Source organism: Hordeum vulgare, chromosome 4H (assembly GCF_904849725.1).
Source record: "Hordeum vulgare subsp. vulgare chromosome 4H, MorexV3_pseudomolecules_assembly, whole genome shotgun sequence".
NCBI classification, from domain to species: Eukaryota; Viridiplantae; Streptophyta; class Magnoliopsida; order Poales; family Poaceae; genus Hordeum; species Hordeum vulgare.
In genome coordinates this window covers 219,457,135-219,601,313 of record NC_058521.1, presented here as the reverse complement: position 1 = coordinate 219,601,313, position 144,179 = coordinate 219,457,135, and positions in this window count along the sequence as shown.

Sequence of the window (144,179 nt, the reverse complement as noted above, 5' to 3'; positions counted from 1 at the left end):
GCCCAACTGACACGGAACATCGGGACCTTCTCTCCAGCGTAGCTCAGCTCCCAGATCTCCTCGATCCTTCCGTAGTATTTGTCCTTGTCGTTACCGGTGTAGGATTCCATCGTTTCCCCGGAGTTTTGATAACCATCGCTCTTCATGTCCTTTCCCTCGGTGTAGAATGTGTAGCCGTTGATATCATACGCCTCATACATCATCAGCTTGTGCTTGGCGCCCTGTGACAAGGCAAATATGAGTTGTTCTTCCGCGGAAGAATCCTCATGTAAAGGGTATGAAAAAGCTTCTGCTTGAACCAACACGTGAAACATGAGTTGTGCTCTTTGATTATATCTCCGTCCATCCTCTATTGGCCTCGGTCATTGTGCGTCTTCTCAATAAAGGTTTTGTGCTCTACTACCCAAGGATCGACCACGTCTATGTGTTGTAGCGCGACTAGGTTTGCTCTTCCATCGCCTCCGTGGAAGGATCGACCCTCACGGTGACCCCATCGAGCGAGCCTGTCGAGGTGCCTGTTGACGGGCAGACCAACGGGGTTCTCGATGCCTAGATAATTCGTGTAGTAGGAGATGCACTCTTCGGTCAGAAAGCCCCTGGCTATGCTTCCCTCTCGACGTGACATGTTGCAAATGTATCCTTTGATGACACCATTCATCCTTTCGAACGGCATCATGCTGTGTAGGAACGTCGGCAAGAGTTGGATGATATCCTCCACGATATGGACCAGCAGATGCAACATAACATCGAAGAATCCGGGCAGGAAGTACATCTCAAGCTCGCATAGTATCACCACGATCTCTTCCTGTAGCCTTCTGAGTTGCCTCACGCCAACCGACTTCCGAGAGATGACGTCGAAAAAGTTGCATAGGCCAAATAGCGTTTCACGGACGTGCGCGTCCATGATCCCACGAAGTGCAACTCGAACTATCTACGTCATCAGCACGTGACAGTCGTGAGACTTCATCCCGCTGAACTTCTGCTTCATTGAGTCTACGTATCTACTTATCTTCCCCGCGTAACCGTAAGGAAGTTTTACTCCTACGAGGCAGGTGAAAAACTGATCGATCTCCTCCTGACTTACAATGAAGCACGCGGGAGGGAAGTCATTTCCGGTGTTCTTGGCCTTTTTTCCTTTGCGACGACTTTCCGTGTCCTCCTTCGCCTCATCATCATCATCATCATTATTATTAGCGTGACGCTCCTCCCTGATGCCCATTGATTTCAAGTCTGCCCTTGCTTTCGGCCCATCTTTGGTCCTCTCTGGCATGTTGAGCAGGGTACCAAGCAGACTCTTGCACACGTTCTTCGTGATATGCATGACATCAAGGCTGTGAGGCACATGGAAGATCTTCCAGTACGGCAAGTCCCAGAAAACAGACCTCGTTTTCCATACCTTCAGCAGCGGCTCTGGCGCCTTTCGCTTCTTTCCCGGCTCTCGCGCCTTTCCCGGCGGTGGGCACTATTTCCAATTTTTCAATAGCTCGTGTATTTCCTCGCCGCTCCTCATAAGGAGGCATCTTCGGGGTTCGGTTTCACCATCGAACAGATCCTTGCGTTTTCTCCATTAGTCATCATCGTGAAGCCACCTTCGATGTCCCATGAACACGGTTTTCAAAGACTCGGGATCTCTATCTAGCTGGCGATACATTGTGTCATCCATGCACCTGACGCATCGAAAAAATCCATGGACCACCTGCCCCACGACATATCCGTAACCGAGATAGTCGTGCACTGTCGTGAGTAGTGCGGCTCTCATAGGGAAATATTCTTTCTCTGCAGCGTCCCACGTATTGGTTGTCTAGCTCCTCTTTCAGCAGCCCCAGATACAGATTGATGTTGTTCCCTGGTTGTTTCGGCCCTTCAATTAGCATACTCATGTGAATGTACTTCCTCTTCATGCACAACCAGGGGGGAAGGTTGTACATCTACACAAACACAAGCCAGGTGCTATGTGTGCTTCTCTGGCTGCCAAACGGATTGACTCCATCGGTGCTCGCGCCCACCACGATGTTCCTTGGATCATCCCCAAATTCTGGGTATTCGAAGTTCAACGCTTGCCACTGGGTCGCATCCTTAGGGTGACTGAGTATGTGTACTTTTTTATTTATCTCCGGATCATTTCCGTCATCTTCTCGCTTTTCCTCCTCCCTATCCGCGTGCCAACGCAAGAGCTTTGCTACCTTAGGGTCCGCGATATACCGCTGCAGACGAGGAGTGATCGGAAAGTACCACACCACTTTTCGAGGAGCTTTCTTCCTCTTCTTGTATCGATTGATGCCGCACACCGGACATATGGTAGACTCCGCGTGCTCGTCCCGATAAATGATGCAATTGTTCATGCACACATGGTATTTCACGTGCGGTAAATCCAGAGGACACAAGATTTTCTTCGCCTCCTCGAAACTGGTCGGGCACTTGTTCCCCTGAGGAAGTCGTTCGTGCCAGAATGACATGTTCTCGTCCAAGCATGCGTCGGTCATTTTGTGTTTTACCTTCATCTCCAGAGCCATGAGCGTTACTTTCAGGCGGGTATCCTCGGGCCTGGATCCTTCATACAATGGAGTAACCGCGTCTATCTCCAGTTGATCCAGCTTGGCTTTCTCTCGGGCGGCAGCTCTTGCGTTATCCGTCTGCTTGAGAAGTAGCTCTTGAATATGAGGGTCCTGCACCCAGGCCATCGATGGTCCATCGTCGTCTACTCTGGCATCTTCATCTTCATGATCATGCCCTTCGTCTGCTCCGGCATCTTCCTCATCACCATGTCCGGCATCTTCTACATGATGACTGTGTCCTGGAGATTCTTCGTCTTCTCGCCCGCCCTCGCCGCGGTTGTCTTGCTGATGCCCTTCCTCATTTCTTGCCCGGCCCCCATGGACGACTTCATAATCATCTTCATCACCTTGCCACCGATAGCCATCCATGAAACCACGCAAGAGCAGGTGGTCCCGCACCATTACGGAATCCGGGTCCATAAGGCTCTTCAGCTTGCATCTTCGACACGGATATCTTATCTCTGGCTCGTTCTTTTGAAGCATCTCATCCTTCGCGGAGCTTAAAAACCTATTCACGATGCCTTCGGTCATCGTGCGGACCATGGTCGCCTGCGGGGTAGAGCAAAACGATATTTTAGAACCAAATTATTTTTTGTCATGACTTTGCCTAAAAATAGGACCAAAAAGAATGCATAGTGCCAAATTCTCGCCAAAACGGAAATGAATCAACATTCCGGCAAAATATTGGCAACTATCGCATTTCAAATACCGGCAAAATATATGCAAAACCACAAACATACGTAGATCTAGCTAGGCCATAAAAAGTTCATGTGCACGTTGTTGGAGGGATAAAAAAGTAGATCTACAACATAAAAGCTTTCCCCTTACTTACCTACCAAAAAAAGGTAACTTAACCACTTAATTTGGGTGAATCTATGATGTAAATGTGGTGAGGAGGAGGGTGCACCCGAGACAATCTTGGAGGAGGAGGTGGAGAGAATGAAAGTGGGGAAAGTGAGTGTGGTAGGTGGCTGTCCAAAATATCTAGTTGGTCCCAGGTACCTAATGGCGCACCACCTACATATGCGCCATTAGTAACCCTGGTTACTAATGGCGCACCACCAGCTGGTGCGCCATTAGTAGTTTTGCACAAAAAACAATTGTTGTAGTGGCGCACCACCTACAAATGCGCCATTAGTAACCCTAGTTACTAATGGCGCACCAGCTGGTGGTGCGCCATTAGTAGTTTTGCAAAAAAAAATAGTAGTGGCGCACCGAGTGTGTGGTGCGCCATTAGTGTCCATCACACTAATGGCACACCTGCACATGGTGCGCCACTGCTATATAGGAGTGGCGCACTACTTGTCTGGTGCGCCATTGGTGTCTATATCATCTATAGCCCTTTTCCTAGTAGTGGTGGCTACAAAGTCCTCAACTGGAGCAAAGTCTTCACCTTCTCTACAACCCTAGTCCAGTCAGCAACCAATAGGGACCTCAATTCCCTCAAAACAATCGACCTCAAGTAGTGCCTCTAAATCCTCAAGTGGCATACCGAAGACAAAGACAACTGCTGAGCGGCGAGGAATTAGGCCCAGTCCTAGCAGAGTTGTCCTCAAGGTTCCCTCTGCATCAGAGAAAAGTAATGAATATGATGAGGAAACCCTTCAAGCCATCATCATAAACAAGCAAGAAAGGGTTGCACAAGCTAGGGGCTCCACCATTTCTCTTGCACTCGATCCAAAGGTGATATTGGATTTCATCGATCTGTGGTACAAAGATCCCAACACTCCCATTGATTACTTACACCTTCCACCTGGACCCAGTCACATGGTGACTTCATTCATCAATGAAGAAAAGTGGAAGGCTCAGTAAGCCAAACAAGCTCACACAGCAAAGCTTCAAAAGGACAATTTTTTACAACAAAATCTTCCAACCTTGACGATAGAGCAACTTGTCTCCACTCAAGCTGAGTTGAAAACCCTCACTGACAAATACACAAATCTTCGAGCTGAAAGTAAAGGCGTCCAAGTGAGATTTGTCAAGGCTACTATTAAAGCCATTGATGAGTACAACAACAGGGTTGTAATCCTAGCGCAACCATAAATTCATCAGGCCAAATACACTCTAGACCTGGCTGATGAAGATGAAGAACGTGTAGCTGATGAACCCGCTGCTGATATACCACCTACTCATGCAGTCACTACTGATGAAACTGCAGCTGGTGAAACTGCTGAAGAATCTGCCAGGCCTGCAACTGCCTATGCAATGACTCAAGAAAATGCACCTTCACCAAAGTCGTCGAAGGTTAAGAAAGTCCCACTTCCTTCTGCACCAGAAGTGAAGAAAACCAAAGTAGCTGAGAAAGAAGCTAAGAAGAGAAAGGCATTAACACCGTCAAAGTCTTCAGAGCCAAAACACATGAAGAATCTGCCTGATTCTTCATCTCCTCCAATTGATGCAACTCCTCTCAGTGTTACACGGTCATACATGGGAAATGGATGAAAATCAGTCTGCTACATCCACGCCCATGGATGAGGAAATTCAAGCTGATAACATTCCTCGAGCGTCAACTCCACCTCCTCAGAACCATGAGATGACTGCTGAAGAAGGAGGATGATGTGGACATTGGCTGCAACACACCAGTGATCCATGATGAATTTTGGGAATAGACTCATCCAAATTCACCATTGGTCCCTCCAATTCCTCAAATCCCTGAATCCCCTGCTGCCACTAAAGTTTTGACTAGCTCTGAAGAAAAGAGCACTCCAGCAAGTTTGTACCTGGTATGGGATCAGCTGATGACAATGACAATGTTGAAGGAAATGCTGAGCCTGCAACTAATGCACTCACCCATCACATTACTCAGACTGAAGAACATGTACCTGAAGAATCTGCTCCGGCACAAAATGGAGAATCTGCTGGTGAACCACCTGTTCCAAATTCTGAGATAGTAGTTGTGGTGGCTCAAATTCCTCAAGTAGACCAGACACGAAGACTTGGGGTCCGCTTAAAGCAAAATCTTCAACCGCAGGGAATCAAACCCTACAAGGGAACAAGCCAAAGTTTGACACGGCTCAATTCTTTGATCAACATCATTACTTTGTTGGCCCCGGTCCATATGAATCTCCTTAGTACAGATGCAACAGATTTTTGACTCAAATTAGGATGAACTACTAAAGTGATGTGCTCTTTGATAGGGAAAGGATCTTTGCTCACATGCATATTCCTCATCCATATCTGGAGGAAATTCCCTCATATGAACCAGTCCTGATAGTTCTTCATGATTCCAGCCTGCTGCAATTTTGCACTGAAATCTATGACTGGAATGAAGAAACAATTATTCAGTTCTATGCTCCACTACACATGTTAGGAGATCCTCAAGATGTCACACATGGGTTATGGACTGGATGACACAGGACACACACTTCAAAGCCCTTGCAACTGAATTGCTTTAGGCTCATCCTATGCCAATACCCTCAGATGGTGCAAGATGCGTATATGATGAACCTGAACTAGGAGCTCACTGTATGCAAGTCCTCATGAAGCCATTGGCACTTGGTAAGCCACCAAGAACCAAATTCGTCACAAAAGAATTAATCTATGTGCTGAGGGTAATCTATCGCATTCTGGCCAAGACGTTCTGTCTAATAAAGGTTCATCATTCAAATGATGAAGAAATAGTGGGCATCATGAAGAATTTGCTCTTCAATATCATACATGGAATCCCCATAAATCTGCATGACTTCTTCCTGAGGACATTGTCCCACTCTGGTCTCTCACCATAGGATTTGAAGCCTTACGCTCCTTGAATCATGAAATTCATTAGAAAGAGGTCAGGTATTCCATACAAAGCTGACATTCTGAATGATCAAACTTATCTGCCTCCAATTGAAGTCGTGAAGGGCTACTTTGATGAAATTGTAGGGAAAGGCAAATGAGTGATTGATGAAGGCCCAAGGCCCTTTGATGGACTATCTCGCAAACCAGCGTCATATTATACCAATGATGACACTATAACTCAAGAACCATCAAGCCCAACTGCACCACGCGTGATGAGAGACCGTGAGGTATTCCTAAGTCTTCATAAGAAGGTTGATTGCAACCACAAATGGTTCAAGCACCAGTTTGGAGAAATTGTGGAAGACCACAATGCAACAAGGAATGTAGTGAACAAAAATCGCTACTACCTGCACGAGTTTTTTGATCGCACATGGGTTATTCTGTCTCATCACAAAACTCCCCAGGAACTTGAAGAGATGGATTTCCAGCAAGACTTTATTTGGTCCTAGCCTCTGAAGTAGAAGTTCATGAAGATCCCTATTCCTCAACTGGTGGCGAACTCATTTTCTTCCACCCGCAAAACCAATGATGCTGAAGACATTGTTGACAGTGCTACAACGGCCGACCTCAACGCACCTCCTACAACTCAGAAGTAAAATTCTTCAAGGGCGTTAGTCCTCAGTTTTTGTCCCTTTTCGACACTTGATTACAAAGGGGGAGAAATCCGAGTTAGTCTTCAAGAGGACCTACTTATGGGCTATTATAAACTTTATTAAGTTACAAACTCCCGTTCTTCTATTTTGCTGTAATGAGTTGTAACTTAAGCCCGATGGTGTCCTGACGCTTTTAAATGTTTTTCCTCGCATGCTTACTCCTCAAGTTGATTAAATACATTCTTGCTAAAATTTGGCAAACACAATTTTTCATCATGCATTTGAAATTCCTCATACCATATGTTAAATGCATGCATGAATTACAAGATATAGGGGGAGATGTCCATGATATAAATCATAAATGTGCATTTGTAGTTCAAAGAAAATACCTCAAATATGCACAACATCTCGGGGAGTTTCTCTATATCTTGCAATCAAATTCCTCAAACTCTATACTTACACTTCATATTCTTATCCCTGTTGAAAACTTAACCTACTTGTCATCAACCACCAAAAAGAGCAAGTTTTTAAGTGCACCTGGTGCCTCTTAGTGATTTTGGTGGATTGAAGACTTATAGGTTAAGAGACTGATACATTTGTGAGTGTACACAGGCTTTATATGTCGCTGGGGAGTTTGACTTATTCGATGAATATCGACCCCTTAAAATGTATTTCTTTTGGTGAAGACTTTCGTCATTCCTTGAAAAATTTGATCACAAAGAAATTGCAAAGAAATTGATATTCCTAATGAAGACATTGAAGATGAGGAATTCGGTGTGTCCCGAAGAACAGACTCTGAAGACATTGAAGCTTGAAGATTTACTCCTTGTGTTTCATTTTCTTCATTCTTGAGTCATAGGAACACCATACTGTTAAAAGGGGTCAAGGTAAATATATGGAAATAATTTCCTCATGATGCTCAACTCAAACCTACACCTACCAGATCGTCGAAGTGAGGAACATGAGAGACGTTAGGACTTTCACAGTTAAAACTTCCGACCGTTGCCACGCCGCACGCCACATGTCCCCAATCTTATCCATCCAACAGTCATCTCATTAAGTGCAATAATGTCATATCATGTCAGGATGCTCCTAGGCTATAAATAGCCTCCCCTACAATCACTAGCTGGTTGGCTGCTACGAGAGAATTTGACACATGTCATTTAGAGCAACCCAATTCCTCGAGGAATCAGAGCGAAAATCATCAAGTAAGGAAAAACCCCAAACACCCAAACCAAAACCCAAAACCAAAAGTGATTGAGCATCACTGAAGAGATTGTTCCTATGTGGATCCAACGCTTGTTACCTTTGAGGACTGTGCATCCTCCAGACGGTTAGGCGTCATGGTCTAGAGCATCCAACAGTAAGTTCTGGATCGCCGGGTGACCGAGTTTGTCAGGGTTTGGAAGTCTGCCTTGAAGACTTACCCTTGGTGTTGGGCAAGGACTGTGTGTCCTTAGCTCAAGGAGAATACGCAGGGATTGTGTCCCGGGACTATGTGTCCTTTGGTTTAAATACCAAGCCGCTCCAAACCAGACGTACAACTGTCACAGCAGTTGGAACTCGGTAATCAACCACTGTCTTCATTGAGCTAATCGTTGTATTTCTTCAACTCTTTTCATTTCCTCAATTGCATGTTCAAGACTTTCATCTGTAATTTTTGAAGAATTTGACTGAAGACTTTCTCTTAATTCCTCGCCTCAAATTCTTCACCTAAGTTATTCATCTCCTGCACATCCTTTATACATGACCTATGCAAACTGAACCTATCTATTCACTCTGATTACTTTGTTGTAGTCACCTTTTCACATTTTTCTTTTTACTATTTCCGCTGCACTCTGTTCATGACTGAGGACTTTCCTCACTGATGAATTTGTAAAAATCGCTATTCACCCCCTCTAGTCTATATAATGCACTTTTAGGAGGAGGACAACAAAACTCTGGAGGTCGCTGGAAAGAAGTCTGTGCAGGAGCTTGTCGAGCTAAAGAAACATTATTGCCAAGTGGGAATTCAAGAAGCTTGAGCTAGTGCAATATATTGAGAAGTTCTGCAATGAGATGAGTGACAAACACAAAGGTAAGCCAATGACCAGAATGATCATTGCATTTCTTCAATATCTTGCTAGCCTATGGTTTTCTTTTCCATCACTTTTCCATGTTCAAAATTCAGTGTTGACGATAGGTCCAAGTCGGAGAGAATCGAGAAGGAACTGGATCCATATCGACAAATTCTTAGGGACAAGTCAGCTCTAGCCCTTCTCCGACTAGAGGAAAGCATCGAGCAGGCGCTCAGCTAAGTGAATCTTCTTCGCTTAGCCATCCTGGAAATCGACCAAGAAGTCCCGCCTGGTGGAGTTCTCAAATGACTTGGAATCTGTCATTGATGGGGTGAAAGACATGACATGTCGAGTGCAATCTTGGAAGAAGTCTGCAGCATGATGAGGAGCCGACGTCGCCCTCTCACTCGTCCATGTCCATGGCATGGGCACGGACAAGGAAAAGCTAAAGTCACTCAAGGTCGTCAACACAAAGAATGCAAACTTCGAGGACATCATGGAGACGTTCCTCGAAGACGCCGCCTGGATGGCAGATGGCATCGATCTTAACATCTTTGTTTCCACAACACTCCCTTCATCCTCCGAGTGACCCCCGAGAGAAAACTTTAAATTTGATTTGCCTGTGAATGTCGAGTGGTTTTTGTAACCGTGAACATTGAGTGAGCTAGGGCTCCAGTCAATTGCACTTTTGTTTTGAATAGTATACAATTTATTTTCCTCATCTTCACTTGATTTTTGTACATTTCTCACTCGAACCTCGAGCATGTCAGCTTGAGTCCTTGAGTGTAGGTGGGGTATCACAGGGAGGACCAAATTACTTAGGCAACTACTGGATCACGGCCAAGTCCACGAATGCGGATGATGTCCACACTCAGATTATATTTTTTAACTTAGGCGATTATTGGATTGCAACTAAACCTCCGAGTGTGGATGAGTTCCTCACTCGGAGTAGTTTCTGAACTTAGGCAATTACTGTATCGCAGCTAAGCCCCCCGAGTGCGGATGGTGTCCTCACTCATAGTGGTTTTTAATTTAGGCGATTACCAGTCACAGCTAAGCCCCTGAGTGCGGATGATGTCCTCACTCGAAGTAGTTTTTAACTTAGGCGGTTACTGGACCGCAGCTAAGCCCCCAAGTGTGCATGATGTCCCAACTCAGAGTAGTTTGTAACTTAGGCGATTATTGGACCACAACTAAGCCCCCGAGTGTGCATGATGTCCTCACTCGGAGTAGTTTTCAACTTAGGAGATCACTGGAACGCAGCTAGGCCCCCGAGTGTGGATGATGTCCTCACTCGGAGTAGTTTTTAACTTAGGCAATGACTGTATCGTAACTAAGCCATCGAGTGTATTTTATGTCCTCACTTGGAGTAGTTTTTAACTCACGAAATGACCGGACCGCAACTAAGCCCCCGATTGTGAATGATGTCCCCACTCGGAGTTGTTTTAACTTAGGCGACAACTGGACCTTGGCTAAGCCTCCGAGTGTGGATGATGTCCCCACTTGGAGTAGTTTTTAACTTAGGCGATGACTGAACCGCAACTAAGCCCCCGGGTGTGGATGATGTCACCACTCGGAGTAGTTTGAAACTTAGGCGATGACTAGATCACAGCTAACCCCCGAGTGTGGATGATGTCCTCACTCGGAGTAGTTTTGAACTTATGCGATGACTAGACCGCAGGTAAGCCCGGGAGTGTGGATGATGTCCCCGCTCAGAGTATTTTTTAACTTAGGCAATGATTGAATCGTAGGTAAACTCACGAGTATGGATGATTTCATCTCTCGGAGTAGCTTTTAACTTAGGCGATGACTATACCACAGCTAAGTCATTTCGCCCACTCAGGGAAACGGGAAAGAGTGGAAATCACTGGACTAAAAAAGTGAAACTTTGACAAATTTTGAGAAAGTACAGTGAAGGTAAACTTTTAGTCCTTAAAATGAGTTTGAAAATTATTACAGGAATGAAAAAGGGTTTTATTTGTTCTATGTGAACAACTTGCGGAGTATATCCGCGTTCCAAGCTCTGGGCTCTTCTGCATCTCTCTCGGAGATGTAGAGCCATTAGGCTCTGTTGTTAAGAACTTTGGAGATTATGAAAGGACCTTGCCATGGCGGTGCCAGCTTGTGAGGTTTTTGTTGATCTAGTCGGAGGACAGGATAGCCATCCTTAAAGGGCCGCCCTCTGAGCTGTCTATCATGGTAGCGCCTCAAATCCCGCTGATATAGCATTGATGTGACGAGGGCTAGCTCCCTTTCACCGTCCAGGAGATCTGGACTATTCTGTTGTGCTTCCTCGGCTTCAGCTTTGGAGTAAAGTTCCACTCGGGGCAATTATGAAGTAGGTCACTCAGCAAGACAACTTTGGACCTGTACACCATGAAGAAAGGAATGTGGTTGGTGGAGCGATTTGGAGTCATCCGTAAGCCCCACAGTAGCGACGATAGTTCTTTGACCAAGGCTCCTATGACATACTTCAGGTCTCTCATGAGACGTGGCTTCAGTCCTTGTAAGATCATTCCATTTGCTCGCTCATCTTGTCTGTTCCACTATGGGTGAGCCACGGAGGCATAATTAAACCGAGCGCCTTGCGTGCAGCAGAACTCACGGAACTCGGACGAGTCAAAATTGGACTCGTTATCCATGATGATATCATGGGCCACTCCAAATCTGAAGATGATCTGCCTGATGAAGCTTATGGCGGTCGCCGAATCTAGGATCTTTATGGGCATCACTTCTATACACTTGGTGAATTTGTGCACATCCACTAGCAGGTGGGTGAAGCCACTCGTCCCAGTCCGTAGGGAATCAACCATGTCAATACCCCAAAGGGTGAATGCCCACGTGAGCAGAATTGTCTTTAGTGTGGATGCGGGCCTATCCGACTGTTTCTTGTAGAACTTTTAGCCCAGACATAACTCCGCAATGTCCCTTGCTGCCTCATTGGCTCAGGGCCAATAAAAACCCTCTCATAAGGCTTTGGTGACCAACGTCCGACAGGATACATGATGGACACAAGTTACCGAGTGAATCTCATGCAAGATCTACAACCCTTCCTCTAGGGAAATGCATCGCTGAGTGACTCCTGTCATACTTTTCTTGTATGATTGACTCCCCATCACCGTGAAGGCCTTGGATTGTCTGACAATCTGGCAGGCTTCCACATCATCTTTAGGTAGTTCTTGCTGGAGCAAGTAGGCTATATAGGTTTAAGTCCATTCGGGGATTATCACCAACATTTCGTGAACTAAATCGACCACTGTTGTGATGTCAACCACAGTCATATCTGACGCGTCGTTTACTTGTGCGGGAAGGGATCTTTTTTGACCGTAGGGGTGAGCATATGTTCAAGGAACACGCCTTTCAGTACAACTCGATGAGTGTACCTGATTTTGGCTATGTCATCCACCGCTTGGTTCTTGGCCCGAGGTATGTGATGCAACTCCAAACCCTCGAAATTTATTCTCCAACTTAGTGACGGTGTTACAATAATCAGTCCTGGCCGGGCTCCGACTGTCCCACTCCTTCATCAACTCGTTCACAACAAGTTCCAAGTCGCCGTAGACCATCAAATGGCAAATGCCGAGTGAGATGGCCCTGGGCATCGTTGATACATCTCCAATGTATCTATAATTTCTTATTGTTCCATGCTAATATATTATCATTCTAGAATACTTTTTGGGTATTTATTTACCAATTTATAATATTTTTGACCATTAACCTATTGACCTAGTGCCCAATGCCAATTAAAGTTTTGTGCATGTTTTTCACTTTTTAGGTTTTCCATACCAAACGAAGTCAAGTTGACCTGAAACTTTTTGGAGATATTTTTTGGACTAAAAGAAGACCAACGAGCATCGGAAGAAGGCTGGAGGCCACACGAGGGCCCCACAAGACAACACGGTGTAACCTGGAGGGGCATCCTGATGTCTTGTGGGCCCCTCGAGGACCTCTCGACTCCGTTCTACAGCTTATAAATTCTAAAATAACCTAAAAAATCGAGATTCAGTCTCGAAAGACGTTTTATGACATTGCAAGTCTCTTATCTGACGGGAGGCCATCTGGAGCTCTGTTCTGGCACCCTTTCAGAGGGGGGGTCAGTCATGGAGGGCCTCTTCATCAACCTTGTTGCCCTCAGGATGATGTGTGGGTAGTTCACCATAGAACTACGTGTCCATAGCTAGTACCTAGATGGCAATCAATCTCTCTCTCTCTCTCTTGATCTTCAATACAATGATCATCACATCTTTGCTTTGATCGACATGATGTAATACCTTTTGTGCAGTGCGTTTGTTGGGATCCGACGAATTGTGGGTTTATGTTCAGATTATTCATGAGAAAAATTTGAGTCTTCTCTACACACTAATATGATTCTTATGTGCATTATTATGATAGCTTCCTAATTCTATCCAATCTATTGAAATAGTTTGGCCAACTAGAATGATATTTTTTCGGTGAGAGAGGTTCGTTGTAGTAGGTTCAACCAGGGGAAATTCTATATCCCAGTGACATAAGGGGTTGCTGCTACTAAGGATAAAACGACTGTGTTTATTCATTGTTGAGTTTACTTTGTCTACATCATGTCATCGTTCTCCATGCATTACTATATTTCACTTAATACTCTAGATGCATGGTGGATAGAGGTCAATGTGTGGAGTAATAGTAATAGGTGCAGGCAGGATTCACTCTATTTATTTATGGACGTGATGCCTATATACACATGATCATTGCCATGAATATCGCATAACTATCCTCTTTTCTATCAATTACCCAACAATAATTTGTTTACCCACCATATGTTGTTTTTCATGAGAGATGCCATTAGGGAAAACTATGGCCTCTGGGTCTATTCTCCATATATTTACAAAATAATCAATACCTTGCTGCCATTTACTTGTTTTTATTTTATTTTGAAATTTAAAATTATCTACACACCTCACTTGCTTGCAAATAACAAGATCAAGGGGATTGACAACCCTCCTACCTCGTTGGGTACAAGTTGTTTGTTCTTTTATGTGCATCCCCTCAAGACAGTTGTGGTTGATATTCCCATGGGTTCAATAAACCATGTTTTCATTAATGAGGGAAATATTTACCCACCTTGTGCTGCGATTACCCGTTCCCCTTCCTGGAAAACCCAACACAAATCACAAGTATCGGGAAGGATTTCTGGCGCCCCTGCCGAGGAATATCATCGCCAACTACCAAGTAACTTCACGCAAATTTTCATTCACTTGTTCTCCTTTTTATTTGATGTCATATTTAGTTTTTCACATAAAAACAATAATAAACCACCTTGTGCTGCGATTACCCGTTCCCCTTCCTGGAAAACCCAACACAAATCACAAGTATCGGGAAGGATTTCTGGCGCCCCTGCCGAGGAATATCATCGCCAACTACCAAGTAACTTCACGCAAATTTTCATTCACTTGTTCTCCTTTTTATTTGATGTCATATTTAGTTTTTCACATAAAAACAATAATAAAAAATATTTATCTTTGTTTGTTACTAGTTTTCTTGTTTGAAGTCATGGCTAGTTCTTCCCTTGTTTGCGTTACTCCCAATAATGATGTTATCAATTTTAAACAAAGGGGAGGAGAAAGTTCGAAAGATGCATGCTATGGCCTTTGCTATGCTCAAAATAAAGCAACTAATAAGCTAACCACCACTACCTTGCTTCATAATTTTTATGTTAGTGTGACAAGCTGGTATAGGTTTGTCCTTGACACCATCATCGATGGGAACTTTTTAATGTGTCACACTTTGGATAACTATAATGCTATTGTAAATCTCATTGCAATACCACCCATTATCATTAATGAAACCAATTTAACCTTGGAAAATTTTATGCAAAGGCTTCATGCTTTTGAAAGGAAAATGACTACTAATGAACCAATTAAGGAGTTGGATAAAAAACTGCATAACCATATCACTCAACTTGGGTCATGTGTAGGAATGAGTTTGAAAACTTTAAAGGAAAATCATACTATTATTGATGAGAAAATAGAACAAGGTTTGAGTAGAATTGATAATATGGTGGAGGTGATAGACAAAGTGGGTTCCGACTTCACACCATCTAAAACTAATGCTAATACTTCATGAAACAAAAGTCCCAAGTTCACATACATTCCTAAGAGCATTAGTACACTTCCGACCAAAAGAAACGAGGATCTCGAAATGATTAGTGTTCACCCCAACTTTATAAACATGTTAAAAGATCCTATTGTCAAGCCTCCTCTTTTTCCTATTATTCATGGTTGTGTTATTAAGGATCTTGACCTCAAAGATGACAACACTTGAAACTATGCAATATGCCTAGCTAGGGGCATGAACTAATAGCGCTTGTTGGGAGGCAACCCAATAGTTATGTTATTTTTGTATTTTACTTTTTGTTTGTTTTTTAAACATGATTATTGCCTATGTAATGATTGTGTTTTTATGTTCTAATTAGTGTTTGTGCCAAGTAAAGTCGTTGGGATGATTTTTTTTGAGGAGTAGAACTGATACGACGCAAAAACAGAAACTTTGACATCTAGTGCATAATTTCTCTGATTTTACTAGAATGTCTTTTTAAGATGAATTCTTTGCAAAATATTTCTATACAAATTCAAAACGCCTTCCGAATTTTTCAGAATTTTTGGAGTTACAAAAGTAAACGTTCATTACAAATTACTACAGACTGCTATGCTTTAGTTAGATTGTATTTTTGCTTGCATAGTTTGCTTGTTTTGTGATGCTATGGATATTATCAGGCGTATAAGCCATGGAGAAGTTAGAATACAATAACTTATTCTAAAATAGAATAAGAATCAACTTACAACAATACCTGAAAGTATTTGATATGGTGCTTATACTAACGGATCTCACGAAGTTTTGTTGAGTTTAATGTGATTGAAGTTTTCAAGTTTTGGGTATTATCCCGATGGAAAAAGGAATGAGGAACAGCAAAATCATAATCTTGGTCATTTCCAAGGTACCCCAAGGTAATATTTTAGGAAGACTCAAGCGTCTAAGCTTGGGGATGCCCCGGCAGGCATCCCGTCTTTTGTTTCAATCCATCGGTATGTTACTTGGAGCTACATTTTTATTCATCTCATGTTATGAGTTTTGCTTGAAGCATTGTTTGATTTTGTTTACTTTTACAATCATTGTTTTCTGTACATGCCTATTAGAGAGAGATACTAAATCATCATAATATGTTAGAATACTCTATGTGCTCCACTTATACCTTTTGAACTTAGCAGTTGTACTTAACTTATATCTTTTTGAGCAAAGTGGCGTATAGATTTTGTAGAAATATTATGCTCTCGTTCTTCACTTATATTTGTTTGAGAGTTAAATAATTTCATGAGTCAGAACACTAGATCAAAAATAATAGATGTTCAATGAATGATAATGAAAACCATCATATACCACACATAGAGAAATTTTGCGTTAATGATATTGATGTGGTGAAATGAAAAGGTGTTAGTGCATTATTATTAATTCAGAGAGGTGTCGATATGAAGAGATGTTAAACTTCTTGTTCATCTAAAAATTAAATGAGCATAGTGATGATGTGTGAGCATTTCTATTCCTCGTTGAAATCCTAGTGTTGTTTCGAGTCGGAGTTGTGCAATGGTTAATTCCTCCCAACCCTCTCACTAGGTGCATGCGAGTAGTACTTTGATTTGCGATAAAACTAATAAAACTTTTTTATAAGTATATGAGTTTTTTCTGACTAATGTGACACCATGGACATAGGCAATCTCACCTCCTCATATTTGCTAGCCTCTTCGGTATCGTGCATTACCCATTCTCACGTCGAGGACCGGTGCAACTTTCACCGGTGCATCCAAACTCCATGACATGACATGCTCTATTGCATATAAGATTTCTTATATCTTCCTGAAAATAGCCACCATACCTATCTATCATGGCATTTCCATAGCCATTCTGAGACATATTGCCATCATCACTTCACATGACTAGTTCATTTATCATAACAAAGCTTTGCATGATCACATAGAGCTGACATAGTATTTGTGGCAAAGCCACGGTTCATCAAATTTTAGATACATGTCATGCTAGATCTTTGCACATCATGGTACACTGCCAGAGGCATTCATATAGGGTCATATCGTCCTATCCGTTTTCATATTGAGTTGTAAGAAAATAAAAGTGTGATGGTCATCATTATTAGAGGATTGTTCTAGTGAGGAAATAAAAATGGGGGAGGCCAAATGATCCCACCATAAAAAAGAATGAGATAAAAAGAGAGAAGGGACTTTGCTACTACTGTTTACCACACTTGTGCCTTAGAGTGGCACCTTGTTCTTCATATAGAGAGTCTTCTGTTATATCATTCATTTGCTAGTGGGAATTATTTTTTCATAAACTTGGCTTGTATATTCCGATGAAGGACTTCCTCAAATACCCGAGGTCTTCATGAGCAAGCAAGTTGGATGCACACCTCGCTAAGCTTCACTCGAGCTTTCATACACTTATACCTCTAGTGCATCATTTGCATGGAAATCCCTACTCCTTGCATTGATATCTATCGATGGGCATCTCCATAACTATTCGTACGCCTAGTTGATGTGAGACTTTATTCTCCACTTTTTACCCCTTTTGATACCTAACACATCAGTCTATCCCACCTATATGCTATGTCCAATGGTTCACGCCCATGTATTGCGTGAACAATAAAAAGTTGATGCATATTCAAAAAGTATGATCCAATTGCCTGACTTGGGCATAGTGGTGGTTGACATTTGTATTAATGTGGTGAAGATGGAGCCAAGTCTTTCTAATATAATAGGATGAATGGGGTAAAACAATCTTTGAGGATCATATACTTTGAAAGATTAATGATTTTGTTGCTCGTACTTATAAGTATTGCTACGTTGATGTTTCTTAATTCATTGTTTATCAATGAACATACATGCATAAGGCTACATAATGGGTAGCATGTCACATAAAAAAATATGTTTTTGTAGGATGAGCAGGAAATAAGATTGGGGGAGCTTGATATGTCCCCAACATATCTATAATTTTTTATTGTTCGATGCTGATATATTATCATTCTATAATATTTTGGGTATATATTTACCAATTGATATTATTTTTAGCACTAACCTATTGACCCAGTGCCCAGTGTCAGTTGTTATTTTCTGCATGTTTTTCACTTTTTAGGTTTTTATACCAAACGAAGTCGATTTGACCTGAAACTTTTTTGTGAATTTTTTGGACCCAAATAAGACCAACGAGCATCGGAAGAAGGCTCGAGCTCATGTGGGGGGCTCACAAGCCAACACGACGCGGTCTGGGGGGGCTGATGGCTTGTGGGCCCCTTGAGGACCCCCCCCGACTCCGTTCTATGGCTTATAAATTCTCAAATAACCTAAAAACCCAAGAGGCAGTCTCGAAACACTTTCTATGCCTCTACAAGTCTCTGTTCCGACGGGGGGGCATCTGGAGTTCAGTTCCGGCAACCTTCCGGAGGGGGTATAGATCACGGAGGGCCTCTTCATCAACCTTGCTACCTTCATGATGATGTGTGAGTAGTTCACCATAGACCTATGGGTCCATAGCTAGTACCTAGATGGTAATCGATCTCTCTATTGATCTTCAATACAATGATCATCGCATCTTAGCTTTGATCCACATGATGTAATACCTTATGTGCGGTATGTTTGTTGGGATCTGATGAATTGTGGGTTTATGTGCATGGTTATGATAGGTTTGTAATTCTCTCTGATCTATTGAGATAGTTTGTCCCACTAGATTGATATTTCTTTGGTGAGAGAGGTCTGTTGTAGTAGCTTCAACCTGGCGAATTTCAATATACCAGTGATACAAGGAGACGAGATGCGTCATTGTGTTGCTGCTACTAAGGCTAAAACGACAGGGTTTATTGAGATTCCTTGAGTTTACTTTGTATACATCATGTCATTGTTCTCCATGCATTCCTCTATTTTACTTAATACTCTAGATGCATGCTGGATAGCGGTTGATGAGTGGAGTAATAGTAATAAGTGCAGGCAGGAGTCGCCCTATTTTTTTATGGATGTGATGTCTATATACACATGATCATTGCCATGAATATCGCATAACTATCGACTTCTCTATCAATTTCCCAACAGTAATTTGTTTACCCACCGTATGATGTTTTTCATGAGAGATGCCATTAGGTAAAACTATGGTCACCGTGTGTATTCATCATATATTTACAAAACCCACAATGCCTTGCTATCATTTACTTGTTTATATTTTGTTTTGTAATTTACAATTATCTACACACCTCACTCTCTTGCAAATAACTAGATCAAGGGGATTGACATCCTTCTTGCCTGCATTGGGTGCAAGTTGTTTTTCTTTTGTATGCAGCCACTAAACACAGTTGTGGTTGATATGCCTATTGGTTCGATAAACCTTGGTTTCATAACTGAGGGAAATACTTACCCACATTGTGTTGTGACAACACGTTCCTCTTCATGGAAAACACATCGCAAATCACAAGTATCAAGCCCGCATAGGAGGGCTTCGTACCCGGCCTCATTGTTTGATGAATCAAAGTGAATTTGGAGTACATAGCTCAATCTGTCTCCCATGAGGGAAACTAGTACCAATCCAGTTGCAGAGCCATGGAGCATATTAGATCATCGAAGAACATAGTCCAACGCTAAGGGAGGCTTGGGGCCTGCTGCTCTTGTTCAATCCATTTTGCCAGGAAATCCACCAAGGCTTGAGGTTTAATTTCTTTTTTTGGCTTCAAATGTTATCTCCAAACAAAGGATCTCAATCGCCCATTATGCCACTCGGCTAGTTGCGTCTCTGTTATTGAAGATCACCAATAGGGGAGGATAACTGATAACCATGAATCAGTGATCTTGAAAGTAATGAAGCACCTTCTTCTTGGTCAGGTAAATGTCACAGCCCAACTTATGCTAATGTGGGTACCTTTGCTTGGAAGGGGTCAGAACTTCTGAGATGTAGTAGATGGGTCGTTAAACTTTGAATGCCTTTGCTTTCTCCTCGCGCTCCACACTGATACTTCTCCAACCTATCTATAATTTTTTATTGTTCCATGCAATTATATTATATGTTTTGGATGTTTTATATGGATTTATATGTTGTTTTATATTATTTCTGGGGCTAACCTATTAATCTAGAGTCTAGTGCCAGCTTCTGTTTTTCCATGTTTTTTAATATTGCAGATAAGGAATATTAAACGGAATCCAAACGGAATAAAATCTCCGAAAAGATTTTCTTGGAGCAGAAGACACGCAACAGACTTGGAATAGGGGGCCAAGAAGTTGTCAGGAGAAAACAAGCCTGCAGGGCATGCCCTAGGGGCTGGCCGAGCCCCCTGGCTTGTAGGCCCCTACAGGTCTCCTGACCCTAATTCTTGTCCTATAAATTCCCAAATATTACCGTATCGCCAAAGAGAGCCTTGAAAATATTTTTACGCTGCCGGGATACACTGTTTCTGAGACATCCAATCTATCAGCCTTTTCCTGTAATCTGCCGGAGAGGGAACTGATCACGGAGGGCATCCACATGAACTCCATTTCCCCTTCGATGAAGCGTGAGTAGTTCACCACAGACCTATGGGTCCATAGCTAGTAGCTAGATGGTTTCTTCTCTCTCTTTGATCTTTAATACCATGTTGTTCATGATCTTCATCGAGATCTATCCGATGTAATACTCTTTTGCGGTGTGTTTGTCGAGATCCAATGAATTGTGAGTTTATGTATAGATTATATATGAACATTATTTTAGTCTCTTCTGAATTCTTATATGCATGATTTCATATCTTTGCAAGTCTCTTCGAGTTATCGGTCTGGATTGGCTAACTAGATTGGTAATTCTTGCAATTGGAGAAGTGCTTAGTTTTTGTTCAATCTTGCGGTGTCCTCATGAAGTGAGAGTAGGGCTAGCGAGACACGTATTGTATTGTTTCCGTCAAGGATAAAAAGATGAGGTTTTCATCATATTGCTTGAGTTTATCCCTCTACATCATGTCATCTTACTTAATGCATTACTCTATTCTTCATGAACTTAATACTCTAGATGCAGGCACGAGTGTGTCGATGTGTGGAGTAATAGTAGTAGATGCAGAACTGTTTCGCTCTACTTGATACAGACGTGAAGCCTATATGCATAATCATTTCCTTAGATATCTTCATGATTATTCGCTTTTCTATCAATTGCTCGATAGTAATTTGTTCACCCACTGCATTATTTTCCTTTATGAGAGAAACCTCTAGTGAAACCTATGGCCCTCGGGGCTATTTTCCATATCATATTTTCATATCTATAAACCACAAAAACCAAAAATACATTGCTGCAATTTATTTACTTTAGTTTTACTTTCAGAGCTATCAATATCTTATATCCATCTCTATCAGATCTCATCCTTGCAAATAACTCTGAAGGGATTGACAACCCCTTTATAGCGTTTGATATTTGTGTTTGATATTTGTGCAGGTACTACTATTGGAGCCTTACTTGTTCATCCTACTAGATTAATACCTTGGTTCTCAACAAACTTAGGGAAATACTTATCTACTTTGTTGCATCACCCTTTCCTCTTCAAGGGAAAGCCAACGCAAGCCCAAGAGGCAGCAAGAAGGATTTCTCGCGCCATTGCTAGGTAGGATACATAGCAAGAACACGCTTACCGAGGACCATCACAAACTCATCTCTTGCATTTGCTTTATTTGCCATTTGCCTCTCGTTTTCTTCTCCCCCACTTCTAAAATGATTTTCAGAAAATATAAAAAATATTTGCTTTTTTATTCACTCTTTTTCTGTTCGTCTTTTTGTTTGCTTGCTCGTGTGTTAGATTGCTTGCTTTGTAATGATGGATCAAGAGAATACCAATTTATGTGATTTTTCCACTACTAATAATAATGATTTTATTAATACTCCAATTGCTCCCGCCACTAGTGCGCAATCTTGTGAAATTAATGCCGCTTTTCTCAAGCTAGTTATGAACGAACAATTTTCTGGCCTTCCTAGTGAAGATGTCGCATCCCATGTAAATACTTACATTGAGTTGTGTGATATGCAATAGAAGAAAGATGTGGATAATGAAATTGTTAAACTGAAGCTTTTCCTTTCTCATTACGAGATCGTGCTAAAACTTGGTTTTCATCTTTACCTAAAAATAGTATTGATTCATCGAATAAGTGTAAACATGCTTTTATTTCCAAGTACTTTCCAACCGCTAAGATTATCTCCCTTAGGAATGATATAATTGCTTTTAAGAAACTTCATCATGAGCATGTTTCACAATCTTGGGAGAGGATGAATCTAATGATTAGGAATTTCCCCACACATGGTTTGAGTTTATGGATGATTATACAAAAAAATATGCGGGATTGAAATTTACTTCTAGAAATCTTTTAGATTCAGCCGCGGGCGATACTTTTATGGAAATCACATTAGTAGAAGCTACTAAACTCCTAGATAATATTATGCCAAATTACTCTCAATGGCATACCGAAAGATCTCGTACGTACTAGTAGAAAAGTGCATGCTATGGAAGAAATAAATACTTTTAGTGGAAAGATGGATGAATTAATGAAATTGTTAGCTAGTAAGAGTGCTCCTATTGATCCCAATTATATTCCTTTGTCTTCTTTGATTGGAAATACTAATGAATCTATGGATGTGAATTTTGTTGGTAGGAACAATTTTGGCAATAACGCGTATAGAGGTAATTTCAAACCTAGGTTGTTCCCTAGTAATTTCTCTAGTAATTATGGTAATTCCTACAACAATTATTATTGAAATTATAATAAGATGCCCTCTGATCTTAATAATAATATTAAATAATTCATTAGCTCTCGAAAAGGTTTCAATGCTATGGTGGAAGAAAAATTGCTCAAGATTGATGATTTGGCTAGGAACGTTGATAGAATTTCTCTTGAGATTGATTCTTTGAAAATTAGGTCTATTCAACCCAAGCATGATATTAATGAGTCTATAAAAGCTATGATAATTTTTATTGATGAGTCTAAGGAAAGAACCGCTAGGATATGTGCTAAGCTTGAATGGCTTGAAAAAGTGTTTTCTCGTGATAACATTGGTGAAGATCTTAAAGTGATTGGTGCGACACCTATTGAATCTTGGTTTTCTAGCATAAATCTTGAAAAAGATGGGTCAACCTTAGTTAAAAGGCGTCCCAATGATTTGGAGTTTTTAGATCTTAATGATAAAATTGATAAAAGTGGGATGTAAGAGGTCAAAACTTTAAATAGCAAATTGCCCACTCTTTCGGATTTCAAGAATTTTAATTATGATTGTTGCTATTTAATTGATTGTGTTTCCTTGTTGCAATCCATGTTAAATTTTCCGCGCGCTTATAGTCAAAATAAAGCTTTTACTAAACATATTTTGGATGCCATGATGATATCATTTGAAGAAAAAGTTGAGTTGGAAGTCTCTATACCTAGAAAGCTTTATGATGAGTGGGAATATGCTATTAAAATTAAAATTAAAGATTATGTGCGTTTCCACAATTCCAAAGACGTTATGTGATGTGTTAGGATTCCATGAATTTGATGATTGTTCCTTAAATTTGCATCTAGCGGATTCCACTATTAAGAAACCTACGGGAAGGATTAATGATGTTCTTATTGTTTCTAATAGCAATTATTTGCCCGTAGATTTCATTGTTTTTGATATAGAATGCAATCCTACATGTCCCTTAATTAAAGGCATGGCGAAATTTCCTAGAATGAAAATAAGATTACCTTATTAATCTATTATGAAAGCTACCTATGGATTGCATACCAAAGATGGTAATACCTAGATCTATCGTATTATGCCTAGCTAGGGGCGTTAAACAATAGCGCTTGTTAGGAGGCAACCCATTTTTATTTGTTTACTATTGTTTTTGTTTCTGTTTTTGTGTCCTCCACATATAATTACTTATGTAATAATTGTGTTTTCTTGTTTGAATTAGTGTTTGAGCTAAGCAAGACCTTTGGGATGGTCTATGGTGTTTGCAAGTTGATTTTGCTAAAACATAGAAACTTCCGCTCTCAATCCAGGAATTTTATAAATTCACTGGAGCGTTCTTTTAATCTTAATTTTTTACACAATATTGGTTTCCAAATTTCACAGATGGTCCTAATTTTTCAGAATGTTTTGAGTTAAAGAAGTATTCGAAGTAAACAGATTTCTACAGACTGTTCTGTTTTGACAGATTATGTTTTCTTTGTGTTGTTTGCTTATTTTGATGAATCTCTGGGTTGTATCGGGGGGTATGAACCATAGAGAAGTTGGAATACAGTAAATATTACAACAATATAAATAAAGAATGAGTTCACAACAGTACCTAAGTGGTGATTTATTTTTCTTATACTAACGGATCTCATGAGTTTTTTGTTGAGTATTGTGTTGTAAAGTTTTCAAGTTTCAGGTATAGTTTTTATGGACACGGAATAAGGAGTGGCAAGAGCCTAATATTGGGGATGCCTAAGGCACCCCAATAAAAATTCAAGGATACCAAAGAGCCTAAGCTTGGGGATGCCCCGAAAGGCATCCCCTCTTTCGTCTTCAATCCATCGGTAAATTTACTTGAGGCTATATTTTTATTCACCACATGATATGTGTTTTGCTTGGAGCGTCTTGTATGATATGAGTCTTTACTATTTATTTTGACACAATCATACTTGCTGCACACACCTTTTGAGAGAGATACACGCTGAATCGTGAATTTATTAGAATACTCTTTGTGCTTCACTTATATCTTTTGAGCTAGGTAATGTTGCTCTAGTACTTCACTTATATCTTTTAGAGCACGATAGTGTTTTGTTTTATAGAAATTATTAAACTCTTGTACTTCACTTATATTGTTTTGTTATTTCTTTCAATAGCATGGTAATTGGTGTAGGTTATGAATTTAGTCATAATATAATAGGCATCCAAGAGGGATATAAAAAAAACTTTCATATTAGGTCCATTGAATATGATGAGAAGTTTGATTCCTTGCATATAGTTTTGAGATGTGAAGATGGTAATATTAGAGTCATGCTAGTAAGTAATTGTGAATTAGAAGAAATACTTGTGTTGAAGCTTGTGATTCCCGTAGCATGCACGTCTTGTGAACCGTTATGTGGTGAAGTCAGAGCATGATCTGTTTAATGATTGTCAACCTTTCTGTGGAGGCCGGGACCGCACGATGGTTAACTGCTACCAACCCTTCCCCTAGGATCATGTGTCTAATACTTTGCTTCGATAACTAATAGACTTTTGCAATAAGTATGCGATTTCTTTATGACTAATGTTGAGATCATGGATTATACGCACTCTCACCCTTCCACCTTTGTTAGCCTCTCAAGTACCGCGCAACTCTCGTCGGTACATTAAACCCACCTTCCTCAAAACAACCACCATATATTTTTCTCAAAACAACCACCATACCTACCTATTATGGCATTTTCATAGCCATTCCGAGATATATTGCCATGCAACACCACCGTCTAGTTTTTATGACACCGTCTAGTACTTATAGAGTCATAATTTGTTCTAGATATCGACTTGAAATTTTTGAGTTGTAAGTAAATAAAAGTGTCATGATTTGCATTATTAGAGCATTGTCCCATGTGAGAAAAGTATTATGGAAGCTACGATTCCCTCACAAGTTGGGATGAGTCTCCGGACTTTACAAAAAAATAAAAGAGGCCACCTAATGCCCGCGGCGTTCTTCTTCTCCAACAATCGGCTCCGTTGTCGACCTGCACCTCCATCATGCGCCGCAACAAGCGGTCCCGCCGTCGGCGTCTCCAACGTTGGGTGCAGCATGCCCGAGCGCGTCAGATCGCGTCTTCTCAAGTGGTAGTTCTTGAGTCCGTTGTGGTTGCCCCGTCGGCCCAGCACTCGGACTCGGTTCCGACTGAGTTTCCTTCCGAGTATGCGGGTCACGGGACCGCAGCAGAAGTACACATGGCCAACTCCCACGAAGATCCCCATCAGGCTGGCCGGAACGAGCGCGAGATCGGCGAAACGTCCGATGCACGTCGTCCACCTCGCCGTTCTACTAGTCGGCACACTCGGCGGAGTAATGTGGAGCTGTTCCGCACACCTCTCCTCAACTTGGCTGCAGCTGCAAAATAGCCGATTCCCTCCAGCCGACTGATTCAGAAGCTGGCAGAGGGATCGAGCAGATCCGAGCCCTGTTGCACACGGCGCAGCAGCAGAATTCGGCAGTCTCCCAGTCGCACAACCGGACCTATATCAGCTCCATCCACAGTGGAGGCAGCCGTTCCGTGATCCATGAAGATCGCCGCCGCTCACGCACCCCTTCGCGGGGTGGGCCCTATGGGTCCCGACATCATGATGATCGGCGTTCAGTCGGCGACACTTACGACCCAAGACCCGACGCAAGAGGACGTATCGCCCAGCGAAGAGTCGACAGAGGTCGAGCCCACCGCGATGGTCGCGATATGGACCGTCCGAGTGGAAGTAGGGCCATCGTGTCTGGTCCCGAGTGTTTTAGTCGAGCCATCCGCTCGGCTGACATCCCGCCCAACTTCCGATTGGCGGCGGGAATCAGTAAGTTTACAGGAGAGTCCAAGCCGGAAACATGGCTGGATGACTACCGAGTGGCAGTCTAGATCGCCATGTCGCCATGAAGCACCTCCCTCTGATGGTCGACGGCTCGGAGCGAGCGTGGCTGAACCAGTTGGCCCCCTCAAGCATCTACAGTTGGGCAGATCTGACCCGAGTGTTCGTCAAGACCTTCGAAGGAACGTGCAAGCGCCCTGCTGGCCTTGTGGAGCTCCAGCACTGCGTCCAGAAGCAGAATGAGCCCCTGCGTGACTTCATCCAGCGCTGGACAACTCTCTACCACATGGTGGAGAATGTCACCGAGCATCAAGCAGTCTGCGCCTTCAAGGTAGGCGTACGATATAGAGAGCTGTACCTAAAATTTGGTCGAACGGGCGACATCTCCATGAGCAAGATGATGGAGATAGCGGCTCTCTATGCAAACAGCGAAGAAGAAGACCGCATCTGGAGCGGCAAGCACAAGACAGTCGGCGATGTTGACGGAGGTAACACTCGGAAGCAGAAACAGAAAGCTCCGCCCACACCGCAAGCAGAAGCTGCAGCCGTGACCAATGCCAAGTTCAAGGGCAAAGGGAAGGCGCAGTTTACCCCCAAGAAGAAGCTGTTCAACAATCCCATCCTGGACCAGCCTTGTCCGGTTCACACGAAGATGGACGAAGAAGGCAACCCCATATACGCAAAGCATACCACTCGACATTGTCGTCTTCTGATCCAGGGGTTTAGCGAGGGACAACCGAGTGAGAAGGATCCTGAACAAGATGAGGAAGATAAGGAGGATCCGTTCCCCCAAGTCCATGCAACCCTGATGATCTTTGCTGACGTCGAGAGCAAGAGCCGACTGAAGCTGGTGAACAGAGAGGTGAACATGGCCACCCCTTCCAACCCCAAGTTCCTCAAATGGTCCCAGACTGCGATCACCTTCGACTAGTCAGATCACCCGGCACATGTACCCACCCCGGGAAGACAGACCCTGGTCGTCGACCCGGTGGTAGAAGGAGTCCGACTGCGCAAAGTCCTCATGGATGGCGGCAGCGGCTTGAACATCCTTTACGCCGACACCCTCAAGGGGATGGGCATCCCGATGTCCAGACTCAGCGAGAGCAGCATGCAGTTCCACGGAGTCGTTCCTGGACGGAAAGCCAAATCACTCGGCCAGATCGCGTTGGACGTCGTTTTCGGATCCGACAAGAACTTCCGCAAGGAGAGGCTGACGTTCGAAGTGGTTGACTTCTAGAGCGCTTATCACGCAATTCTGGGTCGCCCCGCGTATGTGCAATTCATGGCCCGTCCGTGTTACGTGTACCTGAAGCTGAAGATGCCAGGCCCGAAAGGCATGATCACCATCACAGGCAATCGGCAGCGGGCTGAACAGTGTCTGCAGCAGGGATCAAGAATCGCCGACCAGTGGATGGCCGTCCTCGAGCTGGATGAGTACAAGAAAACAGTCGACCCCGCCGACCTGATGCGCTCGAAAAAGCCAGCTTCAGAGTCTGCATTTCAGTCGGCGGGAGAGACGAAGAAAGTCAGCATCCACCTGACGAACGCCATTGCTGCCCCGACGAACATCTCCACCACCCTCGATCCTAAATAGGAAGCCGAGCTCACCCAATTCCTCCGTGAGAACTGGGACATCTTCGCATGGAAACCCTCTGACATGCCAGGCGTACCCAGGGAGTTGGCTGAGCACCGACTGCACGTGGATTCCACGGCTCGGCCTGTCCGAGAACGCCTGCGCCGGTCCGCCGCGCACAAGAGGAAGGCAATCGGGGAGGAGGTGGCCAAGCTGCTGACAACCAACTTCATTCGCGAGGTTCACCACTCCAAGTGGCTCGCCAGTGTTGTCATGGTGCCCAAGAAAGACAAGTCGCTCCGAATGTGCATCGACTTCAAGCATCTCAATAAGGTCTGCCCGAAAGACCATTTTCCGCTCCCCCGCATAGATCAAATTGTCGATTCGACTGCGGGTTGCGAGCGTCTGTCATTTCTCGATGCCTACTCGGGCTATCATCAGATCCGTCTGTATGGTCCCGATGAGTTAAGGACAGCCTTCATCACCCCATTCGGGTGCTTCTGCTACATCACTATGCCTTTCGAACTGAAGAATGCAGGAGCTACCTTTATGCGCATGATCCAAAAATGTCTCCTCGACCAGATCGGTCGCAATGTGGAGGCATATATGGATGATATCATAGTCAAGTCACGCAAAGGTTCCGACATGCTGACTGACTTGGCAGAAACATTCGCCAACCTTCGTAGGTACGATATCAAGCTCAACCCGGCCAAATGTTCATTCGGTGTTCCCAGCGGAAAGTTACTCGGTTTCTTCGTTTCCGAACGAGGGATCGATGTCAACCCCGAAAAAATCGGGACCATCGTCCAAATGGAGAGGCCGGTCAGAATACACGATGTTCAACGGCTCACAGGTTTCCTAGCGGCTTTAAGCTGGTTCATCAATCAACTCGTCGAAAAAGCACTTCCTCTGTACCGACTCTTAAAGAAATCAGATACCTTCGAGTGGACAGACGAAGCCCAAGTCGCATTCGACGACCTCAAAGTCCTACTTTCCACCCAGCCGGTTCTTACTGCTCCACTCAGTAAAGAGCCCCTTCTTCTATATATCGCGGCTACAAATCTATTTGTCAGTACTGTTCTTACAGTCGAGCGAGAAGAAGAAGGCAAAGCATACAAAGTTCAGCGGCTAGTGTACTACGTCTCCGAAGTCCTGACCCCTTCCAAGCAGAGGTATCCCCATTATCAAAAACTTATCTATGGGATCTAGATGACTGCGAAGAAGGTGGCTCATTATTTCCAAGACCACTCGGTATCTGTCATTTCTGATGCTCCGTTGTCGGAAATTCTCCACAATCGAGACGCATCAGGCCGAGTGGCGAAGTGGGCAATGGAGATGCTGTACTATGACATCAAGTTCGAGGCCAAGAAAGCTATTAAGTCTCAAGCCCTGGCGGACTTTATAGCAGAATGGGTAGAACAACAACAACCGACCCACATCTACTCGGCTCATTGGACAATGTTCTTCGATGGGTCTAAGATGTTGAATGGCTCCGGCGCTGGTGTTGTGATCATATCACCAAAGGGCGACAAGCTCAAGTACGTGCTGTAGATACACTTTGATTCCTCCAACAACGAGGCAGAATATGAAGCTCTCCTCTACGGATTGCGCATGGCCATCTCACTCGGCGTCCGTCGCTTGATGGTCTACGGCGATTCGGATTTGGTGGTCAATCAAGTGATGAAAGAGTGGGACGTCAGGAACCCCACCATGACCACATACTGCAATGCAGTGAGGAAGCTAGAGAAGAAGTTTGAAGGTCTAGAGCTCCACCATGTTCCAAGACTGAAGAACCAAGCAGTTGACGAGTTAGCAAAACTCGGATCCACTCGGAGACCAGTCCTGAGTGACGTCTACCTCGAGCACCTCCACCTCCCCTCAGTCAAAGAAGATCCTTTCACAGAGGAACCGATACAACCCAAGAGCACAACAGATCTGACTGAAGTCGATGTACCTGCTGTGGTTGATCTGGTCATGGAGATTCTGGCTGTCATTCCCGATTGGACTGTGCCGATCATGGCATATATCTTGAGGCAAGAACTTCCAGAAGACGAAGTCCAAGCCAGGCAGATAGTCCGCAGATCGAAGTCATTCACTGTCATTGAAGGCCAATTGTACAAGGAGAGTATCTCAGGCGTTCTTCAACGATGCATCTCCCCAGAGGAGGGGCAGCTAGTTCTGGAGGATATTCACTCGGGGACCTGCGGTCATCACGCCTCTTCGAGAGCAATCGTAGCCAAGGAATTCAGGGCTGGCTTCTTTTGGCTGCAAGCTAACGAGATGGCTAAGGATATGGTTGATCGATGTGAGGGCTGCCAGTTCTACTCCAACAAGTCCCACAAGCCAACGTCTGCGTTGAAGACGATCCCTCTTGTGTGGCCGTTTGCGGTGTGGGGATTAGATACAGTCGGCCCGTTCAAGACAGGCCAAGGTGGATACACACATCTGTTGGTGGCAGTCGACAAGTTCACGAAATGGATCGAAGCAAAGCCCATCAAAAAGCTCGATGCTTCGACAGCCGTCAAGTTTGTTAGGGACATCATCTTCAGATTCGGTGTACTCACAGCATAATTACGGACAACGGGACAAACTTTGACTCGGACAGATTCAAAGGGTTCTGTACAAGCCAGGGCATCCGAGTGGATTTTGCTTCCGTAGCACATCCTCAGTCCAATGGACAAGCAGAGCGGGCAAACGGGCTTATTTTGCAAGGATTGAAGCCCCGACTCCTGCGAGAGATAGGACATGCCGCTGGCGCTTGGGTTACCGAGCTACCTTCAGTGCTTTGGGGACTTCGAACAACCCTGAACAGATCTACAGGGCGATCACCGTTCTTCCTCGTTTATGGAGCAGAAGCGGTCCTTCCGAGTGACTTGCTACACAATGCGCCATGAGTCGAACTCTTCTCCGAAGCCGAAGCAGACCAAGCAAGGCAAGACGGAGTGGATCTTCTGGAAGAGGAGCGCAAGATGGCGTTAACTCGCTCGACCATTTATCAACAAAATCTGTGGCGTTTTCATGAACGCCACGTCAGAAGTCGGACGTTCCAAGCAGGCGACCTGGTGCTCCGAGTGGATCAACAAAGACCCCACAAGTTGGCTCCGGCCTAGGAAGGACCCTTCATCATCTCAAAGGTGCTGAACAACGGAGCATACAGACTCTAAAACATTCAGAGGGAGACAGACGAGTCGCGCGCATGGAAAAGAGACCTCCTATAGCGCTTCTACACGTGACCGTCGACTGAAGTGATGTAAAGAACAAGTATTGGCGAAATAATATAAAGCAGGTTGGGTTTTTTGCAGGTTCAAGGTTCTTCCGCGGTCGCAGACTCCGGTCTCAAAAAAAAAACTTAGCTGCGATCCAGAAGCGCCTAAGTATTAACTTTCTCTGAGTGTGTACTTAACGTCACACTCGGGGGCTTAGCCGCCATCCAGCATCGCCTAAGTATTAACTTTCTCGGAGTGTGTACTTAACGTCACACTCGGGGGCTTACCGTGATCCAGCATCGCCTAAGTATTAACTCTCTCCGGGTGTGCACTTAACGTCACACTCGGGGGCTTAGCTGCGATCCAGCATCGCCTAAGTATTAACTCTCTCTGAGTGTGCACTTAACGTCACACTCGGGGGCTTAGCTGCGATCCAGCATCGCCTAAGTATTAACTCTCTCCGAGTGTGCACTTAACGTCACACTCGGGAACTTAGCTGCGATCCAGCATCGCCTAAGTATCCACTCTCTCCGAGCGTGCACTTAACATCACACTCGGGGGCTTAGCTGCGATCCAGCATCGCCTAAGTATTAACTCTCTCCGAGTGTGCACCTAACGTCACACTCGGGGGCTTAGCTGCGATCCAACATCGCCTAAGTATTCACTCTCTCTGAGCATGCACTTAACGTCACACTCGGGAGCTTAGCTGCGATCCAGCATCACCTAAGTATTCACTCTCTCCGAGCGTGCACTTAACGTCACACTCGGGGGCTTAGCTGCGATCCAGCATCGCCTAAGTATTCGCTCTCTCCGAGTGTGCACTTAACGTCACACTCGGGGGCTTAGCTGCGATCCAGCATCGCCTAAGTATTCACTATCTCCGAGTGTGCACTTAACGTCACACTCGGGGGCTTAGTTGCGATCCATCATCGCCTAAGTATTCACTCTCTCCGAGTGTGCACTTAACGTCACACTCGGGGGCTTAGCTGCGATCCAGCATCGCCTAAGTATTAACTCTCTCCGAGTGTGCACTTAACGTCACACTCGGGGGCTTAGCTGCGATCCAGCATCGCCTAAGTATTAACCTTCTCCGAGTGTGCACTACACGTCACACTCGGGGGCTTAGCAGCGATCCAGCATCGCCTAAGTAATAACCTTCTCCGAGTGTACACTTCACGTCACACTCGGAGGGAGCTTAACAGCGATCCAGCATCGGCTGTTTGCCTTTGGCTTCACCAACAAACGCCAACCAAAAACTCGAATCAACATTGCAACAGAAGAGCAAAAATCGGATTCCAAAATACTCTCAAAAGATAGCTAACTCAATGCGGATCAAGTTTACCCACACCGATTTTAATGTGTGACGGCCAACAGAAGTGGCCAAAGTACCTTATAGATAAACACTCGGCATACCGAGGATAAAGTTTCTTACGCGTCAGCTGGGCCGGCACCAGGACTGGAGGGCTCCACGAAAGTGTCCAAGTGAATTCCATCGGCGATGCGGGTAGCACTCTCAAGGAACGTCTCCATGAAGTCTTCGAATCGAAGCTTTTTCGTGTTGGCGACCTTCAGCGTCTTCAGTTTTTCCTCACGCACCTCCTTGCAATGGACTCGGACCAGGGACAGAGCAACATCTGCACCGCAACGAGCTGCAGACTTCTTCCACGACTGCAATCTGTTGGGAATCTCCGCCAGTCGACTCATCAGGTTCTCCATCTCCTGCTGCGACTCATCTTCTGGCCAAAGCTCCTTGTCGATTCGGCCGACGACTTCTCTCAGTCGACCAATGAAAGGCCAACTTTGCCCACGCGGATGTGCGCACGGAGCAGATCCCGATTGGCGTCGCCGCCGAGTGGAACGTTCTCAAGAATCGAACGCTCCACGTCAGCCGCTTCAGCTTCGGCGTCAAAGCAAAAATCTGCGACAATAGGACAAACAGACAATAAGCACCGAGTGCTACGCGCATAGCACAACCACTCAGAAGAATAAGGACTTACCAGCCAGACGCGTCATCATCTGCCGAGCCCAGTCGCTCACATATTTCTCTTGTGCTCTGCATCGTTTGTAAAGCACGTCCATCTGACTCGTCAGCGCAGTCCTCTGCTTCCCCATCCTTTCCACTTCCTCAGTCAACACCTTGTTCAATTCACGTGCCTGCTCCAATGACTTCTCCCGTTCCGCTAGAGCTTCCTTCATGCCGACCATTGCAAGCATGGCCGCATCAAGTTCACCAGCGAACTGATTCCTCTCCGCCTTGAGAGCCTCATAGGTCGTCCCCATTTCACAAGTTTTCTGCCAACAAGAAACAAGGGACAATCAGAAAGTTCAACAGTTAACAGTCTAAGTTCTTCAGACCCCTGCCGACGCAAGCAGTCGACAGCGGTCTCGGGGACTACACCCAGTGGGTTCACTAAGAGTGACCCCCACTGGCATGCACCTCAAGCAGGCCTGCCCTATTGAAATGCATGTTATCACCTACGCCTCCGAGGCCAATACTACCCGACCTGAGTACAACTTACTCTCGGGGACTCTTACCGTAAGTGCACTCCGACTGCAACAATTACTCGGACTCGGTAATCCTATTTACAGACACAACCAAACTCAAGGCAAAGTGTAAAAATACAATTGTCGGTGCAAGCACTCGACAGAAGTCTCGGGGACTACACCCACTGGGTTCACTCAGAGTGAACCCATTGCAAACAACAGCTGATATTCAATAACACTCAGTGGGCTACAGGGGAAAAGTAAATACTTACTAGACCACTTACTCGGATATCATCGCGCAGCTCCAAGCTCCGCTGGTACAAGGCCGCAACGGAGTCATAAGCCCTCTTGGCTTCTCCAGCCATCAGCTCTGCCTGCACCATGGCCCCCTTGGCCGCTCCTACCTGCTCCTCCGGAAGACGTCGGATTCTGAATTGAGCATTCGACGAACCTGGAATCGTCGGAGGTTCCCGAGGCATCCCAAGGTCCGTCCCAGTCGGCTCCTCCCCCAACAGCACTAGTTCAGTCGATGGAGGCACTTCAGTCGGCGGGACATCGGGGGCGGGAGCAGCAGCAGGAGGAACAGCCTCAAGGACAGGCTCCACGGCAGGGTCGGCCCTCCCCTGGTCGTCCTCGTCCAGGCAAATCGCCCCTGACAAGTCGAATGACATGACGTCTCAGGAAAAGAAAGAAACAAGCCCTATGATAGAATTGGAGACGCGATGGGATAAAACACCCGACTCTCCTACAACACACCTGGCTGGGACGAAACGACGTTGTCCGTGTCCATGGGGTCGTCCCCTTGGCGGGCCGGAGAGGTGGCAGAGGTAGCGACCCTGTCGAGTGAAACCCATTCGACCTGTAATCAGGAGTTCACTCGCATAACAGAAAGAGTCGAAAGCTAGATACACTTACGTGGAGGTGACAGGGATAGCAACCCTCATTCGCGGCTATGCATTTTGTGCACACTTGTGCTCCGAAATAGCACCATGTTCTTCATAGAGAATCTCCTATGTTGTCACTTTCATATAACTAGTGGGATTACATCTTTCGCACAACCACTTACTTTTTGTTTTGAGCTTTCATACACTTATAGCTCTAGTGCATTTATTGCATGGTAATACCTACTCACTCACATTGATATCTATTGATGGGCGTAACATCCCAAATTTCCTAATTTGGAATGTTTTACAATTGTAGTTAAGCGTCTATGCATTTTGTTTTTAGTAAAGGTGGCATTTGAATTTCTTTCGATTTTTGCTTTGCATTTTATTTTTCTTCACTCACAGAATGCCGGGAATATTATCTTGCCAAGCAAGAAAAAGAGAGGAGGGACATGACCCTCCAAGATGAGGGGTAATTCCTTGAAATATTTGAACCATAAAACCCAAGGGTTATTTCGAAAATATTTGCAAAAACAAAATAAACCAATTTAGGGATTTTCTGAAAAACATTTTTTTCTGAAGTATTTATTTTGGTCATGGAAAAGGGTCCATCTTATTGGATTTATTTTTCGAATAATTTTGATATATAATACTCCTATATTCCGAGCATATTTTATTTCCTTTTATATGTTTCTATTTTGTGTTTTTCAAAAAAAGTAAAAAATCTCTTTTAATAGGAAACTATCGCTGGCCCATTAATACAAACAAATCTAGCCCATTAATTCTTCTCCCTCCTCTCGTCACCTTCCTTCTATGCACGAGCTCCTTCCATGGCAGGGAGCCGAATCCCCTCCTTCTCGATCTCCCGATTTCTTGCCTCCCCTGCCTCACCTCGCCCCCTATAAGAACCGCACCACCCGAGCACTCCGTTCCCCTCGTCACCCCGCCCTCTCCTCGCCTCATGTCGTCGCGCCGCCCCTGCCACATCTCGCCGGAGCCGAAGCTCCGGGAGTCCCCTGTCGCGCCCCCTGCCGAGCCTCTTGCCGCCGCCAGAGGCCACTCCACCCCCTCTGCACCCCATCCCCCCGCCCAAAACCCTAAGCTCTTCCACCCAACCGCCCCCTACACCCACCTCACCGGAGCTCTACACCGCCGGACATCCACGAAGCCACGTCGACTCGCGCGCCCCCCCTGACGCCACCCTCCCGGCACCACTGACGTCGGTCGCACCCACCCTGCCACCCCTTCACCGCCAGACAGCCCCACCATGCCGCCCTAACCTCCGGCCGGCCACCTCGCCGGACTTCCTCTCCTTTGCCAGCCACGGTGAGGCATATCTCTCTCTCTCTGTCTTGTTTTCTTTTACTCACCGTAGGATCAAAGATCAACGTCGTAGATTAGAAATTGCATACCCCTTCGGTTCTTTTCTGTTGTCTTATTAATATTAACCGGACCGTTTTTTATATCACAGCCATTCCTTAGATTAGCTCTAGCAGCGCACCCTTTCAGCCAATCAGAATCTGCCACATCACCGTTTACTTTTCTGTATTTTAATTCTGCGACAGAAATAATTCTGTTTTGTTTTCTTAATAACTTTTAATATACAAATCCAATTAAGGTGATTCTTTTTGCATTAGATCAAAAAGTTCATGTAGTTTCGGAAAATATAAAGTTTGACTATGTTTGAATTTATAAAGTGTGAGTTAAAACAGATTTGATTTAAATCTTATTTTTTGAATACCGGGAGTTGAAAAATAGATTTTTAATTGATTCTTTTTCCTACTGATCACTAGTGATCTTATTTATCAGTAGGTTCAGTTTCCGAATTTGTAAGATATTTTATCTTGGGGTTTTCAACAAAACAGATTCTGTTTTGGTTCTTGTAAGACAATTTTCATCTCCTATGTCTAGCTACTTTGTGTTGGATGAATTATTTTGATTACTTGTCATTGTGATGCTTATTGTGTGAATTTATTTGTGTCGTTAGATCACCTAGAGTGCGAAGCTTGTTATCTAGAAGCACTCGAGTTCAACAGTCGCCAGAAAGGCAAGTCACGTTGATCATATTTCCTATGTTTTATATGCAATGTAGATCAACCTTTCTTCACCTATTGCATGCTAAGTAGGTACTCGAAAAAAATTAGTTCTTGATGTATTATCATGTGGTAGGCACCCATCACCCTTCTTACTTGGCCCGAGACGATACATTTTATTTTGTTGTGCTTAAGTAGACGGGGTTTTGGTTGAGAGTCTATCACGAGTGTTGTGAGAAAAAATTAATAATAAAGGTCGGATATGTCAAGACTTTTCGAGACCTCGTGATGTAATGCAACTCTGGGTGAAGGACGGTTCATATCGGCTCCCTGGGATAAACCAACGGAGGACCCGGTGTTGGGGATATTACCTGTGGGTAACCCGCCCTTGATTGGCCGGGTCACCAAAGAGGCAACTCACCTTTGATTACGTGTCCAGTGGCCCAGGAGTCGTAGGGCGGATCAAAGGACCATGTGGATGCTGGAACGTCAAGGAAGCTCCTGGTTGTGGGGAATACGACGACTTAGAGATAAGGGAAACTACCAAGAGTAGGATGGTGGGACTCTGTAAACCCTTTGGCCTCGACCTGTATATAAAGGCGAGTCCCAGGGAAAGGTCAGGCGAGTGAGAGAGAATCGAGACCTAGGTCAGGCGAGTTACGCCCTCCTTGTAACCGAAACCACCATTAATCTACTCAAAGCAGGACGTAGGCTTTTACCTCCTCACGAGGGGCCGAACCTGGGTAAATCTGAGTCTCGCTTTCGCTCACCCCCTTTGAGTCACCACCAAGGTGCGATGGCTCCATATTCAAGTCCTTTCACGAGGACATCTGCCGTGACAAAACCACGACAGTTGGCGCCCACCGTGGGACTAGCGCACAGTGGAGTTGAGTTCTTGAAGGGAGCCCTATCAGGGTTAGAAAGCTATGCGATCGACATCATGACCAAGAGCCGCCGCGGGAAGTACTACATCGACAACACACTATGGGAGTCGGAGGCCGATTCCGTTGAATCTGGCTACCGAGTCCCCTTCGGCAAGATCAACATCTTCATCGGCATGATCGGGATGCCTGTTCCTGAGCCGGACATCTCCGCCCACATCGTCGAGCCGGCCAGGTACATCCTCCCCGTTGCATGGCAGAGCAAGAGCCGCCTGGTTTTTGTCGGCTTTACGCAGGGAGGTGACGCGCAAGACGAAGAGGCGGGCCAGGAGATCACCCCCGCCAATTCCGACGGCGAGTCGTCTATGGGAGAGACGGCGTCGATCCATCCTCTTGAGGAAGGGTAACTCGGGGGGCTATCGTTGGCGATGGTTCCCGAAGTCCTCGAGATATCTCTTCGGCAAATCGCCATCTACATGGCGGGGTCAGCCCAGCCTCCTCTGAACCCGAGTGGCAACAACGATACCGGAGGAACATCCAAGACTCCGGCGAAAACCATGACGGAACTAGTAGTGGAGATACCCAGCCTTATGGCAACCCCGGTTACATCTGAAAATCAGGAATCGGTCAACGCCGAGCTAACCAAACTATGGGAGGCAATGGCCAAAGCATAACACGACATGGAGGTGCAAGCCGCCAGGATCGAGACACAGCGAGCTGCGGTCGCCGCTGAGATCGATCGGCTGAACACCGAAGACTGGCGTCTCGGGATACAGGAACGCACGTCTGACGCCGTCCATCAAAGGAGACACGGTGGGCGCATCCCGACCGACTTACACCCAATTAGCCTCTTTGACACCCCGCGCATCCCCGGGGCGGGTCCTGATCGGCCTCTGCAAGCCGCCCCGAGGGGAGGAACGATTCCACCACCCAATCTGCTGCCGGGTTAGCCCATGGACGCTCATGCGACTCGATTCCAGACACCACGGGGTCACTTCTAGGTGCAACCCGCCACCTGGAGTCTCTTCCGATTTATGGAAACACCACGGCCAAGATAGAAGCCAGAAACGCCATTGAGATGCTGAAAACGGTCGTGGTTCAGCATGCGCGGTATTCCCATAGCCTTGATCGGCTCCACTCTACGCCTCAGGCGAGTCACACCAGAAGTCGCCACGAGGATTTCCCCGCAGTAACCAGCGGACCGCGGCGCCTCCCCCAACACGATCTGCTTGGGATGCCTGACACACTTGCCCAGAATATTGTGGACGCACCGCGGGCTGCACGGCACATGGAGCCAACGGCTGTGGCAGGTCAAGCCTATCCGGCCTACGTACCACCGTCGCCCGCGCCCCTGGATGGTGGGGGCAAACACATTGGAGTATCGTGTCTCGCGCCGGCTTTGCGCAACGAGTGCATGCCGAAGGACTTCAAAGGGCCCAGGAAGGTTCCCAACTACTCGCCGGATCTCGAGCCCGGGTCATGGATCGAGAGTTATGAACTTGCGATGGATATGCTCGACGTTAGCGAGGCGTTCTGCGTGAAATACTTCACCATGATGCTCGAAGGGACGGCGCGTACTTGGTTGGCAAACCTGCCGCCCAACTCCATCAACACTTGGGCGGAACTGAAGGAGCGTTTCATCAAGAACTTCAAAGGGACCGGCAAGCGCCCGATGACTATTGTGGACCTACAACACTGCGTTCAGCGGCTGGATGAGTCGGCCCACCACTGGACCCGGAGAGTTGCGGAAGTCATTCATTCGTCGGAAGGTATTTCGGTGGCTCAGGCGGTGTTGATCCTGGAGAAAAATTGCCATTACGAGCCTCTGGTGTTGAAACTAGGGAGACCTTAGCGAAAGGTACAGGACATGGGCGAGCTGATGGACGCCCTTACCAGATATGCTGAGTCGGATGACATCAACGATCCCGGAGAGGGCGACGATAAAACTGGAGCTACCCGCAAGGACGAGTTACAAAAGGGTCAATCCCAGTTCTAGAACCGGGGCAATAACCACCATGGCGGGCATGGCAAGAAGCGGCAATAGGAAGGTCCTATGGAATTTGTTGCTAATACTAATACTGGCAACGCAAACCCACGTCAGAAGAAATGGGGCTTCAGTGGGAAGAAACCGCTTAACTACCATGAAATACTTAAAGGCCCGTGCCCGCAGCACGCCACAGCTGATGGACCGGCGACTCACTCATGGGAGGATTGCTATGTGATGCAAGAGTTTCGGTCCGAGGCGCTCAAAAGGAGCCAAGGCGGCGAGTAGGGCGAGCGACAGGAGCAGCTCGGCGCATCCGGGTCGCGACAGGTCACGTTCGGGGGTTTCCCCAACCAAGGACCACAGGGCGGGTCGTAGCACAATGCTGGTCAATACCAACTTCATAACCAGCAATACCACCCATCGGGAATATTCCAACAACCCCCCCCCCCCCCCCGCAAGGAGACCCCCAGTGACAGGAGGACCGGGCGGGTTCCAAAACAACCCCAAACAGTTGAACAGCGGGCAGTACCATATGTTCACCACTAACACCTGTAAACGGGACCGCAAGGTAAAGCACAGAACTTTCGTAGCTGAGCCGGCTCTCCCTCGGTACCTTGACTGGTCAGAGCAACCCATAACATGGAGCCAGGCCGAGCATCCACCCCGAGTAGACAACCCTGGTGACTTAGCCCTAGTCGTGGCTCCCCAAGTCGGAGGATACACCCTCTCCAAAGTCCTTATGGATGGGGCAGCAGCATCAACATCCTGTACTTCGACACTTTCTGGCAGATGAACCTCCTCGAGAAGGACCTGATGCCATCATCCACTATTTTCCACGGTATTGTGCCATTGGGCGGGTCAATCTTAATGTGGCCTTTGGCACGGAATCGAACTACAGGAGCGAGTCTCTCTTGTTCGGGGTCGTCAAGATCAAGACTCCTTATCACACGTTGTTTGGACGACCAGCTTATGCCAAGTTCATGGCCCGCCCTTGCTATGCTTATCTCAAGCTCAAGATGCCTGGACCCAAGGGTCCAATCACCGTCCACGGCAACAGGAAAATAGCCCAAGAGTGCAAAGACGGAGATGCGGCCTATGCCGAGTCAGCTTGCGCGGCCTAGGAGCTTAAATTTCACCAATCCCAAGTCGACCCAACAAACATGACTCCGCTCAAAAGGACAACTATCGATTCTGAGCCGCCCCTCAAGTTCAAACCAGCGGACGACACCAAGGTCATCGATTTTACGCGGGGCGACTCTACCAAGCAGTTCACTATTCGGGCGGGTCTTGACCCCAAATAGGAAAGCACGCTCACCGAATTCATCCATGAGAATCGGGACATCTTTGCATGTAAACCTTATGACATGCCACGTGTGCCGAGAGAGTTCGCTAAGCACCATCTAAATACTGACCCCAAAGTTAAATCGGTACGTCAATACCTCTGCAGGTTTAACGAAGAACGCCGTAAGGCGATTGGCGAAGAAGTGGCCCGGCTCCTTGCCGCCGGGTTCATCATCGAGGTTTTTCACCCAGAATGGCTTGCTAACCCGGTCCTGGTACTCAAGAAGAATGGCACTTTCCGCATGTGCATTGACTACACGGACCTCAATAGAGCCTGCCCAAAGGATCCCTTTGCCGTTCCTTGCATTGATCAAATTATAGATTCGACGGCGGGTTGCGAGCGTCTGTGCTTCTCGGATGCTTACTCAGGATACCACCAGATTAAAATGGTGGTGGAGGATCAGGAGAAGACGTCCTTCATAACCCCGTTTGGAGCTTTCTGTTACGTGTCCAGGCCGTTTGGGCTCAAGAGCGTGGGGGCGGCTTACCAGCGCTGCATTCAAAATTGCTTGCACAGCCAGATAGGCCGTAACGTCCACGCCTAGGTGGACGACATCGTGGTCAGGTCTCACCGCAAGGAGTCGCTTTTGGAGGATCTCAAAGAAACATTCGACAACGTGCGTGTTTACCATATGAGGCTTAACCCCAGCAAGTGCATATTTGGTGTCCCCACGGGGAAGCTATTGGGTTTCTTGGTGTCAGAACGAGGATTCGAGGCCAACTCGGAGAAGATTGAAGCAATTACTTTGCTTGGGAAACCAGCCAACTTAACCAAGTACAGCGCATGGCGGGTCAAATCGCGGCCTTGAGCCGTTTCATAAGTCGCCTTGGGGAGAAGGCCATCCCACTCTATCAGCTGCTCAAGAAGACCGATCGTTTCGTCTAGACAGATGAGGCCAACAACGCCTTCGAAGCCTTGAAGTAGCAGTTAGCTAACCCGCCAGTGCTGGCGGCTCCGGCAGACAAAGAACCTATGCTCGTGTACATTGCGGCCAATTCCAAAGCGGTCAGCGTGGCAGTAGTCGTCGAGCGAAAGGAGGAAGGGAAGGAATACCCCATCCAAAGACCGGTGTATTTCATCAGCGAGGTCCTTACCCTCTCCAAGCAATGTTACCCGCATTGGCAAAAATTGGTTTTCGGGGTATTCATGGCGAGTCGAAAGTTGAAGCATTACATTCAGGAACACCCGATCACGGTCGTCAGCTCCGCTCCCCTCGGTGATATCATACATAATCGAGAGGCCACTGGACGGATTGCCAAATGGGCCATCGAGCTTGGTCCCCATCAGGTGCGGTATATGCCTCGGACGGCTATCAAGTCTCAAGCGCTCGTTGACTTCATCAATGATTGGACCGAGTTACAAATCCCCGAGGATAGACCAGATCTTACATATTGGACCATCTATTTTGACGGATCCAGGCAGTTCGAAGGCTCGGGGGCTGGCGTGGTGACAATTTCGCCTCACGGTGACAAGTTTTGCTATGTCCTCCGACTCATGTTCCCCTGTACTAACAATGCTGCCGAATACGAAGCCCTGCTTCATGGTTTGCGACTCGCCAAGGAGATGAACCTCACAAGAGTGAGATGCTTGGGCGACTCCGACCTGGTGGCACAACAGGTTTCTGGCACGTGGGATTCACGAGACCCTTTGATGGCGGCTTATAGACGGGCTATGTCAGATGTGGCGGCTCACTTCAGTGGCTATCAAGTGGATCACATCGATCGACGGCTTAACGAAGCAGCGGACGCTCTTTCCCGCCTTGGTTCGGAGCATAAGCCGGTTCCTCCCAATGTCTTTTTGGATATATAATATAATCCTTCAGTAAAACTGCCTTCGGAAGAAGACCTGGCGGTACCAGACCCCGAATCTCAACTCGTGGCGGCTCTTCACGCTACTCCAGACTGGGCGATTCCCTACATGGCGTATCTCACGAGAGGCGAGTTACCTGCCGACGAGCTGCTAGCTCGCCAAATTGTCCGCCGGTGCAAATCTATGGTCATACATAATGGCGAGTTACATAAGCGAAGCACCTCAGGGGTATTTCAAAGATGCGTTTCTTCTAAGGAAGGATGTATGATCCTCAATGTGATTCATGCGGGCGACTGTGGTCATCATACCGGATCCCGATCCTTGGTTTCTAAAGCTTTCAGACATGGGTTTTATTGGTTGACGGCTCACACAGATGCGGAGGAGATCGTTCACCGATGTGATGGCTGCCAAAAATTTGGGCGTCAGATGCATGTACCGGCTCAGGAATTACGGATGATACCAAGCACTTGGCCGTTTGCGGTCTGGGGGCTCGATATGGTCGGCCCTTTCAAAATGTCTTCTAATAAAAAGACCCATCTGTTGGTGGTGGTTGACAAATTTACCAAATGGGTGGAAGCAGAACCTGTTAGCAGTTGTGAAGCAGAACCTATTAACAACCGTCAAATTATTGAAGAAGCTAATTTTCCGGTTTGGATATTCACATAGTATCATTACAGACAATGGTACTAACCTTTCCAAAGGTGCAATGCAATAGTTCTGCTCGCGAGAGCATATCCGACTTGATGTTTCCATAGTGGCGCACCTCTAGTCTAATGGAAAGGTAGAGAGGGCGAATCAGGAAATATTACGAGGGATCAAGCCTCGACTCATGGTACCTTTGGAACGTATGCCAGGATGTTGGGTCGAAGAGTTGCCATCAGTTATGTGGAGTATCAGGACGACTCCAAACCGCTCCACAGGTTTTACTCCTTTCTTTCTGGTCTACGGGGCGGAGGCAGTGTTACCAAGTGACATCAAACATGATTCCCCGCGAGTCGCCGCTTACGTGGAGCAGGACAACGAGTCAGCACGACAAGACTCACTGGACGCCTTGGAGGAGGAACGTGACTTGGCCGCGTCACGGTCGGCGATTTACCAACAGGACTTACGAGGCTACCATAGCCGCCGGGTCAAGAGCGGAGCTTTCCAAGAAGGCGACTTAGTGCTCCGTTTGATTCAAGATCATACTGGTATGCACAAGCTGTCACCTCCATGAAAGGGACCGTTTGTCGTCAGCAAGAATCTTCGGAACGGCTCATATTATTTGATGGATCTTCGTCCTGATCGGCCAACTACGGAGGTTGAGACAACTCACCCCTGGAACATAGCCCATCCGCGGCCTTATTATACATAGAGCCATGAGCTCCCTTTCTTTCTTTTATCAAGTTTTTTGTAATCCATAAATTATGAAAGCAATAAAGCCGGCACCCACGAAATTCGGGGTCCTTTGCCGTTTCAGCTTCTGAAAGCATGAGTCTTTATTATTCTATAAGTCGCCCAAACATGGACGCTATCAGTATCAAAGAGGATAAGTCACGATGCTGCACTTATTTCAAAACTGGATAATGGTAAGCCAAAGAGGACCAAAGTTGCCACATCGCACGGTTCAAACATAGGTGCCTTATATGGTTTTGGAGAAGTAAACCGACTTACTTGGGGGCTACTAGTCCCCAAGTCGTTTTGTAGTATGAGCGTATACGCTTCTGTAATCCTATGCCTGGTTTCTTCCTAAACCGTAGGTCACTTGGGGGCTTCCACTCATTGAGTTCAGCATGAATACCCTCTTGGCTAGCAAAAAATTACCGCATTACAAAAGGTTATACTCGACTATGTGTTGAACAAATCGCCACATGGACCTATGTACTCAAGGCGAGTCAATCCGTTATTTGGACCCTGAACTCGTCTTGGTTAAAACATAAGGGGTACTGGCCAGATTCACACATGGAAAATAGAGAAACCATCGGTTCATTGAACCTGCTTCACAGAAGCTTGACTCGCGCCTGATCAGCCGGTCTAAAACAATAAGGCTCTTTTGCAAAAAAGCTTCCTAAGGGTAACACTAGAGTTATGCAGACTCGTCTTATCCTATCGAAACTTACTGAGTCGATAATTATTTTCCTTCGAACTGGTTTTGATTATAACTCGCCCTGGTTCATATTTTTCCCTAACCCGAGGGCTGATTTCTCTCTTGCCATGATTCAGGGGGGCTGGTTTATTCCTGGACATGCACTTACTGAAATAAGCTACTGTTTTTCTGAACATACCAAGACAAATTTGGAGCCATTTCTTGGTTTATGAAAAAGTTGCAGGCGAGACATGCATAGGATTCAAGGACTACAAATGGTTCTATCCAAAAGACAATACGACATGTTTAGTGTTTCACACACACTAGCAAGATAATTACATGGCTCGCATGGCCAGAACGGGTATCATTCCCCAGCAAAGGAAGGATCCATGGGCGAGTCAGGCCGCCGCCGAGTCGCCTTGCCTTGAGCTTTCTCCGCCTTCAACTCGTAAGTCGCCCAGTTTCCAGTTACACTTGGACAAGGCGATGAAATCGTCTTCCTCGGCCAGGAAGTGAGACAGGTCCAAGTCAAGAATAAAAGAATTCCTGGGGCGGCTGGGAACCAGGCTAGCAATTTGATATGAAGGAGGCGTCACTTTCTTTTTGTTTTCATCATAGGCAGCTTGATACTTCTTCAAATCCAAACTCGCCGCCAGTTGAGTCGCCGCATAGCAAGATCCTACGATGGTCAGCTGATAATCCACCTCGGTGAATTCCGACCGATCGACCTTCAGCTCAGGGTAGCCGGCGACTATTTCCTCGGTTTTCAGCTCCACGGCGTATGCAAGGCACGGACTTAGGGTGTTCAACACTCCCGTTCGGGCGGCTGATCTCTTTAATTCTTCTACTTGAGGAGGCAGCATGGACAAGAAGCTGAGCATTTGCTTGATGGTCATTGTTGCTCCTTTACTTCCCATCACTGCCTTGATTGATAACACGCCTCCAGTGTATAGCTGCTCAGCAAAGGTGTATATGGCTCTCAGTTTAGTCATACAGTCGTCTGGTAGCTTGACAGCTCGGGCACCTGCAAAAGGGACATAAGTATTTGGTGATTTTTTATTCCAACCTGGTTAATTAAAAGAATTCACCGATCAGGCTTACTAAACATGGCGACTGTCATATTGGACACATGCTTTTTTAAGCCAGTCAGCTCCTGTTGGGCGGCTTCCAGTTTCTCTTCCTCTTGCTCAACACGCTTCAAGATGGCGGCTTGGTCGTCATTGGCTTTCTTCTCAATTTTTTTCTGGTCAGCCTTCATTTTTTCTAAATCGGCCTACAGCAAGCGGAATTTTTCTTCCAACTCGGAGTAAGCATCCTGTTGACCAGCCAAGTTTTTCTTTAAGTCGGCTACCGTCGCCTCACTCTGGGCCATAGACTCCTGCACATAATAATTGGGGAGACAAGTCTCAGAATTTTTGCAAGCAATACTCCTGGCCCTTGGGGGCTAATGTATGATTTTTTATCAAAAAGTCATACCACATACAAGACCCGGCTCATCTTCTAAAAAGATGACCCGGCCCTTGGGGGCTACAGGTTGATGTTTTTCTAATAGAAGACCCGGCTCATCTTCTAAAAAGATAACCCGGCCCTTGGGGGCTACGGGTTGACGCTTTTCTAATACAAGACCCGACTCATCTTCTAAAAAGATGACCCGGCCCTTGGGGCTAGAGGTTGAAGTTTTGCTAACACAAGACCTGGCTCATCTTCTAAAACGATTACCCGGCCCTTTGGGGCTACAGGTTGAAGTTTTTCTAATACAAGACCCGGCTCATCTTCTAAAAAGATGACCCTGACCTTGGGGGCACCAGGTTGAAGTTTTTCTAATACAAGACCCGACTCATCTTCTAAAAAGATGACCCGGCCCTTTGGGGCTACAGGTTGAAGTTTTTCTAATACAAGACCCGGCTTATCTTCTAAAAAGATGACCCGGCACTTGGGGGCTACAGGTTGAAGTTTTTCTAAAACAAGACCCGACTCATCTTCTAAAAAGATGACCCGACCCTTGGGGGTTACAGGTTGAAGTTTTCTAATGCATAGACCCGGCTCATCTTCAAAAAAGATGACCCAACCCTTGGAAGGCTAATGAGTATAGGGAGATACATCCACATACCTCGTGTTTGATCTTCATAAGGTGGAGCGAGCTTTTGTTCAGCTCGAAATCCTTCTCCAGATGAGTTGTGAAGCCGGAGCACAGCTGGTCGAATTCCAGCTTCTCGTATTGGGGGACTTTGAGGGGTTCTGCGTCGCCATCAGGGGAAAGGCGACTTACCTTTGAAGTATGTTTGGATAGCACGGCCCTTGGGGGGGGGTAGAGAAGCCAACACTGGTAACCACGATGTCTGGATCGTCGGCCGCCTTGAGAGGGCTTGGCGGGTTACTCTGGCCAGCAGTCTCCTTCAAAATGATGGGCGAGTCATCCCGGGAGTCGGGAATATCACCTGCAGGAATATCGCAAGCCACCTTTTGCTCTTCTTCAACCTCAGGAACATAGGTGCCCGTGCCTAAGGCATCAGATGGTTGGTGTGGAGAAGGAGAGTCGCCGGTTTTTCTCTTCCTCGCTTGTGCCCTGCGACGAAAGCGCCAAGGTTAAAAGCACATGTCATTGTGTAGAAAAATTGGGTTAACAAAGCAGACTTACCCTTTTACACGAATCATTGGCGGGAGAGCGGAGATGGCCGAGTCGCCAGATGTGGGAGGATAAGTCTGACAGGAGAAAGACTTGGAGTTCACAAAACATAGTGGGTTACATTTCACATGGCAAAAGATATAACAAAACAAAGATTTACATCAATGGTCCATTTCCGACCGGTTGTTTTCTTGGGCAGTCCAGTGATCAAGTCGCTAGAACGACTACGGGTCTTGCGAGAGGGGGTGAATCTTGCTTTCTTCAAAAGGAAATCAGGGTCCATATAAGCATGAGGATGAGACATGGGCACTTTTCCGCAGATCCTCCTGGTTGGTCTAGGGGAAGAAGAAGGTGAGTCGGAAGAAATGGAAATTACCTCGACTGCATCATTCTTGCTCTCATCATCGTCACCCTACAGGTAAGGATATATGGCATAAGATCAAGTCGGAACATATAGAGAAGGGACAAGGAAAAAGCCTTACCTCAGAAGGTGCCTCGCCGGCATGAGAGTCCCCAACAAAAGATGAATCTTTTGTGGCAGTTTTCTTCCTGCTCAGCGTTTTCTTCTTCTTGGTTGGCACCTTCGTGGACTTTGGGTGACAGTTTTTGGGCCCCTCCGCCAAAACACATCGGTTTTCTGATAGACAGAGGCGGGTCTTTAACCACAAAGGTTGTTAAATGTAAACAAGACAAGTGGCGGCTTAGATTCTTACTTGTGGCACCGGGTTGGCACGGCAGAAGCCTTTGAGGCCGATCTTGGCGCATTCTTCCAGAGACTCGCCGGTCAGCTTCTTAATGACTCCCACGATCTCGCTCTCTGAGAGTTGGCGTCATCTGGCGCGCTGTGGATGGTCTAAAGTACCATCATACTCATACATCAACCCGTCACGGCGACTTAAGGGAAGGATATTTCATTCTATCTAGCAGCGGAACAGGTCGATTCCGATGAGCCCATTGTTGTTCAGGAATTTCAGATCTGAAAAAAGCGGGATGAACTCCGACTCTTCTTCTTCAGTGAGCTTGTCAGGGAATTTGAAATCCATAGGCAAGTGGTCTGCTCTGAAACCCGGAAGAGGGTTCTCGCCTCGTGGAGCAGTATTTTGGCAATAGAACCATGACTCGGCCCATCATTTGGGGTGGCTGGGCAAAAGAACTGCCGGGAATCCACGCTCGCGGCGCCTCTAGACGTTGACTCCTCCAAGATCATGGTTGGGACCATTGGGGAACTCGGTCTGGTGGTTTAGGTGGAAGAAGTTCCAGAACAAGGGGATCATGGATTCTTTCTACAAATACACTTCACAGAATACATGGAACTCGCATAAATTGCTGATGGAATTGGGTCCTAGGTCTTGAGGATGGAGGTTGAGGAAGTGCAGGACATCTCGGAAAAACTTTGACCCTGGAGGCTTGAATCCACGCTCAAGGTAATCAGTGAAGATTAGCACTTCTCCTGGAGCAGGGTTGGGAATCAACTTGCTGTCAAGGAGACCCGCCTTAACGTATTTCTCGAGCGTGGCATCATCAACTTTGGTCGGAAACCAATCACACCTCATGATGGCCATAACTACAAAAAAGTGGAGTACGGGGCGACTCAATAAACAACTAGAGTGTATTCTAACCCGCTGGTACGGACCCATGATGTTCGCAAAGGGTTTGTTGACCTATGGGCCTATGGCGCTCACAAAGGGTTTGATAACTCGCCAAACAGTTGACGTGCATCGTAGCCCGTTATTTGGGTGATCTACGAATATATCTTCGAGGGTTGTTCTAACTCGCCCTCCAGACTGGAAGACAGAGCATCCTGGCTACAGTAAAGAAACTGAGTCGCTATGAAGGTTGAAGTTCGAAGGCGACTCTCAGAAGTATTCTTTTCCTTAGAGATATCCTCAATGGGTGAATAAACATGTTTTTACAGACAGGCGGTAAATTATGGATCTACGGACAGAGAAAATAAGAAGATATCGCCTGAAGCAATGGCGATGAACTACGCCTAGAGCACAAACTTCAGTGTTGGTTAACAGAACATGGGTTTGAACTAGCAGGAGGACGTGATTAACATGACCGCCGCCTGTTGGTATCTAAAACTAACCGCTGGAGCGGGGAGCAGATCTAAAATGGCTCGAGGTGTCCATCCTGTTATGGATCTGGCTAGCATGAGAGCTACGGCCATGGCATTCTCAGTCTAGACCTAAAGGGGGGAAGGTGTGTACCTGTCAATGGGAGATCTCCGCCGGGAGCGAAGGCTCGACGCTTCGTGTTCTTTGCCGCCTGGGGAGTCGCGGTCGATGGAGGAAGATTCCGGGAGCCGAGGACGACACCGGGGCGCTGGAGCTCGGAGATGGTGCCGGGACGTTGGTGCGCGGAGACGAAGAGCACGGCGAAGACGAAGACGAAGGTGAGATGGGGTTGGTGGCGAGGTTTCTCTCCCCCCATTTCTCTCACTATTTAAAGATACCTATCCGTCACACGGAGTGACAAATCTCAGTCTTAATCCATGCCAACCCAACAGGCACATTTGGAGATACCTCTAGAGCACCTTTGTAGTCGCCCAGTTGTCGGGACCCCGACCCTAAATCATAGGAATCCAGCTTGTAACACATCGCATCTCTTTGCGGTCTCACGCACGGTTATCCCCACGGCTGCAGCCTTATCTTAGCCGGGACCGTTTGCGCCTTTTGACTCGCGTATGCAATTGTGTCGCTAGCAATCCAGTGACAGAGAACCCAGATCGAATGTCTAGTCATAAACCAAAGCGACAGTTCCGCACAGGGATAGGCATACATGACCCAGTAAATCAGGTGTCGGTCATCAACGAATGTAGACGAGTCGTAGCAAGCTACAAGGACTCCATTACATCGCGTGACATTTCCCCAGAGGGGACATACACAGCAGCTAAGAAGGACACATGCGAGTCAACCAATGTGTCTGGAGTAGTAGCAAACTACCATGGCTCATTGGATCACAAAGGGGCATTTCCCTGTAAGGAATGCTACTAAAGCCTACGGCTAGGTAATCGAACCCCATACATATCAAGTACAACACACGTACGCATGGCATACCGATATGTATAGATACATCGATGGCATCACAACGTAACCATAAACTTACAAGCTTTATTTAAAGGCTCGGAAGAGCCACACACATAATATTACACAGTAGGGGTCTCACGACCCATCATAGCAGTCATTCAAGTTACAAGACAGCGGAAGTAGATAAACTGTCTGAGTACAGACAGATGAAACTAGAAGGCACTTGGCCTGACTATACTACAGACCCACCCTAGGGCCAGATCGTAGTTGGGATACCAGCTACTCGTCATCGTCGATGTCTAGGTAGAACCCTCCATTAGGGTCATTAACAACCTCTGCAACAAATTATTAAGCAAACGTGAGTACAGAGGTACTCAACAAGACTTTAGGATAACTATCTACTCATGCAATGTATCAACAGGAATTGTGGGGTTTCATGTGGAAAGCCAGCATTTGACTCGTGGCTAGACAACTTGCATTTTTAAATAATTTTTGAAAACTTGATTTCTCGCACACGAGTCCACTAACACCACAACAATACTCCATCATTGAATCATTCCGTCTCCATACGGAAATGCCGTCCACGACACTCACGCTTATCTTGACAATTTTATGATTAGCCATTAAAGTTTTCTATGAACAACATATGTCTCCAAGTAGTCCATACCCGCGGAAGCGGCTATTCGAATAGATCATAACCCTGCGGGGGTGTACTTCTTCACACACAGTCTCACCACTTATCGCCATGTGGACGTCATGCACCTCGTCAACCTTCAAGCGGAAGCCTAGCGAGGGAGTCGGCCACGACCGTTAACCACGCTAATACTTAGTCCAGGTCTATCGCCTATCTGAGGGTAACCCGCACGAAAGTCCAGCCGAGGTTTGCGCCACGGCCCCAAACGATGTGCGCAGGGTTCCCAAGCCCACCATCCGGGTGCCACTTGGTACACCGTGCCACTGCCTACTGCATCACAGCCCACCTGTCAGCTCAACGCTATGCACGGCCTCCAGCATGACGATACACACCAGAAACTACTTGCATCTCCTGGACCGAGTACTAGGTGATTAATAAGTCGAGAGGGTCAATTAAGTATCCCAACGTGTGGTAGTATCTAGTCTTGGATTACATACACGGAACTCAGTTCCTAAGGACGGTTCCGATAAAACAACCCGCCATGTACTCCTACATAGCCTTTCACCGGTACCTTTACCAAATCAGGTTCAACACACAACCTTTACTTACTGAACACATTCTCACAATTCTGTTCATCACCCAGATGACAGACCATACACAACTCTAAGCATTGCATGCATATCAGGATAAGGCACATCATGGCTCAAGCATCTACCAGGTATGCTAGGTTGCAAGGTTCAGCTATTTACTATGACAAAGACAAGTCATGCAAAGGAAGTGGATTCAACTAACGTGGAAAAAGAATTTGAAGCATTTGATCCTAATTCAATAAGTAAGTGCAGGAGCGAGAACATGGGATTTATCGGGAAGATCAAAATGGTTGCTTGCCTTGTTGCTCACAGGAGGGACAATATCCGTCAGTCGGATATTCAGTGGAATCCGGAGGAGCGGAGCCTACCGATAGAAATGACATCAATCAATAACAATCATACGAAACAGAATGATGCATGAGCATGGCATGCAGATGCAAGGTGGTATGCTAAAGTAGCTATCATTTATTAAGTTTGAAGTTGATTTGAATCATATTCAAATAGCACTTCAAACGAGGTATTCTCGAATACCATTTTAATTGACTCGACCTGATGCTCAGATCAACTTGTTTTTAACATGCATGGGAATGATATGTTAAGTTGCTGGTTGTGATTGAACAATGTTTGATCATAGCATTTGAAGTGGAATTCAAACGATTTTCAAATTCCATCTGCAACGCATTTATTAAATTTAACCTATTCATTATTTTACAAGTTTGGTCCAGTAACATTTTCAAACATGTATGAAAATGACATATTCAAATTCCTTGTATTTTTTTGATACTTCTTCATATATAAATTATTTTCATTGGAGTTACAGATTAATTTTTATGATTTTTTGAAGTTTTGGGCATTTTCTGGAATTCTTTTAATTCAGAAAACTACTTATTGCGTCAGGCTCACGTCAGCATGGCGTCAGCCGTCGGCTGACCTTGTCAGGTCAAACCCGACAGGGGGGACCCAATGGTCAACCTCATAGGGTTAACCCCTGCGCTGACCAGCCCTTGATTGCGTTTGACTTGCGACTGGGCCCACTATGAGCGACTGATTAGCGTTTAAACTGGCAGATTAGCCAGGCCAAGGCAGATCTTGCCGGAACTGACCGACGGTGACCAGATCCACGGTGGATCTCTGCCGGAGAGTCGCCGGGGTAAGCTGTGGTGCTCGGGATCGAGAGCCGAGAGCACTGGGAGGATCCCCAGGCTCGGCCTCATCCAGTACTAGCCTTAGGGAGGAATGGGGAGGACCGGAGTTCACCCGCGACGAGCTGAAGCGACGGCCGGAGCTCGGGCTTGTCAGTCTAGTGGCTAGGGGGCACGAAACCGAGGGGAAGAAGAGGCCAAATGAGCGCAAGCTCACGGGGAGTGCAGGGGAACGCTCAGACGGCTCGGGGAGGCGCTGTGGGCGACGAATCCAACGAAGCTCACCGGTGACCGAAGCTTGAAGACGACGGTGCTATGGGCGTTGCAGGTCTCAAGGAACCTTCTTCCTGGGAGGGACGTCTAGCATGTCGAGGCGGAGCGAAAGGAGCACTCGTGGGGGAGAACCTTTGGCTAGAGGCTCGGGCAGCTCGAGCTCGAGCTCCTGTCAATGGCGGCAGTGGGGATCGAAGCAACCGAGAGGAGAGGGGAGGAATGGGCCGCGGGGATGGATAGGGTCGTGCTCGGGGAGGTTATCCCCGCCTTGCCAGCACATCGGAACGTCCAGGCAGGCAGGGAGCTGCGTGGAAGCGCCGATCGTCGCGGCGGCCACCTCCTGCTGCCTACTGGCGAGGAGGAAGACGACACGGGAGCTGGGTCTGGGCCAGGTAAGCGACAAGTAAGCCTTTTCCTATTTTTCTTGCCTTGTTTTCTGTTTTATCCACTAATTTGATTTTCTATTTGTTTCAGCTCCAAAATAGTTTATAAAAAAAATTTGAACACACCAGAATAATAGTTGGAATATTTCCAACCATTCCTGAAGTTTGCAACATTTTTGAAACTTGAAAAATATTTGAATTCAAATTTAAACTTGAATCCAGTAGCTTTTGAGTTTAAATAAAATGCCAAATCTGTTTTAGAAGTAGTTTTCTTCACTGATTATTTGCTCTGAAGAATTATCAGAAAAGTTGAACTTTTCTTGAGGCCATTTTGGGTTCATTGATTATAACAAGTTTGGAATTTCCTTTAAATTGAGAAGTGGCTAGGGTTTTTGGGTTTTGCTTCACCACTTGCTTTGATCTTGTTGCAATTTTCTTGGATGCAATGCAACGAAGATATGAGCACAATGCTATACTTTGGTTAGGGTTCCAGGGATGTGACAACTCACCCCCACTCAAAAGAATCTCGTCCTGAGATTTAGAAGTCGTCGGGAATAACGCGGGATACTTAAGTCGGAGACGATCCTCTCTTTCCCATGTTGCCTCCTTTTCAGAATGATTTGACCATTGAACTTTAAGAAACTTGAGGTTTCGACATCGTGTGGTACGCTCAGCTTGATCAAGAATACGCACGGGGTATTCTCGGTATGAAAGGTTATCTTGGAGATCAAGCGTTTCGTGGTCCACTTCACGGATAGGATCCGAAAAGCAACGCCTGAGTTGCAAGATGTGGAAGACATCATGAACCTTGGAAAGATGCGGAGGAAGTTCCAACTGGTAGGCAACTTATCCTCGTTTGGCAAGAATGCGAAAAGGACCGATGTAACGAGGAGCCAACTTGCCCTTGATACCGAATCGATGGGTACCCTTCAAAGGTGTAACCCGAAGGTAAGCCTTCTCGTCAACTTCAAAGGTCACAGCCATATGATGACGATCATATTGGCTCTTTTGACAAGACTGGGCTGTTTTCAACTTTTCACGAATAATGCGAACCTGCTCTTCTGCATCCTGGATCGTATCCGGGCCAAAGAGTTGCCTCTCTCCGGTTTCTGACTAGTTAAGAGGTGTTCGACATCTTCGTCCATAGAGAACTTCAAAAGGGGCTTTGCCCATGCTTGATTGATAACTATTGTTATAAGCAAATTCGGCGAATGGAAGGCACTTCTCCCAATTCATACCGAACGATATAACACAAGCTGGGAGCATATCTTCTAGGATTTGATTCACTCTTTCTACTTGACCACTTGATTGATGATGGAAAGCAGTGCTAAAAGATAAGTGAGTCCCCATAGCATTCTGAAAACTTTCCCAGAAGCGAGAAGTAAAGATACTCCCATGGTCTGAGTTAATCTCCAGGGGAACACCATGAAGAGACACTATTTGAGAGATATATAACTCTACTAGCTGGCTAGCTGTTATACTCTCACGAACTGGAAGAAAAATAGCTACTTTGGAGAGACGGTCAATGACCACAAAGATAGCATTATTTCCTTTCTTGGTCTTGGGAAATCCGGTAATGAAAATCCATACTGACTTTATCCCATTTCCATTCAGGAATAGCTAAAGGTTGAAGGGTGCCAGCGGGCCTTTCATGTTCTGCCTTAACTTGACGACAAACATCGCAGTTAGCAACGAACTCGGCAATTTCTCTCTTTATCCTAGTCCACCAAAACCTCTGGCGTGGGTCCTGATACATTTTAGTACTACCAGGATGAATGGTGAGAGGAGAGGCATGAGCCTCCTTAAGGATCAATTGTCGCAGACGTTTCCTCTTAGGAACCACTAAACGGTTCTAAAAGAACACAACACCTTTCTCACTGATGGAAAAATCTCTAGCGTTTCCGCTAGCAATATTATCCTTGATCCGGGATATACCGTTATCATAAGCCTGCACAGCTATGATTTGATCCCTAAGAGTAGGCTTCACCACCAGTGTAGAAAGGAATCCTTGAGGAACAATATGGAGATTTAACTTCCGAAATTCCTCATAGAGATGTGGTTGACCTCGTTTTAGCATCAGATTGTTCCAATAAGATTTACGACTTAGTGCAACAGCCATAACATTGGCCTTCCCCGGGGTGTAAGTTATCCCTAAGTCGTAATCCGAGATCAACTCAACCCACCGTCTTTGCCTGAGATTCAAATCCGGCTGGGTGAAGATATATTTCAGACTTTGGTGATCAGTGAATATTTCGCAATGATTACCAAGAAGGTAATGTCGCCAGGTTTTAAGTGCATGGACTACAGCTGCAAGCTCAAGATCATGTGTGGGATAGTTATCCTCATGTGGACGCAACTGCCGAGATGCGCATGCAATCACATGACGATCTTGCATGAGAATGCATCCTAATCCTTGTCACGAGGTGTCGCAATATATAACAAAGTCCTTAGTAAAATCTGGTGGTAGCAACACAGGTGCACAAGTCAGGCGTCTTTTTAGTTCCTGAAAACTATACTCACACTGTGGTGTCCACTCGAACTTTTTATCTTTCTTGAGGAGTTCAGTTAGAGGCTTTGCAACCTTGGAGAAATTCTCGACAAAGCGGCAGCAATAGCTCGCTTACCAAGAAAACTCCTAACTTTCTTAACCGATTCAGGTTGAGTCCAATCAAGGACAGCTTGAACTCTCTCGGGATTGACAGCAATACCCTAACCAGAGATTACGTGACCTAGATAGGTCACTTCTGGTAACCAAAATTCACATTTTGAAAACTTGGCATAAAGGCGATGCTCTCGAAGTTTCATCAATACCAGCCTTAGATGCTCGGCATGTTCTTGTTCGTTCTTTGAGTAGATAAGAATATCATCGAGGTATACCACGACGAATTTATCCAAATAATCCATGAAGATTGAATTCATCAAGCGTGAGAAGGTGGCTGGGGCATTGGTTAAACCGAAGGACATGACAGTGTACTCGTATTGGCCATAGCGAGTGACAAAAGCCGTTTTTGGAATGTCCCCGTTCTTGATCTTGATTTGATGGTATCCCAACCTCAAATCCATTTGTGAGAAGACTGAGGATCCAGCGAGCTGATCAGACAGGTCGTTGATCCTTGGGAGCGGATACTTGTTCTTTATGGTGACCAGGTTAACTGGTCGATAATCTACAACCATCCGAACCGTTCCATCCTTCTTCTTGACGAAGAGGATGGGGCAAGCCCAGGGAGAAGAGCTACGACGAATGAAAACTTTATTCAAGGCCTCATCTAGTTCCTTCTTAAGTTCGGCTAGCTCCAGGGGTGCCATCTTATATGGACTTCTGGCTATTGGAACATTTTCTGGAACAAGATCTATTACGAACTCTACATCTCTGTCAGGTGGAATTCCTGGCAGTTCCTCTGGAAAAACATCCAGGGAGTCACGGACTACCGGAACGTCTTCAAGTTTCGAAAGAGGGTTGGCATTGAGGGAATAGAGTTGGCATTTGGCAACTCGAGTAGAGACATTGACTATCTCACCCGAGGAATGGGTAAGCTGAACATTTCTAGAATGAGTATCAATATTGGCATAGTGAGCTAACATCCAGTCCATACCCGAGATGATATTAATATCCAAAGATTTCAAGGCTATCACTGATGCTAGAAAAACTAGCCTGTCTACTAGGATTTCACTGTCATAGGTTATCCTAGAGGTTTGCCAATTACTACCAGGGGTTTGGACAACCAATGGAATTGGGATATCACAGAAGGACATGTTATGCAACTGTGCATAACTTTCTGAAATGAAGGAATGAGAAGACCAAGTGTCAAAAAGAACAAACGCTGGGTGATGATTAAAAAGGAGCGTACCCAGTCTGACGTCGGGATCCTCTCAGCTTCTTCTGCTGAAACATAGTTCACACGGCCACGTGCAGGACTTGGCTTCACATAGTAAGCTTTGCCCGACTTGCCTTGCCCGACGGAGTTTCCGGGTTGCTTGGCACCCAGATTCTGAGGACACTCACGGGAATAGTGCCCTGGTTCTACACACTTGTAACAGATTACTTGTTTGGCACGCGGTGCAGCATTGCTAGCTGGACCACCATAGGTTTTTGCTGGAGGGTTGGACTAATTCATCTGAGGCGCCACATAGGATGGCCTCAGAGTGTATCTTGGCGGCAAATAACTGTTTGGAACCCACGGCCTGCGTTTTGGAAATGTGGAACCAGACGACGAGCCAGAGTCTCGGGAGTGCTTCTTTGTGGCTTCTAAGTCGGTATGACCAGTCTCGGCACTGATCGCCTTGTGGACCAGGGCTTGGAAGCTTGTACATTCGTGGAGGCGCAAATCACGAGAAGCTTAGGGCTCAGACCCTTATGGAATCTTGCTTGCTTCTTGGCATCGGTAGACACCTCCTCTGTTGCATAGCGGGCGAGGTTACCGAACTCGCGGCTATAGGCATCCACAGTCAACTTTCCCTGGGTGAATGCACATAACTCCTCTCTCTTTCGGTCCATCAGGCCCTCTGGAATATGATGCAGACGAAAGGCTGCACTAAAGTCTGCCCATGTGGCTGCTGGTTCAGCAGGACGCATAGCTTCAAAGTTCTCCCACCACAGATTGGTGGGTCCTTCCAGAAAATATGCCGCAAATGTCACCTTGTCGGCCTCACAAACATTCGCAGAGCGAATCTTACGTGAAATACTACACAACCAATCATCAGCGTCGAGGGGATCGACGGAGTGATGGAACTTTGGAGGATTCAGCTTCACAAAGTCATTGAGGGACACTACAACATTCCTAGGCTGACGAGCCGTATTTTTCTCAATACGCTCTAACAGTCGATTGGTCTCCCTTTTGTTTCTCTCTGCCTCAAGCATGACTTCCGCCAGAGAGGGCGGGTGAGGCAGTTCTTCCTGTGACGCTTGACTACCCTCGCCTTGCTCATGAACAGGGGCACGGTTCAACCTAGTGAACACCATCCTAACAAACAAACTCACAGCTTAGACCAATATCATCATCAATGCTAGCTATGGATTAAGAATGCACTGAACACATGGAATGCGGAAATGAATATCCGAACAGCATGGTAACAAGCAACTGCTATATATACACCATGGTTCATACACACCCTTACATAGTTCAGTACAACCTTAACCGAAGAGCAAACTACTGAAGTTATGAAACTACTCATCAGAGGCTTACAAGCTTCCTATACATTATTTATCTATGCCTTCGGAATTCATTTCATGACATAAGCATACTTCACAAGTCACAAAGGACTGTGAAAGTACAGCTACTACCATACTATCCTTCCACTCACGGTTCAGGCATCCGCATAGAACATCTCATAAAGATTGCCTCCAGGGCCTGGAAGCTCAACCTGCGGATCAGGAAATACTCTAGCCTGAGATTCCAGGGATTCGTAAGGACACGGATGTGGCCTTGGTCCCTTGACTGGTGATAATAGGGGTCCCTGAAGAGGGGTGACTCCTCCTATAGCGGGCCAGTCAAGATGAGCCGGAAGATGGGTTCTAACAGGGTTTAGCATCTCCATATCTCTGTAGCCTGTCTGGACTACCGGTGCCAGCTGCGTCAAAGCCGTCCACAGACTGGCACGTGTAGCATAAAGCTCCATACGGAGGGCACGAGCATCCCTGTCTCTATTCCCTAGCATCTCAGCAGTGGACTGCAACAGCGGATCCCCCATGGAGGAGTCAAAGTAGACCCTGCTGATGTGTCCCTCTTCACCTGGCTGAGAGGCAGGAACATAGCAGAACTCTGAATTCTGTAGCAGTGCATGTCTAGCCCTCATAATGGTCAGCATTGAATAGGCAGCATCTTGTACTGCCATGTCAACAGTGACTCCCAATCCATAAGACCAATGGATTGGCTCCTCAGCCCCAGGGTAATCTGGAAATACCCTAACAGTGCAGATATACTGGCTCTGGTTGAAGTCTCGGTACTGTTCCTCCACTGTGTACTCTGGGTACCAGCGGTAACCACACACCGACATCACCCTGACTAGCATGGCCGTATGACCCGGCACATCAATGCACCTAGTCAGACGAACCACCTGACGAGAAGGACGGCTAGGCATCTGAAAATAGAGAGTAATGCAAAAGCATTAGAGCTCGGAATGCAAAATTGGGTAGCATAACGGCTGTAAATGCTCAAAAACAATTTTGAGACAACCCAAAATAACTCTCGACCCGTTGTCCTATACTCTACCGATCAGAAACACGAGCCTAGAAGAAGATGAGTAACCTAGTTCTTAATTCCCACAGAAAAGACGAGGATGAGCAGAATAGAATAACTTGAGAAGAGAACAAGAGTCTTACGTTCCCTTCCATAAAAAATTCCCTTATATATAACTAAAGCAATTCTAGACTCAACTTCGACCAGTTTGGCTTAGTAATCCTACAGTCAGTCAGGCTCTGATACGAACGCTATCGGGACCCCGATCCTAAGTCATAGGAATCCAGCCTGTAACACATCGTATCTCTTTGCGGTCTCACGCACAGGTTATCCCCACGGCTGCAGCAATTTTGTCGCTAGCAATCCAGTGACAGAGAACCCGGATCGACATGTCTAGTCATAAACCAAAGCGGCAGTTCTGCACAGGGACAGGCATACATGACCCAGCAAAGCAAGTGTTGGTCATCAAGGAATGTAGACGAGTCGTAGCAAGCTACAAGGACTCCATTACGTCGCGTGACATTTCCCAGAGGGGACAGACACAACAGCTAAGAAGGACACATGTCGGTCAACTAATGTGTCCGGAGCAGTAGCGAACTACCATGGCTCATTGGATCACAAAGGGGCATTTCCCTGTAAGCAATGCTACTAAAGCCTACGGCTAGGTAATCGAACCCCATACATATCAAGTACAACACACGTACGCATGGCATACCGATATGTATAGATACATCGATGGCATCACAACGTAACCATAAACATACAAGCTTTATTTAAAAGGCTCGAAAGAGCCACACACATAATATTACCCACTAGGGGTCTCATGACCCATCATAGGAGTCATTCAATTTACAAGCCAGCGCAAGTAGATAAACTGTCTGAGTACACACATATGAAACTAGAAGGCACATGGCCTGACTATACTATATACCCAACCTAGGGCCAGATCGTAGATGGGATACCAGCTACTCGTCGTCGTCGATGTCTAGGTAGAACCCTCCATTAGGGTCATTAACAACCTCTGCAACAAATTATTAAGCAAACGTGAGTACAGAGGTACTCAGCAAGACTTTAGGATAACTATCTACTCATGCAATGTATCAAAAGGAATTGTGGGGTTTCATGCGGAAATCCAGCATTTGACTCGTGGCTAGACAACTTGCATTTTTAAATAATTTTTGACAACTTGATTTCTCGCACACGAGTCCACTAACACCACAACAATACTCCATCGTGGAATCATTCCGTCTCCATACAGAAATGCCGTCCACGACACTCACGCTTATCTTGACAATTTTGTGAGTAGCCATTAAAGTTATCTATGAACAACATATGTCTCCAAGTACTCCATATCCGTGGATGAGGCTATTCGAATAGATCATAACCCTGCAGGGGTGTACTTCTTCACACACGCTCTCGCCACTTATCGCCATGTGTACGTCATGCACCTCGGCAACCTTCAGGGGGAAGCCCAGCGAGGGAGTCGGACACGACCGTTAACCACGCCAATACTTAGTCCAGGTCTATCGCCTATGTGAGGGTAACCCGCACGGAAGTCCGGCCGAGGTTTCTGCCACGGCCCGAAACGATATGCGCAGGGTTCCCAAGCCCACCATCCAGGTGCCACTTGGTACACCATGCCACTGTCTACCGCATCACAGCCCACCTCTAAGGTCAGCGCTATGCACGGCCTCTAGCATGAGTATAAACACGAGAAACTACTTGCAACTCCTCGACCGAGTACTTGGCGATTAATAAGTCGAGAGGGTCAACTAAGTATCCCAACGTGTGGTAGTATCTAGTCTTGGATTACATACACGGAACTCAGTTCCTAAGGATGGTTCCAATGAAACAACCCGCCATGTACTCCTACATAGCCTTCAACGGTACCTTTACCAAATCAGGTTCAACACACAACCTTTGCTTACTAAACACATTCTCACAATTCTGTTCATCACCCAGATGATAGACCATACACAACTCTAAGCATAGCATGCATAGCAGGATAAGGCACATCATGGCTCAAGCATCTACCAGGTATGCTAGGTTGCAAGGTTCAGCTATTTACTGTGACAAAGACAGGTCATGCAAAGGAAGTGGGTTCAACTAACGTGGCAAAAGCATTTGAAGCATTTGATCCTAATGCAATAAGTAAGTACAGGAGCGAGAACATGGGATTTATCGGGATGATGAAAATAGTTGCTTGCCTTGTTGCTCTAAGGAGGGACAGTATCCGTCAGTCGGATATTCAGTGGAATCCGGAGGAGCGGAGCCTACCGATAGAAATGACATCAATCAATAACAATCATATGCAACAAAATGATGCATGAGCATGGCATGAAGATGCAAGGTGGTATGCTAAAGTAGCTATCATTTATTAAGTTTGAAGTTGATTTGAATCATATTCAAATATCACTTCAAACGAGGTATTCTCGAATACCATTTTAATTGATTCGACCTGATGCTCAGATCAACTTGTTTTTAACATACATGGGAATGATATGTTAATTTGTTGAATGTGGTTGAACAATGTTTGATCATAGCATTTGAAGTGGAATTCAAATGATTTTCAAATTCCATCTCCAAAGCATTTATTAAATTTAACGTATTCATAATTTTACATGTTTGGTCCAGTAACGTTTTCAAACATGTTTGAAAATGACATATTCGGATTCCTTGGATTTTTCTGATAATTTTTCATATATAAATTATTTTCATTGGAGTTACAGATTAATTTCTATGATATTTACAAGTTTTGGGCATTTTCTGGAATTCTTTTAGTTCAGAAAACTACTTATTGCGTCAGGCTCATGTCAGCATGGCTTCAGCCGTCGGCTGACCTGGTCACGTCAAAACCCGACAGGGGGACCCACTGGTCATCCTCACAGGGTTAACCCCCGCGCTGACCAGCCCCTTATTGCGTTTGACTTGCGACTAGGCCCACTATCAGCGACTGATTAGCGTTTAAACTGGCAGATTAGCGAGGCCAGCTCAGATCCTGCCGGAACTGACCGGCGGTGACCAGATCCGCAGCGGATCTCTGTCGGAGAGTCGCCGGAGTTAACTGTGTTGCTCGGGATCGACAGCCGAGAGCACTGGGAGGATCCCCAGGCTCGTCCTCATCTAGTACTAGCCTCAGGGAGGACTGGGGAGGACCGAAGGTCACCGGCGATGAGCTGAGGCGACGGTCGGAGTTCGGGCTCACCGGTCCAGTGGCTAGGGGGCACGAAACCGAGGGGAAGAAAAGGGGAAACGAGCGCAAGCTCACGGGGAGTGCAGGGGAAGGCTTAGACGGCCCGGGGAGGCGCTGTGGGCGACGAATCCAACGAAGATCGCCGACGGCCGAAGCTTGAAGACGACAGTGCCGTGGGCATTGCAGGGCTCGGGGACCTTCTTCTTGGGCAGGGACGTCCAACGTGTCGAGGCGGAGCGAAAGGAGCACTCGGGGGGGGGGACCTGTGGATAGAGGCTCGGTCAGCTCGAGCTCGAGCTCCTGTCAATGGTGGCAGTTGGGATCGAAGCAACCGAGAGGAGAGGGGAGGAATGGGTCGCGGGGATGGATAGGGACGTGCTCGGGGAGGTTATCCCCGCCTTGCCAGCACATCGAAACGTCCAGGCAGGCAGGGAGCTGCGTGGAGGCGTCGCGGCGGCCACCTCCTGCTGCCTACTGGCGAGGAGGAAGACGACAGGGGAGCTGGGCCTGGGCTAGGTAAGCGACAGGTAAGCCTTTTGCTATTTTTTTCTTTTTTTTTGTTTTCTGTTTTATCCACTGATTTGATTTGCTATTTGTTTCAGCTCCAAAATAGTTTATAAAAAATATTTTGAACACACCAGAGTAATAGTTGGAATATTTCCAACCATTTCTGAAGTTTGCAACATTTTTGAAACTTGAAAAATATTTGAATTCAAATTTAAACTTGAATCCAGTAGCTTTTGAATTTAAATAAAATGCCAAATCTGTTTTAGAAATAGTTTTCTTCACTGATTATTTGCTTTCAAGAATTATCAGAAAAGTTGAACTTTTCTTGAGGCCATTTTGGGTTCATCGATTTTAACAAGTTTGGAATTTCCTTTAAATTGAGAAGTGGCTAGGGTTTTTGGGTTTTGCTTCACCACTTGCTTTGATCTTGTTGCAATTTTCTTGGATGCAATGCAAAGAAGATATGAGCACAATGCTATACTTTGGTTAGGGTTCCAGGGATGTGACACCAGTTATGTTGCGACGTTTGATAACCCACAAGGTATTGCTCTTGTGTCCGGGAGTTGCGCGATCTCATGGTCATATGCTACGTTTATAGTTTGCATCTTGTCCATCACATCATTCTCCCAATGATGTGATCCCGTTATCAAGTGACAACACTTGTCTATCGTCAGGACACCTTGACCATCTTTGATCAACGATCTAGTCAACTAGAGGCTTACTACGGACAGTGTTTTGTCTATGTATCCACACATGTATTTTGTGTTTCCAATCAATACAATTATAGCATGGATAATAAACGATTGTCATCAACAAAGAAATATAATAATAACTAATTTATTATTGCCTCTAGGTCATATTTCCAACAAATGTATCATTCCTCTCCGGTCTCCCTATGAGAGAGCACACACGAGTCCACATATCCACCACATCAAAACACCACCATGGATCCTCTCCCGTGTTCCAAAGAGAAGGGCATCCATAGCACTCAAACATATCTTGCACATTTTGGAGTACCCATTTAAGTTATCTATGAACCATGCAAGTCTCCAAGTATTCCATATTCGAGGACGTGGCTATTCGAATAAATAGATACCTTGCAGGGTGAACTTCGTCACACATGCTCCCGCCACTTATTGCCATGTGCACATACAAGAAGCACATCGGCAACCTTCAAACGAAAGTCCAACGAAGGGAGTATGCCACAAATGTTAACTTACAATAACTCACATCCAAGGTAGTCGCCTATCTGAGTTGGAACCCATAATGGAAGTCCGCCCGAAGTTTCCAACATGGCCTCAAACGATGAGAGCAGGGCCCCAAGCCGGTCCCGGTTGGGCCGTTCCTCCACTTCGTAGGCCCGACCACAACCTATAAAGTTTTTGAACTACTTTGACTCCTGGACAAAGAACAGAGTAATTAATAGGCCGAGAGAGCTCGAGTTATCGGAGCACAATGTCTGGTAGTAGCTAGTCTTGGAATACAAACACAACATATCAGTTCCTAAGTGCGGTATCAAAACAAAAACAGGTTCACATGCTTAACTCTCATCACTGGGACGTGTTCATTCCAACTCATCACCCAGATGGTCATACCAACTCAACTCTAAGCATAGCAAGCATAACAGGGTAATGGCACAAAATGGCTTAAGCATATACCAGGTATGCTAGGTTGCTTGGTTTTGCTATTTACTGTGATGATGACATTTCACGGAAAGGAATGGGTTATTCTACCGTAACACAAGTAATAGTTGAATCATCTTGACCTAATTAATTTATTGAAATGAGAGCAAGATCAAGAGAGGGGGATTGTATCAGAATGTTCAAGGGGGGTTGCTTGCCTGTTGATCAGAAGTACTCAGTTTTTCTTTGATGTCATCGATAATAACATCTCGCGAGGCTATCAACGAGATCACCCAAGGTACAAATTAAGAATGGCAAATACTTCAAAATGATACATGAGTATGACATGTTAACATGTTGCTAGTTTGAGCTTGAATCTCTAGGCACAATTAAACGAAGTCCATTTGATGTATATAGATCAATTTCAAACTCCACATAAGGCATTTCAATTTCCATTTCATCAAAATGTCATAACCAGCAACCCTAGGTTGTTCAAACATGCATGAAAATGGTACCATAAGGTTCCTTGAATTTTTCTGATAATTGTTCATATACAATTTTTTTCATTTGGAGCTACGGTTGGATTTCTATAAATTTTTGACGTTTATACTAATTTCTGGAATTTCCTCAATTCTTTTAATTCCAGAATATCATTCATTGCGTCAAGTTGACATCATCATGACGTCAGCAGGTTAACAGACCCGAGCCCAGGTCAAACCTGACACGCGGGACCCATATGTCATTCTCACACAAACTAACCCATCTAATTAACTGAAACTAATTTAAGTATAGGGATTAACTAGTGAGGTGGGGTCTAGATGTTAGTGTCACGAGTTAATTAAATGGGTGATTGACCCCTAATTAACCACCTGACCTACTCGGCCCGCATGGTAGCGATCAAGGTCGGCGAGGCTCATCGCCGGTGGCTTATGGCCACGATAGAATCCGCTCCACAGCCATGGACACGGAGGAGGAGAGCACGAGTGTACTCTCACACTCGTGCACATCCAACGAGGGGGCAGGATGGTGCAGGGTCGCCGGAGCTCGACGGGAGCACGCCTATGGTGGCGACTGGAGCATGACGCTTGTGGGGTGGCGGCTATGGCGCGGGAATGGCGAGGGAAGGAAGGGGGAGAGGAAGGCGGCCTGACAACGATGCAGATGGCATTGATGGCGAAGTTGGGGACGTCTCCAAGGCGCATGCGAGCGAGGGGCAGACAGCTCTGTCGTAAATAGGAGGTGGAGGCCGGTGCACGCTCGGTCGACACCGCACCTTCCCACTGACCGGAAGTTGGAGAAGATCTCCTCGCCCCTGGTGGGCTGGGCCGGATGGCTATCATGTAAGTTGCCCATGTTCGCCTTTTTTTGTTCATTTGATTTCTTTTCTTTTTGTGACATGTGTTATAGTTTCAAAAATAATTGTGAAACCATTTGTAAAAATCATGAAAAATATTATGTGGTCTAAATGAAATTTGCGAGTGCCACATAATAATTTTTAGAATATATGGAACTATATTACATATATAGTAAATATAATTCCATTGCAAATAATTGTTTGATTAATTAAAAATCCCAATAGAAATTGTTTCTGTGATCCCAAAATATTGGTTGGCATTTTTACATCATGCCGAAATTTTATTAGAATACCACAGACATTTTCTTGGATCCTTTTCAAGCAATTTTTATATTGCTTATTTGAGAAAATTTCCTTCTCAGGCTTGATCATTCCTCATTTCATTTTCAAGAGAAAATAAAAATGCATGCATGAATGCATTAACAAGCAAGGGTAAACTAGGGCTATGACAACTCACGCCCACTAAACAAGAATCTCGATCCGAGATTCAGGAGTAGTAGGGAAGAGGTGATAGTACTCAAGCCGAAGATGATCTTCGCGCTCCCAAGTTGCTTCATCCTCGGAGTGGTGAGACCACTGAACCTTGAGAAACTTCATGTTGCAACATCGAGTGTTGCGCTCGGTTTCAGCAAGAATACGAACATGATATTCTCGATATGAAAGGTCATCTTAAAGATCATGCGTTTCATGGTCCACTTCACGGATAGGATCCTGGAAGCAACGCCTGAGTTGAGAAACGTGGAAGACATCATCAACTTCGGAAACTTGTGGGGGTAGTTCCAATCGGTAGGCAATCTCTCCTAGTTTAGTGAGAATGTGAAAAGGACCATTGTAACGAGGAGCCAATTTGCCTTTGATGCCGAAAAAATGGGTACCCTTCAGAGGTGGAACCCGAAGGTAAGCCTTCTCGTCTACTTCATAACTTACATCCTTATTACAACGATCATATTGGCTCTATTGACGAGATTGGGCGGTTTTCAAATTTCACGAATGATGCGAACTTTTTCTTTAGCCTCCTGGATCATATTCGGTCCAAAGAATTGTCTTTCACCGGTTTCTGACCAATTTAATGGCGTTCTACATCTTCATCCATAATGAACTTCAAAAGGAGCTTTGCCCAGACTAGACTGGAAGGTGTTGTTATAAGCAAATTCGACGAATGGAAGGCATTTCCCCCAATTCATTCCGAATGAGATAACACAGGCTTTGAGAATATCTTTGAGAATTTGATTAACTCTTTTTACTTGACCCCTTGACTGAGGGTGATAAGCGGTGCTAAAGGAGAGATGGGTTCCCATAGCATTCTGGAAACTTTCCCAAAATTGAGAGGTGAAAAGACTTCCACGGTCTGAATTGATTTCTAGGGGAACACCATGAAGAGAAACTATTTGAGAAATATATAGGTATTCTAACTGATTGGCAGTTATACTTTCTTGAATTGGAAGGAAATGAGCAACTTTCGAAAGTCGGTCGATGACCACGAAGATGGTATCATTCAATTTCTTAGTCTTTGGAAAGCCGGTGTTGAAATCCATACCAACCTTGTCCCATTTCCACTTGGGAATAGCCAAGGGCTAAAGAGTGCGAGAAGGCATTTGATGCTCTACCTTAACATGATGACAAACGTCATAGTTAGCAATGAATTGCGAGATTTCTCTCTTCATCCTGGTCCACCAGAACCTCTGGTGTAGGTCCTGATGCATCTTAGTACTACCGGGATGAATTGTGAGAGGAGATTCGTGAGATTCTTTAAGGACTAGTTCTCGAAGTTGTTGCTTCTTGGGAACCACCAAACGGTTCTCAAAGAATACAACGCCTTGACAATCTATCGAGAAGCGACCAACAACCCCTTTGGCAATGTTATTCTTGATCCAGGAAATTCCCGTATCCTGCTTCTGGGCAGCTATGATTTGATCCTCAAGAGTCAATTTTGCCACCAAGGTAGAAAGGAATCCTTGAGGAACAATGTGAAGATTAAGTTTACTAAATTCCCCATGGAGAACTGGTTGATTTTGTAACAACATGAGGTGGTTACAATAGGATTGACGACTTAGTGCATCGGCCAACACATTGGTTGTGCCTGGGATATAAGATATTCCTTGGTCGTAGTCCGTAATCAACTCGACCCAATGTCTTTGCCTGAGATTCAAATCCGGTCGGGTGAATATATACTTGAGATTTTGGTGGTCAGTGTATATTTCTCAATGATTACACCGAAGGTAATGTCGCCAGGTTAACAGTGCATGAACAACATTGGCATGTTCCAGATCATGTGTTGGATAATTCTCCTCATGTGGACACAACTGTTGAGAAGCATAGGCAATCACATGACTATCTTGCATAAGAATGCAGCTAAGTCCTTGACACGAGGCATCATAGTAGATAATAAAGTCCTTCATGAAATCTAGGGGCACAAGTACTCGGGCAGTAGTCAGTCATCATTTCAACTCGTGGAAACTTTCCTGACACTATGGGGTCCACTCGAACTTCTTAACTTTCTTGAGGAGTTGAGTTAGAGGTTTGGTAACTTTGGAGAAGTTCTCAATGAAGCGGCGACAATAGCTTGCTAAGCCGAGGAAAGTCCAAACTTGCTTCATCAATTGAGGTGGAGTCCACTCAAGAATGGCCTCAACTCTATCGGGATTGGTAGCAATAACTTTTGCAGAGAGTACGTGGCCTAGATAGGTTACTTCTGGCAACCAAAATTCACAGATAGAGAAATTGGCGTAAAGATGGTCCTCTCAAAGTTTCATCCATACCAGTCTAAGATGCTCAACATGTTCTTCTTCGTTCTTCGAGTAAATCAAGATATCATCGAGGTAAACCACGACAAATTATCCAAATACTCCATGAATATCGAATTCATTAAGCAGGACACATCTAGCGAGCTAATCATACAGATCTTTGATCATGGGGAGTGGATACTTGTTCTTTATTGCGACCAGATTAATTGGTCGATAATCTACAACCATTTGATCCGTACTATCTTTCTTGTTCACGAAGAAGACATGACAAGCCCGTGGAGAAGAACTAGGATGGATGAAACCTTTCTTCAAAACTCGTCGAGTTAGATTTATGCTCAACTAGCTCTTGAGGGGACATCTTATAGGGTATTCTAGCTACTGGAGTGGTTCCTGGAATAAGTTCTATGACAAACTCTACTTCTCTATCAGGTGGAACACCTGACAGCCCTTCTGGAAAGACATCTGGGAAATCAAGCACTACCGAGATGTTTTGAAGATCTCGAAGAGTATTGGCATTGAGAGCATATATCGGGCATTTTGAAATACATGTCGAGGCATTGACTATCTAGCCAGAAGGATGAGTCAACTGAACATACCTAGAGAAACAATCAATTTTGGCATGATGAGCTATCATCCAGTCCATCCCCAAAATGATATTGATGTGTGAAGTCTTCAGAGCAGTGAGGGATAAGGAATACTAAACCATGAACAAGGATTTAGTTCCCATGGCTTATTGCATTAGTCCGCCATCGAGATCAAGGAGTTTGAAGTTCTAATGGAGTGGGCATCTCTTCGAAGGCAATGTTATGAAAGGAGGCATAACATTCAGAGATGAATGAGGGGGATGCTCCAGAGTAAAATAGAACCGAAGCTGGATGAGAATTGACAAGAAGCGTCTTATGCACGACGTCAGCATCATCTTGAGGTTCTGCTGCAGATACATGGTTCACACATCCACATGTTAGAGCAACTAACCTTTCATCAAGCTTAATAGTTGGTGGCTTGCAATGAACAACACCCATTCCTGAAGGGGGTGGAACATAACCACGCACAAGACAATCCCTTGAGCAGTGTCCTGGTTGTCTACACTTGAAGCATGCTTCATAAATGGGACGTGGATCTGGGTTGAGCACTTGGTTGATGAGCTTCTTCTGGGGAACACTTGGCATCGGCAGAAGACGCGTCACATAGGATGGCCTCAGTGCATATCTTGGAGGAAGATCAGCGTTCGGAATCCATATCCTATGCTTTTGGGATATAGAACTTGAAGATGATCCAACATCACGGCTGTGCTTGCAGAATTCCTCGTAGTTCTTTCTGCTTGTTTCTGCTTGGATAGCTTTGTTCACAAGAACCTAGAAACTGAAGAACTCATGCAGACTGAGATCATGATGAAGTTTGGGTTAAGACCTTTCCTGAACCTAGCTTGCTTCTTGGCATCGGTGGATACTTTTTCTAGTGCATAACGCACAAGGTGTCCGAACTCACGACTATAAGCATCCACATCCATCTTGCCTTGAGCTAGATTGTTGAGCTCCTCTTGCTTCCGATCTATTAGATCCCGCGGAATATGAAGCTCACGAAAAACCTCAAATAACTCCTCCCATGAAGTAGCTCGGCCTGCAGGATGCATGGCCTCAAAGTTCTCCCACCATAGACTAGCAGAACCTTCAAGGTGATATGTGGCATAGGTAACCTTGTCTCCTTCAGCCACATTTGCATAATGCATCTTGTTGTTGATACTTTAGAGCCAATCATATGTATCTAGTGGCTCAATGGAGTGGTGGAAGGTGGGCAGATTCAATTTGGTGAAGTGTCTGATGGATACTAGCGCATTGCGCTGAGGGGTTGTATTCTGCTCGATATGATCCTACCAAGGTTGGAAAAAGCGGTAGGCGAAAGCAAGGAGGTTTGCATGTGCCAAATGCCTAGGTGGTGCATAAGCGCTTTAGCATTGCCTAGGCGCTAATATGATTTCTACAATTAGGATGTATTTATGGTTATTATATTTGTATTATCTTAATTCAAAGCATACACATAAGTTAACTACCGTCTACTGCCATTAGAATATGTCTCGTTTGACACATAGTGCAATATGGCATGATTTTTCTCTCGGTAGAAAGTTCCTTGCTTGTCCTTCCTAGGCTTTCACTTATTCCCTAGGCGAGGCGTTTGGCCATTGCCTAGCGCCTAGGCGTGCCTAAGCGCCTCCAAGGCACTGCATTTTACAACAGTGGCTCCAACAGACGGTTGGTAGCACGCTTCTTCCTCCGAATTGCCAACATAACCTCCACCAATAAAGGCGGGTCAGGAGGATCATCTTTGTCCCTACCATATCCATGGTTCTGACTACGACCAGCAGAACTCAGGGTTACTCGCGACATCCTGAAGGAAAACAACTAGGGTTCAGAAAAATGGAAGAACACTGAAACTCTATCAAAACCTAGGATAACTCGGATAGCTTAACAACTTTACTGGTATGAAATATGAGTTAACCTCCAAGAGATTCGAGCAGCATAACAACTCAACATCATGGGTTCAAGGTGCAGAAAGAACATATGCAGCACTTATCACAACTCTGATGGTAACATGATTGACACACAAGAGCCATCCTATAAGTCTACGGTCCAGTAACTTGTGATCCTAGCAGATATATAAGAAGCCTAGTACTTATTCCCCGTAGAAGAGAAGAGGGTCACTCTGAATAAAGTGACTCGAGGAAAGGAGTAAAAGAATCTTTAGTTCCCTTCCACAATCAATTCCCTTAAATAACTAAAGCATTACTAGACTCAACATCGACCAGTTTGGCCTCGTAATCCTACAGACAGTCAAGCTCTAATACCAACCCTGTCGGGGCCCCGATTCTAAGCCATACAAATCTAGCTCATAACACATCATATCACTTTGTAGCCTCACGCATGGTAATCAACACGGCTGCCACCTTACCTTAGTCAGGACCGTATGGGCCTTTTGGCTCACGTATATGATTATGTCGCTAGCATTGATATGTTACGGAACCCGGGTCGACATGACTAGTTATAAACCCAAGTGGCACAGCTGTACAGGAACAGGCATACATAACCCATCAATGCACGTGTCGGTCATTAGCGTGTGTAGATGAGACGTAGCAAGCTACATGGACTGCATTACACTGCGTGATATTTCCCCGAAGGGACACACACAACAACAAAGAATGATACATGTTGGTCAATCAATGTGTCCGGCGGAGTAGCAAGCTAGCAGGGCTCAGTGGAAGCACAAATAGACTTTTTCCTGTCGAGCGGGCTACCATAGGCACACAACTAGGTGCCGATTCCCACACGTACGAATGCATTTCAAACATACACATAATATGCATGATATGTGTAGATACAACATCGCATCACAACATAATTCTACAAAACATCATTTATTTAGAAGGTTTCAAGGACCCAACATAGTGTAATGTTAGAAGCAGGGGGGGTCACATGACCTAACATTCAAAGCATACAAATAACAAGCGGAAGTTACATGTGTGCATAGAGAGATCTACTAAAAATGGCTGGAAGAGCATGAAAAGCTACAATTACCCTACGAGAGGATCCAGACCAATCTGTTGGTTCCCAAGCTAATTCGTCAATGTCATCACCAAGAGGAAAACATAAAGTGAACAATGTCTATCTATGAAAAATGTAAATAAGCAATAGTGAGTACGTAAGTACTTAGAAAGACTTACATCAGAACTAACTACTTATGCATCACCTATCAATGAACGGGATTCTAGGGTTTACTTCAGAAATGCCAGCTTTGACCTTTGGCTAATCTAGACTACGAAAATGTATAATTCCTCTCTCGTATCCCTACGAGAGAGTGCACACGAGTCCACGTATCCACCACATCAATACACCACCATGGATCCCTTCTCGTATTCCTACGAGAAGGGCATCCATAGTACTTACACTTATCTTGCACATTTTAGAGTATCCATTAAAGTTATCTATGAACAATGCAATTCTCCAAGTATTCCATATCCAAGGACGCGGCTATTCAAATAGATAGATACCCCTTAGGGGTGTACTTTGTCACACATGCTCCCGCCGCATATTGCCATGTGCATGTACAACAAGCACCTCGGCAACCTTCAAGCGAAATCATGGCGAGGCAGTCGGCCACAAACGTTAACTTACAATGGTTCACGTTCAAGGAAGGCGCCTATCTGAATTGAAACCATTAATAGAAGTCCGGTCGAGGTTTTCAACATGGCCTCAAACGATGTGAGCAGGGCCCCAAGCCGGTCCCGATTGGGCCGTTCATCCACTTTGCAAGCCCGGCCACAACCTATAAACTTTTCGAACTACTGCGACTCCAGGGCTGAGAACAGAGTAATTAATAGGCCGAGAGAGCTCGAGTTACCGGATCCCAATGTGCGCTAGTAGCTAGTCTTGGAACACAAACACAAGATCTCAGGTCCTAAGTGCATCATCAATGAAACAACCCACCATGTACTCCTAGATGGCCTGTCATTGCTACCTTTACCAAAACCGGTCCACAGGCTAAACTCTCACGAGTAGGACATGCTCATTCCAACTCATCACCTAGATGGTGAGACCAACTCAACTCTAAGCATAGCAAGAATAACAGTGTAATGGCACAACATGGCTCAAGCAGCTACCAGGTATGCTAGGTTTCTTCTTTAGCTATTTACTATGACAATGACATATCATGCAAAGGAATGGGTTCATCTACCATAGCACAAGTATAGTGGAATCATCTTGTCCAAATCCATTGAAATGATAGAAAGAGCGAGAGAGTGGGGATCTATCGGAATGTTCAACGGGGGGGTGCTTGCCTGTTGATCAGAAGAACTACGTCTCGCAAGTCTATCGAAAAGATCACACAAGGTATGAATTAAGCACGGCAAATTCTTCACAACGGGCATGAGTACGACAAGTTAACATGTTGCTGATTTGTGCTAAAAACTCTAGCCATAATAAAATGAAGTTCATTTGATCAATAAAGATCAATTTCAAACTCCACATACGACATTTCAATTGTCGTTCGATTAAAATGCCATAACCAGCAACCTTGGGTTGTTAAAACATGCACAAAAATGGTATCATCAGATTCTTTTTGTTTTTCTAGATAACTTTAGTGATAATTTTTCATATATAAATTATTTAATTTAGAGCTATGGCCGCACTTCAATGAATTTTTGAAGTTTATATTGATTTATGGAATTTTCTGATTTCTTTTTCTAGAAAATCATTAATTGTGTGAAGCTGATGTCATCATCACGTGAGCAGGTCAACAGATCAAGGTCCAGGTCAAACCTTACATGCTGGACCATATGTCATTCTCATAGAGACTAACCGAGCTAATTAACTTAAACTCATTTAAATAGAGTGATTAACTAGTGAGGTGGGGTCTAGATGTTAGCGTCACTCCTTAATTGAATACGTCATTAACCCCTAATTAACCACCTGACCAGCTGGGCCCGCATGGCAACAACACAGGAGACCGTCGAGGAGAGCACCAGTGCACTCCTCGCGCTTGTGCTCATCGAACAGAGGGGGCATGACAGCACGGGGTCGCCGGAGCTTGAGGGGAGCAAGCCCATGGCGGCAGCTGGAGGACGGCGCTAGCGGGGCGGTGGCTATGAGGCATGAACGGTGAGGGAAGCAAGGGGAAGAGGAAGGAGGCGTCGACGGAGAGGTCGGAGACGGCCTAAGTAGAGCGAATCGACACAGTGAAACTTCGGTGTTTGGAGTTGGAAACGATGATGGTGACGATGTTACGGGGCCTCTAGCTTCAATTCCTTCGGCGTGGAGGACTAGCTCGAGGTGGCCGGGGAGGCGGAGCAACGATGGTGGTCGCGGCAGTGCATGACGGTGCGCTCTCGGTTGTCGGCAAGAAGAGGGAGAGAAGAGGGAGAGAGAATCGGGGGGAATGAGCATGGGGGGAAGAGAGAGCTTCACGCATCTCCAAGGCGGAGGTGGGCGAGGGGGAGGCGGCTCCATGGCAAGCAGGAAATGGAGGCTAGCACAAGCGCGGGCGACAGCGCACCTGCCCACTCGTGGGAGGTCGGAGAAGACCTCCTCGCCCTGGTGGGCTGGGTCGGCTGGCTGCAAGGTAAGTGGCCCATGTTTGCCTTTTTTGTATATTTGATTTGTTTTCTTTTTTTGACATTTGTTCTAGTTTGAAAAATGATTGTTAAACCATTTGCAAAAATTGTGAAAATTATTATGCGGTCTAAATGAAATTTGCTAGTGGCACATACTAATTTTGAGAATATATGGAACTATATTATATATAGTAAGTATAATTCCATTGCAAATAATTGTTTGATTAATTCAAAAGCCCAAAATAAAATGGTTCTATGATCCGAAAATATTGGTTGGCATTTTTACATCAGGCCAATATTTTATTAGAATACGAGGGGCATTTTCTTGGATCCTTTTGAAGCAATTTTTATATTGCCTATTTGACAATATTCTATTTAAAAGAAAATAAAGATGCCGGCATGAATGCATTAACAAGCAAGGTTAAACTAGGGCTATGAAAATAATGTTGGCAAGCCACTCGGAGAGGTAGACCGGGTGGATAACCTCGGAGCGAGGCACTTAGTGATCTCCTCACCAATTGCTTTGTGCTTCTGAGTGAAGGAACGACACATATGCGCCGTGATGTGATTGAGTTTGGGGTCAACTCGGAGTCGATGCTTAGCAAGCTCCCTAGAAAAACCTGACATGTCAGACGGCTTCCATGTTAAGATGTCCGAGATCCCATGGAGGAACGAGATGAGTTCGCATTCCTATTTCTTGCTGAGTGACATGGAGAAATTTGTTGCCGCCACACATGGATCTGACGGATGGTGTACTTTCTTGGTCTCACCAGCCGACTGAATAGCGGGCTCCATAGCAGGCCCCTTCGACCTCAGGAGTTCCATAGTGTTCACAGTGTTCATGTACTTGTCGAACTTGACGAGAACTATCTGTTTGTTGGCGATCTTGGAGCCCCGCTGGAGGCACTCTTCGACGACCTTACAATTGCGTGTGACCGTGATCATGCCTCTCGGACCTGGCATCTTAAGTTTAAGATACACGTAACATGGGCGGGCCATGAAACACACGTAGGAATGCCTCCCCACGAAAGGATGATAGGCTCTATGGAATTCCACCACCTCAAAGGCTAGTCGCTCTTCCGATAATTCTTCTCGCTGCCGAACAAAACATTCAGACTACTCTGACTGAGTGACTTCTCCTTTTTTCCGGGGATGACCCCGTGAAATTGCACATTACTCTTGCTTAGTTGGGATTGTTGGAAATATTCCCTAGAGGCGATGATAAATAGTTATTATTATATTTCATGTTACAAAGATAATCGTTTATTATCCATGTTGTAGTTGTATTGAATGAAAACATAGATACATGTGTGGATACATAGACAAAACAATGTCCCTAGCAAGCCTCTAGTTGGCTAGCCAATTGATCAAGGATAGTCAAGGTTTTCTGACTATGTGCAAGTGTTATCGCTTGATAACTGGATCACATCATTAGGACAATCATGTGATGGACTAGACCCAAACTATGAAGGTAGCATATTGATCGTCTCATTTTATTGCTATTGTTTTCTGCATGTCAAGTATTTATTCCTATGACCATGAGATCATATAACTCACTGGCACCGGAGGAATACCTTGTGTGCATCAAACGTCGCAACGTAACTGGGTGACTATAAAAGTGCTCTACAGGTATCTCCGAACGTGTTCGTTGAGTTAGTATGGATCAAGACTGGGATTTGTCACTCCGTGTGACGGAGAGGTATCTCGGGGCCCACTCGGTAATAAAACATCACACACAAGCCTTGGAAGCAATGTGACTAAGTGTAAGCCACGGGATCTTGTATTACAAAACGAGTAAAGAGACTTTCCGGTAACGAGATTGAAATAGGTATGCGGATACCGACGATCGAATCTCGGGCAAGTAACATACCATAGGACAAAGGGAATGACATACGGGATTATATGAATCCTTTGCACTGAGGTTCAACCGATAAGATCTTCACAGAATATGTAGGATCCAATATGGGCATCCAGGTCCCGCTATTGGATATTGACCGAGGAGTGCCTCGGGTCATGTCTACATAGTTCTCGAACCCACAGGGTCTGCACACTTAAGGTTTGATGATGTTTTAGTATAGTTGAGTTATATGTGTGTTTTCTGAATGTTGTTCGGAGTCCCGGATGAGATCATGGACGTCACAAGGGTTTCCGGAATGGTCCGGAAATGAAGATTGATATATAGGATGGTTTCATTTGGTCATCGGAAACTTTTCGGCAATTCCGACAGTGTACCGGGAGGGGCCCACCCACCCGGGAGTAAGCAAAAGGCCCTAGGGTGGCACCGCAAGTCCTTAGTGGGCTGGTGGAGTTAGCCCAAGAGGGCTATGGTTCCACGTAATGAAAATACCAAAAAAAAACAAAAAAAAAAAGGAAACAGGGAGGTGGGAAGGAAGAGGAGAACTCCTCCTTCCCAAACCGAATTGGAGGAGGAGTCCTCCTCCTCCTGGCGGCCGGCGCACCTTGAGGGCCTTGTCCCTCAAGGCTAGCCCCTCCCCATCCCTCCTATATATAGTGGTGGTTTAGGGCTTTTTGAGACACAACTTTGTCACGTGGAACTCAAGGCTATTCCACATAGTTTTACCTCTAGATCGGATTTCTGCGGAGCTCGGGTGGAGCCCTGCAGGAGTAGATCATCACCACCACGGGAGCACCGTCACACTGCCGGAGAACTCATCTACTTCTCCGTCTTGCTTGCTCGATCAAGAAGGCCAAGATCATCATCGTGTTGTATGTGTGCTAAACGCGAAGGTGCCGTCTGTTCGGTGCTAGATCGGAACGGATCGTGGGACAGATCGCGGGACGGTTGGTGGGATGGTTCATGGGACGTGAAGACGTTCCACTACATCAACCGCGTTTCTTAACGCTTCCCGTTGTGCGATATATAAGGATACGTAGATCTAATCTCCACTCGTAAATGGACATCACCATGATTGGTCTTCGTGTGCGTAGGAAATTTTTTGTTTCCCATGCAACGTTCCTCAACAGTGGCACCATGAGCTAGGTTCATGCGTAGATGTTATCTCGAGTAGAACACATAAGGTTTTGTGGACGGTGATGTTCGATTTGCTGCCCTCCTTAGTATTTTCTCGATTCAGCGGTATTGTTGGATAGAAGCGGCCCGGACCAACATAACTCGTCCGCTTACGAGAGACTGGTTTCATCAATTAGATGCCACGTCGTTGCATAAAGATGACTGGCGGGTGCATGTTTCTTCAACTTTAGTTGAATAGGTTTTGACCAAGGCGGTCCTTGGAGAGGTTAAATAGCAATTTGCACATCTCCGTTGTGGTTTTTGCGTAAGTAAGATGCGATCATTCTAGGTACCCATAGGAGCCACGTACAATATGCAACAACAAATTAGAGGACGTCTAACTTGTTTTTGCAGGCTATGCTGGTGATATGATATGGCCAATGACGTGATGTGATATATTGGTTATATGAGATAATCATGTTCTAATAGTTAATATCGACTTGCACATAAATGCTACGGCAACCGGCGGGAGCCATAGGGCTGTCTTTGAACTAACGTTTGTGTTTTGCAGATGCGTTTACTATATTGCTAGGTCCTAGATTTAGTAGTAATAGCATAGATATCACGACAACCTCGATTGCGACATGTTGATGGAGATGATGATGATGGAGATCATGGTGTGGCGTCGGTGACAAGAAGATCATGTTGGTGCTTTGGTGATGGACATAAAGAAGCACAATATGATGGACATATCATGTCACTTATGAATTGCATGTGATGTTAATCGTTTTATGCACCTTATTTTTCATAGAACGATGGTAGCATTATAAGGTGATCTCTCCATAAAATTTCAAGACGAAACTGTGTTCTCCCTGACTATGCACCATTGCGATCGTTCGTCATTTCAAGACACCACGTGATGATCGGGTGTGCTAGACTCAACGTTCACATACAACGGGTGCAAAACAGTTGCACACTCGGGTTAAACTTGACGAGCCTAGCATGTGCAGGCATGGCCTCGGAACACATGAGACCGAAAGGTCGAGCATGAATCGTATAGTTGATATGATTAGCATAGAGATGCTTACCACTGAAACTATTCTCAACTCATGTGATGATCGGACTTGAGTTAGTGAATTCGGATCATGTACCACTCAAATGACTAGAGAGATGTACTTTTTGAGTGGGAGTTGATTAGTGATTTGATTAATTAAACACTAATTATCTTAAACATAGTCTAAGTCCAATTTGCAATATTTGTGTTGTAGATCAATGGCTCACGCAACTGTCACCCTGAATTTTAATACGTTCCTAGAGAAAGCTAACTTAAAAGATGATGGAAGCAACATTGTAGACTCGTCTCATAATCTTAAGTTGCTCCTGCAAGCTAGGAAGAAGGATTATGTACTTAATGCTGCGCTAGGAGATGAACCACCCGCTACGGCTGACCAAGATGTTAAGAACGATACGTTAACGCGTAAGGAGGACTACTCGGTAGTTCAATGTGCAGTCTTGTATGGCTTAAAGACGGGACTTCAACGTTGCTTTGAGCATCATGGAGCATATGAGATGTTCCAAGAGTTGAAGTTTATCTTTCAGAAGAACGCCCGGATCGAGAGGTATGAGACCTCCGATAAATTCTATGCTTGGAAGATGGAGGAGAATTCGTGTGTCAGTGAACATGTGCACAAAATGTTTGGATACTCAAACCGTCTAGCTGAGCTGGGGATTGAACTCCGCAAGAGGCTATGACTGATAGAATTCTTCAATCACTGCCACCAAGCTACAAGAGTTTTGTATTGAACATGCAAGTGATGAACAAGTCACCCGGTGAGTTATTCGCGATGCTAAAAGTCGTAGACTCAGAACTCCAGAAAGAGCATGAAGTGTTGATGGTCAATAAGACCACTAGTTTCAAGAGAAACGACAAATGCAAGAAGGGTAACTCCAAGAAGAGCGGCAAGCCTGTTGCCAATCTGATGAAGAAACCCAAGGCTAGGCCTAAGCCTGAAAGAGAGTGTTATTATTGCAAGGGACTGGGTCACTGGAAGCGCAACTGCCGCAAGTATTTGGATGATAAGAAGGCGTCCAAGGAAAAATCAGGTATATTCGATATACATATTATTGATGTGTACTTAACTAGCTCTCGTAGTAGTGCATGGGTATTCGATACCGGTTTTTTTGCTCATATTTGCAACTCGAAACAGGAACGGCGGAATAAATGAAGGCTGGCGAAGGATGAACTAACGATGCGCGTGGGAAATGGTTCTAAGGTTGATGCAATCGCCGTCGGCACAGTTTTTCTTTAGTTACCATCAAGATTAGTTATGAACTTAAATAATTGGTATTTAGTGTCTCCGTTAAGCATGAACATTATATCCGGATCTTGTTTATTGCGAGACGGTTACTCTATTAAAGTCAGAGAATAATGGTTGTTCTATTTCTATTAGTAATATCTTTTATGGTCATGCACCCAATGTGAGAGGATTGTTCATATTGAATCTTGATAGCGATGATACACATATAAATAACATTGAGACCAAAAGAGTTAGAGTTAACAATGATAGCGCCATGTTTATGTGGCACTGCCGCTTAGGTCATATTGGTGTAAAGCGCATGAAGAAACTCCATTCCGATGGACTTTTGGAGTCACTTGACTTTGAATCACTTGACACGTGCGAACCATGCCTCATGGGCAAGATGACTAAGACTCCGTTCTCCGGAACAATGGAGCGTGCAAGTGACTTGTTGGAAGTCATACATACCGATGTGTGCGGTCCGATGAGTGTGGAGGCACGCGGCGGATATCGTTATTTTCTCACGTTCACTAACGATTTGAGCAGGTCTGGATATATCTACTTGATAAAGCACAAGTCTGAAACGTTTGAGAAGTTCAAGCAATTTCAGACTGAAGTTGAAGATCATCGTAACAATAAGATCAAGTTCCTACGTCTGATCGTGGGAGTGAATATCTGAGTTTCGAGTTTGGTGCTCACTTAAGACAATGTGGAATTGTTTCACAGTTGACACCGCCTGGAACACCAGAACGTAATGGTGTGTCTGAACGTCGTAATCATACTTTGTTAGAAATGATGTGATCTATGATGTCTCTTACCGATTTGTCGTTATCGTTTTGTGGTTATGCTTTAGAGACAGCTGCATTCACTTTAAATAGGGCACCATCAAAATCCATTGAGATGACACCATACGAATTGTGGTATGGCAAAAGACCGAAATTGTCGTTTCTTAATGTTTGGGGATGTGGTGCTTATGTGAGAAAGCTTCATCCTGAAAAGCTGGAACCCAAAGCGGAGAAGTGCGTATTATAGGTTACCCAAAGGAGATAGTTGGGTACACCTTCTATCTCAAATCCGAGGGCAAAGTGTTTGTTGCTAAAAATAGAGCTTTTCTCGAGAAGGAGTTTCTCTCGAAAGAATTGAGTGGGAGGAAGATAGAACTTGATGAGTTTGTAGAACCTCTAACCCCTCTAGATGGTGGCGCAGGGCAAGGGGAAACCCGTGTCATTGCGAGACCGGTTGAGGAGGAAGTTGATGATGACGATCATGAAACTTCGGATCAAGTTCCTACGAACCTCGCAGGTCGACAAGATCACGTACTACTCCTGAGTGGTACAGTAATCATGTCTTATAAATTATGTTGTTAGACAACAATGAACCTGCGAATTATGAAGAAGCAATGGTGGGCCCAAATTCCAAGAAATGGCTGGAGCCCATGAAGTACGAGATAGGATCTATGTACGAAAACAAAGTATGGACATTGGAAGTACTAACTGAAGGCCACAAGGCTATTCAGAACAAATGGATCTTTAAGAAGAAGACGGGCGCAGACGGTAATGTGACCGTTTATAAAGCTCTACTTGTGGCAAAGGGTTTTTCACAAGTTGAAGGAGTTGACTATGATGAGACGTTCTCACCGGTAGCGATGCTTAAGTCCGTCGGGATCATGTTAGCAATAGCTGCATTTTTCGATTATGAAATCTGGTAGATGGATGTCAAAACGGCGTTCCTTAACGGTTTTATTAAGGAAGAGTTGTATATGATGCAACCCGAAGGTTTTGTCGTTCCAAACAATGCTAACAAAGTATGCAAGCTCCAGCGGTCCATTTATGGACAGGTGCAAGCATCTCGGAGTTGGAATAAGCGATTTGATGAGGTGATCAAAGCATTTGGGTTTATACAAGTGGTTGGAGAATCGTGTATTGACAAGAAAGTGAGTGGGAGCTCTGTGGCGTTTCTAATATTATATGTGGATGACATATTGCTGATTGGAAACAACGTGGAGTTTTTGGAGAGCGTAAAGGATTACTTGAATAAAAGTTTCTCTATGAAGGACCTAGGAGAAGTTGCTTACATTCTAGGCATTAAGATCTATAGGGATAGATCGAGAAGCCTAATAGGACTTTCACAAAGCAAATACCTTGATAAAGTTTTGAAGAAGTTCAAAATGGAACAGTACAAGAAAGGATTCTTGCTAGTCTTACAAGGTATAAAATTGAGTAAGACTCAGTACCCAGCAACTGCGGAAGATAGAGAACAAATGAGTTCCGTCCCCTATGCTTCACCCATAGGTTCTATCATGTATGGAATGTTGTGCACTAGACCTGATGTCAGCTTGGCCATAAGTATGGCAGGCAGGTTTAAAGTAATCCAGGAGTGGATCACTGGACGGCGGTCAAGAATATTCTGAAGTACGTGAAAAGGACTAAGCAAATGTTTCTCGTTTATGGAGGTGACGAAGAGCTCGTCGTAAAGGGTTACGTCGACGCAAGCTTTGACACCGATCCGGATGACTCTAAGTCACAAACCGGATACGTATTTATTCTTAATGGGGGTGCGGTAAGCTGGTGCAGCTCCAAGCAAAGCGTCGTAGCATAGTCTACATGTGAAGCAGAGTACATGGATGCCTCGGAGGCAGCAAAGGAGGTTGTCTGGATGAAGCAGTTCATGACGGATCCTGGGGTTGTGCCGAGCGCACTAAATCCAACAACTCTGTTCTGTGACAACACTCGTGCCATTGCACTAGCAAAGGAACCAAGGTTTCACAAGAACACCAGGCACATCAAACAACGCTTCAACCTCATGCGCGACTACGTCGAAGGAGAGGACGTGAATATTTGCAAAGTGCACACGGATATGAATGTAGCAGACCCGCTGACTAAACCTCTTCCACGGGCAAAACATGATCAACACCAGAATTGTATAGGTGTTATATTTATTACAATGTAAATCACATGGCGATGTGAGGTCTAGATTATTGACTCTAGTGCAAGTGGGAGACTATTGGAAATATGCCCTAGAGGCAATGATAAATAGTTATTATTATAGTTCCTGTTACAAAGATAATCCTTTATTATCCATGTTATAATTGTATTGAATGAAAACATAGATACATGTGTGGATACATAGACAAAACAATGTCCCTAGCAAGCCTCTAGTTGGCTAGCCAGTTGATCAAGGCTAGTCCAGGTTTTCTGACTATGTGCAAGTGTTGTCGCTTGATAACTGGATCACATCATTAGGAGAATCATGTGATGGACTAGACCCAAACTATGAATGTAGCATATTGATCGTGTCGTTTTATTGCTATTGTTTTCTGCATGTCAAGTATTTATCCCTATGACCATGAGATCATATAATTCACTGGCACCGGAGGAATACCTTGTGTGCATCAAACGTCGCAACATAACTGGGTGCCTAGAAAGGTGCTCTACAGGTATATCCGAAGGTGTCCGTTGAGTTTGCATGGATCAAGACTGGGATTTGTCACTCCGTGTGACGGAGAGGTATCTCGGGGCCCACTCGGTAATACAACATCACACACAATCCTTGCAAGCAATGTGGCTAAGTGTAAGTCACATGATCTTGTATTACAGAACGAGTAAAGAGACTTGCCGGTAGCGAGATTGAAATAGATATGCGGATACCGACGATCGAATCTCGGGCAAGTAACATACCGAAGGACAAAGGGAATGACATAAGGGATTATATGAATCCTTGACACCGAGGTTCAATCGATAAGATCTTCGGAGAATATGTAGGATCCAATATGGGCATCTAGGTCCCGTTATTGGATATTGACCGAGGAGTGACTCTCGTCATGTCTACATAGTTATCGAACCCACAGGGTCTGCACACTTAAGGTTTGATGATGTTTTAGTATAGTTGAGTTATATGTGTGGTTACCGAATGTTGTTCGATGTCCCGGGTGAGATCACCGACGTCACGAGGGTTTCCGGAATGGTCCAAAAACGAAGATTGATATATAGGATGATTTCATTTGGTCGCCGGAAAGTTTCGTGCAATTCTAGCAGTGTACCGGGAGGGGCCCACCCACCGAGGAGTGAGCCCAAGGCCCTCGGGTGGCTCCACAAGTCCTTAGTGGGCTGGTGGAATCAGCCCAAGAGGGCTATGGCGCCACATAAAGAAAATACCAAAATAAAAGAAAAATCAAAGAAAAAGAAAAAGGAAAGAGGGAGGTGGGAAGGAAGAGGAGGACTCCTGCTTCCCAAACCGAATTAGAGGAGGAGTCCTCCTCCTCCTGGTGGCCGACGAACGTTGAGGGCCTTGTACCTCAAGGCTAGCCCCCCCCCTCCCTCCTATATATAGTGGTGGTTTAGGGATTTTTGAGACACAACTTTGCCACGTGCAACTCGAGGCTATTCCACATAGTTCTATCTCTAGATCGGATTTATGCGGAGCTCGGGCGGAGCCCTGCAGGAGTTGATCATCACCACCACCGGAGCACCGTCGCGCTGCAGAAGAACTCATCTACTTCTCCATCTTGCTCGCTGGATCAAGAAGGCTGAGATTATTGTCGAGTTGTATGTGTGCTAAACATGGAGGTGTCGTCCGTTTGGCGCTTGATCGGAACGGATCGTGGGACGGTTTGTAGGACGGTTCGAGGGACATGAAGATGTTCCAATAAATCAACCGTGTTTCTTAATGCTTCCCAATGTGCGATCTACAAGGATACGTAGATTTAATCTCCACTCATAAATGGACATCACCAGGATAGGTCTTCGTGTGCTTAGGAATTTTTTTGTTTCCCATGCAAAGTTCCCCAACAAGGATAACAGGATGTCCATCGCACTAAGCATTTCGGCATAAATTAGGTTAAACCGCTGCCTCCATCCATTAGTACTTTGTGCAACTAGACTCCGTTTACTGCCGGATTGACGACCAGTGTGTGCATACCAAGGCTCGGTATGTGGGCCTGATGATGCGACTAATAATAGGCGAAGGGCGTATTTTCCCAATCGAGGTAGTTTGTGACACTCGAAACTGCCATGTTAACCTCCCAGTTGACAACCTTCAGTTAGCTCTTCCTGTCAACGTGTGCGATGATCATAAGGACTTCCTCAATGTTAGGGCACCCGGAGGCATCTTCCCCCTTGTCGTTGTTGTCCTTTTTTCCCGGAGGGCTCTCCCAGCATTTCTTGCTTGAGCACGCGACAATCCCGAGTGTAATGCTTCAGGAAGATGGGGTTACCGTCCTCGTCCCTTTTGGTGTGAACCTTGCAGGGCTGATCCAAGATGTTGCACTTGGGCTCTAATACATCTCCGACGTATCTACTTTTCCAAACCCTTTTTCTCTGGGTTTGGACTCTAATTTGCATGATTAGAATGGAACTAACCGAGACTGACGTTGCTTTCAGCAGAACTACTTGGTGTTATTTTTGTGTAGAAATAAAACTTCTCATAATTAGACAATTTTTTTTGTGAATTATCTCTGGAATATATGATAAGTTATGGAGCGAAGAACCATCGGAGTGGGCTTCGTATGGGCCACAAGCCAATAGGGCGCGGCCACCCCCCCCCCCCACACACACACCCCGGCCACGCCCTGATGGATTTTTGGGTCCATGTGGCTCCCCGGTCCCTAATTGCAGTTGTATAAATTCTTATTCTTGGAGAAAAAAATCGTAGAGAAGATTTCATCGTGTTTTATGAGACGGAGTGACCGCCTCCTCTTGTTCTTACTCGGGAGAGTTGATATGGAGTCCGTTTGGTGCTCCGGAGAGGGGGATTCGTCGTCGTCATCATCATCAACCCTTCTCCATCAATAATTCCATGTTGATCGACGTCGGGTGTGAGTAATTCCTTAGTAGGCTTGCTGTATGGTGATGAGGTTTGGATGATATTGATCATGTAATCGAGTTAAGTTTAATAGTGCTTCATATCTAGTATCCACTGTGTTCTGAGATTGATGTTGCTATGACTCTGCAATGCTTAATGCATTCACTAGGGCCTGAGGGCCATAATTTCAGATTTAAAATTATGATGTTCTCTCTGAATATGAAAAGTATTTGGATCCTATCTTTCAAGTTGTATGTACCTATTACGTGTCTCGATCCACATACCCAAGGTGACAATGATTAGGATGCTTTCCAGTGATTGTCGTAGTTTGAGGAGTTCATGTATTCACTATGTGTTAATGCTTTGTTCCCGTTCTCTACTAAAAGGAGGTCTTAATCTCCCCAAGTTTCCAATAGGATCCTTCTGCCACGGGAGGGTAGGACAAAAGATGTCATGTAAGTTCTCATCGCATGCACTTATGATTATATACACAATACACGCCTACATTATATTGATGAATTGGAGCTAGTTCTATGTCGCTCTAGTGTGTAACTATTACATGATTTATGTCTTACATATCTTTCCACCGCTGATCCATGTGCCTATGCTTTACAAGTACTAAATATGGCTAAGTTACTAATGTTGTTGTTACTCTCACACCTGTTACTAAATTGCTATTGTTACTGCTATTACCAAAATTGCTGCTACCATTGTTACTATTGCTACTACCGTTTGTCGTGCTACTGAATCTTTTGCTGCATAAAGATATCCTAGGTAAGGTTGAATTGACAACTCAACTGTCAAGGCCTATAAACATTCTTTGGCTCCCCTTGTCTCGAATCAATAAATTAGGGTGAGATACTACCCGTGAAGACAGTCGTGATCCCCTATACTTTGGGGTTATCAAGACCTTTTTCTGGCACCATTGTAGGGAGCATAGCTATATTTATTGTGTTAACGTAAGGATATCCAATTGCTACTATGAAGAATCCGAAAGACACTCGAACTAAGATCACCCCTCTTCCACGAGAGGAGGTAAGGATTTGCCGTCTAGCTGTGCTTTTGATTCACCTATTGTTTTGAGTCAGCTTGTTACAGCACCACCAGTTGACTGTCTGCACATGTCACATGAACTTGATGATGCTACATCTAAAATTAATTATGATACTGCTAATATATTCGATGAAACTTAAACGGTGCTAAACCTAGGGAACTTGAAAAGGATGTTAGAGATGAAGATTTTGAATCACCTACTACTCCTCAATGTCTTAATAGATATAAATTGCCTTATGTACCTGAATGTTATGTTATGTATGGAAAGTAGCTTGGGACTTTCTTGCTTGTGAAGATAGGAATGATTTGAAGAAACTACTATGCAAACTAAAAGAAAAATCTATGATGGAGAAAATGAAAAATGAACCTAAATTTGCCACTTCTCCTATATTTGTCACTCATAAGGACTATGAATTCTCTATAAACCTTGAATTGATTCCTATAGTTAAGTCCGATCCTTTCTATGGTTATGAAAATGAAAATATTGTCGAACACCTCATGAAGCTGAATGATATTGTTGCTTTGTTTACTAATGATTAAAAGATACACTACTATTATATATTTAAGTTTTTCCATTTCTCGCTAAAAGGCAAAGCCAAAGAATGGTTACTTTCCCTCGCTCCCGGTTGTATGCGTATTCCCAAGGATACGCTTTATTAATTTACTGATAAAAAACTTGTGGTCATAAGAAACAAGCTTGCTTACAAGAAATATTTAACTTTGTGCAAATTTAAGAAGAGAATCTCCCTCAAGCTTGGGGAGGCTTATCCAGTTACTTAGAGCTTTGCCTAATCAACCTCTTGAGAAAAATGAAATTCTTGATATATTTTATAATGGGATAACCGATGGTTCTAGGGACTTCCTAGATTGCTGTGATGGTTGTGTATTCAGGGAAAGAACTGTTCTACAAGCTAAAGAATTATTGAATAACATGTTGCAAAATGTCGATGATTGGACTCTTCTTGAACCATCTCCACAACCTATTCAAAACAAGAGAGATATTCTATTCCTCAACCCTAAAGATATGTAGAAAGAAAAAAAGATCTATGAAATAGAAAGGAATTAAACTTGAATATGTTAAGAATTTACCACCTATTGAATAAATTCATGGACTTGATATCCAGACACAAGTAGTAGAGGAAAATTCTCTATGTTCCTTTAATTAAAGTGATATACCTTATTACTAGGACTCCTAATCAATGTATGGATGAATTTAATAATTACATTGTTAAGCATAGGCACTTCAATAATTATGTCAAAGGTTAGTTAAGACATAATGCAATGATGATAGACCACTTAAGCGACTTGATGATTAGAGTTGCTAATGATATGAAAGGCCTAGGTAAACATGCTTCTATTGTTCACACCCAACTTGACCACGTCGCTATGTCACAAAATTAATTGCTTGAAGAAATGAATAATAATATGAATGGTCATGATGTTATAGTAATGAATAGAGGAGGTAGAATGACTCAGGAACCTCTTTATACTGAGGGTCACTCTAAAAGAATAGAACAGGGTTCTTAGAGAATTAATGATGATACACCTAGTCCTTCTAAAAAGAAAAATAAAAAGGAAAATGATAGGACTCTCCATGCTCCTACTGAACCTGATGTTGAGAAACCCGCTAAGAATCATAATGATGCTTCTATTTATGATGATGAGAAACAATCTAGTAGTGAACATGAACTTAGTGACAATGTTAATGATAATAATGATGTTCATATGTAGAAGATCCACCATATAGTAATAAGGAACCTAATAATGATGTGAAAATAGAACCTGCTGGAGATCCTGATAACCCACTTCCTAAGAATAAACGCTATGATAAAAGAGATTTGTTGCTAGAAAGCATGGAAAAGGAAGAGAGCCATGGGTTCAGAAACCCAGGTCCTTCCCTCATAAGCCTTCTAAAGGTAAGGACAAGGAAGAACTTGAGCACTTTGCTGAAATGATAAGACTTGTATTTTGCGCAATCGATTGACAGATATATTCAAAATACCTTTGTATGCTAAGTATATGAAGGATATTATAACCAACAAAAGAAAAATACCTAAAACCGAAAAGGTTGGAAATATGCCCTAGAGGAAATAATAAAATAGTTATTATTATATTTCCTTGTTCAAGATAATCGTTTATTATCCATTCTAGAATTGTATAGAATGGAAACTCAGATACATGTGTGGATACATAGACAACCACTGTCCCTAGTAAGCCTCTAGTTAACTAGCTCATTGATCAATGATGGTTACCGTTTCCTAACGATAGACAAGTGTTGTCCCTTGATAATGGGGTCACATCATTAGGAGAATGATGTGATGGACAATACCCAAACTATGAAACCTAGCATGTGATCTTGTCGTTTTATTGCTACTGTTTTTCTACATGTCAAGTATATGTTCCTATGACCTTGAGATCATGTAACTCACTGACACCAGAAGAATACCTTGTGTGTATCAAACATCGCAATGTAACTGGGTGACTATAAAGGTGCTTTATAGGTTTCTCCGAAGGTGTGCGTAGAGATACCATGGATCAAGACTCGGATTTGTCACTCCGTATGACGGAGAGGTATCTCGGGGCCCACTCGGTAACACAACATCACAACAAGCCTTGCAAGCATTGTGAGTAAAGAGTTATACACGGGATTTTGTATTACGGAACGAGTAAATAGCCTAGCCAGTAATGAGATTCAAATAGGTATGGAGATACCGACGATCGAATCTCGAGCAAGTAACATACTTAAGGATAAAGGGAATGCTATACGGGACTAACTGAATCCTTGACATAGAAGTTCAACCGATTAAGATATTCGTAGAATATGTAGGATCCAATATGGACATCCTGGTCCCGCTATTGAATATTTACCAAAGAGTGTCTCGGTCATGTCTACATAGTTCTCGAACCTGCAGGGTCAGCACACTTATGGTTCGATGACGTTTTGGTATAGTTGAATTGTTGATGTTGGTTACCGAATGTTGTTCAAAGTCCTGGATGAGATCCTGGACATCATGAGAAGTTCCAGAAGGGCCTGGAGATGAAGATTGATATATAGGAAGTATCCATTTGACTTGCGGAAGGATTTCGGGCATTACTGGTAAAGTACCGGGAGTGACGAATGGGTTCCGGAGTTCCACCGGGAGGGGCCACCCACCCGGGAGGGGACCAAACAGGCCAAAGGGTGGCGCACCAGCCCCTGGTAGGCTGGACAGCCAGCCCAAGAGGGCTATTTCGGCCGAAGTGGAGAACAGAGAGAGGTGGGGCCAAACCGAATAGGGAGAGGAGTGCTCCTCCTGCAAACCGACTTGGAGGAGGACTCCTCCCTCCTCTTGCGCAGGCCGAACCCTAGGGCAAGTCCCTAGGGCACTACCCCTCCTTACCCTCCTATATATAGTGGAGGGTGGAGAGTCTTTTTGCACCTCAAGCCATGGAGCAACCCTCTCTCCCTCCACCACCTCGTGACACCCCGTAGCTAGTTCGATACGATATGACGAAGCCCTGCCGGAGTTGCTCCACCATCATCACCGTCACACCATCGTGCTGCCGGAGAATTCAGATACCTCTTCGCCTCTCTTGCTGGATCAAGAAGGCGTATATCGTCATCGAGTTGTACGTGTATTGAACACAGAGGTGTCGTAAATTCGACGCTAGATTGTGATTGCATCGTGGGACAACTTGCTCTTTGGACCGCGAAGAAGTTCAACTACATCAACCACGTTTCTTAAACGCTTCTCGCATAGAGATCTACAAGGGCATGTGGATCCGATCTCCCCTCTCGTAGATGTTCATCACCATGGATAGGCATTTCGTGTGCATAGGAAAAAAATTGTTTCCCATGCAACGTTCCCCAACAGTGGCATGATGAGCTAGGTATATGCGTAGATGACATCTCGAGTAGAACACAAAAGAGTTTGTGGGTGTTGATATTCAGATTGCTTCCCTCCTTACTCTTTTCTTGATTCCGCGGTATTGTTGGGTGAAGCGGCTCAGACCGACATTACTCGTATGCTTACGAGAGACCAGTTCCATTGACTAACATGTAACTTGTTGCATAAAGATGTCTCGCGGGTGTCTGTTTCTCCAACTTTAGTTGAATCACATTTGACTGAGGCGGTCCTTGGAGAACGTCAAATAGCAACTTGTGTATCACCGTTGTGGTTTTGCGTAAATAAGATGTGATCATGCTAGATACCCATAGCAGCCATGTAAAACATGCAACAACAAATTAGAGGACGTCTAACTTGTTTTTGCAGGGTATGATGTGATATGATACAGCCAAAGACATGATATGATATATTTGATGTATGAGATGGTATTGTTGTCATAGTTAAATATCGACTTGCATGTCGTTGCTACGGCAACCGGCAGGAGCCATAGGGTTGTATTTAATTATTTTGCCCTTGGTGATGCTTTGCTTTATCGCTAGTTCATTAGCTTTAGTAGCAATAACATAGTTAGTGGGACAACCTCGATGGCAGCACAATGATGGATATCATGATGATGGAGACATGGTGTGGCACCGAAGATGATGGAGACCATGCCGGTGCTTTCAAGACGGAGATCCAAAGCACAAGTTAATGGCCATATCATGTGACATGTGATTGGCATGTGATGTTAATCCTTTTATGCACCTTATTTTGTTTAGGACAACGGTAGCATTATAAGGTGATCCCTCACTAAAATTTCAAGAAAAAATGTGTTCTCCCCGAGTGTGCATTGTTGCGAAAGTTTGTCGTTTCGATACACCACGTGATGATCGGGCGTGATAGACTCTATGTTCACATACAACGGGTGCAAAACAATTTCACACGCAGAACACTTGGGTTAAACTTGACGAGCCTATCATGTACGGACATGGCCTCGGAACACAAGACACTCAAAGGTCGAACATGTGTCATATAGTTGATATGATCAACATAGATATGTTCACCATCGAAGCTAACTCAACTCGCGTGATGTTCGGATTTGAGTTATTGAATTTGGATCATGTGACACTCATACGACTAGAGGGATGTCAATTTGAGTGGGAGTTTATTAGTAATATGATTAACTAAACTCAATTATCTTGAACATAGTCTAAGTAATATTTGCAAATTTATGTTGTAGATCAATGGCTCGCGCAGTAGAAATCCTGAATTTTAATGTGCTCCTAGAGAAAGCTAAGCTGAAAGATGATGGAAGCAACTTTGTTGACTGGGCTTGTAATCTGAGGCTTATCCTCACAGCTACCCAAAAGCAATATTTCCTTGATGTGCTACTAGGTGATGCACCACCCCAACCGGCGAACCAAGATGATATGAACGCCTAGCAATCGCGTTTGGATGACTACGCAGTGATTCAATGTGCAGTTTTGTATGGCTCACAACCGGGACTTCGAAGATGTTTTGAACGTCATGGAGCACATGAGATGTTCCAGGAGTTCAAGTTTATGTTTGAGAACAATGCCCGGATCAAGAGGTATGAAACCTTTGATAAGTTCTATGCTTGCAAAATGGAGGAGAACGGGTCTGTCAGTGAACATGTGCTCAGAATGTCTGGGTACTCTAACCGTCTGGCTGAGCTGGGAATTGTTCTCCCGCTCGAGGCTATCACTGAGACACTTCTTTAATCAATGCCAACTAGCTATAAAGGCTTTTTGTTGAACTACAACATGCAAGGGATGAATAAATCACTCGCCGAGTTGTTTGTGATGGTGAAAGTCGCTGAGTCAAAAATCCAGAAAGAACATCAAGTGTTAATGGTCAATAAGACCACCAGTTTCAAGAAAAACGGCAAGGGCAAGAAGGGTAACTCCAAGAAGAGTGGCAAAGCTCTTGCCCCTCCGACAAAGAAACCCAAGGCTGGACCCAAGCCAGAAACTGAATGCCATCATTGCAAGGGGACTGGTCACTTGAAGCAGAACTACCCCAAGTATGTGGCCGAGAAGAAGGAGGCCAATGCCAAACAAGGTATACTTGATATACATGTTATTGATGTGTACCTCACCAACTCTCATTGTTGTGCATGAGTATTTGATACCGGTTCAGTTGCTCACATTTGCAACTCAAAGCGGGAACTACGAAATACACGAAGGTTGGCGAAGGACGAAGTGACGATGCGCGTGGGAAATGGTTCCAAGGTTGATGCGATCGCCGTCGGCAGGCTCTCACTTCAATTACCGTAGGAATTAGTGATGAACCTAAATAATTTTTATTTAGTGCCTGCGTTAATCATGAACATTATATCTGGATCTTGCTGATTGTGAGATGGTTACTCATTTAAGTCAAAGAATAATGGTTGTTCTATTTATATGAGTAATATCTTTTATGGCCATGCACCCAATTTGAGGGGTTTGTTCATGTTGAATCTCGATATTGATGACACTCATATCCATAACATTGAGACCAAAAGATGTAGAGTTGATAATGATAGTGCCACATTCTTGTGGCACTACTGCTTAGGTCCTATTGGCACAAAACGCATGAAGAAACTACATGATGACGGACTTTTGGAGTCACTTGATTTTGAATCACTTGACACATGTGAACCATGCCTCATGGTCAAGATGACTAAGACTCCGTTCTCTCGAAAATTGGAGCGTGCAAGTGACTTGTTGGAGATCATACATACTGATGTGTGCAGACCAATGAGCATAGAGGCGCATGGTGGTTATCATTATTTTATCACCTTCACAGATGATTTGAGTATATATGGTTATATTTAGTTAATGAAGCACAAGTCTGGAACATTTGAAAAGTTTAAGCAATTTCAGAGTGAAGTTGAAAATCATCATAACAAGAAGATCAAATTCCTACGATGTGATCGAGGAGGTGAGTATCTGAGTTATGAGTTTGGTACTCACTTAAGACAATGTGGAATTGTTCATAGTTGTCGGGACCCCGATCCTAAATCATAAGAACCCAGCATGTAACACATCACATCATTTTGCGGCCTCACGCATGGTAAACTCCACGGCTGGCACCTTACCTTGGTCGGGACTTTTTGCGTCTTTTGGCTCACGTATATGAATGTGTCACTAGCATTCAAATGACAAAGAACCCGGGTCGACATGACTAGTTATAAATCCAAGTTGTACATCCGTACAGGGACAGGCATACATAACCCATCAAAGTAGGTGTCATCAGCGTGTGTAGACGAGTCCTAGCAAGCTACGAGGACTCCATTACACCGCGTGACATTTCCCCCAAAGGGACAGACACATCAGCAAAGAAGGATACATGACGGTCAATCAATGTGTCCGGAGCAGTAGCAAGCTACCAAGGCTCGGTGGAAGCACAACAAGGCATTTCCCCGTAAAGAGTACTACTAGAGGCACACAACTAGGTGTCGAATCCCACACATATAATGCATTTCATAACATACACACAATATGCCCAATATGTGTAGATACAAAATGGCATCACAACATAACTCTATGACTCAAGCTTTTATTAAAGACTCATAAGAGTCAACATAGTATGATATTACAAACAGGGGTCTCATGACCCGACACTCAAGTCATACAAACATCAAGAGGAAGCATAACATGTGTGGTACAGACATCTAATAAAAGTGGCTGGAGGAGCCTGAAAAGCTACAACGACCCTACCAAAGGAACCAGACCTCTGTCTGGGATTCCCAAGCTATTACGGTCAACATCGAACACATCGCGTAGAAACCTTTGCAAAAACATAAATTAAGCAAGCGTGAGTACAAAGGTACTCAACAAGACTTACATCAGAACTATCTACAAATGCATCAGTATCAATGAAGGGGTTCTGGAGTTTAATTCCAGCAAGCCATCTTTGACTCTTGGCTAACATGTACTACGACTACAAGTACTTTCTTTGATGTGGGATAGTGCACACGAGTTCACATATTCACCAATCAATACACCACTATGGATCCACTCTCGTCTACCTACGAGAAGGCCATCCATAGCACTCACACTTATCTTGCGTATTTAGAATATCCATTTCAAGTTGTCTATGTACCACGTAATGTTTCCAAGTAGTCCATATTCGAGGACGCGGCAATTCGAACAAATTAATTCACCTTGCAGGGGTATACTTCTTCACACACGCTCTCACCACTTATCGCCATATGCACGTCATGCATCTCGGCAACCGTCAAGCGGAAGCACTGGCGTGGGTGTAGGCCACGACCGTTAACCACACAAGACCCTAGTCCAGGTTTATTGCCTATTTGAGACTGAACCGACAAGGATGTCGGGCCGAGGTTTCCTCTAAGGCCCCAGACGATGTGTGCAGGGTTCCCAAGCCCACCATCCGGGTGTCACTTGGTACGCCGTGCCACTGTGTATCTACAGCACTACAGCCTACCCCGTCGGGCACAGCTAAACATGGCCGCCAACACTTCTCCTACATACACCAGAAACTAGTTGCAACTCCTGGACAGAGATCTAGGCGATTAATAAGCCGAGCGGGGTCATATTTCAGGGCCCAATGCATGGTAGTATCTTGTCTTGGATAACATACACAGAACTCAGTTCTTAAGGACGGTGTCAATGAGACAACCCACCATGTACTCCTACATGGCCTCTCATCACTACCTTTACCAAATCGGATTCACAGCTTTATTCTCACATGGTAGGACATGAACACAACCATTCCGATTCATCGTCCAGAAGGATCACACCCGACACAACTCTAAGCATAGCAGGCACAGTAAGCAAGCATGGATGAGTAGCACATCAAGGTTCAAGCAGTTTCGACTCATGCTAAATGGTTTCAACTATTTACTGTGGCGAAATCAGGTCATGTAGAGGAATGGGTTCAACTACCGAAAACGTGTAACAATTGAATCGTCATTGTCCTAATGCAGTAAAAGAAAGCAGGAGCGAGAGAGTGGGATTTTATCGGAATGTTCAAGGGGGTTTTGCTTGCCTGACATTTCTGAAGATAGCAATGAGTCTTCATGAATATCATCGACCACATCATCGGAACCATCATCTACCGACGGGGAAGCAACACCGGAAAACAAGAAAAGAACAATATTTACTTCACGAAAATGCAACACTATGATGCATGATCATGACATGGTGAGATGCTAATGATTATGCTAATGCATCTAGCATAAGGATTAAATGAAGTTAGTTAGAACCAAAGGTTCAAATTCTAATTCCATATATGATTATTTAAATGGCATTTATTTGATTAGTCCAAAAGAGAGGACAAAAGTTGTTATAACATGCATGAAAAAACCATAAACAGATTCCTTGCATTTTTTTAATAATTTTTCATATATTATTTATTTAATTCAGAGTTATATTTTATTTTATATGATTTTTAGAAGTTTAGGATATTTTCTGGATTCATTTATAATGAGAAAATCATTTATTGCGTCAGCATTGGGTCATCATTGCATCAGAATGTCAACTTACCTGATCAGAGTCAAACCTGACGTGTGGGGTCCACACAACAATGTCACGGCTAATTAACACGGTTTATTCAATCTAGTAATTATATTAGTTAGTTCTGGGTCCCATCTGTCAGTGGGTCAACAGGTTAGTTAAACTAATTGTTTTAAATTAGCAGCTAATGACGAATTAACCAGGGCCGTGCCCCACCTGTCGCTGACCCTGCGAGGTCAAAGCCCTGGTCAAAGGGGTCAAGGCCACCGGCGGCTCAACGCCGGCAGCAGAAAACGCGGAGGGGCTCGACGGACTTCACCATCCGGCGACCATTCGGATGGCCGAGGGCATCTACATGAAGCCCAGGCTCGCGCGAATCCGATGGGCCACAAGGAAGGGTGTGAGGTCACCAGAATGGTGGCCGGTGATGAGCCTGGTGGTGGCGAGCTTCGGGCATGGCGGCACTATGGCCTAGAGGCACGAAACGGAATGGGGGAAAGGGGAAATGGACTCTGTGGCTCACCGCGAGGAGGATGGAGCCAACGGCGATGGAGGGGTGGCTCTGCTCGTTGCAAATCGACGGTGGCATCCAGCGGCCGGAGATGGGGCAGACGGTGGCGATGGCGGCGCTCCGAGGCCTTCGGGCTGGATTCCGGTGGCGAGGAGGAGCAGGGTGATGGGGCGGTTCCGTTGGGCCCGAAATAGAGGCGAGGGGTGGCTGGAGGCTGCGTGGACGATGGCGACAAGCTCGAGCAGAGCTCGGCCATGGCAAGGAGAAGCGACAGGAAGCGAGGGGCAGAACAGAGAGGGGTGGTGGTGAGTGAGGGCTCTGGGATGCCTATCATCAGCGCCTCACTGGAAGAGGCAAGCAGGAGGTGGCGATGGGGCTCGGTGAGCTCGCCACTCCTCTCCTCTTCCTACTCGCGCGAGGAGGAAGACGACAGGGGAAGGCTGGTGGGCTGGGCGAGGTAAGCGCACATGAGACTTTTCCGTTTCTCTTTTATTTTCTATTTTCTAATTTCTAACATTTGCTGGGATTTGAAAATAATTCAAATCGTTTTGTAAAATCCTGAAAAATTGTTATGTGACATAAAAGGATATATTAAGTGCCACACAAAAGTTTCAGAATTAATGGAACTATATTTTATATATAGAAAATATAACTCCGCTTAAAATAATTTTTTGATTGATTCAAAAGTCCAACATATAATGTTCCTGCGTTTTCAAAAATATTGATTTGAATTTTACCTCATGCCCATATTTTCTTAGAATACTTGGAACATTTTCTTGAATCATTTTGAAGCAATTTTTATATTGCCTTTTCCAAAATTTGGTTCGTGAGGCTTGATCACTTCCCCATTTCATATTTAAAAGAATTTAAATATACACGCATGAATGCTTGGCAAGCAAAGTAAAATTGGGCTGTGACAATAGTTGACACCGCGTGGAACACCAAAGCGTAATGGTGTGTTCGAATGTCATAATCGTACTTTATTAGATATGGTGCGTTCTATGATGTCTCTTAATTATTTGTCATTTTTGTTTTGGGGCTATGCATTGCAGACAGCTGCATTAACTTTAAATAGGGCACCATCATAATCCGTTGAAACAAAGCCATATGAATTGTGGTATGGCAAGAAGCCAAATTTGTCGTTTCTTAAAGTTTTGGGATGTGATGCTTACGTCAAAAAGCTTCAGCCTGAAAAGATAGAACCTAAAGTGGAAAGTGCGTCTTCATAGGATACCCAAAAGAGACAATTGGGTACACCTTCTATCTCAGATCCGAAGGCAAAGTGTTTCTCGCAAAGAGCGGAGATTTTCTTGAGAAAGAGTTTCTCTCGAAAGAATTGAGTGGGAGGAAGATAGAACTTGATGAGGTTATAGAACCTTTACTTCAGCCAGAGAGTAGCGCAGCACATAAATATGTTTCTATGGAACCTACAACAGTTGAAGATGAAGCTAATGATGATGACCATGAAACTTCAGATCAAGTTGCTATCGGAACTCATAGGTCGACAAGGGCACGTACTTCTCCTAAGTGGTACGGCAACCTTGTCTTATCAATCATGTTGTTAGACAACGATGAACCTACGAGCTATGGAGAAGCAATGGTGGACCTGGATTCCAACAAATAGTTAGAAACCATGAAATCTGAGATAGGATCCATGTATGAAAACAAAGTATGGACTTTGGAAGTATTACCTGAAGGGCAAAAGCCATTCAGAATAAATGGATCTTTAAGAAGAAGATGGACGCGGACGGTAGTGCAAGCGTCTATAAAGCTCGACTTGTGGCAAAGGGTTTTTCACAAGTTCAAGGAGTTGACTACAATGAGACTTTCTCACCCGTAGCGATGCTTAAGTCCGTCAGAATCATGTTAGAAATAGCTGCATTTTTCGATTATGAAATTTGGCAGATAGATGTAAAAACAACGTTCCTTAACGGGTTCCTCAAGGAAGAGTTGTATATGATGCAACCGGAAGATTTTGTCGATCCAGAGAATGCTGACAAAGTATGCAAACTCCACCGATCCATTAATGGACTGGTGCAAGCATCTCGGAGTTGGAATCAACGCTTTGATGAGGTGATCAAAGCATTTGGGTTTATACAAGTTTATAGAGAAGCTTGTATTTACAAGAAAGTGAGTGGGGGCTCTATAGCGTTTCTAATATTATATGTGGATGACATATTCCTGATTGGAAACAATATAGACCTTTTGGGAAGCATAAATGATTCTTTGAATAAAAGTTTTTCAATGAAGGACCTAGGAGAAGTTGCTTACATATATATCAAGACGCCTGATAGGACTTTCACAGAGCACATACCTTGATAATGTTTTGAAGAAGTTCAAAATGGAAAAGTCCAAGAAAGAGTTCTTGCCTATGTTACAAGGTAAAAAGTTGAGTAAGACTCAATGCCCAGTAACTGCAGAAGATAGAGAAAAGATGAGTGTAGTCCCCTATGCTTCAGCCACAGGGTCTATCATGTATGCAATGTTGTGCGCAAGAACTAATGTCAGCCTTTCCATAAGTATGGTGGGAAAGTTTCAAAGTAATCCAGGAATGAAACACTGGATAGCGGTCAGGAATATTATGAAGTACCTGAAAAGGACAAAGGAAATGTTTCTTGTTTATGGAGGTGACAAAGAGCACGTCGTAAAGTGTTACATCAATGGAAGCTTTGACACTGATCTGGATGACTCTAATTCACAAACCGGATACGTATTTATTCTTAACGGGGGTGCGGTAAGATGGTACATTTACAAACAGAGCGTGGTAGATGATTCTACATGCGAAGGGAGTATATAGCTTCCTAGGAGGAGACTAAAGAAGGTGTGTGGATGAAGCAGTTCATGACAGATCATGGAGTTGTTCCAAGTGCACTGGATCCAATGACTCTGTTCTGTGACGACGCTAGTGCCATTGCTCTAGCCAAGGAACCAAGGTTTCACAAGAGGACCACACACATAAAGTGACGCTTCAATTCCATCCGCAATTAAATCAACGAGGAGGACATAAATATTTGCAAAGTGCACATTGCAGACCCGTTGACCAATCCTCTTCCACGAGCGAAACATGATCAACACCTGAACTGTATGGGTGTTTGATTCGTTACATTGTAAATCACATAGTGATGTGATCTAGATTTTTGACTCTAGTGTAAGTGGGAGGCTGTTGGAAATATGCCCTAGAGGCAATAATAAAATAGTTATTATTATATTTCCTTGTTCAAGATAATCATTTATTATCCATGCTAAAATTGTATTGAATGGAAACTCAGATACATGTGTGGATACATAGATAACACATTGTCCCCAGTAAGCCTCTAGCTGACTAGCTCGTTGACCAAAGATAGTTAAGGTTTCCTAGCCATAGACAAGTGTTGTCACTTGATAATAGGGCCACATCAGTAGGAGAATGATGTGATGGACAAGACCCAAACTATGAAACGTAGCATGTGATCGTGTCGTTTTATTGCTACTGTTTTTCTGCATGTCAAGTATATGTTCCTATGACCATGAGATCACGTAACTCACTAACACCGGAAGAATACCTTGTGTGTATCAAACGTCGCAACGTAACTGGGTGACTGTAAAGGTGATCTACAAGCGTCTCCGAACGTGTCCGTAGAGTTAGCATGGATCAAGACTGTGATTTGTCACACCGTATGACGGAGAGGTATCTCGGGGCTCACTCGGTAATACAACATCACAACAAGACTTGCAAGCATTGTGACTAATGAGTTAGCAACGGGATTTTGTATTACGGAACGAGTAAAGAGACTTCCTGGTAACGAGATTCAAATAGGTATGGAGATACCAACGATCGAATCTCGGGCAAGTAACATACCGAAGGACAAAGTGAATGTTATACCGGATTAACAGAATCCTTGATATCATAGAATATCTAGGATCCAATATGGACATCCAGGTCCCGCTGTTGGATATTGACCAGAAAGTGTCTCCGTCATGTCTACATAGTTCTCGAACCCATAGGGTTTGCACACTTAAGGTTTAGTAACATTTCGATTTAGTTGAATTATTGATGTTGGTAATCGAATGTAGTTCGGATTCCCATATGAGATCCCGGACATCATGAGGAGTTCCAGAAGGGTCAGGAAACGAAGATTGATATATAGGAATTATCCATTTGGCTTCCGGAAGGATTTCGGGCATTACCGTTAAAGTACAAGGAGTGACGAATGGGTTTTAGAGTTCCACCGGGAGGGGCCACCTACCCAGGAGGGGACCAAACAGGCCCAAGGGTGGCACAGCTGCCCCTGGTTGGCTGGGCGGCCAGCCCAAGATGGCCTATTTCGTCTGAAGTGGAGAAGAGAGAGAGGTGCGGCCAAACCGAATAGGCAGAGGAGTTCTCCTCCTCCAACCCGACTTGGAGGAGGACTCCTCCCTCCTCTTGCGCTGGCCGAACACTAGGGAAAGTCCCTAGGGCGCCACCCTTCTCTCCCATCCTATATATAGTGTAAGGTACATACGCTTTTTGCACCTCAAGCCATGACGTAACCCTCTCACCCTTCACCAGCTCGTGACACCCTGTAGCTAGGTCGGTACTGTATGGAGAAGCCCTACCGGAGTAGCTCCACCATCATCATCGTCACGTCGTCGTGCTACCAGAGAATTCAGCTACCTCTTTGTATCTCTTGTTGGATCAAGAAGGCGGATATCATCATCGAGTTGTATGTGTGCTGAACGCGGAGGTGTCATCCGTTCGGTGCTAGATCGTGATTGGATCACGGGACGGCTTGCAATTTGGATTGCGAAGACTTTCGACTACATCAGCCAAGTTTCTTAGATGCTTCCCGCTTAGCGATCTGCAAGAATATGTGGATCCAATCTCCCCTCCCGTATATGGTCATCACCATGGACAGGTCTTTTGTGTGCGTAGGAAATTTTTTGTTTCCCATGCAACGTTCCCCAACAGAAATTGCCACTATGCTTGCTAAATATTGTTTTGATGGTGGAGTACCTAAGAAGTTGGGATATCCTTGCATACCCACTATACCTTTCCCTATTAAAAGAAACTATGTCAAAACTGCTTTATGTGATTTAGGAGCCAGTGCTAGTGTTATGACTTTGTCTCTATATAAGAGATTGGATTTGCGAAAGCGTACACCCACTGAGACATCTTTGCAAATGGTTGATAAATCCACTGCTTTAACTATTGGAATTTGCGAGGATGTTTTGGTTGTGGTTGCAAATGTTACTATGTTAGCATTCTTGATATGCGTGTGGACGACCATATGTCGATCATCCTTGGTAGAACCTTTCTAAATATTGCAGGGGATGTTATTGATTCCACCAAAAGAAAAGTTACTTTTCATGTCAATGGCAACCAACATACCATGCATTCTCCCAAAAAGTAAGCCTTGGTTAATAATACTAATGTCCATGAGCCTTGTACCACGGTTATCATTGGAGGTTTTAAAATCCCTATACCTACTGCCAAGAAAAGATATTACAATCTTATTCGTGGGGAGATGCAAATCCCCATTGAGGTAATCTAGTAATATATAAAAATTCTACGATTTCATGTCAATAAGAAACGGTTGTCAATAACACTTGATCAACCTTATTAATGGATCCTTTTTGAAAGAAATGTGATTGACAAATTGAGTATTCACAAATCTCTATATCACAAGTTTATTCTCTATTTTCCAAGCTAAGAAAAATAAAATGCCATGATAATCATGTTTTGTGAGTTTCCCATACAATAGAAAAATTACCCCAAAAAAGTCTTAGATTGCCACAAAATTTAAACATGATATTTTTTGGAATATTTAAGAATTTTGGGCATAAAAAGTGCAGCACAGAATTGCATCTGTGGACAAGAAGACAACAGGGCGCGAACATTGAGCGAGTCTGGGACTAAGGGGACCTTGGGCTGCTTATCAATTTTCCTAGGCCGGACTCCTGGGTCGTTCGATCATCATTGGTGGTACTAGAATCGAGATGGACTCTTTCAAAGAATCGGCATATTACTTTCTTGATGTAACAGACTTCGTGTAACCATAGTATCCTTGGTATCTATATAAACTAGAGGGCTATTGTTGTAGAACACATTAAGCTCACTCGATTAGGGTTTCATACCACAACCATCGATCTCGAGGTAGATCAACATTGTACTTCATACTACTTCATCAATACAAAGAGAGTAGGATGTAGGGTTCTACCTATATCAAGAGGGCACAATGCTAGGTTAACACCGCCTCTTTTGTCCCATGTTATCCATCAACCAATGATCCACAGTTCAGACCCCCTACTCAAGATCAGCCGGTTTTGACACTAGCATTGGTGCTTCCATTCAGACCTCCGCTGAAGGATCATGTGATGGATCAATGGCTCGCTTGGTGACCAGTGAAATCATCACTGCTGGGGATATCTTCATCCCTGACCAAACCCTTGCTTTCGGCAGTACTACCCCGCACGCCAAGGCGGTTCATCACCAGATCAATGGGTTCACCCCGGGCCAGGGATTCAAGTTTGGCTATTTAGAGTACGTCGCCGACGCCCCAGGCGATCTGAACCTCTCTGAGGTCTTGGCTCTGGCCAAAGAGCTCGGTAACTCCAAAGCCTTAACTTTGGGTCCTCTCCCTGACCTCGAGTCCGGGATAGTGCATATTCCTGATCCGGCCTTGAGCCCGGACCCGACCGTTCCAGGGGTAACCTCGCCCAAACACACTTGTTAAGCTAACACAGCAGAATTCAACTCCGCGGCAGCTCTAAGGACTAGTGAGGCAAATATCCTGTTGTCAACCGGGGCTCCGATAAGAACCTAGGCCATGGATAGTTAGGTTGGATCAGTCCCCATCCATGATCCTTTCGGCCCTGAGTATGGATGTGGGGAACTTTATTCCCCAGCCACCACCCACTTAATAGCCACTATTGAAGATCTAACCGATCTGTTAGACTTCTCCTACGAGGAATCAAAAGATATTGACACGGCAATCACATCACCTCGTCCTCCCGTAACAGGATGATGGATTGCCACCTCCATGTACAATGTATACATGGTGGACACTCCTAGGGATGATGGTGCCACGGGAAAAAGGATGATGACACCCTGGTAAAAAATAGTGGCGACAAACTAGTCTAGCACCATCGCCAGCGGAAAAAAAACCTAAACCTCGTAAGGGCAAGGAAAGCAATGTGGGAACCGGAGATAACCTCACCCCTGAGGATACGAAAAATCCTGCCGAATCCCCAGAACCTGCAGACCCCGCATACAACCCCGACTTATGAGGTTACATGGATCTAAACAGGATTGAGGATCTTGACGATTTTGACGAGAGGAACAACATCCCTCGGTTCGAGGAGGAGGATAGCTTGCGAGATGAGGATTTTATCTCCCGTGAAGACCCACTCGATCAATAAGTATTCAGGCAGTAGCTCATAGACACTTCTCGAAGCCGTAAGCTAAATCAGAGGCAACTTCAAGAGAATTGGATCCAATCACTGAGAGATGGACAAAAGTCATGGCTGCCAAAGAGGGGTACGGCCAGGAACGACAGGGACAAACTAAAAGCTACCCGCATTGCCCTTTGTTGCCAGAATTCAAGACGAGTCCTTCGAGCCCGGACCACCCAAATTCGCACAAGACGACCAAACAGATCGCCCTCCTCGAGGGTAAGACAAGAGAAGGGAGCCGACTACACCCGGATACCAATTTCACCTGCGATAGAACATTAAGTCAAGAACAGGACATACAAGATCTATTTACGGATCTAGGAGTCAGAGTCCCGCTAGACAGGACATGTAGGAAGCTCGTCCCAATCTAAACAATGAATTCGGGAATAGCAGCACGGTAGAATCTCGTCTAATCTCCAGTAAGATACATCTAGGATAAGGGGCGCGGCCTACCTAATGTGCTTCACACATGAGGTGATGCGGCATGAGTCCCTGAAGGGTTTAAATCCGTAAATATCGAGCAGTTCGACGGGAAAACAGACCCAGTCGTGAACTTTGAAAACAATAATTTGCTATTGATGTGGAGACAATACTACTTCAAGAAAACTAGCAAGGTAATCGTGAACTTTGAAAATAACAAGGCCAAAAGAAAGTTATCCCTACAAAATCATATAGTCTGGCTATGCTCTATCATCCTTGCACAACGAATTTAAATCATGCACAACGCTGGTATTGGCCAAGTAATTGTTTGCACACCGTACTTTCTCAAAAAAATTCAACTCTCACGCAATACATGAGCGTGAGCCATGGTTTTAGCACTATATGAAATGGAGTGTGGTGGAGGTTGCAAGACAAACAAGGAGAAGATGGTCACATTAACTAGCCATATCAATGAGCTATGGAGATGCTCATCAATAGATATCAATGTGAATGAGTAGGGATTGCCATACAAATGATGCACTAGATCTAAGAGTATGTGAAAGCTCTTAAAGAAAACTAGTGGGTGTGCATCCAACTTGCTTGCTCACGAAGACCTAAGGAAAATTTGAGGAAGCCTATCATTGGAATACACAAGCCAAGATATATAATGAAAATTTCCCACTATCTATATGGTGGTGACAAAATGAGAGACTGTCAATCATGAAGATCATGGTGCTTAATAAGCACAAGCGTGGAAGGATAATAGCATTGTCCCTTCTCTCTCTTTCCCTCATTTTTTTGGTGGGCTCTTTGGCCTCTTTTTTGGCATCTTTGGCCTCTTTTATTTCCTCACATGGAACAATGCTCCATCAATGATGATCATCACACTTACAACTCAAAACTTAGAGCAATGATGACTCTATATGGAATGCCTTCGGTAGTGTACCGTGGCAATGATCTAGCATGGCACAGACATTAATGGAAACATCATGCTAGCTATCTTACGATCATGCAATGGCAATGTAGAAGTGGTGGCACATGCCATGGTGGTAGTTGCATGGCAATATATCTCGGAATAGCTTTGAAAAAGCCATAGTAGGTAGGTATGGTGGCTGTTTTGAGGGAGGCTATATGGTGGGTTTTGCGCACCGGCGAAAGTTGCACGGCACTAAAGAAGATAGTGATGGTGGAAGGTGAAAGTGCATATAAACCATGGACTCAACATTAGTCATGAAGAACTCATATACTTGTTGCAAAAGTTTTAGTAGTAATCGAAACAAAGCATTCAATGCATACTCCTAGGGGATGGTTTGGTAGGTATAAACCATCGCGCGATCCCGACCGCCACACAAAGGATGACAATCAATAGACTAATCATGCTCAGACTTCATCACATAGCAGTTCACCATACGTGCATGCTACGGGAATCACTAACTTCAACACAAGTATTTCTAGATCCACAACACCATACTAACATAACTTAAATATTACCACAACCACAACTCAAAACTAATTGAGAGGAATCAAACTTCTCTAACTATTCAATGCACATGGAGATGGAAGTTTTCATATCCCTTTGGATAACTACCCCTTTTGAGACAACTATCATAGCATAGATCAACTACAAAGCCACTCGCTTCCGTGCTCTAAAAGATATAAGTGAAGAACAAAGAGCAAAATCAACTAGCTCAAAAGATATAAGTGAAGCACATGTGAGCTGAATTGTCTAACCAAAGGATATAAGTGAAGCTCGACAAAATCACAGTGAGTGCATGTCTCTCTCTCTAGGTGTGCATCAAGGCAGATTGTGACACAACAAAAATAAAAGACTCCTACGATACAAGACGCTCCAAGAAAAACACATAACATGTGGTGAATAAAAATATAGCCCCAAGTAATGTTACCGATGGATTGAAGACGAAAGAGGGGATGCCTTCCCGGGGCATCCCCAAGCTTAGGCTTTTACTGCATCCTTGAATCAACTTAAGGGGCCTTGGGCATCACCAAGCTTGAGCTCTTGCCACTCTTTATCTCTTTGTCCATAAGAACTTCACCCAAAACTTGAAAACTTCACAACACGGAACTTAAACAGAAACTCGTGATATCATTAGTATAAGAAAGCAAACCACCACTTCCTTAGGTACTGTAGCAAACTTAAATTATTCTTATGTTGATGTTGGCTTACTGTATTTTCAATCTTCCATTGCTAATACCCCCGCCCCACCGATACTATCCATAGTTTCATCAAAATAAGCAACCAAGTCAACAAAAACCGAATCTGTTAACAGCAGACCAGTCTGTAGCAATCTGTATAATTCGTATACTTCTCCTACTTCAAAAATTCTGAAACATTACGACAGTCTGAAGAATTTGCGTAGCAATCAGAAGCAAAAAGAATCAACTAAAAAGCTCTTAGAGAAAAAAATGAAAATTCTTTTGTTGAGCAGAAAGTTTCTGTCTTTTCCAGCATGACCAAACGATCATCCCAAAGACTAATCATAACGGTTTTACTTGGCACAAACGCAAAAAGAAACACAAAAAACACAATCATAACAGAAATATGAAAGTGTGGAAAACACAAAAAACAAAGAAAAAGGATAGATTCATTGGGTTTCCTCCCAACAAGCGCTATTGTTTAACGCCCTTAGCTAGGCAAAAGGTGATGGAATCACATATAGTCATCTTTGGTGCTCAAACCATAAGTAGCCCTCATCATAGATTCATAAGGAAATCTTATTTTCTTTCTAGGAAAATGCTCCATGCCCTTCTTTAGAGGAAATTGAAATCTAATATTCCCTTCCTTCATATCGATGATAGCACCAATAGTCCTTGGGAAAGGTCTACCAAGAATAATGGGACATGAAGGATTGCAATCTATGTCAAGTATAATGAAATCCACGGGTACATAGTTCTTATTTGCAACACTAAGAACATCATTGATCCTTCCCATGGGTTTCTTGATAGTAGAATCTGCAAGATGCAAATTAAGAGAACACTCTTCAATCTCATGAAAACCAAGAATATCACATAAAGACTTTGGAATCGCGGAGACACTAGCACCCAAATCACACAAAGCATTGCATTCATAGTTTTTGATTTTGATTTTGATAGTAGGTTCCCACTCATCATGAAGTTTTCTAGGTATAGAGACTTCTAATTCGAGTTTCACTTCAAGAGATTTCATCATAGCATCTACGATATGTGCTGTAAAGGCTTTGCTTTGACTATAAGAATGTGGAGAGTTTGCAATGGATTGCATCAAAGAAAGGCATTCAAACAAGGAGCAACTATAATAATTGAATTCCTTGAAATCCAAAGTGGGGGTGTCATTACTACCCAATATTTTGATTTCTTTTACTCCACTCTCCACACCTTTATCATCAAGATAGGTGGACTTCGGATCATTGGGGCATTTTTCAACCAAAGTGGATTCATATCCAGCCCCTTCATCAATAGGTTTGACACGCAAAAAAAATATTCAAGAGGAGTCACACAAAGCACTTTAAGATCTTCGTGATTTGCATCACTAGAACGCACCCTTTTAAACCATTCATGTCTAGTGCGAATTTGGGCGGTTCTTTCTTTGCTCTCATTCATGGAGACACGCATAGATTTTAAAGTTTCATCCAAGTTGACCTTGGGAGGAGCACATCTAACTTTCAAAGCATCAATATCACAAGACATCCTATGAACGCTCTTAGCCAAATCGTCTATTTTGAGTAGTTTTTCCTCTATGGACGCATTGAAAATCTTTTGAGAGTTGATGAACTCTTTGATATTACTCTCAAATCAGAGGGTAATTTGTTGTGATTTCCATAAGTGTTGTTGTAGGAATTGCCATAATTTTTAGAGGAGTTACTAGGAAAAGGCCTAGGAACATAGTTTCCTCTAAAAGCGTTGGTGTTGCCAAAAAATTTCCTACCAACAAAATTAACGTCCAAACTAGCGTTGCTACTCTCAATCAAGGAAGAAAGTGGCATGTCATTAGGATCTAAAGGAGTATTTCTACTAGCAACGAAATTCATCAACTCGTCCATCTTAGCACTAAGCGAGTTAATTTCTTCTATAGGGTGTACCTTTTTGCTAGCAGGTGAGCTTTCAGTGTGCCACTGAGAGTAGTTGGTCATGATATTGTCTAGGAGTTTTGTAGCGTCTCCTAACGTGAGTTGCATGAATGTTCCACCTGAGGCGGAGTCCAAGATATTGCGAGAAGCAAAATTCAAACAAGCGTAAAAGATTTGTATAATCATCCACAAACTCAAGCCATGAGCGGGACAATTTCTAATCATTAACTTCATCCTCTCCCAAGATTGTGCAACGTGTTCATGAGCAAGTTGCTTGAAATTCATGATATCGTTACGTAGAGAGATAATCTTAGCCGGCGGAAAATACTTGGATATGTAAGCATCTTTGCACTTATCCCGATATCGATACTATATTTAAGCAAAGAAGAAAACCAAGTTTTTGCGCGATCTCGCAACGAGAAAGGAAAAAGCTTCAACTTAATCACGTCATTATCCACATCTCTTTTCTTTTGAATATAGCAAAGTTCAATGAAGGTATTGAGATGGGATGCGGCACCTTCACTAAGAAGGCCAGAGAATTGCTCTTTCATAACAAGATTCAGCAAGGCAGCGTTGATTTCATACGGTTCCGCACTAGTGGCAGGAGCAATCGGAGTACTAATAAAATCATTATTATTGGTACTCGAGAAGTCGCAAAGTTTGGTGTTTTCAGCCATGATGACTTCAACAAACCAACAAGAGCACAAGCAAGAAAGAAAACTGGCAAAGGAAAACGGCAAAAGGCAAAAGAAAACGGCAAAGGAGAAAGGCAATGAAAACAGCAAATGTGAAGTCGGGGAGAGGAAAACGAGAGGCAACTGGCAAAAAAGGTAAATGCAAGAGATGAGTTTGTGAAACCTACTTGGATAGATCTTGACTAGATCTCCTCGGCAAGCGATCCTCCTGCCCGGCAACGGCGCCAGAAATCCTTCTGCTACTCCGACAACACACCTTCCCTAGCAACGGCGCCAGGAATCCTTCTGTCACGGGCTACGCCTATAGGGACTTCCTTGGCAAATATGCAAAGGATTTCCCCGCGGCCTTGGAGCCTTGCTTTGATGTTCCCTTGAAGAGGAAAGGGTCATGTAGCACAGCGGCGGTAAGTATTTCCCTCAGTTTGAGAACCAAGGTATCGATCCAGTGGGAGGATCACGTCGAATCACAAGTACCTGCACAAACACAAAGTTCTTGCACCCAACAATCTGAAGGGTTGTTAATCCCTTATAGATTGTTTGCAAAGTGAGAACTGAAAGCAAAAAAGTAAACAAAGCAAAGTAAAAGTGAAAGTGGAGACGATAGTTGTGAATAGACCTGGGGGGCGTAGTGTTCACTAGTGGCTTCTCTCAAGAAAGCAAATAGACGGTGCATGAAGGAATTACTGTCGAGAAATTGATAGAACCACGCAAAAGTTGTGATGTTATATATGGCAATGATTATATCTATAGGCACCACGTCCAAAACAAGTAGACTGATACTTTCTGCATCTACTACTATTACTCCACACATCGACCGCTATCCAGCATGCATCTAGTGTATTAAAAGTTCATAAGAACAGAGTAACGCCTTAAGCAAGATGACATGACGTAGATGGACAATCTCATATCTATGATAATAGCCCATCTTGTTACCCTTGATGGCAACAACATGATGCGTGCCTTGCTACCCCTTCTGTCACTGGGAAAGGTCACTACACGGTATGAACCCAAAACCAAGCACTTCTCCCATTGCAAGAATCATAGATCTAGTTGGCCAAACAAAACCCAAGACTCGGAGAGACTTACAAGGATATCAAATCATGCATATAAGAAATCAGCAAAGACTCAAATATAAATCATAGATAATCTGATCACAAATCCACTATTCATCGGATCTCGATAAACACACCGCCAAAGAGGTTTACATCGGATAGATCTCCATGAAGATCATGGAGAACTTTGTATTGAAGATCCAAGAGAGAGAAGAAGCCATCTAGCTACTAACTACGGACCCGTAGGTCTGAAGTGTACTACTCACGAGTCATTGGAGAGGCGATGATGTTGATGTAGAAGCCCTCCAAATCCAAAGTCCCCTCTAGCAGGGCACCGGGAAGGGTGTCCAGGTGAGATCTCGCGGAAACGGAAGCTTGTGGCGGCGGAAAAGTGTTTTCGTGGATGCCCTCAATTTTTCTGGGATTTTAGGGAATTTATAGGCGAAAGAGCTAGGGTAGGGGAGCTCCAGGGGGGCCACAAGCCTGGTAGCCGCCGTCCCCAGGTGGCGGCTACAGGGCTTGTGGGCCCCCTGTGGCGCTCCTGCCTTGGCCCTCAAGTCCCCCCATCTTTTTCTGTTCCGGAAAAATTTATTTCGGGGATTTTATTCCGTTTGGACTCCGTTCCAAAATCAGATCTGAAAAGAGTCAAAAACACAAAAAAACAGGAACTGGCATTTGGCACTGAATTAATAAGTTAGTCCCAAAAAAGATATAAAAGGTACATAAAAATCCAAAGTTGACAAGATAACAGCATGAAACCATAAAAAATTATAGATACGTTTGAGACGTATCACAAATGCGTACGACCAAGCTCAAGGACTCACGGGAAGATATCACAACACAACTCTAGACACAAATAAAGCATACAAGCTTCATATTACAAGACAAGGGCCTTGAGGGCTAGAATACAGAAGCTCGACAAACGCACGAGTCAGCGGAAGCAAGAAATATCTAAGTACAAACATTAAACATGAGGTGCCTTAGAGAAGGCTAGCATAAAAGATACAACGATCGAACAAGGCGAGGCCTCCTGGATGGGAGCTTCCTAACTACTCCTAATCTGAAGTGGCCTCCACCTAGTAGTAAGCTTCGTCGGGGTAGCAGTCATGGTCGGCGGGATAATCCATATCCTGGGCTCCATCATCTGTTCGCGGCAATGGATCAAGGGGAAAAGGGAAAGCAACGCAATGGTGAGTACTCATCCAAAGTACTCGCAAGACTGACATCAGAACTATGCTAATTATGCATCAGTATCAAGGGAAGGGGTTTATATGTGGACTGACTGCAGCAATGCGAGAAAGAGAGGGAAGGTCTAGTCCTATCGAAAACTAGCATCTTCACGAGTCTTGCAGCAATAGGCGAGAGTAGAACAGGTAACACAATAATATTCATATTGTTGCAGCAATATTAACATGAGGTCGCGCCCAGGGATTCTCCCTCGACTCCCTGCGAGGAAGCAATCCCGGAGCAACATTCCCAGTTAAGTAACCGTTGTAGTTGTATAAGATTGGGGGACAACTCCAAGTCATCCTATAACCGTGGACACGGCTATTCAAATAGTTAATTTTCATCCCTGCGGGGGTGCACCAAGTTTCACGTAACGATCGATAAACTCTGGCCGGACACACTTTCCTGGGTCATGCCCGGCCTCGGAACATCGACACGTCGCAGCCCCACCTAGACTCAACAGGGATGCCAGCCCGCCGGTCTAAATCCTAAGCACAGAAAGATCATGGGTCCATCACCCTTTGCACTCCTGCATGATGCGAGGGCGGCCGAGGTCAGTCCTAGCACCCCTTATTAAAAGTATGATGCATATCTTGACCACTCGGGCACGCCGCTCCATTGCTGACGTCTGAAGAGCTTCGGCTGATACCAAGACGCCGAGTACCCATAACTTCTCCCGCGTAGCCGGTTAGTGCGAAAAGGTCTCTGACCAACCCAGATCAAATACCAGAATCCTTAGCATTTTAATTAACTCATCGACACATCCACGCGGGAATCCACCTTCTTAACATTTATTCAACAATGTTCTCAGTAACATGGTGAAGTAACTGTGTGGTAGTAATCATCACGGGGATCCGAGGTATCACCCTCGTTGGATTCCGAACGATGTAACCGTCAAGGTGGACTTAGAGGAATCACCCTTGAGTGTCTCATGCTTGAGGGGTTTAACGAGAGAGCCATCGTCGGGAGTGGTGAATGATGGGGTTATAGCCCTAGGGTAGGGTCATAGGCCTGACCTATAAATCCTACCCAAGGGCACTGCATTATTAGCTTAAGGATCACAAGATACTTACCGCCTGGATTAAGAAAACCTATGATCCACTCGGTAAATAATCACTCGGAAGATTACCTAATACTCGACGACTGGATTCCACTTGGTGAAGACCAGAAGCCAGTCGACATAGAAGACCAGAAGCCATTCCAGCGAGGCTAACGGTCAGACGTTAGACTACTGTAGTTAATGTGATTCATGGCATACGTTACATGTAACATATGTATTCAATCTCACTTATTGCACCCTTGAAGGATGGACACTTATGAGGGGGAGCGCACTCTATATAAGCCACCCCTCCCCTCTGGCACAAGGGCTCGCATTCTGTAACATTCATATTCCACTCAACACTAAATCTCCAGAGCACCGAGATAGAGGGTTGTTACCTCCACCGCAGAGGGGCCTGAACTCATACAACCTTGCCGTAGCTAGGACTCTGCCCTCTACTTTCGTACCCTACACATTTACTATCAGCCTTATACCCACGACAGTTGGCGCCCACCTTGGGGCAGGCGTTTAGGAGACTTTCGGCAAGTTTGTGCTTTTTCATCATCACCATGTCTTGGGAAGGTGATTTGTGCCTGGGCCATGAGATCGTGTTCGGCACACCCGTCTTCATCGGCGACGATTCGACATGGCTTCGGGAGGTGCCTCTCGATGTCGAGGCGCTTCCAGTTTGCGGGGCGACGTTCTTCCGCACTAGTTCCTGCTGAGTTCTTCTTTGCCAACCGTCGACTCTGTCGTCGACTGTGCTCTGCATCGCACGTCGCAACAAGCGATCCGGTCGCTCGCGGCTCCAGTGCTAGGTGCGTCATGCACTCGCGCGTCAAGTGTCTTTGCCACAGGTCGCAGCCATTGAACATGCTAGAGCTTCGTGTGTTGCATCTCACTCGGTGTCGGATCCGTCTGGCTCTTCTTTCGAGTGCGAGAGTCGCAGCCCTAAGGCGGAGGTTTTCGTGGCCAGTTCACACGAGAGCCTGCCAAGGACCAATCGGGACAAGCAGGAAACCAGAGAGACTTCGGGTGCGCGTCATCATCTGCGCCCTCCAGCATCCGGTCGGCATTCTCATCACGACAACATTGAGGTATTACGCACGCCTATCCTCAACTTGGCTGCAGCCGCAAGGATTGCAGACTACATCCAGTCGTCAAATTCATTAGCGGGCAGAGGAGTGCAGCAAATATATGTGCCCTGTTGCAGGCGGCACAGCAGCAGAATTCCGCTCTATCTAAGTCTCACAACAGACTACATAGCAATTCCGTCCGAGGAGACACAGTTCGGTCAGTTTACAGCCCAGGTTCTCCCCAGCGTCTCAAAGGAGGATATCACCGAGAAGATCGGTACACAGACCAGGGGCGGAATCCGCTTCCCCCCGGTTCAATCGCGAAGATCGCCATTGCTCACGCTCTCCTCCACGGAGTGTTTCGTACGCGCCCCGGCGCAACGACGAAAGGCGATCGGTGGGCGGCGACCGCAACCAAAGGCGTGATCTAAGGGACTATCTCACTCAGAAGAGAGTTGATAGAGGCCGAGTCCATCGTGACGGATACGATGGTGATCATCCGAATGGAAGTGCCCTGTCGTCTCCGGACCTGAGTGTTTCAGCCGAGCAATCCGCTCCGCTGATATTCCCCCCAACTTCAGGTTGGTAGCCGGAATAAGCAAGTTCACTCGAGAATCCAAGTCAGAGACGTGGCTAGATGTTTACCGAGTGGTAGTTCAAATCGGCGGCGGCAGGGACAACGTCGCCATGAAGCACTTGCCCGTGATGTTGGATGGTTCGGCCCGTGCCTGGCTGAATCAACTAGCTCCATCAAGCATATACTGTTGGGCAAATATGGCCCGAGTGTTCATCAAGACCTTTGAGGGCACTTGCAAGCACCCTGCTGGTCTGTCCGAGCTACAGCATTGTATCCATAAGCCGAGTGAGTCTTTGCGCGATTTCATCCAGCGCTGGACAACTCTTCACCACACGGTGGAGAACATCACCGAGCATCAGGCAAGCGTCAGGTACTGTGAATTTTACTTGAGGTTTGGTCGGACAGGAGATATGCCTATGAGCAAGATGATGGAGATAGCAACCCGCTATGCCAATGGAGAAGAAGAAGACCGCCTCTATAGTGGCAAAGGCAAAGAAGTCGACGGAGATGCCAGTTCCAACCGAAAGCTGAAGCAGAAGATGGAGCACATACTGTCGGCAGAAGCAAACGCTCTGGGAGGAGGAAAGTTCAAGGGAAACGGCAAGAGCCAATTCCTCCCAAGAAATTCAAGAAGTAGTCGGGACGAGATGTCCTTGATCAGCCATGTGCAATCGACATGAAGATAGATGAAGAAGGCAACACCATAGTACCTAAACATACCACTCGGCAGTGCAGGCTATTCATCCAGAGATTTGGAGAGGATCATTCGAGTGAGAAAGACCAAGAGAAAGAGGATGAAGAACAAGAAGACCCCTTCCCAAAGGTCCATTCCACTCTAATGATCTTTGCTGACGTTGAAAGCAAGAGTCGACTGAAAGTGGTCAACAAGAGGTCAACATGGCAGCTCCTTCCGCCCCTAAGTATCTCAAGTGGTCACAGACTACCATCACCTTCGACCAGTAATATCACCTGACCCATGTCCCCATTCCGGGACGTCAGGCTCTTGTTGTCGACCCAGTGGTAGAAGGAGTTTGACTCCGCAAGGTGTTGATGGATGGAGGGAGTGGTCTGAACATCATGTATGCCGACGCTCTCAAGGGGATGGTCATTCCGATGTCCAAGCTCAGCAACAGCAATATGCAGTTTCACGGAGTGATCCCAGGGAAGAAGGCCAAGTCACTCGGCCAGATCGCGTTAGATGTCGTCTTCGGCTCTGACAAGAACTTCCGCAAAGAGAAACTCACGTTCGAGGTGGTGGACTTCCAGAGTGTCTACCACGCCATACTTGGCCGTGTAGCATATGTACGTTTCATGGCCCGACCGTGTTACGTTTACTTTAAGATGAAAATGCCAGGGTTAAAGCGAGTCATCACCATCACTAGCGATCGGGAGAGAGCAGAAGAATGTTTGCAGCAGGGCTCCAAGATTGCCGACAAGCAGATGGCAATGGCAGAGCTTGATGAGTAACGGCAGACAGCAGATCCTGCCTAACTGATGCACGTGAAGAAGCCAGCTTTTGAGTCATCATTCCAGTCGGCAGGAGAAATCAAGAAGGTCAACATCCACCCGACGGATCCTACGGCTGCCCCAACCAACATCTCAACAACTCTTGACCCTAAATAGGAAGCCGAGCCCATCCAGTTCCTCTGTGAGAGCTGGGACATCTTCGCATGGAAGCCCATTGACATGTCTGGTGTACCCAAGGAACTGGCTGAGCACCGACCGGGGGTCGACCCCAAAGCTCGACATGTCAAGGAGCATCTGCGTCAGTCCGCCACACAGAAAAGGAAAGCAATCGGCGAGGAGGTGGTTAAGCTCCTAGGGGCCAAGTTCATTCGCGAGGTTTACCATTCCGAGTGGCTCGCGAATGTTGTCATGGTGCATAAGAAGGACAAGTCACTCCGAATGTGCATCGACTTCAAGCATATCAATCGGGTCTGCCCGAAAGACCACTTCCCACTCCCCGGCATAGATCAGCTTGTCGACTCTACTACGGGATGTGAGAAATTGTCTTTTTTAGATGCTTACTCTAGGTACCACCAGGTCCGTCTGTATGGCCCGGATGAAATAATAACAGCCTTCATCGCCCAGTTTGGATGCTTCTGCTACATCACTATGCAATTCGGTCTCAAAATTGTAGGACCAACTTTTATGCACATGATTCAGAAATGCCTACTCGACCAAATAAGTCGGAACGTGGAGGCATACATGGACAATATCGTAGTCAAGTCACGCAAAGGTTCCGACCTGCTGACTGACTTAGCTGAAACATTCGCCAACCTTCGAAGGTACGACATCAAGCTCAACCCAGCCAAGTGCACATTCGGAATACCCAGCGGCAAGTTACTTGGTTTTCTCGTTTCCGAACAAGGAATCAACATTAAGCCCAAAAAGATCAGGGTAATCGTCCGAATGAAAAGCCCTGTGCGAGTGCACGACGTCCAGAAGCTTACGGCATGTTTGGTAGTATTAAGCAGATTCATATCGCGACTCAGAGAGAAAGCCTTACCATTATAGCGACTCATGAAGAAGTCAGATACCTTCGAGTGGACTCCCGAAGCAGAAGCTGCATTCGTCGAGTTAAAGACTCTGCTATCCACCCAGCCGGTTCTTGCTGCTCCGTACAGCAAAGAGTCACTCCTCTTTTACATAGCGGCCACAAATCAAGTTGTCAGCACAGTTCTGACAGTCGAGCAAGAGGAGGAAGGCAAGGCTTACAAGATTCAGCGCCCAGTATATTATGTTTCTGAGGAATTGACTCCTTCCAAGCAGAGATATCCCCACTATCACAAGCTTCTTTATGGGATTTACATGACTGCAAAGAAGGCAGCTCATTATTTTCAAGATCACTCGGTGTCTGTGGTCAGCGATGCCCCATTGTCAGAAACCCTTCACAATCGAGATGCATTTGGCCGTGTGGAGAAATGGCCAATGGAGCTATTATATTGTGACATAAAGTTCGAAGCCAAGAAAGCCATCAAATCTCAAGCCCTCGCGGATTTCATGGCTGAATGGGTGGAACAACAACAACCAGCCCCTACTCACTCGACACACTGGACTATGTTGTTCGACGGTTCGAAGATGCTGAGTGGTTCTGGTGCAGGCATAGTTCTTATATCCCCAAAGGGCGACAGACTCAGTTATGTATTGCAGATTCACTTTGATTCCTCTAACAATGAGGCAGAGTATGAAGCCCTCCTTTACGGGTTGCGTATGGCCATCTCACTCGGCGTCTGATGCTTGATGGTATACGACGACTTGGATCTAGTGGTTAATCAAGTGATGAAAGAGTGGGATGTGAGAAACCCTGCCATGACTCGATACTGCAACGCAGTAAGAAAACTTGAGAAAAGGTTTGAAGGTTTGGAATTTCATCACGTTCCTCGGTTGAAGAATCAAGATGCTGATGAATTAGCAAAAATCGGATCCACTCGGAAAATTGTACCTAGTGATGTTTGTTTGGAGCACATACACACCCCTTCGGTTCAAGAAGATCCATTCACTGAAGAACCTCCTCAACCTACAAGTGCAGTTGACCCGACTGAAGTTGAAATCTCAGCAGTTGTCGATCCGATCATGGAAATTCGAGTGGTCACGCCCGAATGGACAGCGCCGTATATTGCATATATCCTGAGGCAAGAGCTACCCGAAGATGTAGAAGATGCTAGACAGATTGTCCGCAAATCAAAAGCCTTCACGGTCATGGGAGATCAGCTATATAAGGAAAGTCTGTCTGGCGTTGCTCAGAAGTGCATTTCCCCTAAGGAAGGCCGACTGATTTTCGAGGAAATTCACTCGGGAACTTGTGGTCGTCATGCATCCTCCAGAGCCATCATTGCCAAAGCATTCCGAGCTGGGTTCCTCTGGCCACGTGCAGGTGAAATGGCAAAGGAGCTTGTAGACCACTATGAAGGATGTCAATTCTACTCCAACAAATCACACATGTCGTCATCTGCTCTGAAGACAATCCCCCTCATATGGCATTTTGCCATGTGGGGCTTGGACATGGTCAGACCCTTCCGTAGAGGATAGGGCGGATTCACTCATTTGCTAGTCGCAGTTGACAAATTCACCAAGTGGATAGAAGCCAAGCCAATCAAAAAGCTAGATGCACGCACAACAATCAAGTTCATGAGGGAAATCACTGTCAGATTTGGGGTTCCACACAGCATCATCACGGACAATGGATCGAATTTTGACTCGGATGAATTCAAGAGTTTTTGCTCCAACCAAGGAACCCGAGTGGCTTACACATCCGTTGCTCATCCCCAAACGAATGGCCAAGTTGAACAAGCGAATGGGCTCACACTTCAAGGGTTAAAGCCTCGTCTCATGCGGGAGATTGGACATGCTACACGTGCTTGGGTCACCGAGTTACCTTCTATGCTCTAGGGACTCAGAACGACCCCAAATAGGTTGACTAGGCGGTGTCCGTTCTTTCTCGTGTATGGTGCAGAAGCTATTCTTCCGAGTGACTTACTTCACAATTCCCCCAGAGTTGAGCTCTTCTCAGAAGACGAAGCTGAACAAGCCCGACAGGATGGAGTGGATCTATTGGAGCAGGAGCGCGAGATGGCTCTGATTCGATCAACGATCTACCAAAAGGACTTGCGACAGTTCCATTCAATACACGTCAGGAGTCGGACGTTTCAAGCAGGCGATTTGGTACTCCGAGTGCGTCAGAAGAGACCGCACAAGATGGCTCCCGCCTGGGAAGGACCCTTCATCGTCTCCAAGGTGCTGAACAATGGGGCATACAGACTCTACAATTTGGAGAAGAGGATCAACGAGCCGCGAGCATGGAACGGGGACTTAGTTAAGCATTTGTATGCCTGATTTACGACTATTTTGATGTAACAAACAGGATTCCCTAAAGCGATTTACTCGCCAGAAGATTTGATTACTTCAATATGTTTGTTGGCTCTGGTCTAGAAAACTTCTCCGAGTGAAGAGCTACCCTCTCGCTCGGGGGCTTAGCCGTGAACCAGATTCGCCTAAGTTAAAAAAACTTCTCTGAGTGAAGAGCTACGCTCTCACTCGGGGGTTTAGCCGCGAACCGGATTTACCTAAGTTAGAAAAACTTCTCCGAGTGAAGAGCTACCCTCTCACTCGGGGGCTTAGCTGCGAACCAGATTCACCTAAGTTAAAAAACTTCTCCGACTGAAGAGCTACCCTCTCAATCAGGGGCATAGCGGCGAACTAGATTCTCCTAAGTTAAAAAAACTTCTCCGAGTGAAGAGCTACCCTCTTACTCAGGGGCTTAGCCGCGAGCCAGATTCTCCTAAGTTAAAAAAACTTCTCTAAGTGAAGAGCTACCATATCACTCGGAGGCTTCGTCGCGAACCAGATTCGCCTAAGCAACAAAATCCCGCCCAAATCACTGCCCAACTGCGAATCAAGCTTCGCTTAGGAGGGGAAACTTTGCGTATGCCCAGAGCATCCCCAAAGAAAAAGTTCATTCGACAAAGATAAACTCAAATTCAATTGAAGAGTGCAAATTAATAATACCCGGCGCAGATCAAGGTTATCCACGCAACACAAAAGCACTCAGGTTTTTATTCGAACGAAGTTTAAAGATAAACCACTCGGCATGCTGAGACAAATCACTGTTTTTTTCTCATGACTGGTCGTGTTTTCATGGCTCGCCTGGACTGGCTGGCGCCACGAAGGTGCCGAGGTTGATGACGTTGGCGATGCGTGTTGTAGTATCAATGAAGGTCTCCATGAAGTCTTCAAACCGAAGCTTCTTCGTATTTGCAACCTGCAGTGCCTTCAAATTCTCCTCCCGAGTCTCCTTACAGTGGACCCTGACAAGAGACAAAGCCACATCAGCCCCACACCAAGCAGCTGATTTCTTCCATGCTTGGACTCTCTCAGGGACACGACCCAGGCGCTCCATCACAGCATCTAGACCCGATGAGAAACGTGTCTTCAGGACATAGCTCTTTGTCGATTCTTCCCAAAGCAACTCGCAGACGAGTGAAGTATACTTGGACTTTAACGAGGCAGGAGTTGAGGCGATACATATCCATGACCAGGTCATCAGGAACAAGAAACTTGATGGGATCCAAGTATGGCTCCACCACGATAATCTCTTTTTCGAAATCAGGACATAATTCTGCAGCAGAAAACCAACAAAATATCAACTGCACGTAAGTCGACGAAAAATGCAAACACTCACTCGGTAAAGGGAACATACCAATGAGAGACTCAAGCATCTTTGCTTGGAAGTCCATTACAAAACTTTCTAAGGTGTTTCCTCTTTTCAAAATGGAGTGGAGTTTCTTCACCCATTCATCTCTTTCATTCTTCATCTGTTCATTTCACGCCTTCAACTTCTCAACGTCCGCAAGCTTCAATTAATCAGCTTCGTACTTCTTCTTCAGATCGGCAAGGACCATATCCTTGTCCTCCAGCAACTTTCTCATCGCATCACACTCTAGATTCAGTTTGTTCTTCTCAGATTCCACCTGGGTGTACTGCGGCCCAATCTCACAAGCCTTCCACAAAAAACATCCGAGTGAGAAAATACAAGTCGTTCGACAAAATTCTTCACTTTCACTCACCACGAGTATTTTTCAACTTCCGAGTGGATAAATACAAGTCATTCGACAAAATTCTTTTCTACTTCCGAGTGGAGAAATACAAGTCATTCGACAGATGATGCAAGCATTCAAATCCAGACTCTTGATGATGCAAGCATTCAACAGTAGTCTCAGGGACTACACCCAGTGGGTTCACTCGGCGTGACCCCACTGGTTTATCACTCGACAAGGTCTGCCCTGCCGAGCCAAATACACTATACAATCAAGTACTTCAGACTATTATCACTCACTTCCGACTAATAATAGTCTCGGGGACTACACCCAGTTGGTGCACTTAGCGTGCCCCCACTGGATTCAGAACTCAACTAGACCAGCTCTGGTTGATTTTTGATGAGCAAAAAAGAAAAAGTCTCTACTGATTAAGACCACTGTCGGTGCAAGCACTCGACAGCGGTCTCGGGACTACACCCAGTGGGTTCACTCGGAGTGACCCCACTAGAATGCAAAGGAAACAAAGACAATTCTACAAAAAATAAAGGTAATACCCAGTGGGTGTGAGTCGGAATGGAATTCAAACTTATGTTCGAACTTACTCGGACATTTTCTTGAAGCACCATGTTGGTGTTGTACACCGAGACGATGGCGTCACAGGCTCCTTTTGCTTGTTGCGTCATCAGTCCTACCTGGATCATAGCTTCCTTGGCGGCACCAGTATGATCTTTAGGGACACGACGTGTGGTGTACACGATCGTGGGGGACATCAATCCTGAGGCCGCAGCAGAAACAACTGGAACGCTCGACTGCAATCCAGTCGGGGTCGTGGTGACAACGACTGAACTAACAGGCGGAGCACTCACTACAGCAATTGCCGCCACAGGCACCTCGGACACAACGGGTTCCACCGCAGCAGCTGGTTGCCTTTGATCGTCGACGTCCTGCCGGTTTAACCCTCTCGCAGCAAACATAACTGGCAAACAAAAATATCAAAAGTTATAGTGAGGAAAACATACACGCGGAAGAATGACACAGAATGAGAAATCAACTTCATACCTAGTTGTGAGGTGGCTGCGTCTGCGGTGCCAACTTCCATGAGATTTTTGTCTCCTCGCGGTGGCGACGTGACAGAAGTGGCAACTCTGTAAAGACAATCTCAGTGAGTCCTCAGCAACCAAAATTTTCACTCGGATAAGAGTATAAGATCAAGCACTTACGCGGAGGCGACTGGAACGGCAATCCTCATCCTAGGCAGAGCCTCCCGAGGCTTGGGTCCACTGGGCTTGGACACCTTTGCGGGTTGTTCCACTGGTTCTCCAGACGATCCCCTGACGCGCTTGGCAATCGCGCCACTCGGCACCAAAGGTTTACTTGGAGTGCCTGCGGGGTCATGAAGCTGCTTGGTCCGAGGCTCAGGGCGAGAAGGAGACGAATCTTCCTCCTCACTCTCCTCCGACTCCTCCTCCTATGTCTCTTCACTATCTTCGACATATTCCTCACTCTCCGCACTATTCTCCATCCTTCCCTCGTCAAGGTCGAGTGTGTTTCCATAAGGGACCGAAGAATGCAGGTTCGTCCACTCCTGCAAGATACAATCCACAAACTTAGTCTACAAGGAAATCACAAGCACTCGGTTCGAAGGCAACAATGTTTAACACAGCAGAACTAACCTTGTTAGTCGGCGGATTGTTAGCTGAAAGGGTAGGACCCTTTTCGCCCCATCGGATTATTGGAAGGACCAGCTATTCCACGGATCCACTTTGCTACTTTGTCTTCGCTCACTTCCTCGGGATGAGACCGAGTGGAGTCTTCAGGACCGGTGTAATGCCACATGGTGTGGTCCCGAACCTGGAGAGGCTGGATGCATCTACCCAGAAAGGTCTCTAATAGATCCATTCATGTCACTCCATTGCGGACCAGCCCAATCAGTGCTTTGACCAAGGGATTGATGTCCCACAAGTGTATGGGATCGCAGTAGTTTTCAAGGGTAGAGTATTCAAGGCAAATTTGTTGGTTCGCACGATGGGAAGCGAAAGAATATTCTCAAGTATTAGCAGCTGAATGTGTCAGATTCAACCACACCTGAAAGATTAGTGTCTGCAAGCAAAATATCAGTAGCAAGGTAGTATGATAGCAACGGTGCCAGAAATGATCTGTTGACGACAGACTATTCCTAACTGTTGTATCAATGGCGCCAACACGTTGATGGGGGATTATTCTTGAGAAGAATGCTTCCCTGGCTATGGCTCCAGAAAAGTCTTGCAACAAGTAACCGCGAAGAAGCAAGGAACAGCAGTAGCAGCAGCAGCAAAGTAACAGCAGTAGCAACAGTAGCAGCAAAGTGGCCCAATCCCTTTTGTAGCAAGGGACAAGCCTAGACAAAGTAACTTAGCGAGGACCGGTAGTAGAAGACTCGTAGGCAGTGGATCGGTGATGGATGAGTATGACGGATGTGATTCATCATGTAACAGCTATAACACGGAGAGATATGTAACTAGCACCCGTTCGTCAATCTAATGTAGGCATGTATTTCGTATGTAGTCATACATGCTTAGGGAAAAGAACTTGCATGACATCTATTGTCCATCCCTCCCGTGGCAGCGGGGTCGTAATGGAAACTACGGGATATTAAGCTTCTCCTTTTAATAAAGAACCAGACCAACGCATTAACACGCGGTGAATACATGAACTCCTCATACTATGGTCATCTTCGGGAGTGGTTCCGGCTATTGTCACTCCGGGGTTGTCGGGTCATAACACATAGTAGGTGACTGCAACTTGCAATATAGGATCTAAAACACACATATATTGGCGACAACATAATATGTTCAGATCTGAAATCATGGCACTCGGGCCCTAGTGACAAGCATTAAGCATAGCCAAGTAGTAGCACCATCAATCTAGAACATAGTGGATACTAGGGATCAATCCCCGTCAAGAACAAACTCGATTACATGATAGATCTCATCCAACTCATCACCGTCCAGCAAGCCTACGATGAAATTACTCACGAACGATGAAGAGCATCATGGAATTGTCGATGGAGAAAGGTTGATGATGAGGATGGCGACGATTTCCATGGTACGGCCGCCCCCTCCGGTTGCTGCGGCCTGTGGGCTTGTGGCCCACTGGCACGCCCCCTCCGGTGGATCTTTGCGCAGGTATTTTTCGTTTATTCCAGAAAAAATCTCCGTAAATTTTCAGGACATTCCGAGAACTTTTATTTCTGCACAAAAACAACACCGTGGCAATTCTGCTGAAAAAAGCGTGAGTCCGGGTTAGTTCCATTCAAATCATGCAAATTAGAGTCCAAAACAAGGGCAAAAGAGTTCGGAAAAGTAGATACGACGGAGACGTATCAGTGATCAACCTAAGTTTTCTCCTCCTTCATCAACGGTAACGTCCTCAGAGCACTCGCTCGCTCTAGTGTAAAGGGAGGGAGTCCACTCGACATGTTCGGGCAAGCAACATCATTACAGCAGAACCAAGTAGCCTGCCAGTTACGAACCGATTCATGAAAGGTCATGGCAGGATAACTAATTTTGGCTCTCTTCTGAAGCCCTAAACCTCCACATAACTGGATGACATTAGTCTTGTCATCAGTCGGATTAAACTTTTTCACTGACTGAGATCGCACGGTGAAGATATATTTGATGAGTCCCAGTGAGGAGGACACCCCAGGAAACACTCGCACAAGGTGTTGAAACAAGAAAGATGCGCAATGGCATTTGGAGGAAAATGCTGCAGTTGCGCCCCAAAGAAGTTCAAGAATCCCCAAACGAAAGGATGGGGCGGCAGAGAGAAACCTCTTTCGATGTGGGTCAGGAGGAGAACCCATTCTCCCTCCCGCGTCTCGGGCTCGATATCTGCTCCAGGGAGCCTCCAATACTTGTTCGCCAGCATGCCGTGCTCGACGAGTTCGAGGAGATCCTCCTTCCGCATAGTGGATCGGAGGAAATCCCCCTAGATCCAGCCCGGCGGTAGAGTTTGCTTCTTCGACTTGACGACGCCCTTCTTCTTCGCTTTCTCCAACTTGCCGGTTTGTCCCTTCGTCATGGTGGCAGCAATGAGATTGATTGCTTCAGTCTGTGCTGGTGGCTAAAGAGTAGAAAGGACAGGCGAGAGGAAGAAGACGATGATGTTCCAAACCCTAGCGCTTGATGCTTTTATAACCAGCCGACTGGGCCACTCGCAAGTGGGCCCTCGACTTATCCAGTCGCAGGCCACCGCGAGATACGTGGCGGAGATAGAGGTGCTGGAATCGAGGCGACAAGATCCACTTGATGGCGATGACGTCATCACCGCGTAACGCGCGACAACCAAAATTTTCGAATCCCAGAACATCTGGAACAGACAGGGTGATTGATCACATCAAAAGATCTTGTCACACGCGTCGTTTAGTTTGCTCACTCAGATCTTCAAATTCACTCAGATATTTTGTTCCAAGCAGAATCGATCAAGGCGAATGATGAAGATTGTAATCGACATCTAATTCGGTGAAACTTTGAAGAACATTCAAACTTAGTATGATATACCAAGATTTGCAGTTACACCTTCACCACTCTAACCTCGATCCATTCTGGGGATAATGATGGGGTTATAGCCCTAGGGTAGGGTCATAGGCCTGACGTATAAATCCTACCCGAGGGCACCTCATTATTAGCTTAAGGAGCACAAGATACTTACCAACTGGATTAAGTCAACCTCTGATCCACTCGGTAAAGAATCACTCGGAATATTACCTAATACTCGATGACTAGATTCCACTCGGTGAAGACCGAAGCCAGTCGACATAGAAGACCAGAAGCCATTCCAGCGAGGCAAACGGTCAGACGTTAGACTAGTGTAGTTAATGTCATTTATGGCATACATTACATGTAACGTATGCATTCAATCTCACTTATTGCACCCTTGAAGGCTGGACACTCATTAGGGGAAGCACACTCTATATAAGCCACCCCTCCCCTCTAGCACAAGGGTTCGCATTCTGTAACATTCATATTCCACTCGACACTAAAGCTCCAGATCACTGAGATGTAGGGCTGTTACCTCCACCGTAGAGGGGCCTGAACTCATAAAACCTTGCCGTGGCTAGGACTCTGCCCTCTACATTCGTACCCTACACATCTACTGTCAGGCTTAGACCCACGACGGTGAAGGAGGAATCACCCTCGATAACCGTGACCGACTAGCTCCACTACACACATATCATCATGAGTACTTCCCGAGGTGTCACCCTCGGTACTCTATAGTGGCTCTGCATCGTCGTACAACTAAGGGGGTGTAAGTGTTGTGTCGGGTCTTGGCTCGGCGATGAGGGATCAAGACTTGAAGATAAAGCGGGGGCAACTGGACTAAGGGTCGGAGGGGATGACTGCTCCACCTATACAAAACATTTTTAAGGTGCGGTACTAGAAAGTAGCAGATCATCAAAATTAGGCTATGCATCAGATATAGGAGCTAACTACAACAGTAGCAAAATTCTAATACAAGCATGAGGGGGAAAGAAATGGGCGATATAGGAATGATCAAGGGGGTTTGCTTGCCTTTTTGATCTATGGCAAAGGGCTGGTCGTCGGGAGGGTAGTCGTACACGGCAGAAACGTCAGTCTTGGGCTCTACCAGTAAGAAGAGGGGGGAAGAAACAATAAATATAACACCGATGCAAACACTAAGCATGACATGTCAAGATGGAGGGCTAGGCATGAGCTAACGCAGTGCTATGCATCGTAGACGGGTCGGGAAAATATCAGATGATATTTCCCGTGTCTGTGGCTACTACCGGTCACTTGAAAACGGTGGAAATGTTCCACGTTCGCTATGCTAGGGACGCGTGACAAACGAACGGATAGTGTATCCGGGTTCGTCTTGTTTTCGAGATGAACTTTCATGTTCAAAATAATTTCACGTGACTTACACTTATTTTATATTAATTTTTAAAGTTTTATTCAACATTTGGAATTAAACAGATTTAAATAATTCAGATATTTCAATTATGACATCAGCAGTCAACAGTAACTTTGACTAGTCAAATATGACTAGTGGGTCCCCGTTGTCATATGCACATTTAGTATTGGGATTAAATAAATATTTAATCAAGTTAATTAGAGGGGTGAGACCTAACTGTCATACTCTCCTTAGGCTATTAATTTATTTTAAGTCACAGACTTAACTAACAGTTTGTTTAATTAAATTACCTATTCTTTAAACATTATTATTAATTAAATACTTATTCATCTATTTTTATTATATTAAATCCTAAATATCCAAAATAGTAAATACTGCTTAACTAAATGATTAATCCAATTAATAAATAAATTAATATTAAATATTTATAAAACTAATTTTACTTTTATTTTAGTTTTCTGTTTTAGGGGTGTGGCCCCGCATGTCATTGGGGCAGTGAGCACCACATACACTAAACGCACACATCCTATACACAATTTTTATACATACATAGTCATATTCACATGCATACATGCATATTCATACATATACACTCATATTCACATACATACATCTATACATATATTTCCTTTTTCCTTGTTTGATCTTTTTCTTTTCTTTTCTCTAAACAACCACATGGGTTAATCCCCTCCTCCTCTTGACTAGTAGGAGGGAAACGGCGCAGGGGCAAGGCCCTGGTGGTCCGGGCGAACAGGGAGGGCCAAGGGCGCGGTGGCCGGAGTTGTGGAGAGGTGGCCGGAGCCGAGTTTCGCTAGAGTTGCAAGGAAACTGAGTGGAAGCAAGGAGCCTGCGGGCTCACCGCAGCTATAGTGGAAGCAGCATCTCGGGGGAGTCGAGTTGGGGAGGAGGCGGCCAATGGTGGAGGCGCTCTGAGGGCGTCAGCGTTGAGGTGATACAGTCCGGCGAGGAGGCGAGTCGGTCGGTGGTGGTGGAGATGGCCGGCTAGGTCGTGGCGACTAGAGCAGAGGCGAGACATGGTGGTGCATATGGAGAGGAGCCGGTGGAGGGGCTCGGTCGGGGGAGGGTCGGAGTGGGGCGGCTTGATCCGGTCAAAGGAGGGCCGAAGCGTGGCAAAGTTGGAGGAGGCCGGCGGCGGGGGGCTCGGCCTCGGCCGGAGGTGGGGCGAGGTCGGCCTGTTGGAGGCGGGGTCAGCTGAGGAGGGCTTGCCGGAGGTGACCGGTGGGGGGCTCGGCCCTAGCGGGGGAGAGGGAGCGCTTATGAGGGAGAGGGGGGGTTCGTTGGAGGTGGCTGTGTGGATTTGGAGGAGAACGAGCGAGGGGCTCGGTGGGTGGCAATGGGGGCGGGCTCGAGGGGATTCGGTGGATGGAGGTGGGAACAAGAGGGAGGGAACGAGGGGGTCCAGCCCCTTGTGGTGGGTGGGTTCTTGTAATTGGGAGGGAGTGGGGCGTGGGGTGAGTGAGGCAAGGATTTGGGGGGTTTTATACCCCCCCAGGGTATGGTGGGCCGGAGTGGCCGGCTAGGCCGGTTGGCCCATTTGGGCTAGGGATTTTTCTTCTTCTTCTTCTTCTTCTTTCTGTTTTTCTTTATTTATTTATTTACTTATTTTCAATTTATGATTTAATTTATTTTTTTTTAAATATAAAATATATAACTAGTTCTTATTTTAGTTCTTATTTTATAAAATATAAAAGGCATTTATTTAATAGTTTTGCTCCTGTTTTAGTTTTTATAGTGCATCTAAAATACTTTATAAAAATGTGGTTTTCAACATGATAATATCCAGAGAATAATCGCCACACTTTGAGCATTTTTGTTTTGGCATTTGAAAACTTTATTCGTTTGACTTTATTTTGAATTTGAATTTGAACGGGGTTTGAACCAACGTGAGTTTAACAACAGTAATCACGGCGATGTGGCATCATTAGCATAAGATTAACATAGCTTAATTACATTGATTACTGTAGGTTAATGCCGGGATGTCACAACTCTCCCCTACTAACAAGAATTCTCGTCCAAAGAATTAAGAAGTAGAAGGAAAGAGCTCGGGGTATTCATCACGAAGATGATCCTCGCGTTCCCAAGTGGCTTCATCTTCGGAATGATTTGACCACTGCACTTTAAGGAACTTGGTGACTTTGTGACGAGTCTGACGTTCAGCCTGATCGAGAATGCGGACAGGATGTTCTTTATAAGAGAGGTCTTGTTCCAGCTCAAGCATATCATGATCCACTACTCGAATAGGATCTTTCAAGTAGCGACCGAGCTGAGACACATGGAAGACATCATGAACCTGGGAATGGTTCGCCGACAGTTCCAATTGATAAGCTACTTTTCGACGCTTTTTGAGGACAGCGAAAGGACCAATATAGCGAGGAGTTAACTTGCCCTTGATTCCAAAACGGTGTGCACCTTGCATTGGTGTGACACGAAGATAAGCCTTTTCGCCAGGTTGATAGACCATGTCTTCACGATGACGGTCATACTGACTCGTCCGACGAGACTGAGTAGCCTTCAGATCCTCTTGAATAATGCGCACTTGATCTTCAGTATGTTGGATAATATACGGACTGAAGAGTGATCGTTCCCTAGTTGCTGACCAATTCATAGGAGTTCGACACCTTCGTCCATATAATACTTCGAAAAGGGCCATCTTTAGACTAGCTTGATAGCTATTGTTGTAGGAGAACTCGTCATACGGGAGAGATTCCTCCCATTTCTTACTGAATGAAATGACACAAGCGCGAAGCATGTCCTCGAGAATTTGGTTGACTCGTTCAACTTGTCCCTAGGATTGAGGATGAAATGCAGTGCCGAAGGATAGATGAGTCCCCACAGCTTTCTTAAAACCTTCCCAGAATTTCGAGGTGAACAAGCTGCCATGGTCCGAGCTGATTACCAATGGAATACCGTGAAGTGAAACAATTCTAGACATATAAAGACCCGCCAGTTGACTAGCATTAATTGTTTCTTTGACATCCAGAAAATGTGTAACTTTGGACAGTGGGTGAATGACGACAAGAATAGCATCATTACCTTTCTGCGATTTGGGAAAACCAGTGACAAAGTTCATTTCAACATGGTCCCATTGAACAGTGGCTCGGGAATTTCATACGAAGCCAAGTGCAAATGATACTTTGGAGTCAAAGATGTACAGGATAGTCAGGTTTCGATCCTATGGAACTTTGGATTATGGGTCCACCATGTGGGCCGAGAGTAGGCAGAGGGGTGACATCTTGCACGGTCTTGGTAGCAAGACATGTCAGTGGATAGCGTGTCTGTTATATTGGCAACAACGTCGGTACCAAGGGAAGGGGACGAATAGAACCATTTTCCTGCTCGCTGAAACACGGCGGACAAATAGGCAAAGTTCTCGTCCACCAACGGTCACCGAAATGTTATCCACAGTAGTAACAGGGTCTTACTGCCAGTTTTGACACCACGGTTGTTTTACCTAAGTAGGGAATTGACACTGCTTAGATAAGTTCGGATTCAAGAAAGGTTAAATTGACCAATGGGAAGGAAAAGGGGACTGTCACGTCAAACAGACCAATGGGACGAAAAATGTGTTCACACACACAAGTATTAGAGTATACGCTTCCCGAGGAAAAATAGGGTATGGTATACGTGATAGCTCATCAAGTACATAACCATTTATATAAGGAGGCAAGAAGAATCATGATGTTTACCCATACCATGCGGTTTGGATAATTGATCAGGAACAATTTAGCATCGCGCTTCCAATGTTCCTCTTGACAATTGAAGTACCACATTTGTGCTTCGAGGTAGCATTGACATGGTCATCAGATAAAGGTTGGACTTTGGGTCCACAAAGTATTCATCAAAATTAACTTATAAAATAAGTCATACAATTTTCTCGTGGTAAATTGGTTAACCTAACCTTTGGAAGAAATTATAACAATAGGTCCTTCGGCCCGGTGTGCCAGACAAGGCATCATCGTACTAGGTTACATAAAGACCAAAGTTATAATTATTGGGAAATGTTCCAACCATCAATTCTGCCCGAGATTCAGATCTGATTGGTGTCAGGACACCTCAGGACCGGGATGCCTGAGAAAAAAATAGGGAACAACAATTTACAAGACGATGATGTAAGATCCCCGGGATATGAACTACGGAAGAAATTATTAGATCATGAGTTGGATTGTAAGAGCATGAACACAATGTCAATACATTCGTGCCCACGTGAAATTCTTGCAACACAATGCGACCGAGTTCTGATTTGAGAACCATCATCGAGGATATCAAGGCCCTTGTGTAAGCCTCGATTAGCTCTTATGACAAAAGTTAATTTCCTTGATCAAATCAGTTAGTGGCTTGGGGTGCTAAGAGAAATTATATGAAGTGAAGATAACAAATCTTCAAAACATATATCACTTCGCACATGCGTGAACGATTTGGGATAACCGGAGAGGAAGCGAAACAAAACTTTCTCATATTCACGGCGACAGGATCGCACGTGAACCTTGGGAAAACACTTCTTCTATCAAACATATTCTTCATGAGCTGGTTACAAAGATAATGCTTCCCAAAAGCTTCATCATGAAACATGGAGAAGTTCAGGGTGTTGCCGATAGGCTCAACAACAATCCGTCAAGATTTTCATAGGGATGAATTTCCAAGAATATAAGATCAAGGAGATAGCATTTGTTGGATCAAATGATATAATGACATATGCTTGAGGAAATATCAACAATTAAACATTGGTCGAAGGATGCACTCGAAAATACAAAATGAGTAGCACGACCAATGATAGAATGGTGAGTCGACAACCAACACACCAAGAATGAAACAATTAGTTGTTAACCTCAAGGCAATAGGGTTGCCAAAAGTATTGGGATCACACATCAAAGTTCACTTTTTGGTATTCCGGTTTGAAACAACATGGGACCAAGAAATGGATGGTGATGGCGAGAAGTATCCCTATATCAAGAATCCTTAATAGGTGCAACGATGCTCACAACATTATTTACATAAAAGATGGTAATACTCCAAGGTAGAAGATAACATAAGCTGAATTAGCAAGGAAATCATAGGACAACACAAAACACGAACATGTTTCTATTGGAGGGAAGGCAACAAGGATGTCAATGATAATAAAATTCATCAAGGGGAAGGGATGGTATTTCTCAACATGCATTCGATTGATACCCTGCAAGAGCTCAGAATGCCGATGATGATCACGACACATTTATCGAGAAGTTCATGAAGATGCAATCGTTTAGCAACGACATCAAGCAAACGAATGGTGAAGCGAAAGGTTGTGGGAACCATAGATAAGACTGCTAGCTCCGAATCAAGATTGCCTTTCAAGACAACCAACATGATATTGAAAGCCCGATGTAAGCTTAACGCACAATCGGAAATGTGCTCTAGGGATGGAGAACATAGATAGCATGGTCAAGCTTTAGCATGACGATGATGATGTAGCGTAATATATTGGAGTGATGAGACCATGTACAAACTCGTAAACAAGGAAGACTACTAAGAGTTGTCAAATCGCATTGCATACTTGATTCAGTTATCGGTGTACTTGCGTCTCCAACGACTCAAAACACGAGGAAAACTGGAATCAGTGAAATTTCATAGTTGATGAGGAGCTCATAAGAAGTTATGCAGCTCTGTGATATTCTCAAGATACCAGGGACAGTACTTAGAAGTAGATTAGAGTAGAGGTTGGACTAATGTATTGATCTGTGGAAGACAAGAACTTTAACTTATCTACATATGGGATCAAAGAAGAACAATCATGGTCGGAACCACGGTTACAAAGTACCAAGTCACAGATATAAGATTAAAACATAGAATGAATGATTATTGATACAAGATGTTTCTATGATAGGATCAACGGCGTTTCCATGGGCATGAATACAAAGTTCAAGGTCGACTCCCACTTCATCAATGCATCACCTGCCATTTACTCCTCACCTTTCATGAGGTTGTAGCTTGGAAGGATTGCCTAGAAAAACACCAGAAGAGTAAGACTCATGAAAACTCTTTGGGTCATATTGATTTAGGAAGGCATAGTTTCAAGCCATCGGGGCATCTTAGGAACATATACGACAAGCTCCAATAGTAATTAACCAATGACTGACAAAGGTATAGGATACAACTTATCAGAGGGAGAAGACACAATTTACCAATGGCATTATGTATCAGGGGAACAATACCACAAGAATTTTTTTGAATGTAAAGGATGTCGTCGGATGATAACCCAGCAATGGGTCTGGCGGTTCACAAAGGACATGATGTGAGTATCAGCACTCAATTATACGAAGATATAACGCAAGCCATCGGATTATAGAACATCTAAATAACTATGATGCTTCAATACCAATGGAATTTTGATTTCCACGTTGGTGTATCAGAATCAAATGCTCCGATCAAATACATATAGGTCGCATGGACTTAGATGGACAATCAATCAAGGTTGATTTGTCGAGAACCAACTCCTGTTTGGAAGGACGCCTGAGCTGGAAAGATAATTTACGAGGATCAACTAGTGATTGCATGCATTCACACACAGGTTGAATTAATAACATCAAAGGACAATAACATAGGATTTTAAAGAATGCTGATAGACATATGGGAATAACCATAATGCAAGAAGGTGAGGAAGATCAAGAGCAATAGGCAACTGAGGATTTCAACAAATCGAATAGGAATTTGAAGGACTTGCGAAAACCAAGACAACCGAGGACGAACGAATTCCTGGTAAGATAATTCGTTGCAACTTGTAAAAACAAGAGCAACTAGAAAAGAAGGTATGAACGACATTTGTATGTAGTCATCCAGGGAAGTTGACGGAGGAAGGGAAATCGCAAAAGCGATGAGCACAAGTTCTCGAGAGAACATCAGAGAGTATCTTCAGAGTCTTCTAGGAATCAAGCCATCGTCTGGAATTGCGGGGTTCTCTGGGAGGATTTATTTATGATAACCTAGAGTTATACTTAGCAAAATCTTTAACCCGAATAATATGAGATATCAGAACCCGGAGTATAGAAGAGGAGTAAAAGATACTAATACCACCCGATTGAGATGTGGCCGTAAGCCACACAACAATGTAAGTAAAGTTTTTTAAGTACTAGACTCAACTCCAGCCAAGGAGTTGGAAAGGGGGCAACCTACAAGCAGTCGGCTCTGATACCTACTTGTGTCACCCTCGATTTGATCGTACGCTAATCATATACGCAAATGCGTACGACCAGGCTCAAGGAATCACGGGAAGATATCACAACACAACTATAGACAAAAATAAAACATACAAGCTTCATATCACAAGCCAGGGGCCTCAAGGGCTAGAATACAGAAGCTCGATAAACACACGAGTCAGCGGAAGCAACAAATATCTAAGTACAAACATTAAACATTAGGTGCCTTAAAGAAGGCTAGCGCAAAATATACAACGATCGAACGAGGTGAGGCCTCCTCCCTGGGAGCCTCCTAACCTCTCCTGATCTTCAGCGGCCTCCCCGTAGTAGCAGACTCCGTTGGAGTAGCAGTCGTCCTTGGTGGGATACTCCATCTCCTGGGCTCCATCATCTGGTCGCAGCAACGGATCAAGGGGAAAAGGGGAAGGAAAGCAACGGTGAGTACTCATCCAAAGTACTCACAAGACTGACATCAGAACTATGCTAAGTATGCACCAGTATCAAAGGAAGGGGTTTATATGTGGACTGAGTGCAGCAATGCGAGATAGAGAGGGAAGGTCTAGTCCTATCAAAGACTAGCATCTTCAGGGGTCTTGCAGCAATAGACGAGAGTAGAACAAGTAAAACAATAATAGTCATATTGTTGCAGCAATATTAATATGAGGTCATTTCCAGAGATTCTCCCTCGACTCCTTGCGAGCAAGCAATCCCGGAGCAACATTCCCATTTTAGTAACAGTTGTAGTTGTATAAGATCCGGGCACAACTCCAAGTCATCCTATAACCATGGACACGGCTATTCGAATAGCTAATTTTCATCCCTGCAGGGGTGCACCAAGTTTCCCGTCACCCTCGATAAACTCTGGCAGGACATACTTTCCTGGGTCATGCCCGGCTCGGAACATCGAGACGTTGAAGCCCCACCTGGACTCCACAGAGAGGCCAGCCCGCCGGTCTAATCCTAAGCATGCATGGGTCATGGGCCCATCATCCTTTGCACTCCTGCATGATGCGAGGGCGGCTGAGGTCAGTCCTAGCACCCCTTACTACAAGCGCAATGCATATCCGGACCACTTGGGCGCACGCCACTCCATTGCTGACGTTTGAAGACCTTCGGCTGATACCACGATGTCGAGTACCCATAACTTCTCCCGCGTAGCCAGTTAGTGCAAAATACCCAAATCCTTAGCATTTTAATTAACTCGTCGACACATCCACGTGGAAATCCAACTGCCTAACATTTATTCAACAATGTTCCCAGTAACATGGTCAAGTAGGTGTGTAATAGTAATCATCAGGGGGATCTGAGGTATCACCCTCATTGGATTCCAAACGATGCAACCGTCATGGTGGACTTCGAGGAATCACCCTCGAGGTTCTCACACTTGAGGAGTTGCACGACAGAGTCATCGTCGGGATTGGTGAAGGAGGAATCACCCTTGATAACCACAAACGACTAGCTGCACTACACAGATATCATCATGAGTACTTCGGGAGGTGTCACCCTCGGTACCTGATAGTAGCTCTGCAGCGTCGTACAACTAAGGGGGTTTAAGTGTTGTGTCGGGTCTTGGCTCGCTGATCAAGGATCAATACTTGAAGATAAAGCGGGGGCAACTGGACTAAGGGTCAGAGGGGATGATTGCTCCACCTATACTAAACATTTTTAAGGTGCGGTACTGGAAAGTAGCAGATCATCAAAATTAGGCTATGGATCAGATATAGGAGCTAACTACAACAGTAGCAAAATTATAATGCAAGCATGAGGGAGAAAGAAATGCGCAATATAGGAATGATCAAGGGGGCTTGCTTGCCTTGTTGCTCTGCGGCAAAGGGTTGATCATCAGGAGGGTAGCCGTACCCGGCAGGAGCGTTAATCTCGGGGTCTACCTGTAAGAAGAGGGGGGGAAACAATAAATATAACACCGATGCAAACACTAAGCATGACATGTCAAGATGCCGGGCTAGGCATGAGCTAATGTAATGCTATCCGTCATAGACGGGTTGGGAAAATATCAAATGATATTTCCCGGGTCTCTGGCTATGCTAGGGACGCGTGACAGAAGAACGAATAGCGTATCCGGGTTATTCAATATTAGGAATTAAACAAATTTAAATAATTAAGATATTTCAATTATGACGTGACCAATCAACGGTAACTTTGACTGGTCAAATATGACCAGTGGGTCCCTGTTGTCATAGGCACATTTAGTATTTGGGTTAAATAAATATTTAATCAAGTTAATTAGCGGGGTGGGACCGAGCTATCATACTCTGCTTAGGCTACTAATTTATTTTAATTAACACACTTAGCTACCAGTTTGTTTAATTAACTTACCTATTCTTTAAACATTATTATTAACTAAATACTTATTCATCTATTATCATTATATTAAATCCTAAATATCCAAAATAGTAATTACTGCTTAACTAAATGATTAATCCAATTAATTAATTAATTAATATTAAATATTATAAAACTAATTTTACTTTTATTTTAGTTTTCAGTTTTAGGGGCGTGGCCCCGCATGTCATTGGGACAGCGAGCACCACATATACTAAACGCACACATCGTGTACACGATTTTTATACATACATAGTCATATTCACATGCATACATACATATACACTCATCTCCACATACATACATCTATACATATATTTCCTTTTTTCCTTTTTTATTCTTTTTCTTTTCTTTTCTCTAAACAACCACACGGGCTAATTCCTTCCTCCTCGTGACTAGCAGGAGGGAAACGGCGCAGGGGCGAGGCCCTGGTGGTCCGGGCGAATAGGGAGGGCCAAGGGCGCGGTGGCCGGAGCTGTGGAGAGGCGGCTGGAGCCGGGGGTTCGCCAGAGTTGCGAGGAAACGGAGTGGGGGGAGGATCCCGAGGGCTCACCGCGGCTGTAGTGGAAGCAGTGGATCGGGGGAGTCAAGTTGGGGAGGAGGCTGCCGGCGGTAGAGGCGCCTTGAAGGCGCCGCCGTCGAGGTGATGCAGTCTGGCGAGAAGGCGAGCCGACTGGTGGTGGTGGAGATGTCCGGCTAGGTCGTGGCGGCCGGAGCAGAGGCCGGAGGTGGTGGTGTAGATGGAGAGGAGCCGATGAAGCGGCTCGGCCGGGGGAGGGCCAGAGCGGGGCGGCTGGATCCGGCCGAATGAGGGTCAGAGCATGGAGGAGTTGGAGGAGGCCGACGGCGGGGGCTCGGCCTCAGTCGAAGGTCGGGCGAGGTCGGACTGGTGGAGGCGGGGTCGGCCGAGGAGGGCCAGCCGGAGGTGGCCGGTGGGGGGGCTCGGCCCTGGCGAGGGAGAGCGAGTGCTGACGAGGGAGAGGGGGCTCCAATGGGCGTGGCTGCGTGGATCTGGGGAGAACGAGTGAGGGGATCGGTGGGTGGCGATGGGGGTGGGCTCGAGGAGATCCGGTGGAGGGAGGTGGGAACGAGAGGGAGGTAACGAGGGAGTCCAGCCCCTCGTGGTGGGTGGGTTCTGGTGGGTGGGAGGGAGTGGGGCGTGGCGTGAGTGAGGCTAGGGTTTGGGGGGTTTATACCCCCGAGGGTATGGTGGGTTGGGGTGGCCGGCTGGGCCGGGGCTTTTTTCTTTTTTTTCTTTTTCTTTTATTTATTTATTTATTTCCAATTTCTGTTATACTTTCTTTTTAAAATTTTGTTTTATAAAATATGTAACTAGTTCTTATTTTAGCTTTAATATATATGTCACTGGCACAAAAAGGTTTAACCCCAAATAAAAAATTAGTCTCGTATTTTATAAAATATAAAAGGCATTTATTTAACCGTTTTTCTGTTGTTTTATTTTTTGTAGTGCATGTAATACACTTTATAAAAATGTGGTTTTCAACATGACAATACCCTGAGAATAATTGCCACACTTTGAGCATTTTTGTTTTGACATTTGAAAACTTTATTCGTTTGACTTTATTTTGAATTTGAATTTGAACAGGGTTAGAAGCAACGCGAGTTTAACAACAATAATCACGGTGACGTGGTATCATTAGCATAAGATTACTGTAGCTTAATTACATTGATTAATGTAGCTTAATCCGGGGATGTCACAACACACCCGCATGGCATACTTCATGCCTACAAGCCAAAGTGCCAGTGGCCGAGCACTGCACACACTACCTCGCCGGACTGCACGCATGCATCTGCCATACTTCACGTCTACAAGCCACAAAAAGCAAGGGGGCTTCACCGTGCGAATGGCAAAAGGGGGCTTCGCCTTCCAGATCTGCTCATTGGTGTGTTGTCATCTCCGGTGTAGTTCACTAGAGTTTTATCGGCTGCCAGTGGGATGTAGAGTAGAAGTTGGGTTCACAATCGATGGTGCATACAAAATGAGTTGGACAAAAAGTCTACAAATGAGTTGCGTTTTCTTAACAGAGCTAGCTAAAAAGTTTTAGTGAACTGCACTGGTTATATGAAACACGCATCAACGCTACAAAACCTACAGGAGGTAACCATTGCACAATGTTGTAGACGTCCAAATTCTTGGGGGCCACCAGCAAACAGCACGCGCATGCTCCACAGATTGCAAGGTCGACTGTTTGCACCTTCACGCTGCAGAAAAAAACAAAGTGGAGCTTCTCCTTGCCTGGACTACAGTGAGGGCAAGAGACGAGGAGAGGTGTGGTATGGAAGGGGCAGGAGGCCTCTAGCCGGTGCAACATGGCCTCGGGGTCCCCGGCGGCTGGGGAGGAGTGGGCCTCGTGAGGGCTCATCGGATCTGGCGGTCAGAACAGTTGCTGGCATGGAACCCGCACTGGCCTCAATGAACCATGCGGAGAGGAGGGGATGTGGGGCTGGATCAGGGAATAGGAGTTGAAGGTCTCCGACGGCTTGCGGGGTGGTTGACCGACCGGATCCCACAGCGGCAAGGCCGATAGGAATGGTGGGAGTCCGTGGAGGCGCCGACTAGCTTTGACATTGGGATGGTGGAAGGCTGGGGTGGATCCGGTGGCGGAAGGATCCGATTTACCGGCTGATGGTGCAAGGATGGCGGAGTAGCAAATGGAAGTCGAGGGTGGCCCAGGGAGTCGATGCCGGCATATTGGTGGGAGGTTGGTGACGAGAAGAAGGCGAAGGTGGAGGGTGGTCGCGGTTGCTCGGGATCAGTTGCATGGGAATTTTGCATGGGAAACAGAAAATTTCCTACGCACATGAAGACCTATCATGGTGATGATCATCTATGAGAGGGAGATCGGATCCATATACCCTTGTAGATTCCAAAGCGGAAGCATTCGTAAACGCGGTTGATGTAGTGGTACGTCTTCACAATCCGTCCCACGATCTGTCTTGATCAAGTGTCGAACGGACGACACCTCCGCGTTCCTCACACGTACAACTCGATGACGATCTCCGCACTACTAGGAAAAGGCTTGCTAATGGCGCACCTATTTTTTCTACTAATGGCGCACTATAGGTGCGCCACTAGCATCACGCCATTAGATTTTTTTACTAATGGCGCACCACAAGTGCGCCATTAGTATCTGGTATACTAATGGCGCACCACGTAGTGCGCCATTAGTATTGCTCCATTAGTATCTGGTATACTAATGGCGTACCAGGTAGTGCGTCATTAGTATATATCCTGGTGCGCCATTAGTATAGATCCCGGTGCGCCATTAGTATAGATCCCGGTGCGCCATTAGTATAGATCTAGGTGCGCCATTAGTATGCCTCTCAGGGCCATATTTACACATATGCTCTGGCTTACTAATGGCGCACTAGTGTGCTGAGTGATGCGCCACTAGTGTGCTGAGTGATGCGCCACTAGTATGAATATTAGGTATTTATTTTATTTTTTCTGATATTTGCACAGATTAGAAAATATATTATTGCACAGAATATAGATAGCACAACATATAAACAACAGATTTATCGAATACAATAGAAGATTAGTCTCCGAATACAATTCATCGTATTAGTCTCCGAATTTAAAATACCGAACAAAGTTAGAACATTACAAGTCTCGAGACCGCGAGTAGCGAGTTTGTCTTCACATTACAAGTCGATATATCGACCATCTAAACTACCATCACATATAGAAGAGAGTTGCGGTCATCACGATGAGCATAATCGCAATGAAACTGGTCTTCATCCGGTTCCTCCAACGCTCCCTCCTCTCTCCCGCTAGATAGCGCGCGTATCTAACTTCCGCCTCCGCCCTTGTGGTGTACCATTTGTAACTGTTACCGCTGAATCGGTGAACCTGTCTCCGACACTCCTCCCAGTCGTCGTAGACTCCGGGAACCTTACCCTTGTACACGACATACGAGGGCATCTCTATGCACTAGCCAAACAAAACGTTAGTAGCAATTCACAGAGACATACAAGTTCATTAAAGTTTAATATTGCAACTATAACAGCACGATTCATGGTCCTACTAATAAATAGCATCGATTATATATAAGTTGAACGACTGTCCAAACCAAAGAGACATACCAGTTCATTAATGTTTAATATTGCAACATGAATTAGTAGCGATTCACGGGAACGTGGATGAAGCCGCCGTCTTTCGTGATGGTCATGAAATTGCGGTCGTTGTCAGCCTGCATTTGTAGCATTGTATCTATCTCACTCTTGGACAGCGGAGATCTGAGGTAGAACTGCCCCGAGGTACGAACGACATCTTGATGGATGATTTCCGCAAACTCCGACTGGATGCGAAAGAATTCTTGTCTGATGTCCGCATCCTGGATTGCCGACAAGCGTGCGGCCCAATATTTGAGATTATTTGGTAGCCGAAGGTGATTACTGTCCCGTATGATCGCCCGCATGTGATGGAGGGTGTAGTAGGCATCCTTCTGACTGCCAGGCGGCTGCTTGATGCAGGCGAACGTCGTATTGTGGGTGAACACGTGCTTGCCGTGCCTGAGACTTGTCTTGCTGAAGGTGCCTCCAGATATGGCGTAGCCGGGAAGAGCTTCATCAAGAACTTTCTTGATATTTGTGTAGTCTTTTTTTGACTGACGGTCCGAGTCGAAATACGTGGCCGTGGAATAGTTCAGGCTTAAGAGGATGAGTGTGCAACATGTGTCACTGCACAAAACACGGAATGTTAGAAAAAAAGGACGATCAAAATCTAAGAAATCATATGTTACGTGGCGATGAGGGGATAACTTACCGGGGAAAGTAAGGCACGAGGAAGTTATCCTTTTCTGAGTTTCCCAGAATGACGCCTTTGAGGTATGAACTCGCGACTTGCCGGTCCCCAGCGCTGCCCAAGATCTTGGCACGCATATAGAAGGGGTCGACTATCACTAGGTTCGGGGTCTTGTCTCTAATGATCCGCATCTCCATACTCAGCGAAAATAGCCGAACGAAGGTGTAGTCCAGCGGATGAAGGTTAAACATAGCGAATATGTCAGCAAACTGCAGGACGATCATACCCCCGATGGCGCTATCGACAAAGCCCTTGCCCTCTGGCACCTTGGCCACGAAAACCGGGTATGCCACATTATTCTCGGAGAGACGGCGCTTCTCCAAACAAAGAACATTGTCATGCAGACTCCGCATAGCACCGGTTGCAACATTGAGCATCATGGTCGGTAGCATCGGCCTACCCGCCACATGCACCCTCCTCGAGATATCCTTAGGTGAAGGTGGCCCATCCAGAGCACGGATCGTACTCAGTGCCGGCTGGCTCGCACCCTTGTTAGTCTTTCTTTTCCGTCCCTTCTTCTGCTGATGTAATGGGATCCAGTTCATCTGCTCAGAGACCACCTTCTTGAGTGTGTTGGGGCTGATAATATTTCGCACCTCGGCTATCTGAGGCTCGGTGAAGGCGGCAGCAGGAGGCGTCTCCTCAAAACTAAACGCCACACAACGCCTGTTGCAATTGGGTTTCTCCGCGGTACCAGCTAGATCGCGGTCGTCTTTTGCAGGGTTGGGTTCTTGAGAAGGAGGCCCCCAGAATTCCTCACCGTACCCATGTTCGGCAAAGTACTTATCGACCTTGGTAAATGTACCATCATCGTCATCGTCGTCGTCCGGAAACAGTGCCATATGCATGTCCGGATCCTGTGCCATATGCAGGTCGGGTAGCGTTGCGGTGGTCTTGCCATGGCTTGGCGCCGGCACGACTGGCAGTGTTGTCTATGGGGTGGTGTCCCCCGCCCCCAAATGAATCTGGCTCTTCGGCCAAAGCAAGGGCCAGCTTAAGCAGGCGCTGAGGGTCATCACATCATCTATGTCGGCCCCAGCGGGGTGGAACAGAGGTAACAAGTCGTCGCAGCCTGGCAGCACCCGAACCAGTTGAACCCTATACGTGGTGGGTGGCATCAGTTTACCGTGGAACGTGGGGTTGCCCGGTTGAACGATTCTGCCCTTGGCGACATCGATCAACTCGCCGCCCATGAAGTGCAGGAGAGTGCATGGAACGTCGGCGCCGGCGCCCTGCGAAAACATGTAGGGCGTCAGGGGATGCCCAGTCAAAGGCAAGGAGATGAAGTCATCGGCCGAGAGAGGCTTAGTTACCATGATGGCGTCGAGCTTGGCTAATGTCGAGGCACCGCCAACGGCGGGCGTGCAAGTGACGGAGGGGCCGCTTGCTGCCGAGGTGCCGGCCGGCGCCGGAGACACCAATGGCGTCGCGTGCACGTTGTGCGAGTTGCTGGCCGTGAAGCTGGGAATCGGGGGCGGCCCCTGTTGGCCGCCCGCAATCCATGCGTGCAGCCCCTCAATCAAGGTAGGCACAATGGCGGTGATCACCCCTCCCACTTGGTGTTGCACTAGCTCTTGGACCATCTCCGGAATCCGCGCCACTTTTTCCTTGAGTTCTTCAACCTCGCGCGACAGGCTTACCAAGTTGGTATTTCTCTCCTTTCGCCCACCAGCGTTATAGTATGACGACCATTTCGTGGACAAGCCTTTGCCGGCCACTCGACCAGCTGACGACGGCTTACTGGACTTATCCTTGTTTTTCATTATGTTAAACGCCCTATTTAAATTGGTGTCCCAATGGGAGCTCTGAGACGACCCCGCGCTACTGCTTTCAGTGTCCTGCAGAAGGAACGAACCATTTAGAAATTTGGCTTCATTAATTAGAATGCAACCATAGGGAGCTAATTACGTGGGGTGTATTCCTTACAAGAACACGCTCAAGCACCCTGGTCTTCGCATCCGTGTTAAGCTCCTTTGTTACTGGGTCCACCTTGTACCGGGCCCTGACATAGTTCCTGGTCTGCTTGTCACCGTATTTCTCGAAGCAGGGTGGTAGGCCTTGCTCGGCACGCTCCGCGTCCTCCTTGTCCCATATAGGTTCCGCCACTCTGTAACTGCCAGGACCGAGTTGGTGGACCCCTAAGTTCAACTCCCTCATTTCTTTCCCCCATTGACTTGATTCTGCGGTTGCCTTGCTCTCGCACTTGATCTTGAACTCCTTGTAGTCATCTTTGCTGATCGAAGGATTTTTCGCTTTGATCTTCTCATAACTATCACCTTTGTCACTCATTCTCTTCACCACGCTTCTCCAAGTAGACAGGGCCTTGCTCATCTTCGTGAGGGCGGCACTGTTCACTTTATTCCTTGAGAGGCGTGTGTTTGCGACGTCACCGGGGAACTTGTATCGGTCGTGCAGCTTCGTGAAGAGGAGGTTGCGCAAATTCCCTCGGTCCTTATGCCTTAGGTTCTCGGTGTTGATCGAGACAGTGCTCCGGAGAATGCACCTGAGCTTAACCGCGTACCCCTTGACTATTTCTTTGGGCGCCGTTGGATACCCGTCGGAGTTCACTTCAGTAAATTCCTCCTTTATGGTACTAAGCACGTTCGGGCGCCGGTCCTTCCGTTGCCTCTTCGATTGGCTGCCATCTG